This window comes from Chelon labrosus (genome assembly GCF_963514085.1).
Source record: "Chelon labrosus genome assembly, chromosome: 15".
NCBI lineage: Eukaryota > Metazoa > Chordata > Actinopteri > Mugiliformes > Mugilidae > Chelon > Chelon labrosus.
The window spans coordinates 26,531,655-26,675,833 of record NC_140348.1 but is presented as its reverse complement, the minus strand read 5'-3'; the positions used below and the strand labels follow the sequence as shown (position 1 = coordinate 26,675,833).

Here is a 144,179-nt window from a genome sequence, read left to right as displayed (position 1 = left end):
ATGACTGTAACTCTGACTGGAAACACAACATGTTGTTGTTTGATGCACCAGACTAGTATCTTGATCAGACGAAATATCTGGTGAAACAAACCCTCAAACTGGATATTGATGTAAAGTCTGACAAGATCAGTTTATAGCCTTTGGTTCATCACTTCTGGTAGTTGTGGTTTTCCTAAAGATCAGCATGTCCTCAAGGTGATATTTAGATTTCCTCCTGATAAAAACCAGGAAACTAAGCTTTTGCATATCGGTAAATATGACTCATAAATATTTTAACATGAATAACAACATAACGCACACATTCAGCTTCATGTAGGCAGGAAGTAGAAGTTTTAGTTTAGTTGTTGTAGTAGGAAGCAGTGGCCAGCAGCACCATTGCCAACTGCTGTCATTTCTGAGTTCAGGTTCTTCCAAGTTCAGGTTCTTCTTAAATGTCAAAGCAGTGGCGACTCCAGAGATTTTCTGTTGCAGGTGCTATGGGGTTGCTCAACACTTAAGAGAAGGTGCTTTGAATTTTGGTGCATTTCATTATGGAGGTCGCATTGGACCACCCTTGGTATATATACACGTACATGCCCGCATTAACTATGCTCATTCCGCAAATATTTCATTCATTCATTTTCTATACTCGGTTATTCCTGTTAGGGGTCGCGGGGGTCTGCTGGAGCCCATCCCAGCTGTCATCGGGCGAGAGGCAGGGGTACACCCTGGACAGGTCGCCAGTCCATCGCAGGGCTAACACAGAGACAGACAACCGGAGTACCCGGAGAGAACCCACGCAGACACAGGGAGAACATGCAAACTCCACACAGAAAGGCCAGCCGGCCCATGGATTCAAACCGGTGACCTTCTTGCTGTGAGGCATCAGTGCTAACCACCTTTCCACTGTGCCGCCCCATTCCACAAATATATGTAAAAGTATTCAACACAAGTAAGGTTGCCAACTCCCTGAAAAAGAAATAAAGGAAACCTCATTGTCAGGGCCGGCCGAACCGGTTGCCTTCACCCATGTTGGTGTGGTGAAAATTTTTAGCCCTTATTTGTGTGTGTGAAATTATATTTTAACAATTTGACTCGAACCTGAATTGAATTAGATGCATATTTCTGAGTGATATGAACACATGGAAAACAAATTTTTATTCAACAACAATTTATTTTTAAAATAAAATAAAATAAAATATCTTTCTTAAACAGAAACCTGTCCTGCAAACGGAAAGTGTGACGAAAAGTTGTTGCTTTGTTGTCGGTTGTCTTCCGGTATCTTCTTCTCAAGCAACAGTACCTCGAAAAATGAGATGAGCGGGATTCCTGCTGTCATCTCATTGGTCATAGAACAGCAGACGGCCTGGGAATAAGTTTACCGTAAATGTTCATATAAAGCACCCTGTTATTCATTCATTCCATTTACATTTTACACACTATTTTAGATTCTCGCGGTATTACGAGACAAAGTGCGTCCCGTTTCAGCTCAATACGAGACGCGTACATTTGTTTCTAAATACGGGTTGATTCCTTTTTTCAAGGGACTGTTGGCAACCATAAACACAAGGGCTATAGATACAACATACATAAGCCTGCCAATGTAAACCTCTGAAAATAATATTTCACACAATTCTGTCACAGTTGAGCCCTGAATACAATGGAGCAGCAAACAGAAGCAACAGAAGGCAACAGACACAGCCATGAACTCACACAGCCAGTTACCAACACTAGTCTAATGATGAATAATTGCTAATATCACCTGCAGCACAAACCGTAACTTTAGAATCCTCAATGGAAAGGTTCACAGCACACTGCGCCCATTGGCCAAAAATGATCACCTGTTTGGGCCTCTTGTTTTTTTAGAGTAAAATATTTTTATTATTATTATTTAATTCACATTTTTAAACTACATGAAAATGACATATTCAAATATGACATTAAAATATAAATATAAAAAAATCACAGACATTTCATGGGGGTGCTGGGCGGGTGCTATGGCTATTATAGGGGGAGCTACAGCACCACCTAGCTCCTCCCTGGCGCCGCCACTGTGTCAAAGTGATCTGATATTGTCTTAGTATCTTAGTATCACTTATTGCCATTGTAAAATTTATTTTTAATTTCCTATGGATATCTTTCCCAGTAGAAGAGAAGACTGATACCACATAAAGCATTTTTTTCTTTTCTTCAGTCTGCACATTGATGTTGTTCTTCAAATACATCCTTTTCGTATCCTCCTAAGAAATGATCAGGAATATCCCCTCCACTGCAATGCTTTAAAAACAACTTCTGTCGAATTCAGCAATTAAGTTAAGGATTATGTAGCTACATTCAAAGGTAAAAAAAAAAAGATCTAACTGTCATCTTCCAAACATTGACCACCATCTGAACATTGCAATGCAGTAGGGTACATGTTATTTTCTATGTGCATCAGTACTTTGTAGTAAATGAAATAACAGTCTCGCCAGCCAGGCGTATATATATGTATGCAAATACTTCTGTCATGAACTCATCAGTAAGGAGGAGTCCTACAGATGACGCTATGTATAATTTCTATAATTGACCATGTGCATGTAATCGTAATGGATGCTGTAGGAGTAAGGATTTTTTTTTAAATATACTGTATATAAACTTTGGTTGGCTTTTAACCTTTTATGCTCTACATAGAAGCCGACAACAAGTGACAATACAGTGTAAGCCAAGACTAATTTGTGCCCTAGCCCCGTAGCTATGGAGACATGCAAAGAAAATTAATAGTGCAAACACCAAAACAGGACGGATCAAAGTGATTTCATACAGAAAAAATAAAGACACAACATGTTGTTGTTTGATGCACCAGATAGGTAAATGAGCTCTCAGGATAAAGATGTGATGCATGAACACTGAACACAGTGCATCTCTGTAATTTATAAAAAATAACACAAACAAAGATATCTGGTGAAACAAATCCTCAAACTGGACATTTATATAATGTCTGACAACATCAGTTCATAGTCTTTGGTTTATCACTTGGTTGAGGTTTTGCTAAAGTTCAGCATGTCCTCAAGCTGATATTTAGATTTCCTCCTGATAGAAAACAGGAAATTTAGCTGCTGCATATCGGAAAATATGACTCATAAATATGTTAATAATAGCATGATATTTTTCTTACGTAAAGTACAACATTTAGTATTTTCTTTGCCTCAGTGTTATATTTGATGTTTATAATGACTTGAATAGAATATGTGAACTGGCGACCACTCATAGATCACACTGCCTCTCTGTAATGTATAAGTTAGACAATAAAATAATTGGTGCAACCTAAAAAAACGAAGGTGAAGCCAAAGCCTCCTGACTGGTGTTGTGACGTTTCATGATCACATCTGATTCCATCTCATTTCCTCATATGAGCAGATTTAAATGATCAGAAACCTGCTACGTGTCACATTCTGCTGTAGACTGTTTACATGCAGAGGACAGAACCAACACTAGTGGGAGGAACTCATTCAGGTGAGATCTGACAACTTTTAAAAAGGTAAATATCGGAACTTTTCTTTTATTAAATCTAGATGTTATTCATTCAACAACTAAGAATTTATAATTTATACTGTTCTATAGCTACACTACTTTACTGTTGACCTACAGCTCAGAGCTTAATGGATATTATTACATCTCTCTACTCTCTCAAACACCAGGATTCACACTGAAGAATGGAAGAGTTGCACATGAACAATACAGCACAGGATGACATTTCCTATGGCTGCTTTACACACAACAAGGACTTCATCTCATATGTTTTTACATGGATCATCATCTGCATCGGCCTTCCTTTGATCCTAGTGGCCATGTACTCACTCTCTTCTCTGGTGAGTCCATTATAACAGATGTATGTATTTATAATGATGTGTTGTATACAGTCTGTCAGTAAATGATTGTCTTTGACTCGTCTCAGGTGTAAAAGTCTTGGTACATCCTGGTTCTTAGATGGATAAATGTCTCTGACTGCAGTTTCTGGGCAGAGCCAGATGTCATATTTGGAGGAGGTGAAGTTCAGAATGTGGTGGAAAAATGTCACATTAGAACATTCAATGTTCAGGCATAACATTATGACCACCAGCCTAGTATTGTGTAGGTCTCCCTTGTGGTGACTCATCAGAGAATGGACATGGGCCTTCTGAGGGTGTCCTGTGGTGTCTGGCAACAGAATGTTGTTATGGGGGGGGGGCCTCTGTGGATCATCCCACAGATACTTGATCAGTTTGTTTAGGATCTAGGATCTAGAATTTGGAGGCCAGGTCAACACCTTTTGCTGTTCTTCATGTTTTTTTTTTAGTTGTTCCTAAAGTGTTTCTGTGTGTGTGTCTGTGTCAGGCTGCATCCTGCTGGGGATGGCTGCTGCCATCAAGGAGTGTCATTGCTATGGGGTGGGGGTGCCTGGTCAGGTCTAGCTGGGTGCTACATGTCTAAGTAACATCCATCCACCAATGAATGCCAGGTCCAGAAGTTTCCCAGAAGAACGTTGAATTGTCACAAGATGGTCAGTCTTATTCACGTATCTTGTCAGTGATCATAATGCTGTGACTGATCAGTGTACGCCATATTTCAGTAAGTCTCCACCAGGAAGATTTTAGATGATCCAGCAGTTTGGGTACCTTGAGGTGTTTTTCTCAGTTCAGTAATTTCAGTTTGATGTGGCGGCCTGACTTTCTCCTGTATCTGTATTTGATAAATATTCTCTCCCCATAGAAAACCTTTGTCAGTCAGTCTGTAGCAGCCGTATTGACTATCAATGTAAAGATACTGGTTCCGTTTAATTCTTGTGCACTTTTGCTCAATGAACTACTTCTATTTCTACTTAATAAATGATCTATATTATATGAAGACTAAAGACTAGACTCTTGTGATTCTCTCAACATAGTTTTAATGCTTTTTAGACACAACATGGAAGATGTTAACAACTGCTTTAGTTACTTTTACCAATGTTTTCCTGCAGGTCAGAAAGGATCACGGTGCTCCAGTCAACATCATCAACCTCCTAATTTCTGACATCATTCAGCTCCTCTGTATGATTGGTTGGGTGGCAAACAACAACTGCAACATCATCTTCATTCATCTTTATGATTATGGTCTGACGACCGGAACCAGGAAGCTATTTAAGGTGTGATAATCTTACTAGCAATAGAGAAACACGGTGGCCTGCAAAGACAAACAGCGACAATCGCTGAACCCCCTCGGGGCAAAAAATTATACAACATCGCCATCTACTGGCTTCATTGGGCATCTGCCTTACATCCACCCCTTCTTTAATTGATGGCGTCCCAGTCATCAGAACAAATGAAATAAAACCAGGACCACCTACTAAACACAAACAAAGAGAACAGTCAAAATAAACATGTGAAGAATGAATGACAGTGTGGCGTGTAGTGATGTGTGATGTACCCTCTATGAAGGTGTGAGCACTTGCTGTGTTAAGCTACATGCATCCTGCTGCTCTTCTTTCTTTGGCTCTCTGTCACAACTTCCATCCTCTCTGTATCTTCTGCCGATCCTCCTCTGTTCCCACGGCTTGTGAGTCATAGGACAGTTTCTTCAGGGGACGTTGATTTTTCTGCAAGTTCCTCCTTGGAACACTTGGCCTGGGAGGTGAGTTGATGCCCCTGGCTGTTACATGTTCCTCCCCTGTTTACCTCACTTGTCCTGTCTCTGCTTCCACTTCCTCTATTCCTGTGCGTTCAAACCATTCATCTGTTGTCTCAGGTAAACACGTGTCCACATTTTGTTATGGCTGTATTGCCACTTCACCAGCCTGCTCCCCCATGTCCTCTGTATCCTCCATCCCTATGTCCTCCTCTGTGTCTGACTCAACCTCCCGTCTTGTCATCACACCAGTCCGCTCTACTGGAAGAAACATACACTGTGTAAGGAGACCACCTTACACACCAACCTCTCTGTGTCTCCATTTTCTGATCACACCACATACACAGGTATGCTGGGCTGCTTCTTCACCACAATGTATGGCCTGGGCTCCCACTTGTCCCCCAGTTTCTGCTGCCCCTCCTTATGACACACTTTAACAAGAACTCTGTCACCTGGGTTAAAGGCTTGACTCTTTGCCCTCTGATCGTATTTTTTCAGTTGTCCCTTGGCCTGGTGAAAGGTCTGATTAGCCTGGGCATAGGCCTGTGACAGACAGTCATATAGAGTCTGGACATACTCACTATATTCACATGGCTCATTAGTGGTCTGGAGCCTGAAGATCAGGCCGACAGGGAGCCTGGGATGGCTGCCAAACATCAGCAAGTATGGTGGATATCCAGCAGAGTTGTGGCACATGCAGTTGTAGGCGTGGGTCATTGCATCCACATACTCATGCCACCAGGGCTTCAGTTGAGGCTCTAATGTCCCAAGTATGTTCATGAGGGTGCGGTTAAACCATTGTAGTGGGGATGATAGGATGTTGTGTGGGTTTTAGCAATGCCAGTACACAGCTCTTTCACAACAGCACTTTCAAAATTGCGCCCTTGGTCTGCATGCAATTTCACAAGGAAAGAAGAAGCAGAATTTCTCCACAGCACTTTAGTGGGGTATGTGGTCAGTGACGATGAGGACGTTTTCTATGCCACTCTTCAACTTCTCCAGAGTCAGAAAGTCCTCACATATGAGCTCCATGGGGACACTGCTGTGAATGCTGACCAGGGGAGCCCTGACACCTGCAGCTGGGGTCTTTCTGAGGCAGCACCTCTCACTCTGCTCACACCAAGCCTTTATCTCCTGGAACATCCGTGGCCAATGAAATCTTTCTCTTGTCATCTGCACCGTCCTCTCAAAACCCAAGTGCCCTGAGTCATCATGAAGACTCCACTATTCCCCTTTGGCAGTCTCAGATGCAGCGATACATGATACCATCTTTTATCACTAACCTCCTCCAACACCAGTGATCACTGATCCTCTCAATGCAGCTTGGTTTCTGGTTCAGACTCTTATATTGCAAGACAGGGCTGATGACAGGATCCTCCTTCTGCCCTGCATGGCTCTCCTGTTTCATCATGGAAGGAAGTGACTCCATCCCCATATTTCTCTGTAGGGCTCATTAGATCGGGGAGGTTCACATTTCTCTGAGGCAGACGTGTCCTGGCCTGTGGGGCTTTTTGGGTCACCTCGAGTCTGAAGTTGTTTCTTCCTTCCTCTCACCGTCCAAAGACATGCTGGTTAGGTTCATTGGTGATTCTGAATTGGCCGTAGGTGTGAGTGTGAATGGTTGTCTGTCTCTCTCTGTTAGCCCTGTGATAGACTGGAGACCTGTCCAGGGGATGGGACACCTGGGATAGGCTCCAGCCCCTCTACCACAACAAGTGGTTACAGAAAATGAATGATTACAATTATGACAGATACAGCACCAGATATGGCTGCTATAGAGGCAAAGATAGTTGGATTATAATTTGTATCTTCCTTCCTTTGACCCTCGTGTCCATCTACACAGTTTATTCAGGATGGATTTTGACAGGTTCACTTTACTTTAACAATGCATTAACTCTTATCTAGGTATTATAACATAGGTTCAGAAACAAGACCATGGCCCATGTCATTCTACTTCTACCCATTAATGTGTGTCTTAACCTCTCTATCTCTCTCGGTTCATCTCAGTTCTCATCACCCACACCTTCCTTCCTTCTCTTTTCTTTGCTTCCTCTTCCCTCTCTCAATACACCACAGACCACAGGCATCTTAAAATCAGACAGAAAGGCTATCACAGTCAAACCTCCACCATCAGTGTGGATTAAACTGGTTGAGGTTTGAGTTTAGATGAGTAACCCTGCATCAGTGTATAGTCTCTGGACTGTCAGTTCAGGGGGTTGAGGTTTTTCTAAAGACACAGCAGCAACGTCTCACACTGATATAAAGTTTTCCTCCTGATAAAAATCAAGACAACTGAACCGCTGTTTATCTGTGACTGAGCTCTAAACATGTGGAAATCATGACTCCCTAAGTGAGAGTAAATAACAGAATGATAGTTTTATTCTTTATACAAGGTAGAAAGGAAATTCTCCAACATCTATTTTAAATGTTTCAAAGAAAAGAGTAATCATAGATCACTCATAGATCACACTGCATCCCTGTAATGTATGACATATTTGGTGCAACATTAAAATAAAGAAGGTAAAACAAACCCTCAAACTGGATTGATAGAAAGTCTGTTGTATAAGTTTGAAGTTCTAAATGATTCTTGGAGGATGTTTTGTTGAAAGAATATCTGCTGATGTCTTGATGATGATTCTGCACATCTGTACGTTTCATGATCACATCTGACCTCATATGTCACTTCCTCATACGAGCAGATTTAAATGATCAGAAACCTGCTACGTGTCACATTCTGCTGTAGACTGTTTAGATGCAGAGGACAGAACCAACACTAGTGGGAGGAACTCATTCAGGTGAGATCTGACAACTTTTAAAAAGGTAAATATTGGAACATTTCTCTTATTAAATCTAGATATTATTCATTAAACGTAATTTATGTCTATCATTTATACTGTTCTATAGCTATACGACTTTACTGTTGACCTACACCTCAGAGCTTAATGGATATTATTACATCTCTCTACTCTCTCAAACACCAGGATTCACACTGAAGAATGGAAGAGTTGCACATTAATGCCACGCAGAATGAAAGTTTTAATTACACCAACATCAGCAACAACATTCATCACGACTTAGAGGATGGCATCTCCTATGGATGCTATGAAGGCAAAGAGGGATTCATCATGTATGTTTTTATATTACTCATCATCTGCATCAGCCTTCCTCTGATCCTAGTGGCCATCTACTCACTCTCTTCTCTGGTGAGTCCATTATAACAGATGTATGTATTTATAATGATGTGTTGTGTACAGTCTGTCAGTAAATGATTGTCTTTGACTCGTCTCAGGTGTAAAAGTCTTGGTACATCTGGTTCTTAGATGGATATATGTCTCTGACTGCAGTTTCTGGGCAGAGCCAGATGTCATATTTGGAGGAGGTGAAGTTCAGAACATGTTAACGACTGCTTTAGTTACTTTTACCAATGTTTTCCTGCAGGTCAGAAAGGATCACGGTGCTCCAGTCTACATCATCAACCTCCTCATTTCTGACATTATTCAGCTCCTCTGTATGATTGATCGGACAACATACTGCAACCGTGTCTTCATTTATTTTCACATTCATATTCTATTGTCCAGTGTTGGCTTCATGGTGTGTATCTCCCTAGAAAGGTAATTATCTGTCTGATCCAGTTTGTGTGTATCTACGTCTGTGTCTAACCATTTTATTAGTATATAATTCTGATGCTCCTCAAAGACTGTCGATGTGTGTCTGTCTTTCATTACAGGTATTTGCTCATCGCCTGGCCGCTGTGGTACAGATTCAGACGAACCATCAAGACCTCTGTTGTGGTCTCTGTCCTAGTCTGGATACTTCCTTTTGTTTTAATCATCATAATAGCCCTCATGGCATTTTTCGAAACTCGTCCTCAAGTCATGTCAACCCCCATTGCCGTCTTCTTCCTCCTCCCCCTCCTTCTGTTCATCTTCTTCCTGGGTGGGACTCTTAAAGCCCTGTCTACATCCCTCAGTGTCTCCTCTGATGAAAAACGAAGAATTGTGTCAGTTTTGGTCGTGGTGCTGCTTATTTACACACTGCTGTTCCTGCCCAGAGTTATTTCGTTAATGGCAGGAGAAGACAGAATGAGCTCTAGCTTCACCATTGTGTCCATCATTCTTCTTCTGTTGAGTCCTCTTGCAGACTTGATTTTGTACATTTTCATCAGGAAAGGAACCACAGACAAGCTTCTGGCCTCTCTGTGTTGTTGCAGAATGCAGCTTCAGGAATCATCAGATGAACAACATGAATAACGACAGCATGTACACAGTCAGCGTCATGTAGGCAGGAAGTAGAAGTTTTAGTTTAGTTGTTGTAGTAGGAGGCAGCGGCCAGCAGGTGGTGTTCTGCTGTCATTTCTGACAGCAGAACACAGAGATCCATGCAGAAGTCTGCTGCATGTTGCCTCCTTTTAAACCAGCTGATCACCAACTGTTGTACAGCTGACACTGAGACAGCAGAGATCCAACAAGGAAGAAGTTTCTCTCTAAAGCTGAGCGTTGTGCAGGGTGACAGTTTCTAAACTAGAAGAGTGGATCTGAATGTGTGATTATCATAGTTTTTGTTGCTTAGAAAGTGCTAAATAAAACTGCTGTTCATCATTTATTCAATTAAAGGTCTATATGATGTGATTCTTTTTCTCCTTCATTGATCCCTCAGTTGGGAACTCTTTCTCTCCATTTAATCCATCCATTCGTTCACAAATCAGTGTGGACTCTGATCAGAGAAGCAGAAAAACTGTTTTAACAAGTATTTTGTAGTCCACAACGGCAACTCCTGGCACCAATAAAGAGATACTTTAAATTACAATATCTCCAGTCTGTCTGCAAAAGATCTCTGTCATCCAGGTCAGGGTACATCCAAAAAAAACAAAGATGAAAAAAGGGCTACTGGAATTTTAGGATTTCTTGAATCCAGGTGCCTTGATCAGTTCTAAAAGACTGGTGGAGAGTTGGGGTTGAAATAGGAACATCTGTGGGTGTTAACCATGCAAGAATTACATGACTAGGGTCTGTTAACAAAAAGATAATTACCTGTGATTGGATGAATCTGAGACTGGAGTCTCTGGCCACTAATGGCAGTTACAGTACAATTCATTTGGGAAAGAAAACAGAATCAGATTCCTGTTATCACAGGTACTGTATGCATCTGGTCGTTAGGTGGGCAGCAGCCACAGACATTGAGTTAATCCTGATCACCTTTGTCTGTTAGAAGCAGACAAAGAGAAATGTGAAGCTTTGCTGTGGTGTGCTGATGAGGAGGCATTGGGACAAGCTGGGAGAGGAAGTTCAGCTCTGCAGGTGGAGATGGAACCACCTGTACTTTTGGACCTAGGTGTTCCCCTGATCTAAATCCCATTAAGAACGTTTGTGGATAGATGGCAAGGGAAGTTTACAAAAACAGATGTCAGTTCCAGACTCTGCATGCCCTTCATAAAACCATCTTCACCCACCAGCATTCTGGAAAAACTCTCATGAAGCATGCCTGAATGGATTTTTGAAGTGATCAACAAGAACATTCTCACTACTCAGTCCTTGTGGGGCACTTTTGGTTCTATTTTGGTTTTATTGGGGGGCTATGGTCTTACATATTTGATCAGCTGAACAGCATGATTCATTTTAAATACAGTTTTAAATAAATTGTTTACTATCTGTTTTTTGTCTCTTGCTCCAGTTTCTTTTTGTTGCATTTTGAAGCTCTACCTACAACTTGGGTACGATCCACCAGTGTGAAATGCAGTGCACTTCCACTTCTGTTATTAAATGATCTATATTATATGGAGATAAAAGACTATACTCTTGTGATTCTCTCAACATAGGTTTAATGCTTTTTAGCAATAACACGCAGCATGTTAACACCTGCTTTAGATCCTTGTTTTCCTGCAGGTCAGAAAGGATCACGGTGCTCCAGTCTACATCATCAACCTCCTCATGTCTGACATCATTCAGCTCCTCTGCATGATTGGTTGGGTGGCAAACAAGAACTGCATCCCTATCTTCTTTTGTCTTTATCATTATGCTGTGTTTTCGTGTGTGTATCTCTACGTCTGTGTCTAACCATTTTATTAGTATATAATTTAACCATTTAATAGTATATGTCTCCCCGGGCAGCCTATGTCTCCTTGCATGTCTCTTGCGATTGGGTCCTACCGCCTTTTCCTTCAAAGCGTGACAACATCTGTTTATAGTCTTTGGTTTATCACTTCTGGTGCTTGAGGTTTTGCTAAAGATCAGCATGTCCTCAAGCTGATATTTAGATTTCCTCCTGATAAACAACATGAAACCAAGCTGCTGCATATCGGAAAATATGACTCAAACATTTTAATAAGAGCATGACATTTTTCTTACATGAAGTAGAAATCAAATTCTTCATCTTTTTAATCAGGACAAGAATAATGAGCTAATGTGTATTAGTTTAGTATTTTCTTTGCCTCAGTATTATATTTGATGTTTATAATGACTTGAATAAAATAAGTGAACTGATGACCACTCATAGATCATACTGCCTCTCTGAGCAAATTCACATTTCACCAAGTTAACAGTCAAATTTCCATCTGCTAGTTGTTCAAACAAAAAGCACCAATACGACTCAGATGATGCTCCCAGGTATTACTGTATATCACCACATCTAAATATACAGCACAACTTTCAAGTCCATTAACAACCATGTTCATTAGTTGTTGAAATGTAGCTGTTGCATTACGCAAGCCAAACCCCATGACTGTATATGAAAACAGACCAGATAGTGTTATGAAAGCAGATATTTCTTGAGCTGTTTGGGTTAACGGTACCTGCCAGTACCCTTTTAACAGATCGAACTTGCTTACATACTTTGCAGCACCAACTTGGTCAATACAGTCTTCCACACGAGACAATGGATAGGAACCAGGCTCGGCCACAGCATTTACTTTTCGAAAATCTGTACAACACCGTGGTGACTCAGACTTTTCAACGAGCAAACATGGAGAAGCCCAGCTGGAAGAAGTGTGTACAGCAATGTGGTTATCCAGCATGTATTATGTACTCTATAAAACCTGGTTTTGCGTCGCCCACATCAATATCATGTTCAATCAAATTAGTTTTGGAAGGCATGTCCCCAAATAAGGATGAATAGCTCTTAATTTTGCCAACTCAGTACGCTGTTCAACTGTCAAATGTGCCAACACCACATCTAAATTCTGGAGCAATTCAGAGTTTTTCAAACAACCACGCAACAGTGCATCATCAGGCACTGACACATCTATCCTCTCAGTAAAGACTTGTGACATGTATACCTGACATGTATGGCAAGTCTTAATATATGTTGCTACATCACGCTTGAGACAAGGCCAAAAAAAGTAACGCAAGATGTGACGGTATGTTTTCCCAACTCCCAAATGCCCTGTCTGGTCATGAGAACATTTCAACACTTCATTTTGGTACTTGGTGGGTACCACAACTTGGACAACTGGTTCACCCACACAATCATAACCCTGGGGAACCCACTTGCGGACTAGTACTTGGTTCTTCAAGAAATAGCCCAAGCTTACACTTTTAGCTTCATTGCTAGGCCGCACCTGATCAAACAGCCCACTTAATGCAGCATCCGCTCGCTGTTCACTGGCCACGGGACAGATTGGCTATGTGTAGAGGAACACAGACAGTGGTCAAACCCATTGCCCGTACCAGCACACACGCCCCAGTATCTGTGTCTGGGGGAAAAGTCCAACACCACGTATACCACAAGTGAATTCTTTGCTCCTGTATTTCGCAAAATTTTCACCGGCACCTTATTATCACAACCAAGAAGAGATACACACTCATCCGAAACAAAAGCTTCAAAGCCATCGTAGTCTCTAGTTTCATGCTTAATTGACTCCACCACCTCCTCAGAAACCACTGGAGCTTTCCTGACTGGAGCACTGAGAGCAGCTGGTATTACATGTCTTCCCCCTGTGCGATTTCCCCTGTTTCTCAGTCCAGGACACTCTGCTTTCCAATGTCCCCTTTCATGACAGTAGTTACACAATTCACCAAAACCAACTCAACGTGAACCACGATTCATTTTTGCAGACTCAGACCAAGATAACTTAGCAGAAGCATAATCCAATCCACAGCTTTTTCCAAATTTACTTTTGTGTACCAGCACATATTCATCTGCCAGAGAAACCGCTTCAGAAGCAGTTCTTACTCACACTCAGCAATGTAAGTTGCAATCTCAGGTGGGATACAATCTTTAAATTGTTCCAGCACAATTAGGTCACCCAGATTTCTAAAAGTAGTAACCTCCATTGCAGAACACCACCTGTTGAAATGTTTAGTTAAGTCCCTTGCAAACTCAACATGTGACTGTTTTTCAGACTTCCTCCAGGCCCTAAAATGTTGCCGATAGGCCTCCGGTACCAACTCAAAAGTTTTTAACACTGTCTCTTTCACAGTAGCATATGTGAATAGCATGGTAGCACTGTAGCACAAGGCTGTCACTTGCAGTAAGGGCTGAATACACTTCTTGAGCTTTTTCTGTCAATACAGGCTGCAACATCACCACTCTGTCGGCCTCAGGCCACCCTCTCACATTAGTCACATGTTCAAAAAGTGAGAAAAAAAAGTGTCTGGGTCTTTGTCATCAAATTTCGGGACAAGGTGCAGGTTACTCGCCACATCAAAAGTTTTCCAACTTTGTGAACAAGACGCTACAAACTCCTCTGAGAATTCCACATCACCTGACAACTTACCTGCCCTGATGAGATCAAGACGGTCAGCACCAGTCTCTATTAAAGCATCCCTCAATGACTCTTTAATTTCCTTTTTTAACTGTTTTTGCCCAACATCCACCTTAAAATGCTCCACAAGCTTCAAAAGTTGTTCCTTTGTGTAACTAACAGTTCGTCAGATGGACACTGAAGAAAGCCAGTCACGGTAGCCATGAGAGGACAGTAGTGATCTGAGGTGCTCGGTAACCAAGAGCCCTCCCGCTAACTACCTACCCAGAAACTTACTAAGCTCCACCCTAGTCTTCATGCAGTTACTTACAGTAGGTATTTATGCACTGCAAACCACTGGAACGAGAAAGGCAACTGCACAAACAGTGACCCCCTCGAGTCCAGGGATGTGCCCCCGAGACCACTGCAACACCACATAGATTTACGAACGGATCCCAAAGAAGAAACGTTCCTTCATGCTATAAGGGAAAGCTATAAGAATACATATGCACCCCAGACAATCCACTCTGTCACAATGGCCTCTACTTTCCAAAACTGTCTGCAGCCCCACACAAGACAGCACTAACGCTCTCTCCCTAGCCTTTGCACCACTGACCAAAACAAAAATAACTCCAGCACAGAAACTCAACCAACCAAACTCAGTCACCACCACTAGCTAAACGGTACACTCTGAGGCCACTAGTACTTAACCGATTTCATATCCAGACTAATAACTCAAGACATACAATCCTGATCCTAAACTCACTCTTTACTTCTTCTAAAAGCAACCCCCAAACTTGTACTAGAGTAGATTAGTAAAAGAGATGACAAATAGTACTAGGACCAAACATACATAAACCACTGAAACAAGATTTACCAGCTACAAAACAAAAGAACTGGACGAGCCCCCATTTTGTCACAACCTGGCACAAACAGCAGTGACAAAAAAGGGAAGCCACACAAAGTCTATGAATAATATGAATTTAATAAAGCAAAACAGGTAGATAGTGGTGTGTCTGTCTGCATATCAGTGTACATGCTATGTTGGAGTGTGTGAGTGAATGCAGCAGTGTATGAGAATGCAACACCAAATACACACAAGAGAGCAGTCAGGTGGCCAGTCAGGTGAGAGAGAGCGCGAGAAGTGAGCCAAGACCTGCTTTATGACCTCCCACTGCAGCTTCCTCAGTGTGCTGCATCTGTGACGGGACTGTAGCTCCACCTCCGAGGCTCCTGCAACACAGACAGAGCCTCCCAACCCACAACCTAAGGCCAGCCTATAGAGGCCGTTAACACAGTTGTATAAATCTACCCTACAACATCTACAATGAAGCTCTGTGTTTCTACAGGTTCACAGACGACCGGAACCGGGAAGCTAGCACACATAGTACTTTCAGTGGTTTCGTTGCCCTGGATATGATAGGGGGTTGTGTGGGTTTTAGTAATGCCAGTACACTTACACAGCTCTTTCACAACAGCACTTTCAAAATTGCGCCCTTGGTCTGCATGCAATTTCACAAGGAAAGAAGAAGCAGACGTTTCTCTGCAGCACTTTGACCACAGTGCTGGCCTTTTGGTGTTTAGCAGGGTGTGCCTGTGCATAGCGAGAGAAGTGGTCAGTCACGATGAGGATATTTTCTATGCCATCCTTCAACTTCTCCAGAGTCAGAAAGTCCTCACATATGAGCTCCATGGAGACACTGCTGTGAATGCTGACCAGGGGAGCCCTGACACCTGCAGCTGGGGTCTTTCTGAGGCAGCACCTCTCACTCTGCTCACACCAAGCCTTTATCTCCTGGAACATCCGGGGCCAATGAAATCTCTCTCTTGTCATCTGCATCGTCCTCTCAAAACCCAAGTGCCCTGAGTCGTCATGAAGAGCCGTCTTGACTGATTCATGCACCTTCTCTGGCAGTACTAGCTGCTCCACTATTCCCCTTTAGCAGTCTCAGATGCAGCGATACATGATACCATCTTTTATCACTAACCTCCTCCAACACCAGTGATCACTGATCCTCTCAGTGTAGCTTGGTTTCTGGTTCAGACTCTTATAGTGCAAGACAGGGCTGATGACAGGATCCTCCTTCTGCCCTGCATGGCTCTCCTGTTTCATCATGGAAGGAAGTGACTCCATCCCCACGTCTCTGTAGGGCTCATCAGATCGGGGAGGGTCACGTTTCTCTGAGGCAGATGTGCCCTGGCCTATGGGGCCCTGGTCTGAAGTTGTTTCTGTTATAGAGGATTATAATCTTCCTTCCTTTGACCCTAGTGTCCATCTACACAGTTTATTCAGGATGGATTTTGACAGGTTCACGTTACTGGGAGGTAACAATGCATTAACCCTCATCTAGTTTTTATAACATAGGTCCAGAAACAAGACCATCCCTGATGTCATTCTATTTCTACCCATTAATGTGTGTCTTAACCCTCTCTATCTCTTGTTTCATCTCAGTTCTCATCACCCATGCCTCCCTTCTTCTCTTTTCTTTGCTCCCTCTTCCATCTTTCAATACACCACAGACCACAGGCAGCTTAAAATGAGACAGATAGACTACCACAGGTTTTTATCAGTGTGGGTTAAACTAGTTGAGGTTTGAGTTTCGTTGAGCAACCCTGCATCAGTGTATAGTCTCTGGACTGTCAGTTCAGTGGGTTGAGGTTTTTCTAAAGAAACAGCAGCAACTTCTCACGCTGATATAAAGTTTTCCTCCTGATAAAAATGAAGACAATTGAACCTTTGTTTATCAGTGACATGTGAAAATCATGACTCCATAAGTCAGTAAATGACAGAACGATATTCTTTATATAAGGTAGAAAGGAAATTCTTTTTTAAATGTTTCAAAGAAAAGAATCATAATCTAATGTATAAACATTCATACATACATTTATACATTGCCTCAATACTTAACTTGATTTTCATAAACTGGAATAAAATAATATAAACTCAAAGCTTTTAGTTTTGTTCCAGCTCCAGTTTGTCATCTAGTTGCTTTCCTGACAATGTGTTGTGACGGCCGCTCATAGATCACACTGCATCTCTGTAATGTATGAAATATTTGGTGCAACATAAAAATAAAGAAGGTGAAACAAACCCTCAAACTGGATTGATAGAAAGTCTGTTGTATGAGTTTGAAGTTCTAAACGATTCTTGGAGGATGTTTTGTTGAAAGAATATCTGCGGACGTCTTTCATGATAATTCTATACATTTCATGATCACATCTGACCTCATATCTCACTTCCTCATACGGGCAGATTTAAATGATCAGAAACCTGCTACGTGTCACATTCTGTTGTAGACTGTTTAGATGCAGAGGACAGAACCAACACTAGTGGGAGGAACTCATTCAGGTGAGATCTGACAACTTTCTTACAACTGCCACTTTTACACTGTTCATCAAGCAGATGGGTCCCTCCATATGAGCTGGGTCCTGCTCAAGGTTTCTTCCTGTTATATTTGGGTTTTTCTAGACACCGTCGCCTTCGTGCTTGCTCTGGGGCTTTAAGGCTAGGTTTTATAAAGTGTCTTGAGACAATTTTGTTTTCTTGTTGACGCTACATGCATAAAATATCATTGAATCATGCATCTGTGAAGGTTCTCATTCATCTAGGTCATGGAATATCGAACAAAGGTTCAAAAAAGGCAACTGGACTTGCAGAGTTCTTTTTGTTTTCTTTTTTTCAATCTCATTCACACCTTGACACTTGAGCCTCTAACGGACAAGGGTCGTTAGAGCACCATTCATAGGGAAGAAGAGGGGGACAAAAACAGTCCCCCCTCAACAACAGGTAAGCACCCAATCGTTAATGGAAATTAGCTGCACCAGTTTCTGGTTGTTAGCATAAAAAGCAAGTTTTCAGGAGGAGTTCCTATTTAAACCTCAAACTTCCCACCAATCCCCAAGAACTGAAGAAGTAACTCGGATGAGTGGTGAAACGGCTCAAAAAAAAAAAACTCTACAAGTCCAGTTGCCTTTTTTGAACCTTTGCTGGATATTGAATCATGCTGCTACTCTGATATTCTCCTACCTTAACATTACAATTGTTATCATGAACTTACTTTTTAATGTTTTACACTATACTGCTTCTACTGTTTTAAATATTCACTTATTTATTAGGGCTTATTTGTCCTAATCTGATGTTATTATATCTAGCTGTCTTGTTTGGGTCTTTCTATTGATGTTTATAGAGTAGCAAAACACAATTTAATGAAAAATGACAAAAACTGTTTCATTCAAAAATGTATTCATTCATCATTGATTGTTCACATACATACTGAACACCTTCATCCTGCAGTTGTTTCTTCCTTCCTCCTTGTTTCACTCCAACATTTATACTGTACTGAAGGTATACTGTGTTCAACGTACACCTCAAAGCTTCATAGACATGACTGAATGACATCAGATAGATAATCTCTCTAATCTCTCAAACAACAGGATTCACACTGAACAATGGGACATTTCAACATCAGCAACAATGATTACAACTATTTACTATACTGCACTAATTTTAGTCAACGATATGGCAAAGAGGCCTCCATCTTAAATGTTTTTACATCAGTCATCGTCTGCATCAGCCTTCCTTTGACCCTAGTGGCCATCTACTTACTCTCTTCTCTGGTGAGTCCATTATAACAGATGTATGTATTTATAATGATGTGTTGTGTACAGTCTGTCAGTAAATGATTGTCTTTGACTCGTCTCAGGTGTAAAAGTCTTGGTACATCTGGTTCTTAGATGGATAAATGTCTCTGACTGCAGTTTCTGGGCAGAGCCAGATGTCATATTTGGAGGAGGTGAAGTTCAGAACATGTTAACAACTGCTTTAGTTACTTTTACCAATGTTTTCCTGCAGGTCAGAAAGGATCACGGTGCTCCAGTCTACGTCACCAACCTCATCATTTCTGACATTATTCATCTCCTATGCATGATTGTTTGGGTGGCAAAGGAAAACTGCAGCATTATCTTCTTTTATCTTTATGATTATGGTCTGTTGACCAGCGCTGGCTTCATGGTGTGTGTCTCCCTAGAAAGGTAACTATCTGTCTGATCCAGTTTGTGTGTATCTACGTCTGTGTCTAACCATTTTATTAGTATATAATTCTGACGCTCCTCAAAGACTGTCTATGTGTGTCTGTCTTTCATTATAGGTATTTGGTCATCGCGTGGCCGCTGTGGTACAGATTCAGACGAACCATCAAGACCTCCATGGTGGTCTCTGTCCTAGTCTGGATCCTTCCTCTTGTTCTCATCCTCCCATTGTATTTGTTGGTTTCTTTGAAGGTCACATCCAAGGTGTATGCTGTCTACCTCCTCCTCCCCCTCCCTCTGTTCATCTTCTTCCTGGGTGGGACTCTTAAAGCCCTGTCTACATCCCTCAGTGTCTCCTCTGATGAAAAACGAAGAATTGTGGCAGTTTTGGTCGTGGTGCTGCTTATTTACACACTGATGTACCTGCCCACTGTCATTTGGTTAGTGGCAAGAGGAGAGAGAATAAGTTTGAGCTTCATCATTGTGTCTAATATTCTCCTTCAGTTAAGTCCTCTTGCAGACTTGATTTTGTACATTTTCATTAGGAAAGGAACCACAGACAAGCTTTTGGCCTCACTGTGTTGTTGTAGAATGCAGCTTCAGGAATCATCAGATGAACAGCATGAATAACGACAGCATGTACAGGGTGACAGTTTCTAAACTAGACGAGTGTAACTGAATGTGTGATTATTATAGTTTTTGTTGCTTAGAAAGTGCTAAATAAAACTGCTGTTGATCATTTATTCAATAAAAGGTCTATATGATGTGATTCTTTTTCTCCTTCATTGATCCCTCAAAAAAGTCGTCACCTTCACATTTATTGATTCTTTTCCTCTCTTGACCAGCAGACTGGAGCCTGTAACACCCCCACCAAGTCACTGAACAATGTTTACTAGATAAGGTCAAAGAAGTTAACATAAAACCTAATATCCTAGAACACAGTGTTTGGGAAGCCACTTTATACTAACATGATAATGCTTTAATTGTGACAATTGCTTGTTAAGTACATAAAAATGAATGAATAGTAAGCTATACTTGAAAATGATCCTACAAAATGTGTCAAAACTCCAACTTGCACAGTATTCACATGCTGATAGTTATATTTATTTGCTTAAATTCATTTACTATGCTAGTTATTTTTGCACTTCATTCATTTGGTATTAACAAGGGTAAAATGGCTCAGCTTTCATCAATTTCTGTGATTTCTAATAGGCCAATAAGAAGCAGTGTTGTTTGGCATTCAAATCTTCCACAAACTAACAGCAATGAAGAAGAAAATAAGCAGGAAACCCAACTGGACAGAGGAACAGTGTTCCTTTTATCTTTACCAGGATCTCTCTTAACTTTGAGGGGAATTTCTTAGAAAACATCATGATTCTAATATGTTGGAGCTACATTTAGTTTACTTTAGTGGTGGTAATTTGTTAATTCATTTGTTTATTATTATTATGATTTGCTCCCATTAGTAATATATTTTGCTAATATTATTTTGCTAGTTATTTGTTTAGTTAATTGTTTTGATTTATGTTTAGTTTAATGTGACCAGTCTAATAATTAATTTTGGTTTAGACACCTGGGGGCAGTGGTGAGCACAGGTAAAGGTGTGTGTGTGAGTATATAGGTAGGAAGTAGGAAGGAGGCCTGTATGCACCTGGGTGGTGGGCACATGGTTTTTTTACCAGCGCGAGAGATGCTGAGAAATGTTTGCTCTGCTGGAATCAATAAACCAGCCATCAAACTGAATTTAAGCTTGGACATTATTTCTTGCCTGCGTACATTACCTGCCCAGGGTGCCAGAAGTTGCCGTTTAAGTATTTAATTTAAGTTTAATTTCCTAAGTTTAGTTTTGTTAAGTTTGGTCACAAACGGCCACTACATCAAGTAAAAAACCTGCTCAAGGATTAAAGAAAGAAGAAGAACTTGGAATTCACTTCGGATATTATTGGGATATCCGACGGAAAAGCACAGATTGTTTTGTTCGCCATTCTTGGATTATCTGCTGCCGTGACGGTGAGACAGAGGCCTGCCCCGATCCAAGAAATCTCCAGTTGGTATGTGTACTGCCATAAACGCCGTATAGGAAAACGGTTTCATGAAAAGTTACATGGACTTAAATCTTGGATTGCCTTAACATTAATTGGATTATCGACGCACCAAGTGGCCTTCATTCACAAAAAGAGTGAGCCAGTGTGCGCTTGTGCGCTTGAAGAGGATTTGTTTGTTTGACAAAGTTGTTTCAATAACGTTGCCATCCATTGATAGCCTTGTTGCCCGATTGCGGATTATTATCAGCAATTAAGTTTGCAACAAAATGACAGACCCAGAGACTGTACCCGATTTGGAAAGGCCAGAATCAAAGCGGTCAATTAAATTGACTTCTAAAGGAATGTGTCTGTACATACAAACTTGCCAAGAAAAACGCACTGCAAAAACTAACCAGGCTAAAAAGCTTATGAATAAAGTCCGTGCGTTAATGGAATTAAATGAAAATGCCGACGCAGTGAACACTCAGCTCGCTTTGTTCATTAAGTGTTACGACGAAGCACTCTCTATACATGAAACATTTATGGAATTGCCTCTTCCAGAAGATGATCAAATTCTTACCACAAAAACTAAAAACTTTAAGGATAAGATGAAAACATGTCAAGCATTTATTGAAGAGGTGAAAGAGTGGCTGTCTAAAATTGGTCATCCATACTCGCAACCAAAAGAATCTATCGACGTTGATGATGGAATACAACCTGAAGACAGTATTTCTAACGTTTTAAGTGTAAGAGCAAGTGTTGTAAAATCACGCGCTACCGGTATATCAAAGACTTCTGCAACATCTGCGGCGCGCATTAATGCGGAGGCCGAGAGAGCGGCTCTTCTCAAACGCTCCGAAGCTCTAAAAAGGAAACATCACATAGAAGAGCAAGAGGACCGGCTTCGTAGAGAAAAGGAGCAATTGGCGCTTGAAACAGATTTGGCTGCAACAACTGCAAGGCTTCAGGTTTTAGAAATGAACACATCACAGCATGGTTCAAGACGATCTGATGGAATGAACTCTTATTTGGAGAGGAGCAAAGCTCAAAGATCCATCGGTTTAGATCCCCTTGCCACAGTCTTTGTCCCACATGAGAATGATGTTCTTGCTGTACCTGATCCTGCACTAGTTGTTAGGCCAAGACAAGGATTTGCTTTGCCAATGAATGGAATGCCGTCTGATTCAGAAGCTCCGTGTCAACAAGTACAGACTGCTTATGGACGTCAAATGGGGCATATATTAAATTCTCCAACTCAAAACAGTAATAACCAAAATGACATGGTGGGCATTATGCAAAAACAAAATGAAATTACTGCACTGTTGATTCAGCAAAATGTATCCTCTGTTCTTCCTCCAAGAAATCTGCCTATTTTTGATGGAGACCCTCTTCAATATAAATCCTTTATTAGAGCCTTTGAAAATGTAGTGGAGAAGAAAACGAATGATCCCAGCGACTGTTTGCACTTCCTTGAACAGTATACTAGGGGGCAGCCAAAGGATCTTGTGCATAGTTGTCAACATCTACCTCCAGATCAAGGCTATCACAGAGCCAAGAGTCTTCTTGCCCAGCACTTTGGAGATGAACACAAAATAGCTTCTGCTTATATGGAAAAAATATTTAACTGGACACCCCTTAAAGGTGAAGATGTAAAAGGATTACAATCATTCTCTCTGTTTCTCCGAGGATGTTCAAACCTAACAGAACAAGTGATGTATATGAGGGAACTGGACTTGCCATCTAACATGCGGAGCATCATTTTAAAACTTCCTTACAAACTAAGAGAAAAATGGAGGAATATTGCATGTGATCTGCAAGAAAGAAGAGGACAGAGAGCTACGTTTATTGATCTTGTTAATTTTATTGAGAGACAAGTAAGAATTGCTTTAGATCCAATTTTTGGAAACATTCAAGATCCTCAATATCCTAACGTCAAGCCCTCCAGCCAGCTACGGCAAAGAAAGAACGGGAGCAGCTACGCTACAAATGTCGCTCCTGTGAGAGAGGAAGGTATGGCACAGTCTGCAGGATATAACACCCCCTCCACTCATTGCTGTCTGTTCTGCCGGCAGAGAAACCATACATTAGGTCAGTGTTCACAGTTTAAAGCCAAAGCACACAGGGACAAGATCAACTTCATTAAGGACAAGGGTATTTGTTTTGGTTGCCTGAAGGTAGGCCATGTAAGCAAGGACTGTAGGAGTCGATTGGATTGCCATGTATGTCACCAGAAACACCCCGGGGTCCTTCATATAGAAAGACAGGATAAAGGCACATCTGTAGAACAAGCCAAACATCCTGTGAGCCTTCCAAGGGATCCAACCGTAACCTCTCAGACGTGTGGCCATATTGGGGCCGGTGTGGAAGATGACTCTATCTTCTCTATTGTTGCAGTAAGGGTGAGAAGCAAACTGACTAATAAGACCATGCAGACATATGCTTTTCTAGATCCTGGCAGCTCCGGCACATTCTGTACAGAGACCATGGCAAAAAGGCTGGATTTGCGAGGTAAGAGAACAAGCATTCGGTTGAGAACAATGGGCCAACAAAAGATTGTGAATGCTCACGTTTTGTCAGGTCTTGAAGTGTCTGGCATGGGTGTTGAAGATTTCATAGAGCTTCCTGATGTTTTGACTCAAAGAACTATACCTGTGTCTACACTTAATATTCCACGACAAGCAGATATTGATCCATGGCCGTATTTGAAGGATGTAATACTCCATGACATTCATGCAAATGTTGATCTGCTTATTGGAACTGATGCCCCTAAGATTTTAGAGCCATGGGAAGTGATAAATAGCCAAAATGAAGGCCCATACGCTGTCAGAACCAGGGTTGGCTGGGTCGTTAATGGTCCTCTTCGTAGTGGAAGCTGTAGAGGTAAGAGTGGCTATTCTGCTGTAACAACAAACCGCATCTCTGTTGAACACCTGCAGGAAATGCTTGTAAAACAGTATCACCATGACTTCAATGAGAAATCATCAGAAGAGCAGATTGAAATGTCCAGAGAAGACACTAAGTTCATGCATATTGTCAATAGCACAGCAAAACTAATTGGAGGTCATTATTGTATTGACCTGCCATTCAGGAAGGAAAATATAACCCTGCCAGATAATCGCTATATAGCAGAGCAGCGCTTATGTAGCCTGAAAAGAAAGTTTGACAGGAACAGTGTTTTTAAGGAGGAATACACCATATTCCTAAATGAAATAATAACACAGGGGCATGCCGAGCCAGTTCCTCTTGACCAGCTGACACAGAGCAGTGGGAAAACTTGGTATATCCCTCACCACGGGGTGTATCATCCTCAGAAGGGCAAGCTAAGAGTTGTTTTTGATTGTGCAGCCTCATATAAAGGAACATCACTCAATAGTCAGCTTTTGCAAGGGCCCGACCTCACCAACAGCCTCATTGGAGTTTTTGTCCGGTTTAGTCAGAAGCCTATTGCAATAGTGGCTGATATCCAATCTATGTTTCACCAGGTTCATGTCTCAAACAAGCACGTCAACTTTCTCCGCTTCCTCTGGTGGCCAGGTGGTGACACTGCACAAGCTCCGCAGGAATATCGCATGAAGGTACATCTGTTTGGAGCTGCATCATCGCCAAGCTGTGCCAATTATGCCTTGAGGAGAACTGCAGATGACAACGCAGAACACTTCCCTCCAGAGGTTGTGAGTACAGTGAAAAACAACTTTTATGTCGATGATTGCCTCCATTCAATGGCCTCAGAAGAGGAAGCTAGGAAAATGATCCAGGATTTAACTGCACTTTGTCAAAAAGGAGGATTCACTCTGTCAAAGTGGGTCAGCAATAGTCGTGCAGTGTTGCGCTCTGTCAGCGAAGGCCACAGAGCAAAGACTATGATGGAGCTGGACTTGGATGCAGACCAACTTCCTGTGGAACGTACATTAGGACTACAGTGGTATGTTGAGACTGACCAATTTGGATTTAAGGCCTCAGCAAAAGAGCAGCCACAGACGAGAAGAGGAATTCTTTCGGTGGTCAGCTCCCTCTACGACCCATTGGGCTTCCTTGCTCCATTCAGCATGATGGCTAAGATGTTACTGCAGGAACTCTGTAAAAGAAACCTTGGATGGGACGAAGATATTCCCCATGTTCTCGCTAAGCAATGGGCTGGCTGGTTGGAAGGTCTCCACAAGGTGGCAGAGTTCAAGATTGATCGTTGCATTAAGCCCAAGGACTTTGGCAACCCTGTCACTGTACAGCTTCACCACTTCTCTGACGCCAGTGAGGTCGGGTATGGAGCTGTCTCTTACTTAAGACTGGAAAGGGACAATAAGGTGCATGTTGCATTTATGATGGGGAAGGCCAGAGTTGCTCCGTTGAAGCAGACGACAATTCCTCGCTTGGAACTAACAGCTGCAGTCCTCGCTGTTAGAGTAGACCGCATGCTACAGAAGGAGTTGCAACTCAGGCTGGAAAGGTCAGTTTTCTGGACCGACAGCACTACAGTCCTTAAATACATTTCGAATGAAAGCCGGCGATTCCATACCTTTGTGGCCAACAGAATTGCAATCATCAGAGAGGCAACTGATGTTGATCAGTGGAGATATGTGGGGACAAAGGAAAACCCAGCAGATGAAGCGTCAAGAGGAATGAGTGCAGAAGACCTCCTGAGCAGAAGGAGATGGATGATGGGACCTGATTTCCTCTACAAGTCTAAGGATGAGTGGCCTAAGTTAGATGTAGACCTTCAGGTGATTCCTGGCGCAGATCCTGAGATTAAAAGGGACTTGACAGTGAATGCTGTTGTGAAAGACACAGACAATGCTATGAGCCACCTGATCCATTACTTTTCATCTTGGAGGAAATTGCAAGTAGCCGTAGCTTGGCTTCTTAAGATCAAGGACACTCTCGTGTTATTGGGACATAGGAGAAAGGAACTTCATGTCTCTGCTGACCTCAGTAGGGACACTCCAGACTGTAATCAACAGGTGGAAAGCCAAATGCAGAGCTTTAAGGCTACGCTCAAAGGACAGAGTTTGACGCCTCAAGATGTGACCAGGGCAGAGCTGTCAATCATCCGGTATGTGCAACATCAACGTTTTAAGGATGAAATCACCTTGCTGCAGAGTGGTGTGAAACCCATATCCAAGGATAGTCCACTGTACAGATTGGACCCAGTGATGGATAGTGAGATCCTCAGAGTGGGTGGTCGGTTAGGCAAGGCCGCAATGCCAGTGGAATCCAAGCGTCCTGCTATTCTGTCAAAGGACCTGCATGTATCAACACTAATTCTGCGCCATATTCATCAGCAGATAGGTCATGCTGGAAGAAATTATATGTTGTCCAGTTTAATGCGGAAGTATTGGATTATAAATGCAAACTCTGCTGCCAGAAAGATCATATCAGATTGTGTTGTTTGCAGACGCAACAGAGGAAGACTCCTCGAACAAAAGATGGCAGACTTGCCTGCCGAAAGAGTGTTGCCTGATGAACCCCCTTTCACTCATGTTGGCATTGATTATTTTGGGCCCATTGAAGTTAAAAGAGGCAGAGGTCTTCTCAAAAGATACGGAGTGCTCTTCACCTGCATGACCAGCCGTGCTGTACACTTGGAAGTAGCATACACGTTGGATACAGACTCCTGTATAAATTCAGTGAGAAGGTTCATCTGCCGACGAGGCCCAGTCTCAACTATCAGGTCTGACAATGGAACTAACTTTGTTGGAGCCAGCCGTGAGCTCAAAGAAAGTCTGACTTCTCTCAATCATGATAAAATTCAAAGAGCCTTTCTTCAGGATGGCATAGAATGGAGATTCAACACCCCATCGGCTTCCCATCAAGGTGGTGTTTGGGAGCGCCTGATTCGGTCAGTGAAGAGTGTTCTTACCTCAGTCCTTAAGCAGCAGACCCTGGATGATGAAGGTCTCCAAACAATCTTTTGCGAAGTTGAGGCAATCTTGAATGATAGGCCCATTACAAGGACCTCAGATGATTCAAATGACCTGGAAGCCTTGACGCCGAATCACATTCTGATGTTGAAAGGTAAACCAATTATGCCACCAGGACTGTTTGATAGAAATTGTCTGTACGTCAGAAAAAGATGGAAGCAGATACAGTATATGGCGGAACTTTTCTGGAAGAGGTGGATATCTGAGTATCTGCCATTGATGCAACAGAGACAAAAATGGACATCACTAAGAAGAAATCTCACACCTGGAGATGTTGTTCTTGTGGCAGATGCTACAGCTCCAAGAGGATCTTGGATGATGGGGAAAGTTCTAGATGTCAGATCAGATGTGAAGGGCTTTGTTCGCTCTGTCCGCCTCCAAACGAAGACCAGCATCCTGGAGAGGCCTGTGACGAAGCTGTGCCTGCTGCTGGAGACGGCAGTGTGATCATATTCACTGACTCTCTCTCTCGCTCTCTTTCTCTCTTTTTTCTCTCTATCTTTCTTTATCTTGCAGGTCCGGCAAGAAGACATCTGTGCCTGATATAGTTAGAATACTAACTTAATGTGCAGCTCCGTTTTGACAGTTCAGTAATTGTGATAATCCACAATTAGGGGCCGGAGTGTTGGAGCTACATTTAGTTTACTTTAGTGGTGGTAATTTGTTAATTCATTTGTTTATTATTATTATGATTTGCTCCCATTAGTAATATATTTTGCTAATATTATTTTGCTAGTTATTTGTTTAGTTAATTGTTTTGATTTATGTTTAGTTTAATGTGACCAGTCTAATAATTAATTTTGGTTTAGACACCTGGGGGCAGTGGTGAGCACAGGTAAAGGTGTGTGTGTGAGTATATAGGTAGGAAGTAGGAAGGAGGCCTGTATGCACCTGGGTGGTGGGCACATGGTTTTTTACCAGCGCGAGAGATGCTGAGAAATGTTTGCTCTGCTGGAATCAATAAACCAGCCATCAAATTGAATTTAAGCTTGGACATTATTTCTTGCCTGCGTACATTACCTGCCCAGGGTGCCAGAAGTTGCCGTTTAAGTATTTAATTTAAGTTTAATTTCCTAAGTTTAGTTTTGTTAAGTTTGGTCACAAACGGCCACTACATAATAATTGTCTTAGAATTCGGCCACTCGGAGCAACTCTTTGCACTAAGAATCTTTAGGAACATGGCCCCAGGTTGACAGGGAGCCTGGAATGCCTGCCAAACATCAGAAAATATGCTGTATTGTTGTGGCACATGCAGTTGTAGGCGTGGGTCATTGCATCCACATACTCATGCCCCAAGGGCTTCACTTGAGGCTCTAATGTCCCAAATATGTTCATGAGGGTGCAGTTAAACCTTTCAGTGGTCCCATTGTACTGAGATGAGAAGGGGTTGTGTGGGTTTTAGTAACGCCAGTACACTTACACAGCTCTTTCACAACAGCACTTTCAAAATTGCGCACTTGGTCTGCATGCAATTTCACAAGGAATGAAGAAGCAGAAGTTTCTCTGCAGCACTTTGACCACAGTGCTGGCCTTTTGGTCTTTAGTGGAGTGTGCCTATGCATAGCGTGAGAAGTGGTCAGTCACAATGAGGACATTTTCTATGCCACCCTTTGACTTCTCCAGAGTCAGAAAGTCCACACATACGAGCTCCATGGAGACACTGCTGTGAATGCTGACCAGGGGGATACTGGCAAGAGTAAAGAGACTGAGCTTTGGCATCACCAATGTGTCTGGCATTTTTCCTGGGTTGAGTCCTCTTGCAGACTTGATTTTGTAAATTTTCTTTAGGAAATGAACCACAGACAAGCTTTTGGCCTCACTGTGTTGTTGCAGAATGCAGCTTCAGGAATCATCAGATGAACAGCATGAATAACGACAGCATGTACACAGTCAGCGTCATGTAGGCAGGAAGTAGAAGTTTTAGTTTAGTTGTTGTAGTAGGAGGCAGTGGCCAGCAGGTGGTGCTGCTGTCATTTCTGACTGCAGAACACAGAGATCCAGGCAGAAGTCTGCTGCATGTTGCCTCCTTTTAAACCAGCTGATCACCATCATTAAAATGTCAGATGTGAGCACAACGAAGCAGAAAAGAGTAAACAAAGATCATATGAGCACATTCCTGAATAGTCCTACTGGCATCCAGTTTCATACTTTTCTTTGCCCAATTAATACAAGGAAAGAAATGTTCACTACAGCCATACTGTCTTGTTTATTTACTTTGCCTTAAATCTCCATAAAACATTTACGGTGTATGCACTTTATGTATCAGATTAGTCACAGTGCACTGTAAAATAAAATATAGGCCTTTGATAAAGTAATGTCACTGAAAATTCTGTAGACCAACACTGTTATCCTGCATACACCTGTAAGTGGCAAAAATATTACGTAAACAATACACCGTTTTGTATGTCAAAAAATCATGAAGGACATACAGTTGTTGTTACTAGCATATTATGTAACATCTACTGTAGGTTGTAAGTGTCAGAAAATGCCTATACTTGGGTTTAATATTCAATTAAACAACTTCTGTAACAATTTAAAGTCATTTTCTATTAAGTTAGGTTTTTATGAGAGTGGTCCATCGGTGTCACTGTACTGATATGTTAATGAAGAAAATTTACCTTTGTACGCTTCTGCACGACAAACAGGACAACTTCTGTATGCTGTACGAAACCTACGGTTGTGTCCTCCGTATCCAGGTGGTGTACAGTAAATAAAAAAAACACGCTGAAGTTTCCTCATAAACTATTTCTAAAAAGGAGAGGAGGTGTTTGTTGTGAAATATGAGATTGTTGTGATCTGACATGCATCCCTGCAATAGGGGATGGTGGTGACTTCATCATTCTCACGTCCTCTTCTGGTGTTTACGCCCAAAACCTCAGTTGAACAGTTTAAAATTATATATATGTATATATATAAAATCTAATACATCCCAGAAAATTTTTTTTAACAACTATTTTGTAGTTCAAAAAGGAAACTCCTGTCACCTATAAAGAGATAAGTTAAATTGGAATATTTCCAGTCTGTCTGTGAAGGATCTCAGTCATCCAGGTCAGGGTACATCCAAAAAACAAAGCTGAAACAAGATCAACTGGAATTGTAGGGTTTCTTGAAGACGCATCATCCAGGTGTCTTGTTCAGTTCTAAAAGACTGGTGGGGAGCTGGTGTTTAGCCCACCTGAAAATCGTAGCATCTGTATCTGTAATTGATTCTATTTAGATGTGGGTTTCCTTCCCCAGTCAACCTTGATCTAAGGACCCATTAATGTCCAGATACTCTAGTCTCATGGTGTGAACAGGGGTGAAGCTTTTGGTAGACAGATGAAAATGTTAATACTGTCCCCCAAGACTTTACATTGATAGGAAGTCCAGTTCACCTCGTTTCAGGTTTTATTTTTTGGACACCTTATAGGTATCTTGATCAGTTCTAAAAGACTGGTGGAGAGTTGGGCTTTTAATAGGAACATCTGTGGGTGTTACCCATGCAAGAATCACATGACTAGAGTCTGTTACCAAACAGATACTTACCCATGATTGGATGTATCTGGGACTGGAGTTTCTGCCCACTAATGTCAGTTAGAGTACCATTCATTTGGGAAAGAAAACAGAATCAGATTTCTTTAATCACAGGTACTGTATGCATGTGGTCGTTACGAGACCCTGGTCTTGTTATTTTTAGGTGGGCAGCACCCACAGACATTGAGTTAATCCTGATCACCTTTGTCTGTCAGAAGCAGACAAAGAGAAATGTGAAGCTTTGCTGTGGTGTGCTGATGAGGAGGCATTGGGACAAGCTGAGAGAGGAAGTCCACCTCTGCAGGTGGGGATGGAACCACCTGCACTTCTGGACCATCCTATGTGTTCCCCTGATCTAAATCCCATTGAGAACATTTGGGGATAGATGGCAAGGGCAGTTTACAAAAACAGATGTCAGTTCCAGACTCTGCATGCCCTTCACAAAGCCATCTTCAACCACCAGCATTCTGGAAACACTCTCATGAAGCATGCCTGAATGGATTTTTGAAGTGGTCAGCAAGAACATTCTCACTACTCAGTCCTTTTGTGGTACTTTTGGTTCTATGGGGGGGCTATGGTTTTACATATTTGATCAGTTGAACAGCATAATTCATTTTAAATGCAGTTTTGAATAAATTGCTTACTATCTGTTTGTTGTCTCTTGCTCCAGTTTCGTTTTGTTGCATTTTGAAGCTCTACCTACAACTTGGTTACGATCCACCAGTGTGAGATGCAGTGTACTTCTACTTCTGTTAATAAATGATCTATATTATATGGAGATAAAAGACTAGACTGTTGTGATTCTCTCAACATAGGTTTAATGCTTTTTAGCCACAACACGCAGCATGTTAACACCTGCTTTAGATCCTTGTTTTCCTGCAGGTCAGAAAGGATCATGGTGCTCCAGTCTACATCATCAACCTCCTCATGTCTGACATCATTCAGCTCCTCTGCATGATAGTTTGGGTGGCAAACAAGAACTGAATCCCTATATTCTTTTGTCTTTATCATTACAATGTGTTTGTGTGTGTATCTACATCTGTGTCTAACCATTATATTAGGATATAATTTAACTATTTAAATAATAGTATATGTCTCCCAGGGTAGCCTATGTCTCCTTGCATGTCTCTTGCGATTGGGTCCTACCGCCTTTTCCTTTAAAGCGTGACAACATCAGTTTATAGTCATTGGTTTATCAATTCTTGTGGTTGAGGTTTTGCTAAAGATCTCCTCAAGCTGATATTTAGATTTCCTCCTGATAAAAAACACGAAACCAAGCTGCTGCATATCGGAAAATGTGACTTATAAACATGTTAATAAGAGCATGATATTTTTCTTACATGAAGTAGAAATTAAATTCTTCATCTTTTTAATCAGGACAAGAATAATGAGCTTATGTGTATTATTTTAGTTTTTCTTTGCCTCAATATTATATTTGATGTTTATAATGATAAAAAAATATGTGAACTAATGGCCGCTCATAGATCACACTGCCTCTCTGTAATTTATATATGAGTTTAGATAATAAAATAATTTGTTCAACAGAAAAATAAAGAAGGTGAAGCCAAAGCCTTTAAACTGGACCGATAGAAAGTTTGTAGGAGTTTGAAGTTTTAGCTTCTTCTTTGGAGGATTTTTTATTTTTCGTCGAAGGAAAGTCTGCTGAAGTCCTTCGCGACTGGTGTTGTGACGTTTCATGATCACATCTGATTCCATCTCATTTCCTCATATGAGCAGATTTAAATGATCAGAAACCTGCTACGTGTCACATTCTGCTGTAGACTGTTTAGATGCAGAGAACAGAACCAAAACTAGTGGGAGGAACTCATTCAGGTGAGATCTGACAATTTTTAAAAAAGGTAAATATTGGAACTTTTCTTTTATTAAATCTAGATGTTATTCATTCAACGACTAAGAACATAATTTATGTCTATCATTTATACTGTTCTATAGCTATACTACTTTACTGTTGACCTACACCTCAGAGCTTAATGGATATTATTACATCTCTCTACTCTCTCAAACACCAGGATTCACACTGAAGAATGGAAGAGTTGCACATTAACACCTCGTGGGATGAAAGTTTTAATTACACCAACATCTGCACCAACATTCGTAGTGACTCACCGGATGACGACTTCTACGGATGCTTTCCAGGTTACGAGGGATTCCTCTTTTATATATTTACATGGATCATCATCTGCATTGGCCTTCCTTTGATCCTAGTGGCCATCTACTCACTCACTTCTCTGGTGAGTCCATTATAACAGATGTATGTATTTATAATGATGTGTTGTGTACAGTCTGTCAGTAAATGATTGTCTTTGACTCGTCTCAGGTGTAAAAGTCTTGGTACATCTGGTTCTTAGATGGATAAATGTCTCTGACTGCAGTTTCTGGGCAGAGCCAGATGTCATATTTGGAGGAGGTGAAGTTCAGAACATTTTAACAACTGCTTTAGTTACTTTTACCAATGTTTTCCTGCAGGTCAGAAAGGATCACGGTGCTCCAGTCTACATCATCAACCTCCTCATTTCTGACATCATTCAGCTCTGCTGCATGATTGGTTGGGTAGCTGATAAGAATGACTCCTTGACAGAAATTTTCTTTCATCTTTATAATTATGGTCTGTTGTCCAGTGTTGGCTTCATGGTGTGTATCTCCCTAGAAAGGTAACTATCTGTCTGATCCAGTTTGTGTGTATCTACGTCTGTGTCTAACCATTTTATTAGTTTATAATTCTGATGCTCCTCAAAGACTGTCTATGTGTGTCTGTCTTTCATTACAGGTATTTGCTCATCGCCCGGCCGCTGTGGTACAGATTCAGACGAACCATCAAGACCTCTGTGGTGGTCTCTGTCCTAGTCTGGATCCTTCCACTTGTGTATGTCCTCCCATATTATTTCGGGGTTCATTTTCAGATCACAGGAATCATCTTTGCCGTCTTCCTCCTCCTCCCCCTCCCTCTGTTCATCTTCTTCCTGGGTGGGACTCTTAAAGCCCTGTCTACATCCCTCAGTGTCTCCTCTGATGAAAAACGAAGAATTGTGGCAGTTTTGGTCGTGGTGCTGCTTATTTACACACTGATGTTCCTGCCCAGCATCATTCTGTTAGTGGTAGGAGAAGCCAGAATGAGCTGTAGATTCAGGATTGTGTGTTTCATTCTCCTTCTGTTGAGTCCTCTTACAGACTTGATTTTGTACATTTTCATTAGGAAAGGAACCACAGACAAGCTTCTGGCCTCACTGTGTTGTTGCAGAATGCAGTTCAGGAATCATCAGATGAACAGCATGAATAACGACAGCATGTACACAGTCAGTGTCATGTAGGCAGGAAGTTGTAGTTTAGTTGTTGTAGTAGGAGGCAGTGTCCAGCAGGTGGTGCTGCTGTCATTTCTGACTGCAGAACAAAGAGATCCATGCAGAAGTCTGCTGCATGTTGCCTCCTTTTAAACCAGCTGATCACCAACTGTTGTACAGCTGACACTGAGACAGCAGAGATCCAACAAGGAAGAAGTTTCTTTCTAAAACTGAGCGTTGTGCAGGGTGACAGTTTTCTAAACTAGATGAGTGGATCTGAATGTGTGATTATTATAGTTTTTGTTACTTAGAAAGTGCTAAATAAAACTGCTGTTGATCATTGATTCAATTAAAGGTCTATATGATGTGATTCTTTTTCTCCTTCATTGATCCCTCATTGATCTTATGAGCCTTAAACCTCCATAAAACATGTAGCGCCTTTAGCCTGATCGGAAGAACACACTAAGACACTAACATTCCCTCTAGGTTCGGAGAGCTGGTAATAGTTAGTCAAGTACAATACGATGAAGTTAACAGTTGACAGTTTATTGCCACAGATTAATATTTTTGCAGTGCATGAAAATGAAAAATACAAAAAATAAAAAATAGAGCTCTTTCAATAAAAGGTTGAAAAATAATAAAATTAAAATAAAAAAGTTCAAAAGAAAATGTTCCTCCTTCTTTCTAGAAGGGCAGAGTTCAGTTCTGTTCTGTGTTTTATGTGTGCAATGTTCTGATCATGTGGTTACTACCCGGGTAGATTTTTGTGTTATGTTCTTATCTGTATCACGAGTGAAGTGAGATGATGTCTGAAGTTCCTCGGAATGGATTCCACGGTTGGCCGGACCGTGCACCGTTCCCTCTGATTCGCTCGTCCTTTCTGGCTCGCCACCGAACCCCCTCGGTTCGGAATCTGAATCAAGTTCTAATCCGGCAAAAAAAAAAACAGTCTACACATAGAGTGCAGAACAAATAATCATTACTCTCATTACTACTTCAAATTATGACATCTTTCTACTTTCACTTTTCACTCTATATCTTCCTTATCTTTACCCAGATGCAGGATATACAGCATTCAAGGCGTTGTAAATTAGTCTGCACATTTTTACAGTAGGATAATATAAGTAGGATCAGTAGGATATTTTTACCATGACAATTTCCTATATTTTAACATAAATACACTTTTTATTTTAACAAAACACTATTTACATTTTTAAACAGCTCTATTAATCAAAACATCAACTCTTGTAACATCAGTATTTATCTTTTTAACCATAGATTATATCTCTTCTTAACTCTTTCAACCGTAAGTTAACAGTATTAAATTGTTCAGTGCAGTAAACACATTATGCACATTACATTAACCAAAATACACTTTTTATATCACACCGGCATCATATGCCATCTCTTTCTCTCTCATATGCTACAATTTAGCTTAACCAGCTACACCATTAGCATTCCCAGTACAGGTAATACCTGAATTAGCTTAACAGCGTTAGCCGCGATTAGCATTAGCTTCGCGCTAGCTCGTTAGCGATCTTTTTACAGTTGGTTTTCAAGGTTCACAATGATGGTACCACGGTGGGTTTAAAACATTAGGAAAACATAACGGGGGACTCCGACTGGTTTTATGAACATACTTCAATGAAAGGAATTTTCTCACATCATGCTAATATCAACAGCTAACCTCGGAGCTGTGCGATACCTTCACGAGGAGCGACCAGGATTTCAAACAAGTTTGATTTTCTTGCGAGCACACGATTTGTGATCGGGAGGTCGTCGTGAGGTGTTAATCTCTCCTCGGTACCCCACATATACTGCACGAAGCACGACACGCGACTGAGCCGAAATCGGCCCGATTCAAAAAATAGTCGCACGAGTGGCAAATCATCTCAAAATGAGCCGACAATCGCACAGTGTATGCCCGGCATTACCTTAGTTCTCACAGAGGCTCAACCAGCTCCTTTCTCTCTCACGCACTCTCACACGACTTCCCTTAATAACAGAAGACTTATCAAGATACTGCCCGAGGATTAATCATTGATTTACGTGGTTTTTGTCATGTTACATACCCCAGTTCGTCAGCTTTTATATGCGGGTGCTCTCGTCAGTAGCTCAGCTCTGAGTAAGATGCCGCTCGGCACAGACTGAGATCACACAAAGGTCAGAGTGAGATCACGTTCAAGGGTCATGGCACTACGCACAGGGCTGGTGCGCCACTTTGTGGTGGGGCTAAGATACTACACTCAAATAACATATTGGTTTAGTAACCATGTGGGTTACAAACATTTACAGTGTATGCACTTTATGTACCAGATTAGTCACAGTGCACTGTAAAACAAAATATCGTAAATTATATTGTTCTAAATTATTACAAGGCCTTTGATAAAGTAATGTCACTGAAAATTCTGTAGAACAACACTGTTATCTTACATACACCTGTAAGCCGCAAAAATAATACGTAAACAATACACCATTTGTTATGTGAAAAAATCATGAAGGACATACAGTTGTTGTTACTAGCATGCTATGTGACATCTAATGTAGGTTGTAAATGTAATTAATGATCCCATCCGTGTCGCTGTACTGATATGTTAATGAAGAATTAAAATTTACCTTTGAACGCCTCTGGGCGACAAACGGGACAACTTCTGTGCGTTGTACGAAGCCTACAGTTCTGTCCTCTGTATGCAGGTGGTGTACAGTAAATAATAACAAAAAAAAAACACGCTGAAGTTTCCTCATAAACTATTTCTAAAAAGAAGAGGAGGTGTATGTTGTGAAATATGAGATTATTGTGATCTGACATGCATTCCTGCAATAAGGGGATGGTGGTGACTTCATCATTCTCACGTCCTCTTCTGGTGTTTATGCCCAAAACCTCGTTTGATCAGTTTAAGATTTCTTTCTTTCTTTTTTTTCTTTTTTTTTTTTTTTTAATATATATAATCTAATACATCACGGAAACAATGTTTTAACAAGTATTTTGTAGTTCAAAAAGGAAACTCCTGGACTTTGGCACCAATAAAGAGATGAGTTAAATTAGGATATCTCCAGTCTGTCTGTGAAGGATCTCCGTCATGCAGGTCAGGGTACATCCAAATAACAAAGCTGAAACAAGGGCTACTGGAATTGTAGGGTTTCTTGAAGACACGTCATCCTGGATGCTTATATTGGAATTCTGGTATTAGCTGGAGTGTACAGGTCAAAGGGAGAAGCAACTGCAAGTATATGGAATGAAGAGAATGGAAGGATGGAAGGAAGAATTTTTCGAGCAACAGTGTCTCTGGAGACATTTCACATGATATCTTGTGTGATCCGATTTGACAACCGCGACACCAGAGCTGGTTGACGTGAAAGAGACAAACTAGCTGCAGTCAGAGATGGATAGGATAAATGGGTCGAAATTCTACCTTTGTTGTACAATCCTGGTCCCCATGTTACTGTAGATGAGCACCTTGTTCCATTCAAGGGGCACTGTCCTTTCTGACAGTACATACCCAACAAGCCTGCCAAGTATGGCATCAAAATATGGACAGCCTGTGATGCAAAATCTAGCTAAACAATCAGAAGATATAAGCCAGAACTTCCCAGTGAAATTCTGAAGATGCAGGGAAGACTTCTGCATTCCTCAATATTTGTTTTCACTGAGAAAGCAACAGTTGCCACTGCCCAAAGAGAAATAAGAATGTTCTTGTAATGAGCACAGTGCACACAGATGCATGTCTGAGCACAAGAGAAGACATGAAGCCACAAACGATCCTGGACTACAACTCCACCAAAGGAGGAGTTGACAATCTGGACAAAGTCACAGCAACATACAGCTGCCAGTGCAAGACTGCCTATTGGGTCTTGGTGATTTTCCACAACATTGAGTCTGCTTACAATGCCTATCTCCTGTGGACTGAAATCAACCAGCAATGGAATTCCGGCAAATTGTACCGACGTCAGCTTTTCCTGGAAGAACTCAGCAAAGCATTCGTCACTCCCAAGATCCAGAGGCGAACCAGGCCACCTCGATCCCCAGCAGCAGGAGCTGTCATTGAAAAGGTCAAGGTCACCTGACCTGGGCGGGGCGGGGGGGGGCCTTGGGCCCCGTGGTTCGGGGGTGGCTCCTCTTCCCTCCCTGGGCGGGGGGCTTGGCCGGCGCTTGGGGGGCGGGGCTGGCCCGGACGTGCGGCATCCGGGGTGGGCCGGCGCACGCCCGTGTGTCCGGTCGCTGCCCCGGGGCCCAGACCGCACCCAGAAGGGTGGGGATTAGAGAAGGGGGGGGTTGGGGGGGAGGAAGGCGGGTGGGGGGGGGGGGGGGTACATGGGGATTGGTGTGCGAGAGCTGTGTGTACGGGTGTGTGTATGTGTGTGTGTTTGGGGGGGGGCGGGGGGTGTATGAGGTGCATGCGGATTGGTGTGCGAGAGCTATGTGTGCGTGTGGGTGCGTGTGTGTTTGGGGGGGCTGTATGAGGTGTATGCGGATAGGTGGGCGAGAGCAAGGTGTGTGTGGGCGGGTGTGTGGGTGTGTTTGGGTGGGGGCTGTGTGAGGCGCAGGTGGGTTGGTGTGCATGGGGGGAGCGTGTGTTTAGGGAGGTATGGTGTGTGTGCTTCGGGGGGGGGGGGCGCTGCCCTGTCCCGCTGGTGCCGGTCGGGTGGGCGACGGGGGCTCCTCTGGTCCTAGCGGGGCCCCGTGCCCCGATCCTCCTCCGGGTTGGGTCTCTCGGCCGATGTGCTGCTGCTATGGGGCTGACGGGGGCAGAGGCCCACTGGGGCGGTTCAGGGCCCTCTAGCTGCAGTCGGTGTGGGCTCTGGCCGTGGGGGTGGCCGCTCCTGTCCCGTACCGGCCTCCGGGAACGGGGGAACCCTAATGCTGGTAGCGGCTCGTCTTCTGGGGGAGGTTCATCTGACCCCAGACACACATTCCCGGGACCCCTCCCATCCTCCAGCTTAACTCACTCACACATGTAGGGCTTTGGGGGCATGCACACCATGGGGGGCGCAGCGAGGGGGGGCATCTAAGTGCCCTCGTTTGCTGCGCCCTGGGATGACATGCTTCTCAGTTTTAATCACACTTAGTCATTAAACATATGGAACACTGACAGCACACAATCACTCATGGGGGGTGGGCTATGCAGTGTCTGGTGGGCGGGGCCGTTCAGGAGGATAGGACCGCTTGTGTGGCCTCGCCTCCAGCGCAGTGTGGTCACTACCTCCCAATTTTAATCGCAAACAACTCACATCTCACAAATACCCATAGGTGGGGGTGGGGGGGTGACTGGGTCGTCTTGTTCCCCTGTTCCCTGGGTGCGCCGGGGTGGCGGTGGGGGGGCTGGCAGCTCTCCCATGGGCCTGCGGTACCTGCCGGCTGTATCGCTGGGGATCTGCCTGATCCGGTGGGGACCTCGTTCTGGCAGGGTGGTGGTCCAGGTGTGGTGGCAGCGTGCCGTGGTTGGGGGGACTGCTTGGGGGGGGAGTACGGTGGGGTGGGGCCCTGTCGGGATGGGGGGGTCCCTGGGTGCTTGTCTGGCCGTTGCCGGCGGGGGGGTGTAGGGCCCTGGAGATCTGGGGGATGGGTGTGGCTGCCGACTGGCGGTCACGGTTTGTTTGTGGTTTGTGTTGTTTGTGTTCGACTGGGTGAGTCACAGGGGGAGAGCGTGTTAGAATGAGGGAGGGGGGAGGTGAGTAAGGTGAGTGCACGGAATGAGTGGGAGAACCTGGTGGAGGGTGTGAATGAGTGAGGAAATGAGAGGAGGGCTGAGTGGGATGGATGGAAGTGTATGAGTGAGTGGGTGTGCAAGTAGGTGGCAGGGGAGGGTTGGGTGGGTGGGAGGAAGGGAGGGGGGGCGGGGGTGGGTGCTGCCGGGGTCCCTGGGCGCGTGGCTTGGGCGTGGGGGCGGGTGCTGGCCCGTCCCGGGCGGCCGTCTGGTGCGGCCTGGTCCTTGTGGGCGTCGGCTTGGCCGCGTGTCTGGTGGGGGTGGGGGGTGCTGCCCTCGGGCTCGTGGGGCCGTGGACCCTGCTCCGTGCCTGTCCCGGGTGGCTGGTTGCCTGGCGAGGTTGGTGGCTGCCTATCTTGGGCCGCCGGGGCCTGCTCGCCGCAGCTGGGGGGGGGGTTCTGGCCGGGGGCCTCCTATGCCACCGGCTGGATGGAGGCATGTCCCTCTGTGGTGTGGTGGTGGGGACACGCACCCTGGGGTTGCTGCTGGTGGTTGGGGTCCTGGGACTTCCTGTCCATTGTCTGCTCTCCTTGGGGGAACGGTTGCACCATCACAGCCATCTTTAAACACTCTTCATCCTCATTCTGCATGGTGACACAGTCACTGCATCCTCTGGTGAACATTTAAACCGTGTATACAAACCGTGAACATTAAGGACTACTGTGGTTTAGTTATCTGCTGTGTTATACAAACATGTATGTGTAGACTTAAACACGAGTGTATGAAACTTTTGTGCCATGGTTGTTGTCGTACCCCAGCGTAATCTTTCTCTTTTGTGTGCCTTTTAGGATTGTCAGCTTGCTCTCCGGCCGAGACCGGGTGATGTTCTTTGTTGTGTTTCTCAACAGGTGTAGCAGTTGCTGCTTGGTGTATCCCTCTTTTTATCTCCATCCCCCCCCCCCCCCCCTTTTTTCTCTCAACTCCTGTCCACTCTATCTTTCCTTCTCTTTCTCTCTCCGTGTCAGGTTCAGCAATATTATGTAAAGGTCCATCCACCATAAAAAATAAAATAAAGTTTAACTGAGATTATCAAGAGGAGCCTTATCATTCATAAAGCTCCCCTTGGCAAATCAAAATCTGCTCAGCACAATATAAAGAACAGATCATTATTCTGCTTGCTTCGATGCTGGACAGGACAAAAAAAAAAAAAAAAAAAGAAAAGGTCAAGGTCAGGCCATCCAACCAATCTGCAATGGATCCAGTGGATACAGGTGTAAAGAAACAGAAAAGATGCCAGGTCTGTCCCTCCCGAGAGGACAGTAAAACCAGTACCTCTTGTGTGAAATGCGAAATTTACATTCTGTCCATCATGTGGACAACACTGAAAATGCTGAACACTGAAAATGGGGCAAGTTAAATAAAAAAATGTGTTTGTGAAGGGGGAAAAAAATTAACTAAATAGTTCTTATATATAGTGTTGGAATTAAAAATGTATTGATGTCTCTTTTCTAAATGTTTATATAATCTAAAATAAAGTTGTTGTTCAGCTGACACTGAGACAGCAGAGATCCAACATGAAGAAGTTTCTCTCTAAAGCTGAGCGTTGTGCAGGGTGACAGTTTCTAAACTGTTTATTGTAACCACTATTATAACACAAAAATAATATTTTTTCACCGTTTTAGTGAATTCTGAAATCCTCTAAAAAAAAGTCACATCTGTGGTGCCAAGAATATTGGTAGATGCATGCACCCATGGATTACAGAAAAAGTTTTTCTTTGCTATGTGGATCAAATTTGGCTCAGTTTACACTCTCCCTACCCCACCAACACCACGAAAGGTCGAAAGGTGTTTGGCAACAGTTGGATGGAGATCAACGAAACAGACCTGGATGCTTACATGGGACTGTTACTCCTTGCTGGAGTTTATACATCCTGTGATGAGGCTACAGCCAGCTTATGGAATGCTGTGTCAGGCCGGTTGTCAGTGCAACCATGTCACTTTCAACCTTCCATTTGTTGTCAAGAGTTATCCGCTTTGACAATCCGGAGATGAGAGCAGCTCGATGACAAACTTGCTCCCATTAGAGATGTTTGGGACAAATTGCTCTTGGGGTTTCAGACCAGGTTTTATAAAGTGTCTTGAGACGATTTGTATTGTTATTGACGCTATATAAATAAAATTGAATTGAATTGAATTGAAATGGGGCGGCTGTGTGGAGTTTGCATGTTCTCCCTGTGTCTGTGTGGGTTCTCTCCGGGTACTCCGGCTTCCTCCCACTGTCCAAAGACATGCTCATTTGGTTAATTGGTGGTTCTAAATTGGCCGTAGGTGTGAATGTGAGTGTGAATGGTTGTCTGTCTCTCTGTGTTAGCCCTGCGATAGACTGGCGACCTGTCCAGGGTGTACCCCGCCTCTCGCCCGATGACAGAGGGATAGGCTTCAGCAGACCCCGCGACCCTTCACAGTAATAAGCGGGTACAGAAGATGAGTGAGTGAGTGAGTGAGTGAGTGAGTGAATTGAAATGGGTGGAGCACTTGCCATACATGTACAATCCAGGACCAGAGGTGACCATTGATAAATGGCTTTTCCCTTCCCTTTCCGAGGCCGCTGTCCCTTCAGGCTGTATATCCCAAGCAAACCTGGAAAATATGGCATCAAAATCTGGGCAGCATTTGATGCAAGGGACAGCTATGCATTCAACATGCAAATATACACAGGGAAATCTACCAGTGGAGTGGCAGAAAAGAATCAAGGCAAGCGGGTGGTCCTTGATATAACAAAAGGTCTTCAGGGGCACAACATAACTTGTGATAACTTCTTCACATCTTATGACCTGGGCCAAGAACTGCTGCAGAAAAAGATGACCATGGTGAGAACAGTCAAGAAAAACAAACCTGAGCTTGTTTCTGCCACAAGCTTCCTCTTGCACTTCTTGGAATAAAGGACAGGGCTCCTCTTTCCACAAAGTTTGCATTTACAGAGACAACCACGCTTGTGTCATACTGTCCCAAAATGTCATTGTGATGTCCACTCTCCACAAGAATGCTGCTGTGAGCAATGGAGAAGACAAAAAGAACAATATACCACAAAGAGCCATTCATGGTTACCGTTCATATTCGTCTCAGCACACATACCGTTCACATAGAACAATTTTACAACTGTTAATAGCCCAAATATTAGAATATACCACAGAGAGCCATTTATGGTGTGGTTACCTTACAAGCAATAGAGAAATACAGTGGCCTGCAAGGACAAACAGAGACAAATGCTGAACCCCCTGGGGGCAAAACATAATACAACATCTACTGGCTTCAATGGGCAACTGCCTTCCATCCACTCCTTTAATTGATGGCGTCCCAGTCATCAGAACAAATGAAATAAAACCAGGACCACCTACTAAACACAAACAAAGAGAACAGTCAAAATAAACATGTGAAGAATGAATGACAGTGTGGCGTGTAGTGATGCGTGATGAAAATGTTTACATGTACCCCCGATGAAGGTGTGTGCACTTGCTGTGTGAAGCCACATGGATCCTGTTGCTCTTCTTGCTTTGGCTCTATGAAGGCTCTATGAAGACTGTGTAATTATAAATATTTTACATAACAATAAATGAATAGTAAGCTATACTTGAAAATGATCCTACAAAATGTGTCAAAACTCCCACTTGCACAGTATTCATATGCTGATAGTTATATTTTTTTTGCTTACATTCACTTACCATGCTGGTTATTTTTGCACTTCATTCATTTGGTATTAACGAGGGTAAAATGGCTCGGCTTTCATCAGTTTCTGTGATTGCTAACCAGCCGATAAGAAGCAGTTTTGTTTGGCATCCAAATCCTACACAAAGATGAAGAAGAAGTAGGAAACCCAACTGGACAGAGGAACAGTGTTTGCTTCTGGTTCAACTGGTCAATGAGAATAAAAGTGTTTTGAGAAGTAGATTTGGCCCCAAGTCATCACTGCTGCATTGTTGCATTTTTTAATTTTTCCTGTTGCTAAATACCTCAGTGTTGTGATGACTTTCATTTCCTGTGATATTGCGATTGTGGCGTTGGGTTGGAGAAGTAAGAGCATCTTTAATGAGATCAACCACAAACATGATTCCTACGCGATCCAATCTTTAGCGTTTAATTAATACACTGTCATTCAGTGTTTGGAGAATATCTCTCCTGCCTCTTCTTTCTGCCATTTTCTCCTTGCTTAAGAAACTCCTGAGCCTCTTAATAATCCTTCTCCCTGCTCTTAACAGATCTCACCTTAGGAACACTCTTAAGAGCTAAGGTTCTTGAGGAATACCTTTTATCTTTACCAGGATCTCTCTTAACTTTGAGGGGAAATTCTTAGAAAACATAATGATTCTAAGGATTTTCTTAGAATTCGGCCACTATGAGGAGCAACTCTTTGCACTAAGCATCTTTAGGAATATGGCCCCAGGTTGACAGGGAGCCTGGGATGCCTACCAAACATCAGGAAGTATGGTGTATATCCAGTAGAGTCGTGGCGCGTGCAGTTGTAGGCGTGGATCATTGCATTCACTTACTCATGCCACCGGGGCTTCAGGTGAGCAGTTGAGTTCCCCAAGCATGTTCATGAGGGTGCAGTTAAACCTTTCAGTGGTTCCTTCGCCCTGCGGATGATAGGAGGTTGTGTGGGTTTTAGTAATGCCAGTACACACAGCTCTTTCACAACAGCACTTTCAAAATTGCGCCATTGGTCTGCATGCAATTTCACAAGGAAAGAAGAAGCAGAAGTTTCTCCACAGCACTTTGACCACAGTGCTGGCCCTTTCATCTTTAGTGGAGTATGTGGTCAGTGACGATGAGGACATTTTCTATGCCACCTTCGACTTCTCCAGAGTCAGAAAGTCCACACATACGAGCTCCATGGGGACACTGCTGTGAATGCTGAAAAATTAGATAAGATAAGATAGGTTTTATTTGTCACATGCACAGTTACACATAGTACAATGCACAGTGAAATTTATTTTTGTACCTGCAGCCAGTAGTAAAAAAGCACTGCAGTAAAACAGTAATAACTGCACATAGTACACAAGGTAAACAATATAACTGTAAATGTAAAACTGAGAAAAATAAAATAAAATAACATATAGACTGTAAACTTGAAATGTAAACTTAGAGGGGGTAGCTCGTATACATACACATTTACAGTATTTGAAAACAGCTATGTGACTAAAGTGCAGTGGTATTTAGGTCCAGTTTAAGTTGAGCAGATGGATAGCATGTGGATAGAAACTTTCTTCAGACTCTCAGTCTTTGTCCTCAGGCAGCGGAAACGCTGGCCTGATGGCAGTAGAGAGAGGAGAGAGTGTCGGGGTGACTGGGCTGTTCCAGGATAGTCTTGGCCTTTAACCTGCAGCATTTTGTGTAAACGTCCTGCAGGGTGGGGAGGGGGAATCTGATGGTCTGCTCTGCTGAACGGACCACCCTTTTGAGGGCCACAAAGTCCTGCCTGGTACAATTTCCCATCCAGGTGGTGATGCTCCCACACAAGATGCTCTCGATGGTGCATGTGTTGAGAGTCAGGGGGGCTGAAGTGTGGTGACCCACTCGAACCACCTGTGATCTGCCGGTCAGGAAGCTATAGATCCACCTGCACAGGGAGGAGTCCAGACCCAGGTCATACAGCTGAATGAATGAATGAATGATTACAACTATGACAACTACAGCACCAGATATGGCTGCTATAGAGGCAAAGATAGTTGGATTATAATTTGTATCTTCCTTCCTTTGACCCTAGTGTCCATCTACACAGTTTATTCAGGATGGATTTTGACAGATTCTCTTTACTGGGAGTTAACAATGCATTAACCCTAATCTAGTTTTTATAACAGAGGTTCACAAACAAGACCATGGCCCATGTCATTCTATTTCTACCTATTACTGTGTGTCTTAACCCTCTCTGTCTCTCTCGGTTCATCTCAGTTTTCATCACCATGCTTCTCTTCCTTCTCTTTTCTTTGCTTCCTCTTCCATCTTTCATTACATCACAGATGACAGGCAGCTTAAAATGAGACACATAGGCTACCATAGGTTTTTATCAGTGCAGATTAAGCTGGTTCAGGTTTGAGTTTAGTTGAGTAACCCTGCATCAGTGTATATTCTCTGGACTGTCAGTTCAGGGGGTTGAGGTTTTTCTAAAGACACAGCACACAGCAGCACACAGCAGAAATCATGACTCCATAAGTCAGAAAATAACAGAATGATAGTTTTATTCTATTTATTTAGGTAGAAAGGAAATTCTCCAACATCTTATTTTAAATGTTTCAAAGAAAATAATCTAATGTATAAACATTTAGTGTTTCCCTCGCCTCAATATTTAACATGATTTTCATAATTACTGGAATAAAATAATATAAACTCACAGGTTTTAGTTTTGTTCCAGTTCCAGTTTGTCATCTAGTTGCTTTCCTTACAATGTGTTGTGACGGCCGCTCATAGATCACACTGCATCTCTGTAATGTATGAAATATTTGGTGCAACATAAAAATAAAGAAGGTGAAACAAACCCTCAAACTGGATTGATAGAAAGTCTGTTGTATGAGTTTGAAGTTCTAAACGATTCTTGGAGGATGTTTTGTTGAAAGAATATCTGCTGACGTCTTTCATGATGATTCTGCACATCTGTACGTTTCATGATCACATCTGACCTCATATCTCACTTCCTCATATGAGCAGATTTAAATGATCAGAAACCTGCTACGTGTCACATTCTGCTGTAGACTGTTTAGATGCAGAGGACAGAACCAACACTAGTGGGAGGAACTCATTCAGGTGAGATCTGACAACTTTCTTACAACTGCCACTTTTACACTGTTCATCAAGCAGATGGGTCCCTCCATATGAGCTGGGTCCTGCTCAAGGTTTCTTCCTGTTATATTTGGGTTTTTCTAGACACCGTCGCCTTCGTGCTTGCTCTGGGGCTTTAAGGCTAGGTTTTATAAAGTGTCTTGAGACAATTTTGTTTTCTTGTTGACGCTACATGAATAAGATATCATTGAATCATGCATCTGTGAAGGTTCTCAGTCATCTAGGTCATGGAATATCAAACAAAGGTTCAAAAAAGGCAACTGGACTTGCAGAGTTCTTTTTGTTTTCTTTTTTTCAATCTCATTCACACCTTGACACTTGAGCCTCAAACGGACAAGGGTCATTAGAGCACCATTCATAGGGAAGAGGAGGGGGACAAAAACAGTCCCCCCTCAACAACAGGTAAGTACCCAATCGTTAATGGAAATTAGCTGAACCAGTTTCTGGTTGTTAGCATAAAAAACAAGTTTTCAGGAGGAGTTCCTATTTAAACCTCAAACTTCCCACCAGTCCCCAAGAACTGAAGAAGCAACTCGGATGAGTGGTGAAACGTCTAAAAAGAAACCTCTACAAGTCCAGTTGCCTTTTTTGAACCTTTGTTGGATATTGAATCATGCTGCTACTCTGATATTCTCCTACTTTAACATTACAATCGTTATCATGAAGCTACTTTTTAATGTTTTACACTATACTGCTTTTACTGTTTTAAATATTCACTTATTTATTAGGGCTTATTTGTCCTAATCTGATGTTATTATATCTAGCTGTCTTGTTTGGGTCTTTCTATTGATGTTTATAGAGTAGTAAAACACAATTTAATGAAAAATGACAAAAACAGTTGCATTCAAAAATGTATTCATTCATCATTGATTGTTCACATACGTACTGAACACCTTTATCCCGCAGTTGTTTCTTCCTTCCTCCTTGTTTCACTCCAACATTTATACTGTACTAAAGGTATACTGTGTTCAACGTACACCTCAAAGCTTCATGGACATGACCATGGCCCATGTTATTCTATTTCTACCCATTACTGTGTGTCTTAACCCTCTCTGTCTCTCTCGATTCATCTCAGTTTTCATCACCATGCTTCTCTTCCTTTTCTTTTCTTTGCTTCCTCTTCCATCTTTCATTACATCACAGATGACAGGCAGCTTAAAATGAGACACATAGACTACCACAGGTTTTTATCAGTGCAGATTAAGCTGGTTGAGGTTTGAGTTTAGTTGAGTAACCCTGCATCAGTGTATAGTCTCTGGACTGTCAGTTCAGGGGGTTGAGATTTTTCTAAAGACACAGCAGCACACAGCATGACATCAGATAGATAATCTCTCTAATCTCTCAAACACCAGGATTCACACTGAACAATGGGAAATTTCAACATCAGCAACAATGATTACAACTATTTACTATACTGCACTAATTTTAGTCAACGGTATGGCAAAGAGGCCTCCATCTTAAATATTTTTACATCAGTCATCGTCTGCATCAGCCTTCCTTTGACCCTAGTGGCCATCTACTTGCTCTCTTCTCTGGTGAGTCCATTATAACAGATGTATGTATTTATAATGATGTGTTGTGTACAGTCTGTCAGTAAATGATTGTCTTTGACTCGTCTCAGGTGTAAAAGTCTTGGTACATCTGGTTCTTAGATGGATAAATGTCTCTGACTGCAGTTTCTGGGCAGAGCCAGATGTCATATTTGGAGGAGGTGAAGTTCAGAACATGTTAACAACTGCTTTAGTTACTTTTACCAATGTTTTCCTGCAGGTCAGAAAGGATCACGGTGCTCCAGTCTACGTCACCAACCTCCTCATTTCTGACATTATTCATCTCCTATGCATGATTGTTTGGGTGGCAAAGAAAAACTGCGGCATTATCTTCTTTTATCTTTATGATTATGGTCTGTTGACCAGTGCTGGCTTCATGGTGTGTATCTCCCTAGAAAGGTAACTATCTGTCTGATCCAGTTTGTGTGTATCTACGTCTGTGTGTAACCATTTTATTAGTATATAATTCTGATGCTCCTCAAAGACTGTCTATGTGTGTCTGTCTTTCATTACAGGTATTTGGTCATCGCGTGGCCGCTGTGGTACAGATTCAGACGAACCATCAAGACCTCTGTGGTGGTCTCTGTCCTAGTCTGGATCCTTCCTCTTGTTCTCATCCTCCCATTGTATTTGTTGGTTTCTTTGAAGGTCACATCCAAGGTGTATGCTGTCTACCTCCTCCTCCCCCTCCCTCTGTTCATATTCTTCCTGGGTGGGACTCTTAAAGCCCTGTCTACATCCCTCAGTGTCTCCTCTGATGAAAAACGAAGAATTGTGGCAGTTTTGGTCGTGGTGCTGCTTATTTACACACTGATGTACCTGCCCACTGTCATTTGGTTAGTGGCAAGAGGAGACAGAATAAGTTTGAGCTTCATCATTGTGTCTAATATTCTCCTTCAGTTAAGTCCTCTTGCAGACTTGATTTTGTACATTTTCATTAGGAAAGGAACCACAGACAAGCTTTTGGCCTCACTGTGTTGTTGCAGAATGCAGCTTCAGGAATCATCAGATGAACAGCATGAATAACGACAGCATGTACACAGTCAGCGTCATGTAGGCAGGAAGTAGAAGTTTTAGTTTAGTTGTTGTAGTAAGAGGCAGTGGCCAGCAGGTGGTGCTGCTGTCATTTATGACTGCAGAACACAGAGATCCAGGCAGAAGTCTGCTGCATGTTGCCTCCTTTTAAACCAGCTGATCACCATCATTAAAATGTCAGATGTGAGCACAACGAGGCAGAAAAGAGTAAACAAAGATCATATGAGCACATTTCTGAATAGTCCTACTGGCATCCAGTTTCATACTTTTCTTTGACCAATTAATACAAGGAAAGAAATGTTCACTGCAGCCATACTGTCTTATTTATTTACTTTGCCTTAAATCTCCATAAAACATTTACGGTGTATGCACTTTATGTATCACATTAGTCACAGTGCACTGTAAAATAAAATATAGGCCTTTGATAAAGTAATGTCACTGAAAATTCTGTAGACCAACACTGTTATCCTGCATACACCTGTAAGTGGCAATACACCATTTTGTATGTCAAAAAATCATGAAGGACATACAGTTGTTGTTACTAGCATATTATGTAACATCTACTGTAGGTTGTAAGTGTCAGAAAATGCCTATACTTGGGTTTAATATTCAATTAAACAACTTCTGTAACAATTTAAAGTCATTTTCTATAAAGTTAGGTTTTTATGAGAGTGGTCCATCTGTGTCACTGTACTGATATGTTAATGAAGAAAATTTACCTTTGTACGCTTCTGCACGACAAACAGGACAACTTCTGTATGCTGTACGAAACCTACGGTTGTGTCCTCCGTATCCAGGTGGTGTACAGTAAATAAAAAAAACACGCTGAAGTTTCCTCATAAACTATTTCTAAAAAGAAGAGGAGGTGTTTGTTGTGAAATATGAGATTGTTGTGATCTGACATGCATCCCTGCAATAGGGGATGGTGGTGACTTCATCATTCTCACGTCCTCTTCTGGTGTTTACGCCCAAAACCTCAGTTGAACAGTTTAAAATTATATATATGTATACATATAAAATCTAATACATCCCAGAAATTTTTTTTTAACAACTATTTTGTAGTTCAAAAAGGAAACTCCTGGCACCTATAAAGAGATAAGTTAAATTGGAATATTTCCAGTCTGTCTGTGAAGGATCTCAGTCATCCAGGTCAGGGTACATCCAAAAAACAAAGCTGAAACAAGATCAACTGGAATTGTAGGGTTTCTTGAAGACGCATCATCCAGGTGTCTTGTTCAGTTCTAAAAGACTGGTGGGGAGCTGGGGTTTAGCCCACCTGAAAATCGTAGCATCTGTATCTGTAATTGATTCTATTTAGATGTGGGTTTCCTTCCCCAGTCAACCTTGATCTAAGGACCCATTAATGTCCAGATACTCTAGTCTCATGGTGTGAACAGGGGTGAAGCTTTTGGTAGACAGATGAAAATGTTAATACTGTCCCCCAAGACTTTACATTGATAGGAAGTCCAGTTCACCTCGTTTCAGGTTTTATTTTTTGGACACCTTATAGGTATCTTGATCAGTTCTAAAAGACTGGTGGAGAGTTGGGCTTTTAATAGGAACATCTGTGGGTGTTACCCATGCAAGAATCACATGACTAGAGTCTGTTACCAAACAGATACTTACCCATGATTGGATGTATCTGGGACTGGAGTTTCTGCCCACTAATGTCAGTTAGAGTACCATTCATTTGGGAAAGAAAACAGAATCAGATTTCTTTAATCACAGGTACTGTATGCATGTGGTTGTTACGAGACCCTGGTCTTGTTATTTTTAGGTGGGCAGCACCCACAGACATTGAGTTAATCCTGATCACCTTTGTCTGTCAGAAGCAGACAAAGAGAAATGTGAAGCTTTGCTGTGGTGTGCTGATGAGGAGGCATTGGGACAAGCTGAGAGAGGAAGTCCACCTCTGCAGGTGGGGATGGAACCACCTGCACTTCTGGACCATCCTACGTGTTCCCCTGATCTAAATCCCATTGAGAACATTTGGGGATAGATGGCAAGGGCAGTTTACAAAAACAGATGTCAGTTCCAGACTGTGCATGCCCTTCATAAAACCATCTTCAACCACCAGCATTCTGGAAACACTCTCATGAAGCATGCCTGAATGGATTTTTGAAGTGGTCAACAAGAACATTCTCACTACTCAGTCCTTTTGTGGTACTTTTGGTTCTATGGGGGGGCTATGGTTTTACATATTTGATCAGTTGAACAGCATGATTCATTTTAAATGCAGTTTTGAATAAATTGCTTACTATCTGTTTGTTGTCTCTTGCTCCAGTTTCGTTTTGTTGCATTTTGATGCTCTACCTACAACTTGGTTACGATCCACCAGTGTGAGATGCAGTGTACTTCTACTTCTGTTAATAAATGATCTATATTATATGGAGATAAAAGACTAGACTGTTGTGATTCTTTCAACATAGGTTTAATGCTTTTTAGCAACAACACCTAGCATGTTAACACCTGCTTTAGATCCTTGTTTTCCTGCAGGTCAGAAAGGATCATGGTGCTCCAGTCTACATCATCAACCTCCTCATGTCTGACATCATTCAGCTCCTCTGCATGATAGTTTGGGTGGCAAACAAGAACTGCATCCCTATATTCTTTTGTCTTTATCATTACAATGTGTTTGTGTGTGTATCTACATCTGTGTCTAACCATTATATTAGGATATAATTTAACTATTTAAATAATAGTATATGTCTCCCAGGGTAGCCTATGTCTCCTTGCATGTCTCTTGCGATTGGGTCCTACCGCCTTTTCCTTTAAAGCGTGACAACATCAGTTTATAGTCATTGGTTTATCAATTCTTGTGGTTGAGGTTTTGCTAAAGATCAGCATGTCCTCAAGCTGATATTTAGATTTCCTCCTGATAAAAAAACACGAAACCAAGCTGCTGCATATCGGAAAATGTGACTTATAAACATGTTAATAAGAGCATGATATTTTTCTTACATGAAGTAGAAATTAAATTCTTCATCTTTTTAATCAGGACAAGAATAATGAGCTAATGTGTATTATTTTAGTTTTTCTTTGCCTCAATATTATATTTGATGTTTATAATGATAAAAAAATATGTGAACTAATGGCCGCTCATAGATCACACTGCCTCTCTGTAATTTATATATGAGTTTAGATAATAAAATAATTTGCTCAACAGAAAAATAAAGAAGGTGAAGCCAAAGCCTTTAAACTGGACCGATAGAAAGTTTGTAGGAGTTTGAAGTTTTAGCTTCTTCTTTGGAGGATTTTTTATTTTTCGTCGAAGGAAAGTCTGCTGAAGTCCTTCGCGACTGGTGTTGTGACGTTTCATGATCACATCTGATTCCATCTCATTTCCTCATATGAGCAGATTTAAATGATCAGAAACCTGCTACGTGTCACATTCTGCTTTAGACTGTTTAGATGCAGAGAAAAGAACCAACACCAGTGGGAGGAACTCATTCAGGTAAGATCTGACAACTTTTAAAAAGGTAAATATTGGAACTTTTCTTTTATTAAATCAAGATGTTATTCATTCAGTGACTAAGAACGTAATTTATGTCCATCATTGATACTGTTCTATAATTATACTACTTTACTGTTGACCTACACCTCAGAGCTTAATAGATATTATTACAACTCTCTACTCTCTCAAACACCAGGATTCACACTGAAGAATGGAAGAGTTGCACATTAACACCTCGTGGAATGAAAGTTTTAATTACACCAATGTCAGCATCAACATTCATCACGACTTAGAGGATGACCACTCCTATGATTTTTATGTAGGCATCTTTTATGTTTTTACATGGATCATCATCTGCATCAGCCTTCCTTTGATCCTAGTGGCCATCTACTTACTCTCTTCTCTGGTGAGTCCATTATAACAGATGTATGTATTTATAATGATGTGTTGTGTACAGTCTGTCAGTAAATGATTGTCTTTGACTCGTCTCAGGTGTAAAAGTCTTGGTACATCTGGTTCTTAGATGAATAAATGTCTCTGACTGCAGTTTCTGGGCAGAGCCAGATGTCATATTTGGAGGAGGTGAAGTTCAGAACATGTTAACAACTGCTTTAGTTACTTTTACCAATGTTTTCCTGCAGGTCAGAAAGGATCACGGTGCTCCAGTCTACATCATCAACCTCCTCATTTCTGACATCATTCAGCTCCTCTGCATGATTGGTCAGGTGGCTGATGAGAATGACTCAGTGACGTTCATTTTCAAATATCTTTATCATTATGGTGTGTTGTCCAGTGTTGGCTTCATGGTGTGTATCTCCCTAGAAAGGTAACTATCTGTCTGATCCAGTTTGTGTGTATCTACGTCTGTGTCTAACCATTTTCTTAGTATATAATTCTGATGCTCCTCAAAGACTGTCTATGTGTGTCTGTCTTTCATTACAGGTATTTGCTCATCGCCTGGCCGCTGTGGTACAGATTCAGACGAACCATCAAGACCTCTGTGGTGGTCTCTGTCCTAGTCTGGATCCTCCCTCTTGTTTATGTCCTCCCAAACTATTTCTTGGTTGATTTTCATATCACAACAATCATCGCTGCCGTCTTCTTCCTCCTCCCCCTTCCTCTGTTCATCTTCTTCCTGGGTGGGACTCTAAAAGCCCTGTCTACATCCCTCAGCGTCTCCTCTGATGAAAAACGAAGAATTGTGGCAGTTTTGGTCGTGGTGCTGCTTATTTACACACTGCTGTTCCTGCCCACTGTCATTTTGATACTGGAAGGAGAAGACAGAATGAACTTAAGCTTCATCATTGTGTCTAATATTCTTCTTCTGTTAAGTCCTCTTGCAGACTTGATTTTGTACATTTTCCTTAGGAAAGGAACCACAGACAAGCTTCTGGCCTCACTGTGTTGTTGCAGAATGCAGTTCAGGAATCATCAGATGAAAAGCATGAATAACGACAGCATGTACACAGTCAGCTTCATGTAGGCAGGAAGTCGAAGTTTTAGTTTAGTTGTTGTAGTAGGAGGCAGTGGCCAGCAGGTGGTGCTGCTGTCATTTCTGACTGCAGAACACAGAGATCCAGGCAGAAGTCTGCTGCATGTTGCCTCCTTTTAAACCAGCTGATCACCAACTGTTGTACAGCTGACACTGAGACAGCAGAGATCCAACAAGGAAGAAGTTTCTTTCTAAAGCTGAGCGTTGTGCAGGGTGACAGTTTCTAAACTACAAGAGTGGATCTGAGTGTGTGATTATTATAGTTTTTGTTGCTTAGAAAGTGCTAAATCAAACTGCTGTTGATCATTGATTCAATTAAAGGTCTATTTGATGTGATTCTTTTTCTCCTTCATTGATCCCTCAGTGGGGAATTCTTTCTCTCCATTTAACCCATCCATTGGTTCACACAGCAGTGTGGACTCTGATCACTTTAGTGTGTCCATGCAGGAAGAAGCAGCAAAAGAGAAATGTGATGCTGTTTTTGAGGTTGTCATTCAGCAGCTTTCCTTGTCTGAAAATAGTTTAATTTGCTCATCATCCATGTTTAAACATTCAGTCTGTTTCTATCTCTGTAAATAAAAATGACAACAGAAAACAAACTCAGCACTTTCTACATTCTTTATTCATGCATGTTTGTTAAGACATCAGACATGTTTATTGATCCCACATATGGGAAATTACCTTGTCACAGTAGCGCGGGAATTTGGCAAAAAATATATACAACACAGTGACGACTCTGACTTCAACATGGGAAAATTACCAGGGGAAAAAAAACACTAATTTGAAGTACTAATTTGAAAAATATATACAAAAAATAACACTTTGAAACATATATAGAGAAATATAAAGACATTCTGTATATACAGTGTGGTGGTGGAATAAAACTTTACAAATAAATAATTGCTCAAACTTTAAAAAAAACTATAAGATGGTGAGGTAGTGGTTTGTGCAAAAAGGCAGTGTTTTTGTACAGTGTCCTTGTGAGTCTTGAAAGGTGCTTATAAATAACACGTATTATTATTGTTATTATTATAAAAAAGGCAGATTTATTTGCAGTGGTGGACAGTAACGAAGTAAATTTACTTGAGTACTGTACTTAAGTACAGTTTTTGAGTATCTGTACTTTATTTGAGTATTATTTTTGGGGGATACTTTTACTTTCACTCCACTACACTTGAAGGACAAATATTGTACTTTTTACTCCACTACATTACTGTTGATGCTCTCGTTACTCACTACTTTTGAGCTTACGTCAGCTGATTATTTTTTCGTTTTATTTTTTTTTCAAAATTCTGAGAAAATAAACTGTTTCTACTGATTCGCTGATTCGCTACGTCATGCCATATAATCCATACAATGCAGGAAGAAACTGGAGAAACACCTGGATAAAGTCCGACCAGTGGCCTTATCTCAAACCCATGTTTGAGATTTTTGCCACAAAAACTGATTCGTTTCAGTTTAAATGTTTGTTACTGCGTACAAATTATATCACGGCCTACAAGAACTCGTCTTCCAACCTGAAAAAGCACGTTGCGGTATGTAAAGTAGCTACTGACGTTAGCTAGCTTAATGTTTGTTAAATTGCTGATGAACATTTTAAACGTAATTGTATGAGCTTGTAGTGAGAGAGAGAGAGAGAGAGAGAGAGAGAGAGAGAGAGAGAGAGGCTGTCTGCAAGAGAAAGAGTGAGGCTGTGGATTGTAGAGTGGATTGTATAATCACAATACTTTCCTTTCCTGTATATCCTGAGATACTTTTTAAATACTTTTATTTAAGTATTTTTTTAAGCAAATACTCATGTACTTTACTTAAGTAATATTTTGACTAAGCTACTTTTACTTGTATTGGAGTAATATTTGACAAGGAGTATCTGTACTTTTACTCAAGTAGTGAAGGTGTGTACTCTGTCCACCTCTGTTTATTTGTGCAAAAATTACAGATATTATTGACTCAGGCCAGTGTTGTACAACCTGATGGAAACTGGAATCAAGGACCTGCGGTAGCGTTCCTTCTTGCAGCATGGATGCAGCAGTCTGCTGCTGGAGGAGCTGCTGAGGTCTGAAACAGTCTGATGCAGTGGGTTCGAGGGGTTGTCCATGATTGATGTCAGCTTGTCTAACATCCTCCTCTCACCCACCTCCTTGATGGAGTCCAAAGAGGAGTCCAGGACAGAGCCGGCCCGTCTCACCAGCTTGTTCAGTCTCTTCCTGTCCCTCTCTGAGTTCCCACTGCTCCAGCAGACAACTGCATACAAGATGGCAGAAGCCACCACAGAGTCGTAGAAAGTCCTGAGCAGTGTCCTGCACACTCCAAAGGACCGTCTAAGCAGGTGGAGATGACTTTGGCCCTTCTTGTACAGGGCGTTTGTGTTGTGTGTCCAGTCCAGGTTGTTGTTTAAGTGAACACCCAGGTACTTGTATTCCTCCATGACTTCGATGTCCAAGCCCTGGATGTTCACCGGTGCAGTGTGTAATGGTTTCCTGCTGAAGTCAGTCACCACCTCCTTTGTCTTGCTGGCGCTGATATGCAGGTGGTTCAGAGCACACTCGTCCACAAAGTTGGTGATGACCTCCCAGTACTCCAGATCGTTTCCCTGAGATACACGCCCGACAATGGCTGTATCAACAGAAAACGTCTGGAGGTGGCAGCTGTCAGCATTGTGCTGCAGACTACCACATCACACACACAGTCGCGAAGCCTCACATACTGTACTGCGGCCTGTTGGAGAGGTAGTCGATGGTCCATGCAGCCAGGCTACTGTCAACTCCAGCCCCCTCCAGCTTCCCCCTGAGCAGTGATGGTTGGATGGTGTTGAAAGCACTGGAGAAGTGGAATAACATGACTCTCACTGTCAGTTGGATGTTTTAGTAGGAAATCTCACAGACTGATTGATATTGATTAAGCTTCAAGGTTCTAGGTTCAAGGTCCTTTATTTGGCCATTTGTGCATAAACCAACAGTCCAGACACGTTGGAAATCTTGCGCAGGGCTCTCAGAGTCAACAGTTTAGGTAGTTAAGAAAGAAAAAGAAGTATAAAATATAGAAATCACTATACAACATTAGGAAAGGCACTATAGTTAACAAAAATATAAATACAAAATATAGAAACATTATACAACGGTAGATATTGATGATGATAATGTGATATTGATAGTGACATTGTTCAGCTTGATCACTGAAACACTGTTGGGACCTGAACCTGGTGGGGAGCGATGGAAGGCTCACCGTGCATAACCAAGTCTTAACGACATGGCTTTCTTTGTCTTGGAGACAAAGGAAAGCACTGAAAACCTCAAGTCCCACAATCCTCCAGGTGTGAAAATTGATCCAGCAGTTATCATTGGCTGACAGTGGCATGTAACCTCTGAGGTCATCAGGTCATATAAAGGCCCTGTTTGGCCTTTGTTGTCTCTCTTCTCTTATTCTCCTCAACTCTTCTCATCTCCACGCTGGAGACCCCCAGCTGCTCAGCTGCAGCTGGCTGCCAGGTAGCCTGCCAAACAGAGCAGCTAGTCCAGGCCTCTCTCCTAACAGCAGCGACGCGAGAGCCTCCTGAGGGATCTGCACAAGTCTATTAGCCACCAAACGGCTGGTTTGCAGGCTAAACCCCCAACCAACAGGAGCCACACGGCTAGTTAGCACCGAGCTGTTAACAAGCTACTTCAAAGGACTTCAAAGCAGCAGCCATTTTCCCTCCAACGTCTGCCATCAGGACCACATGGCAAAGACTGCCTCTCATCACTGGAACTCCAGCTCATCCCTTTCACCAGAAACCGTCAGCTAAAAGACCAACACACCAGAGAGCGACTGTTTCCCCAAACTGGTAGTATGACCTGGGCCTAGTCAAGCTAAGCTAAGCTAAGCATAGAACTATGAACTTTGATTTGAGGTGATATTTGTTTTTATTGAGTTGTTGTGATCGTAAGGTTATAGTATAGTAATTTGATGTTAGTTTAGGTTATACAACACATAGACCCAGGGTCTATTGCATGCTAAGCTAACCACCCTTCCTCTAACCTGGCACCTGATAAAACATTCTTATCACATTCCACACATGCACTCAGCCAGCATATGGTCTGAGTGTCCCTGCTTGGTCAGCCATCTTGTTTTCTTTGTTCAAGGCCTCAGCAGCCATTTTGACCCCCCCCCCCCCCCCCCCCCCCCCCCCCACACACACCTGTATAAAGTACACTGTAGAGTTTATGTTTTTACTTTTATTCTTGTAATAAATATCTTTTAACATACCTGTTGTCTGTTTAATGTTGCACAAAAGTGAATTCTGCCAACCTCTACACTGTCAAGAACTCCAAATTTCTTCAACCTTAACTACATGTTAATGTGGTAATTTTGGTTATAGTTATTAAGTTAATTATTAATCAGAGTACCAAACTGACAGTTTAGTATATTTTATGAGAATGATTGAATTAACAGGCTATCTTTTCCCTTCTCAGAAGGGTGGTGCCCCGAGGTCATCAAGTAATTCAGATCCAATTGTTTAATGATAATTATTTTTGATAATTAATTATTTATGATAGCCATACCCCAATGTTTAGTGCCCTTAGTACACAGGCCCAACAACAGTCTTAATGTGATAATCACTGACAGCTGATCATGGACTGACATATTATATTTATTAACCACATATCTGATATGTTTCCAGACCTCAACACCTTCAGCAAGTTTCATGAATCATGACTGTAACTCTGACTGAAAACACAACATGTTGTTGTTTGATGCACCAGATAGGTAAATGAGCTGCTGTGTGTGTTTTAACAAGTTCTCAGGATAAACATGTGATGCATGAACAATGATCACACTGCATCTCTGTCATTTATAAATTCACACAAACAAAAATATCTGGTGCAACATAAAAATAAAGAAGGTGAAACAAACCCTCAAACTGGACATTGACATAATGTCTGACAACATCAGTTTATAGCCTTTGGTTCATCACTTCTGGTCGTCGTGGTTCAGATCAGCATGTCCTCAAGGTGATATTTAGACTTCATAGAAAACAGGAAATTAAGCAGCTGCATGTCGGTAAATATGACTCATTAACATGTTAATAATAGCATGATATTTTTCTTACATGAAGTAGACATTTCAGTATTTTCCTTGCCTCAGTATTATATTTGATGTTTATAATGACTTGAATAAAATATGTTAACTGACGACCACTCATAGATCACACTGCATCTCTGTAATTTATAAGTTAAACAATTTAATTGGTGCAACCTAAAAATAAAGAAGGTGAAGCCAAAGCCTCCTGACTGGTGTTGTGACGTTTCATGATCACATCTGACCTCATATCTCATTTCCTCATATGAGCAGATTTAAATGATCAGAAACCTGCTACGTGTCACATTCTGCTGTAGACTGTTTAGATGCAGAGGACAGAACCAACACTAGTGGGAGGAACTCATTCAGGTGAGATCTGACAACTTTCTTACAACTGCCACTTTTACACTGTTCATTAAGCAGATGGGTCCCTCCATATGAGCTGGGTCCTGCTCAAGGTTTCTTCCTGTTATATTTGGGTTTTTCTGGACACCGTTGCCTTCGTGCTTGCTCTGGGGCTTTAAGGCTAGGTTTTATAAAGTGTCTTGAGACAATTTCGTTTTCTTGTTGATGCTACATGAATAAAATATCATTGAATCATGCTGCTACTCGGATATTCTCCTACTTTAATCTTACAATTGTTATCATGAAGCTACTTTTTAATGTTACATGTTTTACACTATGTTGCTGCTACTATTTTAAATGATCACTTATTTATTAGGGCTTATTTGTCCTAATCTGATGTTATTTTATCTAGCTGACTTGTCTGGGTCTTTTATTGATATTTATAGAGATATTTATATACACAAACACAATTTCATTAATAATGACAAAAAAAGTTCATTTATTCATTCGTTCATCATTGATTGTTCACATACGTACTGAACACCTTTATCCTGCAGTTGTTTCAAACACCAGGATTCACACTGAACAATGGGACATTTCAACTTCAGCAACTCATGGAATGGAAGTCATGATGAAAACAAAACCAGCTTCAACAACGATGATGGCAACTATTTACGATACTGCACTATTAATGGCTGCTATGAAGGCAAAGAGGCCTTCATCTTATATGTTTTTACATTGATCATCATCTGCATCAGCCTTCCTTTGATCCTAGTGGCCATCTACTTACTCTCTTCTCTGGTGAGTCAATTATATGATTATAGTATATATATAGTTATATATATATATATAATTATATATAACAGATGTATGTATTTATAATCATGTGTTGTGTACAGTCTGTCAGTAAATGATTGTCTTTGACTCGTCTCAGGTGTAAAAGTCTTGGTACATCTGGTTCTTAGATGGATAAATGTCTCTGACTGCAGTTTCTGGGCAGAGCCAGATGTCATATTTGGAGGAGGTGAAGTTCAGAACATGTTAACAACTGCTTTAGTTACTTTTACCAATGTTTTCCTGCAGGTCAGAAAGGATCACGGTGCTCCAGTCTACATCATCAACCTCCTCATTTCTGACATCATTCAGCTCCTCTGCATGATTGTTAAAGTCACTGACAGGAAGTTCTCGATTACTAAATTTGGTATTTATCATTATTGTCTGTTGTCCAGCGTTGGCTTCATGGTGTGTATCTCCCTAGAAAGGTAACTATCTGTCTGATCCAGTTTGTGTGTATCTACGTCTGTGTCTAACCATTTTATTAGTATATAATTCTGATGCTCCTCAAAGACTGTCTATGTGTCTGTCTTTCATTACAGGTATTTGGTCATCGCCTGGCCGCTGTGGTACAGATTCAGACGAACCATCAAGACCTCTGTGGTGGTCACTGTCCTAGCCTGGATCCTTCCTCTTGTTCTCATCCTCCCATTGTATTCTTTGGTTACTTTGAAGGTTGCACTCAATATGTATGCGGTCTACATCCTCCTCCCCCTCCCTCTGTTCATCTTCTTCCTGGGTGGGACACTTAAAGCCCTGTCTACATCCCTCAGTGTCTCCTCTGATGAAAAACGAAGAATTGTGGCAGTTTTGGTCGTGGTGCTGCTTATTTACACACTGATGTTCCTGCCCAGAGTCATTCTGTTACTGGCAAGAGAAGACAGAATGAGCTTTAGCTTCATCATTGTGTCTCGCATTCTACTTCATCTGAGTCCTCTTGCAGACTTGATTTTGTACATTTTCATTAGGAAAGGAACCACAGACAAGCTTCTGGCCTCACTGTGTTGTTGTAGAATGCAGCTTCAGGAATCAGCAGATGAACAGCATGAATAACGACAGCATGTACACAGTCAGCTTCATGTAGGCAGGAAGTAGAAGTTTTAGTTTAGTTGTTGTCGTAGGAGGCAGTGGCCAGCAGGTGGTGCTGCTGTCATTTGTCTGCTGCATGTTGCCTCCTTTTAAACCAGCTGATCACCAACTGTTGTACAGCTGACACTGAGACAGCAGAGATCCAACAAGGAAGAAGTTTCTTTCTAAAGCTGAGCGTTGTGCACGGTGACAGTTTCTAAACTAGAAGAGTGGATCTGAATGTGATTATTATAGTTTTTGTTGCTTAGAAAGTGCTAAATAAAACTGCTGTTGATCATTTATTCAGTTAAAGGTCTATATGATGTGATTCTTTTTCTCCTCCTGATCGCTCAGTGGGGAATTCTTTCTCTCCATTTAACCCATCCATTGGTTCACACAGCAGTGTGGACTCTGATTTCACTGACAGCTGATCACAGACTCTTAGATGTTTGTTGCAGGTGGCAGGAAGAGCCTTATTGATAGATTTATTCTTAGAAATGTACGTCTCTGGTAAGAACCAGTGGGCTTGGAGCTGAGAACCACAGACAGCTAAAAATAAAACAGATAGACTACCAAAGGTTTTATCAGTGCTGGTTAAGCATTTGCTTTCTTTGGTATAATTATGTTGACATTTGAAGATGGCCACACTTTATTTTTCAGTTTATTCCCCCCACTAACCCATGCCGGTGCTATGCTATATAATACTGAGTTGTTAAATCTTTATATTCTGATGATTTGATCCATACAGACTGTTAAACTAAACATCTTCCATCAGCTCGCTAGCGCCCTCTTCCATGAGGCAGAAGTACTGGCTGTTTTCAGTGCAGTTTAACGTCAGATCAGCAAGACTAGATATGTTCCACTCATCCATGAAATACATTAAATAAGCTATGAAAATGATGACATATGATAAAAGTGTGTACAACCATTATATTACAGGCACGAGCTCAATCTAGTTTGTGAGAGATGAGGTGAGACTCAGCTTCCTGCTGCCTCAACTCACGTCTCTACCTGTATTTACCTGACTGGATGGTATTTACACAGGAAACTCGAAACGTTCTTGACTATAAACATGATCGAAATTACTGGAATCATACAGAAATTACATTTATATCACAGACCAATGGACAAATACTATAATTTATTTTAACAATAGTATTCTATTCCTCTCAGTGAATAGCTGATTTTACTACCTGGCTGATGCACCACCACTGATGATAATAAAGGCTGCATCAATCTGAATCTGAATGAATTTTCATGACCTTGAAGCGTTTTTGTGATTTGCCTTTTGGATTATTAATCCATTAAAATCCAGTATGGGCAAAGTAAGTAGAAATACTTTATTATCACAATAAAAGTTTAGTAACAACACAAAATTATCACTTGAGAATAAACGAAAACAAATTATTTTCAGGAAGAGTGTTCAGAAAGTACAATACAAAACAAAAAAAAACTAAATCTGTCCCTTCATTTCACTTCTTTCTGTATTTCTTTTCTTAAATAAACAATGTGTACAAATTATTACTCCACAACAAATATTATAAAAAATGTAAAACACATTATTTTTTTCAAGTAGCATGTATGTTTAGGAAGTACAATACAAAGTGCACTTCTTCTTTTCGGGGGTCAGTCGGGGCCAGGGGGCGGGGGATTTGTCTCCTCCTCTCTTCGTTTCTGTAGCTCTGCGTTTTCTTGTACATGATTTTTCATATGTGCGTACAAATTAGTTGTGTTACCACTGTATCTTACAGCCTTTTGTGCGAATGGTACAACTCGCTGTCGTTTTATTTTCGGCCTGCAAATATAACCAGACTCTCTGCCACTCTCCTGCTCCGTCTCTGTGCCGTGTGTAACGCGCTGCTGCTGGCCGGGCCTGGCTGGCAGCGGTGGTGTTTGGTTACCTGGAGCTGCTGAGTCACGTGACGTGTAACAACCACACGAGAGAGGGAGGAGGAGCAGTACCGATCTCACTATATTGGTATCGATCAATATTTTCGATATTAGGATCGATCCGGCCGCCACTAGTTAGAGTTTACTTTCACTTTCACCAGGGTAGTGTCTCAGATCATTTTCTCCATCTGAAGGTAATGAAGCAGTTTGTCGTGTTTTCTTCATCAGCAGCTCAGTTCCAGCAGAAATCTGCCGCTCCATACTTCACGTTAAACTCAGTAACAGCTGAAAGGTAAGCCATGTTGTTTCTGAGTGATCACGTTCCGTTTGTGACACTCGGTGCATAAATATGATTGAAGGTGGTTTTCTTTCCTTCATCTTTTCATCGAGGACACAGTTGAAACTGTCTCCAGAAGTTTGATCTGCTTTTGCAGTGTAAAGTAGGCTACTTTTACTCCAGTACTAATATTGAAGATAATCTGACTGATGTGAATATTAACATGTTGTGCTGCTTTCTACTGCTCCACATTTCACAGGGAGATATTTGACTTTAGAATGTAACGTATTGTGTAACTCCAGTAGCCTATGTCAGATAAAATGTGCCTTTATCCAACAAGCGATGATAAGATTACGAAGTCACACTGTAGAATGGGAATTCAAATATCCAGAGTGTTTCCATCCATGTGTTGGAGGAGAACAGCTAATGTGCAGAATATGAAGTCCACTTTACTGACCACATGTTTTTACACCACTTTTACATTGTGATATTTGATTCTTTCTTTAAACAAAAGACAAAGATAAATGAGTTGTACCACTGGTGATCCTGTGCTGCATCATCAGATGACATGTTTAAAATGTTGTTAACCAGCATTGACTTGACTGAATATTAATGAGCTGGAGCTTCCAGTCAGACTCAGTGTCAGTGAACGCATCGTGTATGTCCTCCATGGCTTCATCTAGTGGACTGATAGTAGAAGTACAGCAGCTGATGAATAAGAGCCAGTCAGTGGAGGAGCAGCTGGTCGTTTTACAGCAGAAATGATTTCAGTTGATGTTCACATGAATGATTAGTGTTTCCTCTGCAGGTGAAAGTAGAAAGTGTGAATTCAGCAGCATGGACCAGATTGAGGACAGACTGGAGGGACCTGGACCTGGACCTGTACCTGGACCCAGCTGTGTGTCCTTGAAGAGCGACCGGTCGAAGGCAATTGAGATTACTTTTAGAGGAGGATGTGGTTCTGCTCCGAAGAGGTAAAGTGTCATTAAATGTTACTGTCTTTTCGCTTACTTGTCTTCTTGCAGACTGATGATTGGCTGATCAGTAGACTTCTGTCTTGTTTTAGCAAGGCCAGCTGGACACAAAAAGTCGAGCACACCAGTATTGTTGGTTCTTCGGTTTTTCAGGTCTGCGTGACTCAGAGATGAATCACCAGCAGCAGACGGTCAAACCCAGTAGTTCCTCAGTGATGCTGCAGCTGCTGCTCGTTAGATTCCAAAACACAGGATTGGATGTTTTTGTGCAAACACGTACAAAAGTTCTTGGTGAATTGGTTGAAGAAGCTTGGGAGTTTGGTTGAATTTTGGGATGACTTGCTCTTCCCTCAGAAAGTGGAGATGCTGCTTAGCCTTTTTGTTGATGGAGCTGGTGTTGAGTGACCTGGTGAGGTTTTCCGCCAGGTGAACACCAAGAACTTGGTGCTTTTGACAATCTCTACGTATGATCCATTGATGATCAGTGGAGGGTGGTCGCTCTATGCTCTCCTGAAGTCAGCAACCATGTCTTGGTTTTGTCAACGTTCAGAAACAAGTTGTTGGCCCTTCACCAAGATGTTGCCTCCTCCCTGTATGCTGACTCACATGTGATAAAACAACTGTCCAAGTTTCGTTTCTGTTATGTTTTGTAGGAGCGCATATGGTTGTTAGCAATAATTATTACTAATTAATATGATTATTGAATATTAGGCTATTATGAATTGATGATTATTAATGTTTGCTAATAACCAAATTTGTATTTGCAAATTAGAGAAGCTACTCTTTCCATTGATACAAATCATGACATTGATGGAGCTAACCAGCTAGCCACAGCTAACAGGTATAACAGGCAGGCAGGCTTGAATTTCACAGTCAGCAGGTCAGAATTTCGTATTTCTCAGTATTTCATCAAATCCAAAAATGGCTCATTACAAATGTAATTGATTTAGTTTTTATTACATTTTGTGGTAATTTTGAGCTTATCTACATGATTCTCCATAATCTATGCACCACATGGTGACTTGCCTTTGTTGCAATGTCATACATCATCCTTTGTCACCACATAGGGTCATGTGGTGGTACTACAGATACTAGTACTGATAATCCATTCTCTGAAGTCTTACCTATACATACAGACCAGGCTCATTCATATGGACCTGATAGTTTTGGAGATATTCCTGATTTGTCTTGTCTTTTTAGGCGAGCTTCACCTCCCAGCACCCCTTGGCTTAAGAGGTAAATTGTACATCAACATTAAGATTTCATTCAGAGATAATTGTACTGAATAATTTAACACGTTTAATTTGTGTTGTTTTTCTGTAAGGATTCATTATACAGCAGAGTCTGTTGAACATACACCCAGCTGTGTGTCCTTGAAGAGCAACTGGTCAAAGGAGATTTGTACTGATTTCAAAGAAGGACGTGGTTCTGCTATAAACAGGTAAGGTATCAGTAAAGCTTCCCTTACATGAGGAGCTGATGGTCCTACTTCATCTCTCTTCCTCTTTGAGTTAAATACGGTTTGTCAGTCTTGATGTCACTGAGGTTATACAACATGTTTGGTTCATCCTTTTACGTCTGACGTCTCATATTAGCTTTTGATCTTGTAGATTTCTTCTCAGAGAAGTTTTAACACTGATGGATTTTCCTCAAGAGCAACAAGACTTTTAAGAATATTGTTGATAGAAAGACGTACACATAAAAAAGACAGAAATGCTGAATAAAGATTTAAAAAATGCAAGGTCTTGTGAGAAGTGCATTATTGTAACACTGTGCATACGCCTTTTTACATCGGTTGTTACGGTATGTCAGTAGAAAGGAAAGAGCAAGCCTGGCAAGGATTAGACTGACTGAAGGCCAACTGCTTGGTAGTGTTGAAGGTTCAAGGTTCTTGCACAGCTATTGCACATGTCATTAAAGTGAGGTAGTGTTTGGTTATCTTTTAAGTTCAGTGGTTTTGTTTTGCCATCAGTCTGATTGTGGCAGGGAAGAAGCTGTTGAAAAAGCAAGTTCTATGTGAGATGATACTGTCCGCTCTGCAGTATCTCAGGTTGTACGTGCAGTGTTTGTGTCTGATAAGAGAGTGAGCTGGGTGGAGTGAGTCTCTGATGATTCCCTCTGCTCGTTTCCTGCAGCGCTGCATGTACATACAGTCCATGGAAGGAAGTTTTGTCCCTATAATCCTCTCCGCTGTCTTTATGACTCTTCGCAGAGCCTTCCTCTCTGCCTGTGTGGTGTTGCCGTACCAGACAGTGATACCTGCGGTGAGGATGCTCTCTATCAGCCCTCTGTAGGCCTGGGTGAGGGGGCGATGGTTCAGACCAGCTTTCCTGAGCAGCCTGATGAAATAGAGCCTTGCTGGGCTTTTTTCACTGTGGCTGTGGTGTTGAGAGTCCAGCTCAGGTCAGATGTGACCTGCAGTCCCAGGAATCTGTAGCTGTCTGCCCTCTCCACCTCAGTCCCTCTGATGAAAAGAGGCTGGAGAGGGGGAGGATTCTTCCTGAAGTCCAGCATAATTTCCTTGGTCTTGTCTGTGTTGAGGATGAGAAAATGTGAGGTGTGAGGTGCTATGTTACCCTGTGGCTCCGGGTGACTGAGGCAGTTTAAAACTACGTTGAAGGTGTGGGGACGCAAACTGGCAGTCCAAGGAAAAGCTCTGCAAGCAGGATAAAGAACTGAAGTGTGAATAAAAAACATAAGTCACTGTTTTAACATGCTGCAACGGCTGACAATATTGTACAAACTGACTTAAAAGATGGGTGCAAATTGTGATGCAGAGGAAGCGGACATTGTTTTAATGTTTTGGAGCTATGAACTAAATTAACTTGTCTGTTGAAGAGTAATCAGCGTTGTGTCTTTTGAAGCTGTTGAACCTTAGAAAAACATGAGTATTTCTTTCTTGTGTACATACCAGTAGTTGGGAAAACAGCCCCTTAGAAGAGGTGATCAATAAGTGGATATTTGAAGCAGAGTAGTGTTTTCAATCTTCTAATGGATGAGAGCTAATTGTTGATGATTGGTCCACAGAGTCCACCAGCAGAGCTCAGAGGTTCTCAGTGGTCAGTCTGCCCAGCAGCATCAAACACACCTGGACTCCATCTTTCTGGTCTGTACATGTACAACAACTACTTTCCATCATCTCCATGCTGCACTTTGTAGACCAGTGGATTGTCAGTGTGTCCAACAAGGATCTGATGTTTGTCTCCATGATTTCAGTCTGCTTGTGTCATTCATATCATATTCTGTTTCAGCTGCTGGAGGACAACATCATCACTTTTGTGAAGAACCAGCTGAAGAAGATCCACAAGGTTCTGAGTCCAGATTACCCAGAATGCTCAGAGAATCAGAGGGAGGGTGATGAAGTGTTGGAGGGTGAGGATGAAGAGCAGAGGAGGAGCAGCAGAGATTTTTTTCTGAAGATCACAGTGAACTTCCTGAGGAGAATGAAGCAGGAGGAGCTGGCTGACTGTCTGCAGAGCAGTAAGAGGATTTCTCTAAACATTGAAGCTGCTGGAGAAATGGGACATTTAGTAATGTCTCCAGAGATGAACCAAGATATATTCACACACTCATTCTTTAGAGCAATGACATGTTGGAATATTTACTGGAGAATTTATTCATTCATCTTATTTGTTGTTTGTTCATTCAGGACTTGAAGCTGCAGTTTGTGGACGTAAAGTTAAATCTACTCTGAAGGAGAAGTTCCAGTGTGTGTTTGAGGGGATTTCTAAAGCAGGAAACTCAACCCTTCTGAATGAGATCTACACAGAGCTCTACATCACAGAGGGAGGGACTGCAGAGGTCAATGATGAACATGAGGTCAGACAGATTGAAACAGCATCCAGGAAACCACACAGACCAGAAACAATCATCAGACAAGAAGACCTCTTTAAAGCCTCACCTGGAAGACATGGACCAATCAGGAGAGTGATGACAAAGGGAGTGGCTGGCATTGGGAAAACAGTCTTAACACAGAAGTTCACTCTGGACTGGGCTGAAGACAAAGCCAACCAGGACATCCTCTTCATATTTCCATTCACTTTCAGAGAACTGAATGTGTTGAAAGAGAGAAAGTTCAGCTTGGTGGAACTTGTTCATCACTTCTTTATTGAAACCAAAAAAGCAGGAATCTGCAGCTTTGAAGAGTTCCAGGTTGTGTTCATCTTTGACGGTCTGGATGAGTGTCGACTTCCTCTGGACTTCCACAACACTGAGATCCTGACTGATGTTACAGAGTCCACCTCAGTGGATGTGCTGCTGACAAACCTCATCAGGGGGAACCTGCTTCCCTCTGCTCGCCTCTGGATAACCACACGAACTGCAGCAGCCAATCAGATCCCTCCTGAGTGTGTTGACATGGTGACAGAGATCAGAGGGTTCACTGACCCCCAGAAGGAGGAGTACTTCAGGAAGAGATTCAGAGATGAGGAGCAGGCCAGCAGGATTACCTCCCACATCAAGACATCACGAAGCCTCCACATCATGTGTCACATCCCAGTCTTCTGCTGGATCACTGCTACAGTTCTGGAGGATGTGTTGGAAACCAGAGAGGGAGGAGAGCTGCCCAAGACCCTGACTGAGATGTACATCCACTTCCTGGTGGTTCAGGCCAAAGTGAAGAAGGTCAAGTATGATGGAGGAGCTGAGATGGATCCACACTGGAGTCGAGAGACCAGGGAGATGATTGAGTCTCTGGGAAAACTGGCTTTTGATCAGCTGCTGAAAGGAAACCTGATCTTCTATGAATCAGACCTGACAGAGTGTGGCATCGATATCAGATCAGCCTCAGTGTACTCAGGAGTGTTCACACAGATCTTTAAAGAGGAGAGAGGACTGTACCAGGACAAGGTGTTCTGCTTCGTCCATCTGAGCGTTCAGGAGTTTCTGGCTGCAGTCTACATGATCCACTGTTACACCAACAGGAAGACAGAGGTGCTGGAGGACTTCCTGGGAAGAAACTACAATAACTTACCTCTGGATGAATTTCTGAACATAGTGATGAAGAAATCCCTGGAGAGTAAAAATGGTCATCTGGACCTGTTTGTTCGCTTCCTTCATGGCCTCTCTTTGGAGTCCAACCAGAGACTCTTAGGAGGTCTGCTGAGTCAGAGAGAGAACAGTCCAGAAATCATCCAGAGAGCCATCAACAAGCTGAAGAAGACGAACACTGGTAAAATCTCTCCTGACAGAAGCATCAACATCTTCCACTGTCTGATGGAGATGAACGACCTCTCAGTTCATCAGGAGATCCAAGAGTTCCTGAAGTCAAAGAACAGATCACAGAAGAAACTTTCTGAGATCCACTGCTCAGCTCTGGCCTATATGCTGCAGATGTCAGAGGAGGTTCTGGATGAGTTGAACCTGAAGAAGTACAGAACATCAGGGGAGGGACGACAGAGACTGATCCCAGCTGTGAGGAACTGCAGAAAGGCGCGGTGAGTCCTGATGTGATCATTAACAGAATCAATCAGTGGAGATTAGTAGTTTAGTTCTTCAGACATTTTCATTTTTACAGTGTTCCACTTGTTCACTGCAAACATTACAGTCAGTTGTATTTATTCCCAGATGTTCTCAAGCTGTTTGAAGTTGTTCAGTGAATGAACACGGTTCTTCTATTTATTTCTAATCATTCTTACATTTGACTATTTTATTTCTATTTCTATATATTCACTATGAATATTGACATGTTCACTGAGCTGAACTAAAAAGATCCAGAGTCCATTAAACAGTGAAGACAGTCCAGATGTATGTCTTATCCAGATCAGATCTACTTACAGACTGTGGACAGTCTGTAAGCCTCAATGTAACTCAGTGTTGTCTCCATTCATCTGCACATTCAACTAAACAAAAGTCTGAGAGAGATGATGAGAATTATTGTTTCCTGTCAAACACAGTCAGAGAAGATGAGCTGAACCACTGATGTGGAGAGAAAATGTCTGTAGAAATATATTATTCCATTATAACATATTTTATATATTTGTCTCATGACAGACTTATTAACTGTGGAATCTCAGAGAGTCACTGTGAAGTTGTGGCCTCAGCTCTGAAGTCCAACCCCTCCCATCTGAAAGAACTGGACCTAGGTTATAACATCTACCTGCAGGATTCAGGAGTGAAGCAGCTGTCTGCTGGACTGGAGAGTCCAAATTGTAAACTGGAGACTCTGAGGTCAGTTCACTGACTGTTATAGTTTTCATTTATTTTCTTATCAGGCTTCTGAAGAATGGGTCACAAATAGTCACATAGTAGTCAGGGATGCCTAGTTGTACCAAGACCAGTTGAGATATATAATCCCTTCAGTGAATTCTAGGTTGAGAGAGATTCCCCTTTCTGGAATTGCCCAGAGTGGATATAGGGGTAGTCTCCAGCTGAGTGCCTCCAAATTGGAGGTCTCCCTTAGGAACTCCACTTTGACAAGATGGATGACACAATCCACAGTGTTGCTCTGTGGATGAATGACAACTCATCTTGTTCTTCAGCCCATCCAGTCAGTATCTTTGTGTTTCCACAGTGTTTCCTGCTGAGCTGCAGTGGAGGGACAGGAACTCAAAGAGGAACTTTGATTAGTGTCAGTCAGACTGCTGAAGCTTTATATTAGTGACAGCTGAACACTGGAGTTGTGTTAGGAAGAGACCACTTCACAGTCAGTGTGGACAGCAGGAATCTGAAGAACTCTGTAATATCCATATGACATGTGACACACTTGAACATGTCAACTTCTCCTTTAACATTTGAATGACACAAACCTCCAGAGACACCAAATCCAGGAAGAAGAAGGTCCTGGAATCAAATAACTAATCAACAGTTTGTAGTCCAACATGTGTGAGGAGATATTGATCCTGTAATGAGTAGGGCTGAACGATTTGGGAAAATAATCTAATTGCGATTTTTTCCCCCCGATATTCCGATTGCGATTTAATATGCGATTTTTTATTTATTTTTTATTTTATCCTCTATTTTTCCCAACAAAACATAATGAATGATTTAAATATGAACAACCCAATATTAGATACATTAAGTGTAAAATGTTCTTTCCCATCGGCTGGGCCTATTTGTTGGAATTAAATTAAAAGATGTAGGACTTGAAATAAATGACATTTTTATTTAACTGCTCATTACAGAAGCATCTGTGGCTTTACCACTGTGCATTTAAAGGGAAACTACTGTTTTTTTACAACCTGGACCTTATTTCTAGCATAAAATATCACCGTTTACTCACCAATATCACTTTTGTTTCATTTGCACTTGTTCAGGAGATAATTAGATAAGCGTATATCCATATAGCGGGAGTGGTCAAGGCATCGAAACGCAGCCTCTAAATAACTTATTATCTACAGCGAAACTTGTTCATTCCGCCAATACTTTGATATGATACGCTAGTGCTATTCCCCGTTGAGTCCGGAATTACGTGTTAACATCATCCCGAGTAATGTCTTCTGACCTCTGAGCGGCGCGCGCACCCGCTACTGTCGGCTTGTTTACCAGTAATTTGCTACTGCTATGGTTCGTCCACAACCTCAAAGTCGGACAAATATTCAGCCATGTTGCAAAAAACTAGCAGTAGCAAATTACAGGTAAACAAGCCGACTGTCGCGAGACATCGTCCAGGTCAGAACTCAGAAGCTTATCATCCGCGTCGCTCGCGTCACGTGACCACCTTGTAATCGCGCAAGTTGCGGTTAGAAAATCGCGTTTTATCATATCGCGATATTATCGCAAATGCAATTAATCGTTCAGCCCTAGTAATGAGGTCAGCAGCATCTTGATGATTTGTGTTGAAAGGAACAGTTGTCTGAATGTTGTGCTGACGTTTGGATGATGTCTGTAGATGGCTGACATGATGAAGATCCACAATAACACAAGGACAGAGTCACTCTACTCATTTTAGAGAACAGCTCATTGATCAGGACATATTTCAAACCTTAATCCGTCTGATTGATCACCAGTCATTTCATCTTTTATTCTTTATTCAGGTTAATTCGCTGCAGGCTGTCAGAGATCAGCTGTTATTCTCTGGGACCAGCTCTGAAGTCCAACCCCTCCCATCTGAAACATCTGGACCTGAGTAACAACAACCTGCAGGATTCAGGAGTGAAGCAGCTGTGTGGTTTTCTGGAGAGTCCAGACTGTAGCCTGGGGAGACTGGAGTAAGTTCACTGTTACTATCGCAGATCTGATATGTTTAATCACCAACTCAAGATGTTCAAGAACTCCATCCATAAAACCGTAAATGTCCCTTTGTTCATATGTTAAGTTTTATTGTCCTCAATTTAGACTTTTCTCTTAAAGATGAGTGGTTGTTGCAGAAGGTGTAGAAAATGTCCTGTTAGTTGTTAAAGTCAATGAATGTTTCTAATTAGTGTTAAAGAGTCGCATCTGGATCTAGAAGATCCTCTGAACTCAGATTTGTTTAAACGGACAACGTTTACTTGATGAAATCCAAAGATTTATTTGCTTTCTGTTTATTTCAAAGTGACTTCACTGATAATGTCTGATAACTGATATTGATCCTGTAATGAGAGACTGTACTGAGGTGAGGAGCATGTCATTGATCTGTGTTAACATGAATCGTTGTCTGAATGTTGTGCTGACATTTGGATGATGTCTGTAGAAGGCTGACATGATGAAGATCCACAATAACACAAGGACAAAGTCACTCAACTCATTTTAGAGAACAGCTGATTGATCAGGACACATTTCAGGCCTCAACACATTTGAATGATCATCAGTGATTTCCTCTTTTATTCTTTATTCAGATTGTGGAGCTGCTGTTTGTCAGAGATCAGCTGTGATTCTCTGGTTTCAGCTCTGAAATTCAACCCCTCCCATCTGAAATACCTGGACCTGAGTAACAACGACCTGCAGGATTCAGGAGTGAAGCAGCTGTGTGGTTTTCTGGACAGTCAAGACTGTAGACTGGAGACTCTGAGGTCAGACTCCATGTTTTGTTGGTATGCTGAGATGAATATGATGGTAAAGTTGTAGTAACTCTAAACTGAAGACATCAGGCTTATATTTTACAGATCCACACTGACGATCCTCATGATAAAGTCTGTTTTGTTTTTCTGTGGTTTAGTCCATTGACTGTGGCAGAGCCATGTTGAGCTCTAGATTTCAAACCTTCATAAAAGAAGAAAACTCCTCCACTGGATGACTGATTCTGAAACTCTGACACAATGTCAACAACAGTGAAAATGAACTTTGTTTTCTGAACTCACATCTTTTATTCTTTATTCAGATTGATTGACTGCAGTTTGTCAAAGATTGGCTGTGATTCTCTGGTCTCAGCTCTGAAGTCCAACCCCTCCCACCTGAAACATCTTGAGCTGAGTCTCAATAATCTGAAGGATTCAGATGTGAAGCAGCTTCTTGATCTTGTGGAGAGTCCAGACTATAAACTAGAGACTATGATGTGAGTAGAGGGTTCCAGTCAGTCCATGCTGCTTTCATCAGTATTGTACTAAACACAGTTAGTATCAAAGATCCAGTGTTTCCTTGAAACCTGTAGCTTCTCAGTGAAGCTGGTTTCAGGATTGGACAGAAAGACAGAGAGAGAGACAACAGTCATCCAATCAGATGAGCCAGAAGCTTGTTGTGATCATGAGTTTGAGTTGATGTGAAGACTATTGTTGGTGTTGTGTTGATGTGTCTAGTGTCTAGCTGACAGCCATTTATCTCCTCTCTTCTTTATTCTCCTCTCTACAGATGGATGGCATAGTGGTAGACAGTGTGTTGTGAGAGGATGAGCTGTGTCCTGATGATCCAGAGGTTGAAGCAGACTCTGACTGGACAATGTTACTGGGAGGTGGAGAGGAGAGCTTCATCCGCATGGTCGCCATTTAAGACCATCAACAGAGCTGCACTTCAACTCTTCACAGAGCTCCAACAAATCAAGTCCAGTCCCTCATGAATGATTCAGACACATGTCAACCTGCCAGCATCCTGCTGTTGTGTAGATGTTTGTTCCAACTAGATTCTAATGTCTGTCTTGTCCCTGTAGAAACAGTAGACTCCAGATGTACCTCTGTTTCATTTATTATATTTCTTTCATTGGAGCAGGAGCTGGAGCGAGCAGCAGTCTGCTTTATTTGTCATTGATTATTGATTGGATTAGTCAGATTGTCAGTGACAGCGTTGATGGATGCTTTGCTTTGGTCTGATTTATTCTTCACTGGTTGGTTACAGAAACTTTACATCCTGTAAATCAGAAGTAATAGCTCATTACCCAAATATCAGAAACCTTTTTGTGTGTTGAAACTGTAAAATGTTTGAGCTTTGAGGTCTTTGAGGAGTGCAACTCAACATATGAACCACTTAAACCACTACATGTAGTTTATTCTTCTAACTAAATAAAAGCAGACCTCTGAGCATGCGTCCTCTCCTCTGTCATAGTCAGAGGAGGTGGCCACCAGGTCATATTTTTGTAGATGATAGAGAGTTATCCTTTCAGATAATCAGAACTGATGCTATTCATGATATGCTATGACTGTGGCATTTTGTAACATAATTTACTACAACATTTTTATGACATACTATAGTATAATATTTAAAACATAGCCTACTAGTTGAACAGACTAGCCGACTAGTCAGTTTGTCGATTTCACTGCTGTTCCATGTTAAGCATCATGTCGACTAGTCTCTGATCATGTGATAGTAACACGGACGCCTCCTAGAAGACAGGTGAGGAGCCCAGTTAGTCATTGCAGCAAACTAGCAGCGGTTCATCAAGTGTAAATGGAAATACTTCACTAAAGATGAAGCCCATATTACCGTGACATGTCAGTCCTGAAATACAGCTAAACTACTACTGCAATGCATCTGAAAAGGCTAACGCTAACGCTAGCAGAGGAACGGTCCAAATCCTCTGGACAGCAGTCAGTTAACAACTTCACTAAACATCCTGTGGTAACAGAGAGAAGGAGGCTGCACATCAACTATTTGATAAAGTTTTTAGCTGCTACACTATCCCATCTAACAACACGCTGTGGAGTACTATTAAATGTTACTGATGATGCTGAGGTGCTGCTTGTTTTTACAGGTGACTGAATCAGCAGCTTTTAGCAGAGGAGCTTTCAACACTAGTTATTGAGGACACCCACAGAAACATTTAATCTGTGACAGAAATATGAATGATAATAGATAAATAGATTCTAGAAATCTGTTTATGATCAATGAGTAAGAGTTTATGTCTGGTGGTGCTATTTGAGATTTGAGCTTTTTGTGAAACTGATGGAGGAAAATATCCACCAAAAATACAGTATATGAAAAGTTTGAAAAAAAAAAGTTAACAACAGTATCTACAAGTAGTGCAGGAAAATGAAATTAATCTTTTTAATAATTTCACTAACTTTGGTTTATTTGGAACAGTTTTGACGTCTTCGCTGTTGGTTAGACAAAACAAGTATTTGGAAGGTGTCCCTTTGGGCTCAGGCTAATTCTTGATTTAGATTTGTCTCTATTTTCAGACATTTACAAACTAAAACATCTATGGGTGAAAAAAAATAAACAGCACAGTAATTCCTGTTCTATTAAGTTCTATTAAAAAGATATTTAATTCAATTTTTCAATTCAATTTTATTTATAGCGTCAATAACGATACAAATCGTCTCAAGATGCTTTACAAAAACCCGGCCTGAAACCCCCAGAGCAAGCCTGAAGACAACGGTGGCAAGGAAAAACTCCCTTTTAACAGGAGGAAACCTTGAGCAGAACCCAGCTCATATGGAGGGACCCATCTGCCTAAGGCCAGCCGGGTACAGACAGAAGAAAGAGAGAAAAGCAAGATAAACATACATCCGTCATAGATACACATATCTGATGAAAGCGTACATGTGGAATCTTATGATACAAACTGATGATGTTACATGACAGTTTCAAAATGTAAGAGGAATCATAGGCAGGTTGGAGAATTGTTCATTCAGGCAGGAGTGGATAACTGCAGAATTCCATGAAGACTGGGCAGGCTGATGAGACCACGACAACAGATGTAGTATGGAGCTCCACAGGAAACGCACAACTCCAGGCCAGAGATACTCATAAGAAGAAGGAGGAGGACGGGGGGAGGGGAGGGGAGAGCAGTAAACATTCTATATAGTAATAGCACAGAATTGCATGACTAGTAGTAGATAGGAAATTAAAGGGCAAGAGCTCTGTGCCAGAGAAAAGAAAGTGGAGAATGTGAGAGAGGAGAGAGAAGAAAGAAGGAGGACATGTGTTTGGTGCATCGTCCCCCAGCAGCCTAGGCCTATAGCAGCATAACTAAGGGATGGTTTAGTCCAGCCCTAACTATAAGCTTGATCAAAAAGGAAAGTCTGAAGCCTGACCTTAAAAATAGAGAGAGTGTCTGCCTCCTGAACCCAAACTGGGAGCTGGTTCCACAGGAGAGGAGCCTGATAGCTGAAAGCTCTACCTCCCATTCTACTTTTTGAAATTCTAGGAACCACAAGTAGGCCTGCACTTTCAGACCGAACTGATCTGTTGGGATGATATGGTACAATGAGGTCTTTAAGATACGATGGAGCTAGGCCTTTAAGGGCCTTGTATGTAAGGAGGATTTTAAATTCTATTCTAGACTTTAAAGGGAGCCAATGAAGAGAAGCTAAAACTGGAGTAATATGATCTCTCTTGCTAATTCCTGTCAATGCTCTTGCTGCGGCATTTTGAATCAATTGGAGGCTTTTTAAAGAGCTATTTGGAGCCAGACAGTAATGAATGACAGTAATCCAGTCTGGACGACACAAATGCATGAACTAGTTTTTCAGCATCACTTTGAGACAGGATGTTCCTAATTTTGATGATATTACACAGGTGAAAGAAGGCAGTCCTGGTCACTTGCTTTATGTGACATTTAAAGGACATATCCTCGTCAAATATAACACCAAGGTTTTTCACAGAAGTACTGGAGGCCAATAGCCTAGAATCTAGATGTGCCCCTAGCGGCAGCAAATTACATTTGCTTCCAGGGGCAGTCTAGTTACTCTCCGTTGACTTGAGATTTCGAAAAATCCAAGATGGACCGGGCCAATCACGAGTCGGTGGGCGGGCTTAACATGATGACGACTGACCTGCGACCATAAGTTCCGTGAATTACGCGTGAATTCCCCATTCTGCTAGAACTACCAGAGCGATGGCTGCTGCTAGCGAACAACTTTCTTTCGAATCGGCTTTGGCCGCCACTCTGAAAGACTTGAAGTTAAGCTTTTCCAGAGAATGTCTAATAGGAAGCCTAATAGGAATAACAATAATAATAGGAATCCGTAGACGGGCTCTGGCTTTTCTCTGAGAAAGGAACTCTCTTTTCCATCACTCTGACTACGTCACCTTCTTCGTTGCTCTGATTGGTTGTAGCGCTGTCCTATTGCGTGGAGAGGGAGTTTGAAAGACAACCGTTTCTCCCACCCCTCCGGTTGAGCCCTGTCTATGGAGAGTGCCCAGACCCTACATTTAATGTGGGTCTGGCTCGTCAGGCTAGGAGGCCAAGGTAATGCCATCCAAAGAAACCACGTGATTAGATAATGAATCTCTGAGATGCTTAGGACCGAATACAATAACTTCTGTTTTGTCTGAGTTTAAGAGTAGGAAATTACAGGTCATCCAAGCCTTTATGTCTTTAAGGCATGCTTGGAGTTTAATCAGCTGATTAGTTTCATCTGGTTTCATGGATAAATATAGCTGGGTGTCGTCTGCATAGCAATGAAAGTTTATGCCATGTTTTCTAATAATCTTGCCTAATGGCAACATGTATAACGTGAAGAGTATTGGTCCTAGCACAGAACCCTGAGGAACTCCGTAACTTACTTTTTTCTAAGCTATTACTCTGTCACCAACATTGCCCTCTCACCTTCATACTTGTTTATTGTAATATTACAGTTGCATAGTGCTTCTATATTTTGTATATATTTTTTGTTGTATAGTGATTTCTATATTTATACTTCTCTTTTTAACTAAACTGTTGACTCTGAGAGCCCTGCGCAAGAATTCCCATGTGCCTGGACTGTTGGTTAATGCACAAATGGCCATATAAAGAACCTTGACCCGTGAGAATAGAAATGTTAAAACATTTATCTTTTAAAGTTGTCAGATCTCACTTGAATGAGTTCCTCCCACGAGTGTTGGTTCTGTCCTATGCATCTAAACAGTCTACAGCAGAATGTGACATGTAGCAGGTTTCTGATCATTTAAATCTGCTCGTATGAGGAAGTGAGATATGAGGTCAGATATAATGAAAATGTACATTAGAATAATCAGGAGGCATATCAGTAGACATTATTTCAACAAAACATCCTCCAAGAATCATTTAAAACGTACACAACAGACATTACAACAATCCAATTTGAGTGTTTGTTTCATCTTTGTTAATTATATGTCGCACCAACTATTTTTTCTTAATCTTTAAATTAATAAATGACTGAGATGCAGTGCGATTTATGTTTAGCCCTGGAGCTGTTGCAGATTATCAGACAACCTTCCATTGTTCATGCGTCACACCTTTTTCCCGAGAACTTCATTTATATACACACACAGTAGCTCATTTACCTATCTGGTGCATCAAACAACAACATGTTGTGTTTTCAGTCAGAGTTACAGTCATGATTCATGAAACCTCCTGAAGGTGTTGAGGTCTGGAAACATATCAGATATGTGGTTAATAAATATAATATGTCAGTCCATGATCAGCTGTCAGTGATTATCACATTAAGACTGTGTTTCAGTGATCAAGCTGAACAATGTCACTATCAATATCACATTATCATCATCAATATCAATCAGTCTGGGAGATTTTCTACTAAAACATCCAAATAACAAACATGAATGAATAAAGAATGTAGAAAGTGCTGAGTTTGTTTTCTGTTGTCATCTTTATTCACAGAGATAGAAACAGACTGAATGTTTAAACATGGATGATGAGCAAATTAAACTATTTTCCGACAAGGAAAGCTGCTGAATGACAACCTCAAAAACAGCATCACATTTCTCTTTTCCTGCTTCTTCCTGCATGGACACACTAAAGCAGGGGTGTCAAACTGATCCGTGAAAGGGCCGCTGTGGCTGCAGGTTTTCATTCCAACCATGCAGCACCCATGCAGTGGGTGTGGCTGGCAAGTTTTTGTTCCAATCAAGCAAGAGGACACCTGAAATGACTGCGTGAAGGCAGTTCAGTTGATTGATTGAGCCAAGTCAGGTGTGCTGCTGCATGGTTAGAATGAAAACCTGCAGCCACAGCGGCCCTTTCACGGATCAGTTTGACACCTGTGCACTAAGTGATCAGAGTCCACACTGCTGTGTGAACCAATGGATGGGTTAAATGGAGAGAAAGAATTCCCCACTGAGGGATCAATGAAGGAGAAAAAGAATCACATCATATAGACCTTTAATTGAATCAATGATCAACAGCAGTTTTATTTAGCACTTTCTAAGCAACATAAACTATAATAACCACACATTCAGATCCACTCTTCTAGTTTAGAAACTGTCACCCTGCACAACGCTCAGCTTTAGAAAGAAACTTCTTCCTTGTTGGATCTCTGCTGTCTCAGTGTCAGCTGTACAACAGTTGGTGATCAGCTGGTTTAAAAGGAGGCAACATGCAGCAGACTTCAATAATTGACACTGGAACAAAATAAACATTTGAATACATTTCATGTAAAATTATTCAACACATAGCTGCATTCTGCAATAATACAGAGAATCTTTGAGCTTTTCTGTGGAATCTTTTGTAATAAAAACAAAAATAAAAAAGTCTGCAATAGGGCTCAACTTCGGAAGAATGAAACACAGGGTGGTGAAGCTCGAGCTTCTTATTTGTTTTGCCAGTAACCAAATGATGCTGGGCAGGAACAGCAGTGTGTAAATAAGCAGCACCACAACCAGAATAACCACAATTCGTCGTTTTTCATCAGAGGGGACACTGAGGGATGCAGACAGGGCTTTAAGAGTCCCACCCAGGAAGAAGATGAACAGAGGAAGGGGGAGGAGGATGTAGACGGCAAAGACGGTTTCTGTGATCTGAAAATCAACCCAGAAATAGAATGGGAAAAATAAAACAAGAGGAAGGATCCAGACGAGGACAGAGACCATCACAGAGGTTTTGATGGTTCGTCTGAATCTGTACCACAGCGGCCAGGCAATGAGCAAATACCTGTAATGAAAGACAGACACACATAGACAGTCTTTGAGGAGCATCAGAATTATATACTAATAAAATGGTTAGACACAGACGTAGATGCACACAAACTGGATCAGACAGATAGTTACCTTTCTAGGGAGATACACACCATGAAGCCAACACTGGTAAACACAAAAAAATGATAAATATAAAATGTGATTTCACTGATCAAGCACATCTTGTCAGCCACCCAAACAATCATGCAGACGAGCTTAAGGATGTCAGAAATGAGGAGGTTGACGACGTAGACAGCAGCACCGTGATCCTTTCTGACCTGCAGGAAAACATAGGTAAAAGTAACTAAAGCAGTTGTTAACATGTTCTAAACTTCACCTCCTCCAAATATGACATCTGGCTCTGCCCAGAAACTGCAGTCAGAGACATTTATCTATCTAAGAACCAGATGTACCAAGACTTTTACACCTGAGACGAGTCAAAGACAATCATTTACTGACAGACTGTACACAACACATCATTATAAATACATACATCTGTTATAATGGACTCACCAGAGAATAGAGTAAGTAGATGGCCACTAGGATCAAAGGAAGACTGATGCAGATGATGATCCATGTAAAAACATATCTAATCAATTCAACCTGGCCTCCATAGCAGCCATAGGCAGTTTTGTAATCCTCATCACAATCAGGGTCACAGTTGGAATTCTCATTGTTGAGGCTGTTGTTATTGTCATTATAACCTTTGTCCCAAGTTGTGTTGTTTAAGTACAACTCTTCCATTCTTCTTTGTCAATCCTGGTGTTTGAGAGATTAGAGTAAAAATATAGTGTGTACATGAAAAGCACAGTATACCTCTAAATGTTGAAGTGCAATACAAAGGAGGGAAGAAAAAAAACTTAACATAATTTTTGTCAACCATTGATAGGTTGTTGTGTTGCAGTTCAGTTATGGTATTACATTTTCATTCAAATGATGTTTCTGTTGATGCACTGAGCTTTTAGAAATTAGAAATTAAATTCAAACATCTAGTACAGTACATGACATTTGAATGTCCGTTGGTTAACAGAGTTTGTGGGCTCTGTTTGTTCAGGAAATGCCACCACAGTTGTCTTTGTGCTGCCTACTGGCAGACATGACATGCTGCCAGACATGACAACCATCCGTTATCTATACCGGGAGAGAGGTAGGATATGCCCCGAACCCTGAACAAGGGGAGAGTTTATCACAGAGCTAACACAAAGAGACAAACTGTCCCAAATGGACAGTCTGGAAATGGCGGTTCTGCTCATCATACTCATTTGAAATAAGATCACATTTACCATCTAGCGTACTGAATGCCCACTAGTCAATATCTTTTAAGCTATTTTATTTCAATTAGAAATACATATATTTATGAAAAATAACATTTAATTGTGTCAGCTTGAAACCATACAACCATGAAGTGGAGTCGAAAATGAATGTGCATGGCAAATCAAATCCCATACCAACATGAACCAATAAATGACACATCTTGATTGCAATATATTTTTTGTCCACTAGATGTCCTCATCGAGCATTGTGTTATTAAAGCCTGAGTAATGAGCCGTTTTTCTGAATAAAGAGTCGAAGCTTCAAAAAGCCATCACTCGAGACAGGTGAGACCAATGAGGGGAGGAGCACCCAGACAAAGGACACACGGCAAGGAATCACATAAGTAAAAGAAAACATTGAAAAGTCAAAAGCATGACATTAACAACAGATCTATGGCCCCCTTAGAATCACTAAATAACCCTGACAAGGGAGCTAACTACTGCACCATTGTGCTGTCCTATTTTTTTTTTCTTTTTAAATAAGCTGTTTATAGAAATCAGCATTACACTTAACTCTATATAAAGTAACCCTGAATTAATCAGACTGAGGGAGAACAGTGCGCATATAAATTACATTTAATGGATGATAATCAATTTCTTGTTCGCAATAAAGAATACACAAAAATAGTATGCAACAGTACAACAATAACAGGATATATTGCCCTGCATATTTCTTGATTAATCTTAAATTTTTAATTAAACAATATATTCAATGCGGAATTTTATTTTTACAATCATCTTTCAGTTCTTTTACAAAAGTAAAAGGATTCCTGCAGCACTGGTTCTGCAGTCACATTGGCTACACATACTACACTTTGGAAAATGCCCAAATGAAATAAAACAGAACCATTTTAACTGCAGTATTCTTCACACCTATACATTCCAACATTTGCCTTTAAAAGTTGTCAGATCTCACCTGAATGAGTCTCTCACTCTAGTGTTGGTTCCTCTGCATCTAAACAGTCTACAGCAGAATGTGACACGTAGCAGGTTTCACATATTTAAATCTGCTCATATGAGGAAGTGAGATATAAGGTCAGTTATAATTATAAAATAACAGGAATATCAGGAAAGAATCATTTAAAACAGACATGTAATGAACTCTATTCCTTACTCATGGAGCGTCAATGTCCAGGTTGAACGTTTGTTTCACCTTCTTTATTTTTATGTTGCAACAGATATTTTTGTTTGTGTGAATTTATAGATTAGAGAGATGCAGTGTGATTATTGTTTGTGCGTCACATCTTTTTCCTGCGAATTTTATTGACGTATACACAGCAGCTCATTTACCTATCATCAAACAACTATGCACTGTTCTCAGTCAGAGTTACAGTAATGGTGAAACCTGCTGAAGGTGTTTTGAAGTTGGGGTGTGATTCTGTATTGAATAAATTATATTCTAAATTTATTTGAAATCTGGATGATGCTGAGTTTCAGAAGACGTTAGTATAAAGCTCCAACTGGAGGCCATTATGTAGCAACAGGTTCTACCAGGTAAACGCATCAAAAGAGTTGGACAGTCATCGACTTCTGTTGACCTGTGTTACGTCCCTATGTGTGTCCAGGGGAAAATCAGGGACAAACACAATACAACCAAATGCTCAAGTCTGGTGTAAAAAGAATTTAACAATATTTATTGAACTACAAAAGATGACTAAACAAAAATCTCCTCAAAAACAAAAACAGTGGGGAAGATTTGGACCACGTGGTTGTGCCAAATAAATGAAAGCAATAAAACAAAACTAGGCCTGGCTAACACTCTGCCATAGAGAAAACAACAAACAAAAAGGGCCTAACTATCTTTTCTACTAAAAAAAACGTTGTCAGAACTACATGGGTGGCACCAACCAATAATCCTAGTGTGTATAACAAAGGAATCCTACGTGGTGGGGTGTAAAGGGTACCCCAATGTTACCTCTGGTCCGCACCTTCCACCACAACTGAAATAAATCAAACAAAAAGGGTCCTCACGTCTCAATACCACGGTAGGTGACAAAAAACAAAATAACAATCGAGCCGAGCAACAAGCTAAGGGCAGAGATTGAACCATGTGGTTCTCAAAACAAGCTACAAGCAATCAGCGCAACTAGCATGCAGCAGCAAATCATGTGCAGGGGAAGTAGAGCACGAGGAGCCTGTAGCTGGATCCTTTTGAAGTAGCTCATGTGGTGGCAATTGGATAAACCAACCAATCAGCAGGCTCTGACAGACTTCCCAGGTGGAATCACTTGCGGCATCACCTGAACACACAGGGGAGGGGGAGAGAGAGAGGGAGAGAAAAAACAAGAAAAATACACTGCCCCTGTCTGGCACGTAACAACCTGCATTAGTTAAACGATGATGGTTGTTGACTGACTGTTATGTTAACCATTGAAACTTTCTGGACAATCAGGCAGAGTTGGTGGAAACCACAACAATCAGTGTTTAAGATGGACAAATCTGTTCAAGAAACCCCACATCCACTGCAGCATGGACACAATAGTGAAGATGCCTCAGACACCATCTGGACCAAGAAAGATTTCATCAGTAAGGAACAGAGTTCATTACATGTCTGTGTAGTTGGCCCAACTGGAGCATTATCTTGTCTTTGAAGTCAGGAAGTTGGACAACAGATGCTTTGGACTGAAGCTACATCTTATGAATCACAAGCAGATCACCTCAAATGAAGATACTTGTGATTCTTTTGTTCATAAGGGATTCACTTTGGTCTTTCTTTATTGTGAGTTTTTCATGAATTTCTTATTCTGAAATTACTTATTTCTGGAAGTAATCACAGTTAAAAACATAAAAACAATGTTGGAGCAGTCGTGTTTTCCTCAATAGTCCCGGTTTCACTTAAAAATAAGGAAATGTACTGCTCCCTGCAGGAATGAACAGATACTCACGTACAGGTACGAGATTTACGTATCTGTACGTGAAATCTTGCTTTGTTTCAGGCTTTGTCTGAAACAATGGCAAGCTTTACCTTAACAGTGCTCTACCATCATCAAAAAGACCAGTAGCCTCATGTACAAAGACTTGTGTAGATTTCTTACTGAAACATGGCGTACGTTCAAATCCAGAAAACGTTGTACGCACAAAAACATCCAGATGTATGAATCTGTGCATGCGCATGAATCCAAGCACATTTCCTTTGTACATCCCAATCAACATGGAATTAAGTGCACACGTTGGACTATCCGACCCCTCCCTGTCCACGCACTATTTAAATATGCAAATTATATTTAAATGAGATGAAAAATTAGATACAGGAGAAGAGGAGCTCACCCCGTGTGAATAGAGAGTCGCCGCAATCGTGGGTGACACTGCTCTCTCAGGGGTGGTGGGAGCACATGTGGGTAACTTTGATTACCCCCTTAGGTAAATACCTATGTATTTATGTAACTCACAACAAATGTGTTCATACTGGTCATACAGTAGTAACTGCAGCAACCCCAGATCATAGCACTCCCCCCCCCCCCCCCCAGGTGCATCACTTCATCTGCCTCTCTTCTTACCCTGATGTCCCCATCACTCTGGAACAGGGTAAATCTGGACTCATCAGACCACATGACCTTCTTCCATTGCTCGTAATGAGTCCAATCTTTATGCTCCCTAGCAAACTGAAGCCTTTTTTTCCGGTTAGCCTCCCTGATTAGTGGTTTTCTGAAGGCTACACAGCTGTTCATTCCCAATCCCTTGAGTTCCCTTCACATTGAATGTGTGGAAATGCTTTTACTTACACCATTAAACGTAGCCCTGAGTTCTACTGTTGTTTTTCTTTGATTTGATTTCACCAAACGTTAAGTAATCGCTGATCACGATCAATCAGGATTTTTTTCTGACCACATTTCTTCCTGGAAGACGATGGTTCCCTACGATCCTTACAGTTTTTTAATAATGCGTTGGACAGTTCTTAATGCAATTTTAGTAGTGTCTTCAATCTCTTTAGATGTTTCCAACATTTCTGCTTGATGCATGCCAACAAAACCCACAGAACCATTTATTCTGTGACAGAAATATGACTGATAATAGATAAGTACGTAGATTCTAGTAATCTGTTTATGATCAATGAGCCAGAGTTTGTTTCTTATAAATGTGGTGCTATCTGAGATTTGAACTTTTTATGAAACCTTTTAAGTTTCAGAGGAAAATATCCACAAAAAATACAGTACATGAAAAGTTTATTTTTCATTTATCAAAATTACCAGCAGTATCTACAAGTAGTGCAGGAAAATGAATGAATAAATGTTTAATGAAGATATTTTATTTTTCATCATTTCACTAACTTTGGTTTATTTGTAACAGTTTTGACGTCTTCACTGTTGGTTAGACAAAACAAGTATTTGGATGGTGTCCCTTTGGGCTCAGACTAATTCTTGATTCAGATTTGTCTTTATTTTCAGACATTTACAAACTAAAACATCTATGATCTGACTGCAGCCTTTGACACCATCCCTCACTCTATCCTCCTCAACAGATTATCCTCCATTGAAATCTCCCACACCCCCCTAGACTGGTTTCACTCCTATCTCTCAGGCCGTACCCAGTTCATCCAACTCAAGTCCTTCAGATCCCAGCCCTCTCCCGTTACTTCAGGTGTGCCCCAGGGCTCTGTCTGGGTGTCATCCTCGACATCTCACTATCATTTCAATCTCACATCAATAACGTTACCCGGTCTGCATATTTCCACCTACGCAATATAAATCGTCTCTGCCCCTCTCTCAGCCCCCATACCACTTCCATCCTTGTTCACAGCCTTGTCACCTCCCACCTTGACGACCGCAACTCTCTCCTTTTCGGCCTCCCCCACAAATCCCTCCATAAGCTTCAAATGGTCCAGAATTCAGCCGCTCACATCATCACCAAAACCCCTTCATTTTACCACATTATCCCCGTGCTACAGCATCTCCACTGGCTCCCAGTCAAATTCTGCATCGACTTCAAGATTCTTCTCCACACCTTCAAGGCCATCCATAACCTCGCCCCCCCCCCCCCCCCTTATCTCTCGGATCTCCTCCATATTGTCACCTCCTCCCGCTCCCTCAGATCCTCCTCCTCTATCTACCTCTCTGTGCCCTCGGCCCGCCTCAGTACCAACTGAAGGCTCTGCTCCCCAACTCTGGAACTCACTCCCACCGGACATCCGAAACATTGACTTTTTCCCTCTCTTTAAATCCAGACTCAAAACCCACCTGTTCAAGAAAGCATGTCCACCGTGATTGCACTGTTCCATTTGTTTATTCTGTCTTGTGTTGTGTCTTTATGTTTTTGTACAGTGTCCTTGTGAGTCTTGAAAGGCGCTTATAAATGAAATGTATTATTATTATTATTATAAGTGAAAAATTAAACAGGACAGTAATTCCTAAAGGCAATACAGTTCTATTATATATATATATATATATATATATACAAATGACTTCTAACTATAATGGCAAAAATTTGATATTGATGCATAAATAATAACCTAATATAATTTAATACATTAAGATAATTTCCTGATCAAACACACATTTTATATAATATAATAAATAAATAAAACAAAATCTGTCAATTAATTTTCTGTAATGACTGATTATTCTGGCGCTGCTTGTACTGTAGGAAAATACTATTTATGAAAATGAAATTAGAAATATTCCATATTTCATAATGAGAAATCTCCACTAGAAAATTAAGAATTAAGAATATTTCCTTCTGAAATGTATTTTACATTTTGAAAAAAGTTCAAACTGCACCACATTTAAAAGATACAGACATAAATTCAGATTCACTGCTAGATTATAGATTTACTTTCTTTGCAGTTTTTCATTCTTTCTTAATCTCTACATGTGTTAAAATATTTATCTTTAAAAGTTGTCAGATCTCACCTGAATGAGTTCCTCCCACTAGTGTTGGTTCGGTCCTCTGCATCTAAACAGTCTACAGCAGAATGTGACACGTAGCAGGTTTCTGATCATTTAAATCTGCTCGTATGAGGAAGTGAGATATGAGGTCAGATGTGATCATGAAATGTACAGATGTACAGAATCATCATGAAAGACGTCAGCAGATATTCATTCAATAAAACATCCTCCAAGAATCATTTCGAACTTCAAACTTATATAACAGACTTTCTATCAATCCAGTTTGAGGGTTTGTTTCACCTTCTTTATTTTCATGTTGCACCAAATATTTCATACATCACAGAGATGCAGTGTGATCTATGAGAGGCCATCACAACACATTGTCAGGAAAGCAACTCGATGACAAACTGGAACTGGAACAAAACTAAAAGCTGTGAGTTTATATTATTTTATTCCAGTAATTATGAAAATCAAGTTAAATATTGAGGCAAGAGAAACACTAAATGTTTATACATTAGATTATTATTCTTTTCTTTGAAACATTTAAAATAAGATGTTGGAGAATTGAGCATGAGCAGTTGCTGCTGTGTCTTTAGAAAAACCTCAACCCACTGAACTGACAGTCCAGAGACTATACACTGATGCAGGGTTACCCAACTAAACTCAAAACTCAACCAGTTTAATCCACACTGATAAAAAACAGTTGAAGTCTGTCTGTCTCATTTTAATGATGGTGATCAGCTGGTTTAAAAGGAGGCAACATGCAGCAGACTTCTGCCTGGATCTCTGTGTTCTGCAGTCAGAAATGACAGCAGCACCACCTGCTGGCCACTGCCTCCTACTACAACAACTAAACTAAAACTTCTACTTCCTGCCTACATGACGCTGACTGTGTACATGCTGTCGTTATTCATGCTGTTCATCTGGTGATTCCTGAACTGCATTCTGCAACAACACAGTGAGGCCAGAAGCTTGTCTGTGGTTCCTTTCCTAATGAAAATGTACAAAATCAAGTCTGCAAGAGGACTCAACAGAAGAAGAATGTCACATGCAAACCAGAAGTGATAGCTGATTATTTCGTCTACCAGTATCCAAATGACAGTGGGCAGGAACATCAGTGTGTAAATAAGCAGCACCACGACCAAAACTGACACAATTCTTCGTTTTTCATCAGAGGGGACACTGAGGGATGTAGACAGGGCTTTAAGAGTCCCACCCAGGAAGAAGATGAACAGAGGGAGGGGGAGGAGGAGGAGGACAGCAAAGATGGTTTCTGTGATCTGAATATCAACCCAGAAATACGATGGGAGGACATAAACAAGAGGAAGGATCCAGACTAGGACAGAGACCACCACAGAGGTCTTGATGGTTCGTCTGAATCTGTACCACATCGGCCAGGCGATGAACAAATAACTGTAATGAAAGACAGACACACATAGACAGTCTTTGAGGAGCATCAGAATTACATACTAATAAAATGGTTAGACACAGACGTAGATACACACAAACTGGATCAGACTGATAGTTACCTTTCTAGGGAGATACACACCAGGAAGCCAACGCTGGACAACAGACCATAAAGATAAAGATAATCGAAAATGTACGTCACTGAGTAATTCTCATTAGCCGCCACCCAGACAATCATGCAGAGGAGCTGAATGATGTCAGAAATGAGGAGGTTGATGACGTAGACTGGAGCACCGTGATCCTTTCTGACCTGCAGGAAAACATTGGTAAAAGTAACTAAAGCAGTTGTTAACATGTTCTGAACTTCACCTCCTCCAAATATGACATCTGGCTCTGCCCAGAAGCTGCAGTCAGAGACATTTATCCATCTAAGAACCAGATGTACCAAGACTTTTATACCTGAGACGAGTCAGAGACAATCATTTACTGACAGACTGTACACAACACATCATTATAAATACATACACTATATTACCAAAAGTATTCGCTCACCTGCCTTTACTCATTCTATGAACTGAAGTGCCATCCCATTCCTAACTCATAGAATTCAATATGATGTCGGTCCACCTTTTGCAGCTATTACAGCTTCAACTCTTCTGGGAAGACTGTCCACAAGGTTGAGGAGAGTGTTTATAGGAATTTTTGACCATTCTTCCAAAAGCGCATTGGTGAGGTCACACACTGATGTTGGTCGAGAAGGCCTGGCTCTCAGTCTCCGCTCTAATTCATCCCAAAGGTGTTCTATCGGGTTCAGGTCAGGACTCTGTGCAGGCCAGTCAAGTTCATCCACACCAGACTCTGTCATCCACGTCTTTATGGACCTTGCTTTGTGCACTGGTGCACAGTCATGTTGGAAGAGGAAGGGGCCCGCTCCAAACTGTTCCCACAAGGTTGGGAGCATGGAATTGTCCAAAATGTTTTGGTATCCTGAAGCATTCAATGTTCCTTTCACTGGAACTAAGGGGCCAAGCCCAGCTCCTGAAAAACAACCCCATACCATAATTCCTCCTCCACCAAATTTCACAGTTGGCACAATGCAATCTGAAATGTACCGTTCTCCTGGCAACCTCCAAACCCAGACTCGTCCATCAGATTGCCAGATGGTAAAGCGTGATTCATCACTCCAGAGAACGCGTCTCCACTGCTCTAGAGGCCAGTGGCGGCGTGCTTTACACCATTGCATCCGACGCCTTGCATTGCACTTGGTGATGTGTGGCTTGGCTGCAGCTGCTCGGCCATGGAAACCCATTCCATGAAGCTCTCTGCGTACTGTACTTGGGCTAATCTGAAGGTCACATGAAGTTTGTAGCTCTGTAGCAATTGACTGTGCAGAAAGTCGGCGACCTCTTTGCACTATGCGCTTCAGCATCCGCTGACCCCTCTCCGTCACTTTACGTGGCCTACCACTTCGTGGCTGAGTTGCTGTTTTTCCCAAACGCTTCCATTTTGTTATAATAGAGCTGACAGTTGACTGTGGAATATTTAGGAGCGAGGAAATTTCACGACTGGATTTGTTGCACAAGTGGCATCCTATGACAGTTCCACGCTGGAATTCACTGAGCTCCTGAGAGCGGCCCATTCTTTCACAAATGTCTTGTTTCACAGTCTGCATGCCTGAGTGCTTGAATTTATACACCTGGGGCCAGGCCAAGTGATTAGAACACCTGATTCTGATCATTTGAATGGGTGAGCGAATACTTTTGGTAATATAGTGTACATCTGTTATAATGGACTCACCAGAGAAGAGAGTAAGTAGATGACCACTAGGATCAAAGGAAGGCTGATGCAGATGATTACTAATGCAAAAACATACATGATGGAGGCCTCTTTGTCAAAATAGCAGCCATTAGCAGAACAGAAAAGTTTGAAATTATCAAACCAGAAGTTGATGTTGTTTTCATCATAACTTCCATTCCATGAGTTGCTGATGTTGAAATGTCCCATTGTTCAGTGTGAATCCTGGTGTTTGAGAGATTAGAGAGATTATCTATCTGATGTCATTCAGTGATGTCCATGAAGCTTTGATGTGTATGTTGAACACAGTCAGAGGTTGCGCTAGACTTTTTCGTTGTCGGTCATTTTGACTGACAAGGTCATAAAAATTCCGTCATAATCTATTTTTACCCGTCACTTTAATTTTTATTTTTTTAAAAAATGATAATAAATACATATTCAATAGCATTTCCTTTTCATTAAAGTTTCATTAACTTTAAGTACTTTTTTCAGAACAGTATTTACTTTAAATGGTAACCAAAAAAAAAAAAGTTTCGGCTGCCGACGCGTCTTGTTCGTACGGGACTGCTAGCGTAAACAGCTCTTGGACGGTACCGTAGGGCTGAAGTGCTTCACTGTAAGAAAGGATTCTGTGGTCATGTAGATTTGAATTAATGTATTAGGTAAAATATATTCAATATAATTGTGTTTTTAGTTTTGAGGCAAATATTTAACTAAATTTCAAATAAAAATGTTTGGAATAAAATCCACCCATTGTAGTTAAATAAAACATAAGCATTATGTTAATCTAATTCCAAATAGAGAGAATATTGAGTGAATTCAAATTAATGTAATCAGGCAAATTTTAATTGAAAAGCACTTTCTGTCAAAGTGCGCTTTTTTTTTTAATGCAGCTGGCTATCATCTACCCAGTGGAGCTCGTTATGTCTTCCCGGGCAGGTAACTTAACTTCTCTCTGTTGTTTCGCTGTTTTGTTGCAACTTGCAAATGTGAAGGTAACTTACCTAATCACACGTGAAGTCAGCCTATTAACAGTGTTACGTTTTAGAGCCGCAATTTTATTTCTTTTCATGCATAACTCTTGTTAATTTTAGCGTGGTAATGTCCGGTACACAGCGGTTAGCACTTAACGTTAGCAGGAGGGGAGGAGGCTTAACAAGGCACAAACTTTCTCATTTTACAGCTGCACAGTACACTAAAAAAGTTTCTGAAAACATTTTAGGAACAGAATACTGTTTCATATCTGATTCGCTGTGTTTAGTTTGATAGTTGGAGTTTCGTGAGCCGGCCGCCGAACTCCATTGGAAAAAACGGCCATTTTCCATAAAGATGACTGGTGATGAATGGCTTGTTAACTCGTCATTTAAGTTATATTTTTACTGAAATAAGTCCACAGTTATCCACAAAATAGTTGCCGAATCAAACAGTGGCTCCTACTGTTACTTTATTTTTTCAAGTAGACTGACACAGATCTGTGACCTTTGTGTTTTTGTAGTATCTTTTTTTTTAACAGCTTCAGTGCTCCTTGTCATAGATTCTCCAAATCTCTGAACTCACCTAGAGGGATGAACACTATTCTAGTAATGACTAGTGTCTAGTAATGCAATATGCTTGCAATATATTTCTCACAGTTTTATACTAAGACACTTACAATTTCATGTTGCAGGACACTGAGAACTTGGAGGAAATTGAACAGCTCATAATGGCAATTATTGTGACCCCAAAGACCGGAGCTTCTACAAGCAACAGCCCAAAGAACATTGGAATTGTCATAGAGGGCGTGGAAGTCATCACAGGACGAGGAGCTATTGCAAGGGCTTGCTCTGGCCTCCTTGGTTTGACCTATGCGCTGAATCTCGATTATCCCAGACAGCTGATGTACACCTTCGAGGTATTCCAAAAACTTTTCTTGGAACTGGATGATGCAAAGTCCAGTCCCTCAAGAGCAAGCTTCTGGCTTGAAATGAGACTGTAGTTGCAGTGCAAAATTTTGTACTACACAATGTTCAGCTTCTACAGAGCTTGAGAATTGCACATTTGAAAGTGCTATGTTTGTAAGTTAGCGCTGATTTGGACTCTTATCCCATGAATGTCAGTGACATTTCTATTGTGGTTAGTTCAAAGTACAAATGGTTTTTACTCCGTACACATTACACTTTTCTGCTTTTGTTTCGGTACATGCACTTCTGGGGGATTTTTCTTTGGCTTGAAATGAGACTGTTGTGCAGTTAATTGTTAATAAAAGTATTATTTGAGTATTTGTGGAGTTCTGTACTTTCTGGGCCATAGACTAGTTATTCCTAAGAAAGAAGAATATTTAGATTTAATTCATTGCATTGATTAAATTCAAATTAATGAACAGATTAATGTAGATGATTATTACTCAATTATATGTCCTTGATATATAGAATTAAATTAATTTTTATTAGTACTATTTACACACTAGGGAGTTTCTCTTTTTCAAATCACCTCAATATTTTTGTTTAGGTTTTAATTAATTCTGTACTGTTTTCTATTCAAATCTACTCATATAAAATGGATAACTATTAAGGGTCTCATTTAATTAATATTTACTCAATACCAAACATTGTGAAATATAATTAATAATATTGCTTGTAATCTGTTGCCTCATTTTTATTGAGTAGATATGGTGTATCTTTTCTTACAGTGTTCGGTGGTATGTAAATTCCATTTTGGTAGCTGTTAGCTGCACAGACATAGACATAGACATATATACCACGTATATGGTCTATGGCAGCAGTTCCCAAACTTTTTTGGCCGCGCACCCCCTCCAACCGCGCTGACGCACCCCCAATCCCCCACACTTAAAAAATAAATAAATAAATAAATAAATAAAAGGCAACAAGCTTTTTTATATCCATATTAGAGGCAGCATGTTTGATCATGCTCAAGTTACCAGAACACACATATAACAAAATAATCACGATCACAACAACGCGCTCTCGCATTTGAATTAAACTGAAACACTGTAACATTTTCAATATAATGAAACAAAGTTACGCACAAGCTTCACTTTTAAGAGCAAAGGGGATGGATGACAGGCTCAGGCTCAGAGGCAGAAGGAAGGAAATATGAGGAAATATGGATAACATTTTCAGCCGCATTAAACAAAAATTGCAACAATGATCGTGGAGCTAACACAACCACGTCATCATAACACAGCGGTTATGGAAATAAAATTAGAACACCAGTCATTTGAATTAAATTGTAATAAAGTTACACACGACCCACAACATAAATAACAAAGAGGATAGGCTCAGGAACAGATAAAAAAAAAATATATATATATGTATATACACTATATTACCAAAAGTATTCGCTCACCTGCCTTTACTCATTCTATGAACTGAAGTGCCATCCCATTCCTAACTCATAGAATTCAATATGATGTCGGTCCACCTTTTGCAGCTATTACAGCTTCAACTCTTCTGGGAAGACTGTCCACAAGGTTGAGGAGAGTGTTTATAGGAATTTTTGACCATTCTTCCAAAAGCGCATTGGTGAGGTCACACACTGATGTTGGTCGAGAAGGCCTGGCTCTCAGTCTCCGCTCTAATTCATCCCAAAGGTGTTCTATCGGGTTCAGGTCAGGACTCTGTGCAGGCCAGTCAAGTTCATCCACACCAGACTCTGTCATCCACGTCTTTATGGACCTTGCTTTGTGCACTGGTGCACAGTCATGTTGGAAGAGGAAGGGGCCCGCTCCAAACTGTTCCCACAAGGTTGGGAGCATGGAATTGTCCAAAATGTTTTGGTATCCTGAAGCATTCAATGCTCCTTTCACTGGAACTAAGGGGCCAAGCCCAGCTCCTGAAAAACAACCCCATACCATAATTCCTCCTCCACCAAATTTCACAGTTGGCACAATGCAATCTGAAATGTACCGTTCTCCTGGCAACCTCCAAACCCAGACTCGTCCATCAGATTGCCAGATGGTAAAGCGTGATTCATCACTCCAGAGAACGCGTCTCCACTGCTCTAGAGGCCAGTGGCGGCGTGCTTTACACCATTGCATCCGACGCCTTGCATTGCACTTGGTGATGTGTGGCTTGGCTGCAGCTGCTCGGCCATGGAAACCCATTCCATGAAGCTCTCTGCGTACTGTACTTGGGCTAATCTGAAGGTCACATGAAGTTTGTAGCTCTGTAGCAATTGACTGTGCAGAAAGTCGGCGACCTCTTTGCGCTATGCGCTTCAGCATCCGCTGACCCCTCTCCGTCACTTTACGTGGCCTACCACTTCGTGGCTGAGTTGCTGTTTTTCCCAAACGCTTCCATTTTGTTATAATAGAGCTGACAGTTGACTGTGGAATATTTAGGAGCGAGGAAATTTCACGACTGGATTTGTTGCACAAGTGGCATCCTATGACAGTTCCACGCTGGAATTCACTGAGCTCCTGAGAGCGGCCCATTCTTTCACAAATGTCTTGTTTCACAGTCTGCATGCCTGAGTGCTTGAATTTATACACCTGGGGCCAGGCCAAGTGATTAGAACACCTGATTCTGATCATTTGAATGGGTGAGCGAATACTTTTGGTAATATAGTGTATATATATATATATATTTGAAGTGCAGCGCAGCGCAGCTGGCTCAGTTAGTTGCGCCTATACGGTAAGGAGAAGAAGATAACTTCTTCTCCGCCATTGCATTTTGCATCTCGCCCACCCCCTAGAGGCACTTCACGCACCTCCAGGGGTGTGCGCACCACACTTTGGGAATCCCTGGTCTATGGTTAGCCGATCTGACGTGTGTATCAGTGTAATCAGTGTACCAGGAAATCGTGCACCAACAAAAGTTCCGCGATGTTTAGAACGCAAACTTCGATGAGAGACAAGAGCCAATAAGGTCACTCGCCACCATGTGGTCAGGGGTGTGAATTGCAATCTGTCAAAACGACGGACGGCCTTCAGATTTTTCCGTCATATTAACAAAATATTTGGTTATACCTTTAGTACAGCATAAATGTTGGAGTGAAACAAGGAGGAAGGAAGAAACAACTGCAGGATAAAGGTGTTCAGTACGTATGTGAACTAAATCTCTTTGTCTGTGACTGGAAATCATCATTTTCTAATGATAGTGTCAGCTCAAGATAAAATAAACCTGTGATAAAATAAAAATAGATATATTAATAAATTAGTAACATGAATCTACTGATATAACTGTTACAGTCCAGACTGTTCCTCTTTGAAGAGTCTGTTTCCAGTATAGTATATAAACATAAGTGAAATATCTGAATACACTGGTTTCACAGTCACATGGAATACATGGAATTTATCAAACATTAGCAGAAAGTCTCAGTATTTACCTTTTGAAAGTTGTCAGATCTCACCTGAATGAGTCTCTCACACTGGTGTTGGTTCTGTCCTCTGCATCTAAACAGTCTACAGCAGAATGTGACACGTAGCAGGTTTCACATATTTAAATCTGCTCGCATGAGGAAATGAGATATGAGGTCAGTTGTAATTATAAAATCACAGGAATATCAGGAAAGAATCATTTAAAACAGACATGTAATGGACTCATGGAGCATCAATGTCCAGTTTGAACATTTGTTTCACCTTCTTTATTTTTATGTTGCAGATTTTTGTTTGTGTGAATTCATAGATTAGAGAGATGCAGTGTAATCATTTTTCGTACGTCACATCTTTTTCCTGAGAATTTTAATGACGTATACACAGCAGCTCATTTACTTATCATCAAACAACCATGTGTTCTGTTGTCAGTCAGAGTTACAGTAATGATTAATGAAACCTGCTGAAGGTGTTTTGAAGTTGGGGTGTGATTCTGTACTGAATAAGTTATATTCTAAATTTCTTTGAATTTTGGATGATGCCGATTATCAGAAGACATCAGTATGGAGCTCCAACTGGAGGCCATTGTGTAGCAACAGGTTCTACCAGGTAAATGCATCAAAAGCCAGTGGGACAGTCATCGACTTCTATTGACCTGCATAAACAATGATGGTTGTTGACTGACTGTTTTGTTAACCATTGCAACTTTATGGACAATCAGGCAGAGTTGGTGGAAACCACAATGATCAGTATTTAAGATGGACAAATCTGTTCAAGAAACCCCACATCCACTGCAACACGGACACAATAGTGAAGATGCCTCAGACACCATCTGGACCAAGAAAGACTTCAGGAGTAAGGAACAGAGTTCATTACATGTCTGTGTTATTATGTCCACAACATAATTCCACTCTCCTACTGCGTCTATTACAGTTACATGCACATGGTCCATGATGCAAATTAGATGATAGCGTCATTTAGCGACTGCTAGGACAGGCAAAGCTGCTTTCCTTACTGAGGAGTTGATAACACTGTGTGCTAAAGGAGTTCATTGCCGTTCACTGAAATTCAGACATATACAGTGCTGTTTAAAGGTATTTGCACACACAGACGTCATACGAATGTGCAAGTACACGATTTCCCACAAACTATTGATACACATAGTAAATAACATGTAGCCCATTACATTGCCATGTTCAGGTGTGAACTATAAATCAAATACATGGTGGTCAGTGTTTGGTAGATGACATTTTAATTTTGTTGCCCTTAACCTTTGAATTTATATTTAAAAGTCCTACACTTTATTGCTGAATTCAAGCAATGTATGCAAATGATGCAACAGTGCTAACGTTGTGACGTTAGACATTAAATCACTCAGACAACTTGTGTTCTGCAATGACAAGACTAATACCACGACAAAGTGTAAAATAATGACTATTTCACATTCATATTAAACAGAATGTCACTGAAATTATCTGGTTGGTTTATACTGCACCACTTGGTTTTGGAAATACGGCTTCATTTTGAGTAGTTTTTATTTGAAATCTAGCTCAGTAGTTCAACTCTTGTTCTCTGAAGGATCATCAAAATTGTCTCAGAGCACCAGATTCACATGCAAAATGAATACTGGTGAAGTTATTGAATATTTCTCAAGCTGATTTTTAATGTTGCATTTCATAGACAGCCCCTGCACTCTGTCTCTCTGCCAGGTGGTCATATAATTGCGGCAGGAGCAGGAAACAAAAGGAACTACAGAAAGAACTGATGGAAGAAAGTTAATTTGTAGTATATACAAACAATATTTAGGGTGCTTCTGTTTTTATCTTTCTCACAACCTAATTCCACTCTCCTACAGCATCCATTACAATTATGCACATGGTCCATGATGCAAATTAGACTATAGCGTCATTTAGTGACTGTTAGGACAGGCAAAGCTGCTTTCCTTACTGAGGAGTTGATAACACTGTGTGCTTAAGTATTTGCACACACAGACGTATGACTTGCAAGATTTCCCACAAACTATTGAGACACATAGTAAACAACATGTAGCCCATTACATTGCCATGTTCAGGTGTGAACTATAAATCAAATACATGGTGGTCAGTGTTTGGTAGATGACATTTTAATTTTGTTGCCCTTAACCTTTGAATATATATTTAAAAGTCCTAAACTTTATTGCTGAATTCAAGCAATGTATGCAAATGATGCAACAGTGCTAATGCTGTGACTTTAGACATCACTCAGACAACTTGTGTTATGCAATGACAAGACCATCTCATACCACGACACAGTGTAAAATAATATATAGCTTTTACCTAATTTGCATGGTTTATGGTTTGGTTTATACTGCACCGCTTGGTTTTGAAAATACAGCTTCATTTTGAGTAGTTTTTGTTTGAACTCTGGCTCAGTAGTTCAACTCTTGTTCTCTGAAGGATCGTCAAAATTGTCTCAGAGCACCAGATTCACATGCAAAATGAATACTGGTGAAGTTATTGAATATTTCTCAAGCTGATTTTTAATGTTGCATTTCATAGACAGCCCCTGCACTCTGTCTCTCTGCCGGGTGCTCATATACACTAACAAGTCCACCTCCAGGTTTTTATGTTCTAATAATATAAGTTATCATGTTATGGTGGCGAGGTAGGACCCAGAGGCAGGACACAAATTGTGGCAGGAGCAGGAAACAAAAGAAACTACAGAAAATCAGGAAGAAAAGGCACTACAGGGTAAACAGGAAAAATCCTAAGAAAGAGAAGAAATAGAGAAAAACTCAAAAAATGAGAAATCACTACAAATGGAACAGAAAAACAAGGAAACATGAGGATTCAACAAGCAGGTAAGAAAGACACAGGTAACAGCACAAAAAAACTTGGAAAAGGGAAAGGCAGGGTTATATACACACACACAGGCTGACGGAATAATGAGAAACAGGTGAGACCAATGAGGGGAGGGGCATGCAGACTAAAGACACAAGACAAGACAGGTGTGTGGAATCACAGAGGCGGGAAAAGAACAAAGACAGTGAGTAAAAACTTAAATGCAACGAGAAAACCTGTCACAAAATAAAGCTTGAAACCAAACCAACTTTTTAGACTTGGACAGACTTTACTTAGCCACAATGGAAATTGTTTGGTCACAGTAGCTCAGTTGCACTTAAAAAAAAGAAAAAACAACAACAAAAAAAACCCTCGAGAACCTCAAGTAAAAAGAAAAACAGCTGAAGATAAAGTTAAAAAGTAAATACAAATAAAAATATAAGACAACCCAGGTGAATTACAATACATCTTGAGCAACATGGTGGCCAGAGTCTTTCATGGAGTAGATAAGAGGCATGAGATGCTCCCATCGTCTGCCTCCCCTGCCATCCCATGTCACCGAGCAAGGCAGTGAGAGGTATTTATCAAGGCCATGCGCTCTCAAGTAGAAATACAGCCTGACAATGAAAGACCTTCCAATGATCCAAGCATTTAGTTGCGTCTGGTGCAGTGGATCCATCTTTTCGTATCTCTCCAGAAAAAAAACAAACAGCTTGATTGATGTACAGGCACACATTGACACTGTTGGTCTCCCACATTAAACACAGAGCTTTGTAGTGGTCATAAGGCAACTGTTGGAGAGCAATAAAAACATCAGAAAATCTTCCAAAAATGTCAAAAAAACAATATAAAACAAAGAATTTAAAACCCTTGAAATCTAACGTGTACATAAAGGAGTGCCGCAACACATTTTCCATCAAAGAGTTTTGGAAGAACTGCTGTCATCGTCAGGTGAACGGACATCATCTCCTTCATCTTCACTGGTATTGTGAGTATCATAAAATATATATAAAAAGTAAGCTCTCAGTGCTGATGAAAATACAACCAGAACAACTACAGCTATGCTGTCTGCTTTATGACGTTAAATCTCTATTTTCCTGTTCTGCTCAAACCTTTCTCTCCACTCCACTCTTCCTCACTGTCCAGTGCTGCCAGATGGGAAATAAAGAAATGTCGAACTGTTGCTTTAAAATTGTCGTATTTTGACCCAAACTATCGTCTGAACTAAAACAGCTTGAACAAGAATCACACTCTAGTGTACAGTGTATTTAAAATCATATCTATTCTACGTGCAGATGACTGCAGTAACCTAAGGAATAAACACGGGCGCTCAGCCATTTAAATGAAACAACTGCTTTATTCATTGTCAGTCACATCGTTTATTTGCCCTTTTATATTGCATAGGCCCTGAAACGATCATATAAATACAATGATTATCGTGTAACACTGTCACTCTCATTGCTGGCAGATGGGATTTCCCCAACATTAGAACCATCTCACGTCCATTTTTCAGACAAAATGTCTTAAAGGAAGTCAAATTCAATGGGAATATAAATACAATTGCATTTACAGCTAGTTCTGTGCAAAAATACATGAAATAATGTATGATTATATACAGGGTTGGGTCAGATTACTTTGAAATGTAATCGATTACTGATTACAGATTACATGGCAAATTTTGTAATCAGTAACGTAATCTATTGGATTACCCAAAACATGTAACGTAATCTGATTACTTTAGGATTACTTTTTACACAACTTGTACAAGACATACACAATCTTATTTTCCTCTGTCTTTAATTCAAAGTTGTGGCGATGTTGCCAAGTACTGAACGTATTTTTGCCGACTGGAACAGGTCTTTTCCCAGATAGCAAGAGGCTGGCGGACCACCGTCAGCCCACTGGGGATAGACCTGGCAGTCCGCTGGAGTTTTGCTCATCGGTTCACTGGCGGTCCGCAAGCGAGTTGTCGTCAAATGCCCCAATATTTTGTCACTATTGGTCTAAAACCTTTTTCATTTATTCAGTTATACTTCATCCATCACTTTAATAACATTTCATGTATTTTCTTAATATTCATGATAAGTTAAATTTCAAGAGATGGTGGACCACAAGTGGCATGCCACCAGCGTTCTGCTATCTGCCAATCTGTTTTTTTGCTATCTGGGTTGGTTGACGTTGACGGTTCCTCCATCTTGGGTTTTGATTTGAACCTTTTTCTTGTCAAGAAACTACACAGACAAATGGATGATAATGACATCTAGTGAACAAACAAATGGGCTGCTTGTCAAATGAAAACACTGGCTAGGCTATCATAAAAAAGTTGCATTGTTTGCATGATAAAATGTAATCAGGTAATCCCCAACAATGTAACTGTAATCTAATTACGCATTTTTGTATTGTAGTCTGGGCTGATTACAGTTACTTGATTTTTGTAATCTGATTACGTAATCTAGATTACATGTAATCAGTTACTACCCAACCCTGATTATATATAAAACACACTGTTAGCAAAGGCTCCCTCAAGAAGTAGCCCTTATCGCACAATGTTGCCCTGAGGCAATGAAATGAAAAACAGAATTTCGAAACATTCATTCATCTTCTGTAACCGCTTGTTCCTGTTAAGGACAGGCATCTGTCATCGGGCGAGAGGCGGGGTACATCCTGGACAGGTCTCCAGTCTATCACAGGGCTAACACAGAGAGACAGACAACCATTCACACTCACACCTACGGCCAATTTAGAATCACCAATGAACCTAACCAGCATGTCTTTGGACGGTGGGAGGAAGCTGGAGTACCTGGAGAGAACCCACGCAGACACAGGGAGAATTCTCGGCTTGATGCATGCCAATGATTTGACCCTTCTCAAACAGACTAACATCTTTTCCATGACCACAGGATGTGTCTTTAGACATGGTTGTTTAAGAAATGGGAAGCTACTCATTGCATCAGTTGAGACGAGTCAGTGTCGACTTGAATTTCATCACATAACAGTCGAATTTAAAAAATAGGAAGTCATGAAACTCCTACACACTACACAGACTCTTTATAACTTAGATGTTTAAAACATACTATACTGAGATAAAGGTGTTCAGTACGTATGTCAACTAAATTTAGCAGAGGAGCTTTCAACACTCGTTATTGAGGACAGTAAAAATACAACAAAACCCACAGAAACATTTAATCTCTGACCGGAATATGATTGATAATAGATAAGTAGATTCTAGAAATCTGTTCATGATCAACGAGTCATAGTTTATGTCTGTTTCTTGTAAACGTGGTGCCATCTGAGACTTGAACTTTTTATGAAACCGATTAAGTTTCAGAGGAAAATATCCCCAAAAAAATATTTGAAAAGTTAATTACCAACAGTATCTACAAGTAGTGCTGGAAAATGAATAGACAAATGTTTCATGAAGATTTTCTGCTTTTCTTTTGAATCATTTCACTAACTTTGGTTTATTTTGAACAGTTTTGACGTCTTCACTGTTGGTTAGACAAAACAAGTATTTGGAAGGTGTCCCTTTGGGCTCAGGCTAATTCCTGATTCAGATTTGTCTCTATTTTCAGAAATTTACAAACTAAAACATCTATGAGTGAAAAATTAAACAGCACAGTAATTCCTGAAGGAAATACAGTTCTATTAAAAAACAATTCAGATTCACTGCTTCTTTAGTTTATAGATTTACTTTAAAGACTCTTTGCAGTTCTTTGTTCTTTCTTAATAATCTCTGCATATGTTAAAATATTTACCTTTGTAAAAGTTGTCAGATCTCCCCTGAATGAGTTCCTCCCACAGACGTCAGCAGATATTCTCTGGTTGTCGACGTGCCCTTCTCTCAAGTATTCTCTAGCTTCCAACTGCCCTCTGCTGCTGACATTTCGGACCTCATTCGGAAATCTAAAACATCTACATGTCAGCTTGACCCCCTGCCTACTCCCCTAGTCACTGCCTGTCTACCGTCCTTGTTACCCATGATAACTGCCATCATTCACTCCTCCCTCACCACTGGTTCTGTACCATCCACTCTTAAATCTGCTGCTGTTACACCTATAGTCAAGAAACCTGGTTCAGACCCCAGTGACTTCAATAACCTACGCCCGATCTCTAACCTACCATTTCTCTCTAAGATTCTGGAAAAAGCAGTGGCTTCACAGATACACACACATCTTCATAACAATAACCTTTATGAACAGTTCCAGTCTGGTTTCCGTCCACGACACAGCACAGAAACAGCCCTCCTCAAAATCACTAATGACCTCCTGATGGCAGCTGACTCCGGACTATTATCCATCCTCATCCTTCTCGATCTGAGTGCAGCCTTCGACACCATCTCCCACACCACCCTCATTGACAGATTAGTATCTATTGGCATCTCTGACACACCCCTGGACTGGTTTAAATCTCTCTCTGGCCGCACTCAGTTCATCCAGTTGAAAACATTCACATCCCAACCATCTCCCCTCTCCTCTGGTGTTCCCCAAGGCTCTGTACTAGGCCCTATTCTGTTTATCATCTATCTCCTCCCCCTTGGTCAGATCCTCCGTAAATTCAACATCCACTTCCACTGTTATGCGGACGACACCCAGCTCTACCTCTCTTCAAAACCCACCTCCACATTCCCGCCCTCCTCCCTCTGTGACTGTTTACAAGAAATTAAAACCTGGTTCTCTTCCAATTTCCTGAAACTCAACAGTGATAAAACAGAGGTTCTCCTCATTGGTTCCAAGTCCACTCTCACTAAAACTCCAAGTTTCACCATCCCCATTGATAACTCCTCTGTTTGCCCCTCCCCGCAGGTTAAGAGTTTGGGTGTCGTCCTTGATGGTACTCTTTCATTCCAAAGCCACATCAATAACATTACTCGGTCAGCGTATTACCATCTACGCAACATCAACCGTCTCCGCCCATCCCTCACTCCCAACTCCACTGCCATCCTAGTCCACACCCTGGTCACATCTCGGCTGGACTATTGCAACTCCCTTCTCTTTGGTCTTCCCCACAAGTACATCCATAAACTCCAATTGGTTCAGAATTCTGCTGCCCGCATCATCACCAGGATCCCATCCATCAATCACATCACACCTGTTCTGCAACAGCTTCACTGGCTTCCGGTCAAATTTCGTGTGGACTTCAAGATTCTGCTCCACACCTTCAAGGCCATTCATAACCTCGCTCCCCCATACATATCTGACCTTCTCCACATCAACACTCCTTCCCGGACACTCAGATCTGCCTCATCTATCAGCCTCATTGTGCCTCCTGCCCGTCTGACCACCATGGGGGCCAGAGCCTTCAGCCGCTCTGCCCCCGGTCTCTGGAATTCTCTCCCACCAAGCATCAGGAACATTGACACACTCTCCACCTTCAAATCACATCTGAAAACCCACCTTTTTAAACAGGCGTACTCCCTTTAACATTCTTTTAGTGATTTAGTATTTTATTATTTTATCTGTTGTTGTTATTGTTTGTTGCTGTAAGGTGTCCTTGAGTGCCATGAAAGGCGCCCCAAATAAAATGTATTATTATTATTATTATTATTATTCTTTCAACAAAACATCCTCCAAGAATCATTTAGAACTTCAAACTTATACAACAGACTTTCTATCAAACCAGTTTGAGAGTTTGTTTCACCTTCTTTATTTTTATGTTGCACCAAATATTTCATACATTACAGAGATGCAGTGTGATCTATGAGCGGCCATCACAACACATTATCAGGAAAGCAACTAGATGACAAACTGGAACTGGAACAAAACTAAAAGCTGTGAGTTTATATTATTTTATTCCAGTAATTATGAAAATCAAGTTAAATATTGAGGCAAGAGAAACACTAAATGTTTATACATTAGGTTATTATTCTTTTCTTTGAAACATTTAAAATAAGATGTTGGAGAATTGAGCATGAGCAGTTGCTGCTGTGTCTTTAGAAAAACCTCAACCCACTGAACTGACAGTCCAGAGACTATACACTGATGCAGGGTTACCCAACTAAACTCAAAACTCAACCAGTTTAATCCACACTGATAAAAAACAGTTGAAGTCTGTCTGTCTCATTTTAATGATGGTGATCAGCTGGTTTAAAAGGAGGCAACATGCAGCAGACTTCTGCCTGGATCTCTGTGTTCTGCAGTCAGAAATGACAGCAGCACCACCTGCTGGCCACTGCCTCCTACTAAAACCTCAACCCACTGAACTGACAGTCCAGAGACTATACACTGATGCAGGGTTGCTCAACTAAACTCAAACCTCAAACAATTTAATCCACACTGATAAAAAACTGTGGAAGTCTGTCTCATTTTAATGATGGTGATCAGCTGGTTTAAAAGGAGGCAACATGCAGCAGACTTCAGCCTGGATCTCTGTGTTCTGCAGTCAGAAATGACAGCAGCACCACCTGCTGGCCACCGCCTCCTACTACAACAACTAAACTAAAACTTCTACTTCCTGCCTACATGACGCTGACTGTGTACATGCTGTCGTTATTCATGCTGTTCATCTGATGATTCCTGAAGCTGCATTCTACAACAACACAGTGAGGCCAGAAGCTTGTCTGTGGTTCCTTTCCTAATGAGAATGTACAAAAAAAAAGGGAGATACACACCATGAAGCCAACACTGGTAAACACACCATGAAGATAAAGATAAAAGAAATTCTCATCAGTCACTTTAACAATCATGCAGAGGAGCTGAATGATGTCAGAAATGAGGAGGTTGATGATGTAGACTGGAGCACCGTGATCCTTTCTGACCTGCAGGAAAACATTGGTAAAAGTAACTAAAGCAGTTGTTAACATGTTCTGAACTTCACCTCCTCCAAATATGACATCTGGCTGTGCCCAGAAACTGCAGTCAGAGACATTTATCCATCTAAGAACCAGATATACTAAGACTTTTACACCTGAGATGAGTCAAAGACAATCATTTACTGACAGACTGTACACAACACTTCATTATAAGTACATACATCTGTTATAATGGACTCACCAGAAAAGAGAGTACGTAGATGGCCACTAGGATCAAAGGAAGACTGATGCAGATGATGACTGATTTAAAACCATATAAGATGAAGGCCTCTTTGCCATAATAGCAGCCATTAATAGTGCAGTATCGTAAATAGTTGCCATCATCGTTGTTGAAGCTGGTTTTGTTTTCATCATAACTTCCGTTCCATGAGTTGCTGATGTTGACATGTTCCATTGTTCAGTGTGAATCCTGGTGTTTGAGAGATTAGAGAGATTATCTATCTGATGTCATTCAGTGATGTCCATGAAGCTTTGAGGTGTACGTTGAACACAGTATACCTTTAGTACAGTATAAATGTTGGAGTGAAACAAGGAGGAAGGAAGAAACAACTGCAGGACAAAGGTGTTCAGTACGTATGTGAACTAAGTCTCTATGTCAGTGACTGGAAAACATAATTTTGTAATAATAGTGTCACCTCAAGACAAAATAATCCTGTGATAAAACAGTTACAAAATAGATATATTAATAAATTAGTAATATGAATCTACTGATATAACTGTTACATTCCAGATTGTTCCTCCTTGAAGAATGTTTCCTGTTGTTTGAATCTGATTAGTTTATCCTGTCACCACGGCCCTCTAGTCAAGTTTTGTTGGCTTGAACTACCTGCCCGACCCACTCTGTGCTCCAACCACTGGCCACTTATCACATTAAGACTGTTTCAGTGATCAAGCTGAACAATGTCTCGTCTCATCATCTTCCGCTTATCCGGGTCCGGGTCGCGGGGGCAGCAGCTTCAGTAGGGAAGTCCAGACAGCCCTCTCCCCAGCTACTTCAGCCAGCTCTTCCGGAGGGACCCCCAGGCGTTCACAGGCCAGACGAGAGATATAATCCCTCCATTGTGTCCTGGGTTGGCCCGAGGTCTCCTTCCGGTGGGACATGCCCGAAACACCTCTCCTGGGAGGTGTCCGGGAGGCATCCGGCTCTACTCTGAGCTTCCAACTTCCATAACCGAGGATCAGACCGCCAAGGCCCCTGCCTTGGTCTGCTGCCCGATCCACAATGCACCGGACCCTTCATGCTCCTCCTGCGGGTGGTGGGCCTACAGGGAGGCGAACCCATGTCTCCCGTTCGGGCTGGGCCCGGCTGGACCCCATGGGCAAAGGCCCGGCCACCAGGTGCTCGCCCACGAGCCCCAGCCCCAGGCCTGGCTCCAGAGTGGGGCCTCGGTAACACTCCGGGCCGGGTACACGGTCTCTTAGTGTTCTTCTTCATGAGGGGTCTTCTGAACTGTCCTTGGTCTGACCCTTCACCCTTTGCCTCCAACTAACAAACATGCATGAATGAAGAATGTAGAAAGTGCTGAGTTTGTTTTCAGTTGTAATCTTTATTCACAGAGATAGAAACAGACTGAATGTTTAAACATGGATGATGAGCAAATGAAACTATTTTCAGACAAGGAAAGTTGCTGAATGACGACCAGGATTACTGCAACTCACTTCTCACTCAAAATACTGCTGCCCGGATTATCACCAGGGTCCCTTCTTCTCATCACATCACCCCTGTTCTCCAGCAGCTTCACTGGCTCCCCATCACACACCGCATCACCTATAAAATCCTCCTCTTAACATTCAAAGCCCTCCACAACCTCGCCCCTCCTTATCTGACTGAACTTCTCCACATCAACACACCCAGCCGGACTCTTAGGTCATCATCATCCCTGAGCCTCATCATCCCTCCTGCCTGCATGACCACCATGGGGTCCAGAGCCTTCAGCCATTCCACCCAACATCCGTGACATTGACACGTTAGCTTTTTTCAAATCCCATCTCAAGACCCACCTTTTCCTGCAAACCTACCCACCCTGTCACTCTCTCCAGATTATTTTTTTAAACCAAATCTTTTATCTTTTTATCTTATCTTTTAGTGTCTTATACTTGTAGTTTGATAAATGCTTTGGATGTCTGTTATGTATTTTAAACCCTGTTTTGCTTGTACTGTGACCTTGGGTGTTTTGAAAGGCGCCTATAAATAAAATGTGTTATTATTATTATTGTTATCAGTTATAAAATTATATTATATTGTTATATCAATTATAAAATCACAGGAATATCAGGAAAGAATCACTTAAAACAGACATGTAATGAACTCTGTTCCTTAATCATGGAGAGTCAATGTCCGATTTGAACGTTTGTTTCACCTTCTTTATTTTTATGTTGCAACAGATATTTTTCTTTGTGTGAATTTATAGATTAGAGAGATGCAGTGTGATCATTGTTCATGTGTCACATCTTTTTCCTGAGAATTTTAATGATGTTTACACAGCAGCTAATTTACCTATCATCAAACAAGTGTGTGTACTGTTCTCAGTCAGAGTTACTGTAATGATTAATGAAACCTGCTGAAGGTGTTTTGAAGTTGGGGTGTGATTCTGTACTGAATAAGTCATATTCTAAATATCTTTTAATTCTGGATGATGCCTGTGTTATTGGCCCAACTGGAGCATTACCTTGTCTTTGAAGTCAGAAAGTTGGGCGATTGTAAACGGCAGATGCTTTGGACTGAAGCCACATGTTATGAATCACATATAGATCACCTCACATGGAGACATTTGTGATTCTTTTGTTGAGGTATAATTCCCTTTGTTGTGAGTTTTTCATAAATTTCTTATGGAGATATAATTTCTGGAAGTAGTCAAAATTAAAAACATAAAAAAAATGTGCTCAGAGTGCAGTAAGTGCCCGTTGTTGGAGCAGTCTTGTTTTCCTCAATAGTCCAGGATTCACTTAAAATTAAGGAAAGGGAATATTCATTCTTGATCCAGTTTTCATCAAGGTGAAATTTTCTATGTAATTTCTTACCACCCTGACTTGAGCATTGACATTACTGCCTAATTCAATTAGTGCTACATTTTGAGGGCATTTTATTTGACAAAAGCAACTGACCGTATTGGAATATTGTGCTTAGCTAGGTATTTGATGTGGTTGGTATGTCCTGATCATCGTATTGTTGTTTTAATTATATGTGTACTCATTATGCTGTTCTGTAGATCAATCCAGCTGTTATTCTGGAAATATTTCATACATTACAGAGATGCAGTGTGATCTATGAGCGGCGTTCACAACACATTGTCAGGAAAGCAACTAGATGACAAACTGGAACTGGAACAAAACTAAAAGCTGTGAGTTTATATTATTTTATTCCAGTAATTATGAAAATCAAGTTAAATATTAAGGCAAGAGAAACAATAAATGTTTATACTTTTGATTATTATTCTTTTCTTTGAAACATTTAAAATAACATGTTGGAGAATTTCCTTTCTACCTTATATGAAGAATAAAACTATCATTCTGTTATTTACTGGCTTATAGAGTCATGATTTCCATATGTTCAGAGCTCAGTCACAGATAAACAGCGGTTCAGTTGTCTTGATTTTTATCAGGAGGAAAACTTTATATCAGCGTGAGCAGTTGCTGCTGTGTCTTTAACAAAAACCTCAAACCCCTGAACTGACCGTCCAGAGAAAAATGAATAAATTGATACTGTATTGATTCCTCAAGGGGAAATTATCTGTCTGCATTTTGACCCATCCAGTTGTTCACACAGTAGTGTGTTTACAGTTGGAACAGTGGTCTGCAGCCTCTAAGGGCCGTGCCCAGGCAGCAATTTGTGGGTTAGATGCTTGCTCAGGGCACCTCAGGCAGGCGAACCTGGGACCCCTTGGTCCCAAGCTGCACCTCTAACCACTACTCTACAGCTCCCCCATATACACTGATGCAAGGTTACTCACCTAAACTCAAACCTCAACCAGTTTAATCCCCACTGATAAAAACCTGTGGTAGTCTGTGTTATTTTAATGATGGTGATCAGCTGGTTTAAAAGGAGGCAACATGCAGCATACTTCTGCCTGGATCTCTGTGTTCTGCAGTCAGAAATAACAGCAGCACCACCTGCTGGCCACTGCCTCCTACTACAACAACTAAACTAAAACTTCTACTTCCTGCCTACATGAAGCTGACTGTGTACATGCTGTCGTTATTCATGCTGTTCATCTGGTGATTCCTGAAGCTGCATTCTACAACAACACAGTGAGGCCAGAAGCTTGTCCGTGGTTCTTTTCCTCATGAAAATGTACAAAATCAAGTCTGTAAGAGGACTCAACTGAAGGAGAATGTCAGACACAATGACGAGGCTAGAGTCCATTCTTTGTTCTTCTGACAGTAAAAAAATGACAGTGGGCAGGAACATCAGTGTATAAATAAGCAGCACCATGACCAAAACTGACACAATTCTTCGTTTTTCATCAGAGGAGACACTGAGGGATGTAGACAGGGCTTTAAGAGTCCCACCCAGGAAGAAGATGAACAGAGGAAGGGGGAGGAGGATGAAGACGGCAAAGATGGTTTCAGTGATCTGAAAATCAACCCAAAAATACAATAAGAGGACATAAACAAGAGGAAGGATCCAGACTAGGACAGAGACCACCACAGAGGTCTTGATGGTTCGTCTGAATCTGTACCACAGCGGCCAGGCGATGACCAAATACCTGTAATGAAAGACAGACACACATAGACAGTCTTTGAGGAGCATCAGAATTATATACTAATAAAATGGTTAGACACAGACGTAGATACACACAAACTGGATCAGACAGATAGTTACCTTTCTAGGGAGATACACACCATGAAGCCAATGCTGGACAACAGACCATATTGATAAAGATAATTTAAAATGTACGTCACTGAGTAATTCTTATCAGCCACCCAAACAATCGTGCACAGGAGCTGAATGATGTCAGAAATGAGGAGGTTGATGATGTAGACTGGAGCACCATGATCCTTTCTGACCTGCAGGAAAACATTGGTAAAAGTAACTAAAGCAGTTGTTAACATGTTCTGAACTTCACCTCCTCCAAATATGACATCTGGCTCTGCCCAGAAACTGCAGTCAGAGACATTTATCCATCTAAGAACCAGAGGTACCAAAACTTTTAAACCTGAGACAAGTCAAAGACAATCATTTACTGACAGACTGTACACAACACATCATTATAAATACATACATCTGTTATAATGGACTCACCAGAGAAGAGAGTGAGTAGATGGCCACTAGGATCAAAGGAATGCTGATGCAGATGATGACTAATGTAAAAACATATGAGATGAAGGCCTCTTTGTCAAAATAGCAGCGACTAGCAACACAGAAAGCGTTGGAATAATCAGGCCTGAAGCTGATGTTGTTTTCATCATAACTTCCGTTCCATGAGTTTCTGTTGTTGAAATGTTCCATTGTTCAGTGTGAATCCTGGTGTTTGAGAGATTAGAGAGATTATCTATCTGATGTCATTCAGTCATGTCCATGAAGCTTTGCGGTCTACATTGAACACAGTATACCTTTAGTACAGTATAAATGTTGGAGTGAAACAAGGATGAAGGAAGAAACAACTGCAGGATAAAGGTGTTCAGTACGTATGTGAACTAAATCTCTTTGTCTGTGAATGGAAAACATAATTTTCTAATGATAATAGTGTCAGCTCAAGACAAAATAATCCTGTGATAACATAATAAAAATAGATGTATTAGTAAATTAGTGACATAAATCTCCTGATATAACTGTTACAGTCCAGACTGTTCCTCCTTGAAGAATTCTCTTAGTGACTCTTCATGTTTCCTGTTGTTTGAATCTGTTTATTTTATCTTGTCACCACAGTTCTCGAGTCAAGTTTTGTTGGCTTGAACTATCTGCCCAATCCTCTCTGTGCTCCAACCACTGATCTCCAACTTTCAAAAATAATGTTCAATAAAACCAATTACCAATCTGTAACAACAAGTTACAGTTTTAAAGTTTTAATTCAACTATATTTTTCATGCTGGAATATTATTTTTATCGTCTGTTTCCAGTATAGTATATAAACATAAGTGAAATATCTGAATACACTGGTTTCACAGTCACATGGGATACATGTAATTTATCAAACATTACTAGATAGTCTCAGTATTTACCTTTTGAAAGTTGTCAGATCTCACCTGAATGAGTCTCTCACACTGGTGTTGGTTCTGTCCTCTGCATCTAAACAGTCTACAGCAGAATGTGACACGTAGCAGGTTTCATATATTTAAATTTGCTCATATGAGGAAGTGAGATATGAGGTCAGTTATAATTATAAAATCACAGGAATATCAGGAAAGAATCATTTAAAACAGACATGTAATGGACTCATGGAGCATCAATGTCCAGTTTGCACGTTTGTTTCACCTTTATTTTTACGTTGCAGATTTTTGTTTGTGTGAATTTATAGATTAGAGAGATGCAGTGTGATCATTGCTCATGTGTCACATCTTTTTCCTGAGAATTGTATTGATGTATACACAGCAGCTCATTTACCTATCATCAAACAACCATGTGTTCTGTTCTCAGTCAGAGTTACAATAATGATTAATGAAACCTGCTGAAGGTGTTTTGAAGTTGCGGAGTGATTCTGTACTGAATAAGTGATATTCTAAATTTCTTTGAATTCTGGATGACGCCGATTATCAGAAGACATCAGTATGGAGCTCCAACTGGAGGCCATTGTGTAGCAACAGGTTCTACCAGGTAAACGCATCAAAAGCCAGTTGGACAGTCATCGACGTCTATTGACTGTTTTGTTAACCATTGAAACTTTGTGGACAATCAGGCAGAGTTGGTGGAAACTACAGCGATCAGTATTTAAGATGGACCAATCTGTTCAAGAAACCCCACATCCACTGCAACACGGACAGAATAGTGAAGATGCCTCAGACACCATCTGGACCAAGAAAGACTTCACGAGTAAGGAACAGACTTCATTACATGTCTGTGTTAGCATTATCTTGCTCCAGTTGGGCATGACATGTCCACGACATAATTCCACTCTCCTACAGCGTCCATTACAATTACATGCACATGGTCCATGATGCAAATTAGATGATAGCGTCTTTTAGCAACTGCTCGGACAGGCAAAGCTGCTTTCCTTACTGAGGAGTTGACAACACTGTGTGCTTAAGGAGTTCATGACAAAAACTGAAATTCAGACATATACAGTGCTGTTTAAAGGTATCTGCACACACAGACGTATGACTTGCAAGATTTCTCACAAACTATTGATACACATAGTAAATAACATTTAGCCCATTGCATTGCCATGTTCAGGTGTGAACTATAAATCAAATACATGGTGGTCAGTGTTTGGTAGATGACATTTTAATTTTGTTGCCCTTAACCTTTGAATATATATATATATATATATATATATATATATATAAGTCCTAAACTTTATTGCTGAATTCAAGCAATGTATGCAAATGATGCAACAGTGCATCACGTTGTGACGTTAGACATTTAGTCACTCAGACAACTTGCAGAGTTTTTTTATTCTAACAATATAAGTTATCATGTTATGGTGGTGAGGTAGGACCCAGAGACAGGACACAAATTGTGGCAGGAGCAGGAAACAAAAGGAACTACAGAAAATCAGGAAGAAAGGGCACTACAGGGTAAACAGGTAAAATCCTAGAAAGACTAGAAAGAGAGAAAAACTCAGGAAATGAGAAATCACTACAAATGGAACAGAAAAACAAGGAAACATGAGGATTCAACAAGCAGGTAAGAAAGACACAGGTAAAGCACAAAAAAGCTTGGAAAAGGGAAAAGGCAGGGTTATATACACACACAGGCTGACGGAATAATGAGAGACAGGTGAGACCAATGAGGGGCGGGGCATGCAGAGTAAAGACAAGATAAGACAGGTGTGTGGAATCACAGAGGCGAGAAAAGAACAAAGACAGTGAGTAAAAACTTAAATGCAACGAGAAAACCTGTAACAAAATAAAGCTAGAAACCAAACTGGATAGCCAAAAAGTTTTTAGCCTTGGACAGACTTTATTTATCCACAAGGGAAATTGTTTGGTCACAGTAGCTCAGTTGCACATAAAAAAAAAAAAAAAAAAAAACTTGAGAACCTCAAGTAAAAAGAAAAAGATAGATAGATAGATAGTTTCTTTATTAATCCCAAACTGGGAAATTTCTCTGTTGCAGCAGCAATGTACAGGCATTCAACCATACATAAATATAACAAAAGCTAAAATCAACAATAAAAATAAAATAAGTATACACAATATTAACAAGATTATAAGATAAGTGAATAAGTGTATATTAAAGGTGAATATTAAAAAGAAATGTTAAATTAGATTGCAATGAGGTGCACTGAATATAGGTAAGATTAAAAATTTACAACCATTTACCCAAAACAAACATGTGCAAATGTGCAAGAAAAAAAAAAAAAAAAGTCCAGAGTGTCATCTGTCACACACAGTTGAAGAGTTGTACAGACTGATGGCTTGGGGCAGGAAAGATTTCCTGTAGCGTTCTTTGAGACAACAAAGTTGTCTGAGCCTTCTGGAGAAGTTGCTCCGTTGTCTGTCTATTGGGTGGTGGAGAGGGTGGTCAGGGTTATCCATGATTGATAACAGTTTGTTCAGAGTCCTCCTCTCCACCACCAATTTAAAAGTGTCCTGTCTGCAGCTAATAATATTGTCAGCCTTCCTGATCAGTTTGTTCAGTCTGTTGGCGTCACTGGCTGTAATGCTGTTCCCCCAGCAGACCACAGCGGAGAAAAGTGTGCTGGCCACAACAGACTGGTAGAAAATCTCCAGCATCTTGCTGCACACATTGAAGGACTTCAGTTTCCTCAGGAAATAGAGTCTGCTGCAGCCCTTCTTGTACACAGCTGTACTGTTGGTCCTCCAGTTCAGTCTGTTGTCGATGGTCACTCCCAGGTATTTGTAATCCTCCACCTTCTCCACATCCCTACCCAGGATGCTGAGGGGCAGAGGAGCTGTTCCCTTCCTCCTGAAGTCGATCACCATCTCTTTGGTCTTGTCCACATTAAGCAGCAGGTGATTTCTTCCAGCCCACCCCACAAATCCGTCCACCAACCTTCTATACTCCTCCTCATCCCGTTCACCGCTTATACACCCTACAACTGCAGAGTCATCAGAAAATTTCTGTATATGACATGACTCTGAGTTGTGCTGGAAGTCAGTGGTGTATAAGGTGAACAGGAACGGAGAAAGCACAGAGCCCTGTGGGGCTCCCACACCACTCACCACCGCATCAGACAGGACAGGACCCAGACGCACGAACTGTGGCCTGTCTGTCAGGTAGTCAGTGATCCAGGAGACAGTGGACGCACCAACACCCATCAACTGCAGCTTCTCACCCAGCAACAAAGGCTGGATGGTGTTGAAGGCACTGGAGATATCAAAGAATGTGATTCTCACTGAGCCTCCACCACCATCCAGGTGTGAGTGAGCTCGCTGCAGAAGATAGATGACAGCGTCATCCACCCCCAGACATGGCTGGTAGGCAAACTGTAGGGGGTCTAAAGAAGATCTCACCTGTGGCTTTAGGTGGGCCAACACCAACCTCTCCAGCACCTTCATCACATGGGATGTAAGGGCAACTGGACGGTAATCACTGAGGCCAGACTGCCACTGCCTCTCCAGGCTGAGGCTCAGGTTGAAGAGATGCTGGAGAACAGCAGACATCTGGCTGGCACAGGTCCTCAATATCCTGGGGCTGATACCATCAGGGCCTGCCGCCTTGCGTTGGTTCAGTTTCTCCAGCTGTCTCCTCACCTGGCCGGTCGTCACAGTCAAGCAGGGGGTGGGGGGAGTGTCTGTGGGGGGGTGAGTAGTGAGCTTAGTTCCCATTGTCTGATCCTGGAGGCTCACCGCAGGGGGAGGAGTAGGGGGCATGAGATGTGGGAGCGTTGGAGGCAGTGGGGAGGTGAACAGGTGAACATAAAGTTAAAATATAAGTAAAAATACAGTAAAATAAAATAAAATTGCAAAAAAAATCAACAATTTGCATATGAACACATGTAAAAGAAATATAGACAGAAATATATATTATATACAAATTTCTAAATTTCAAATCCTGATTGACGAGTCTTCCTTTCATGACATCATATTGTTTGGATATGTAGCTGTTAAACAATGTGGAAGCTTGACCCCAGTTTCTTAACCTTTGTCTAATAGACAATGTGCAGAAAAAAAATGTCAGACGCTCTGAAGCAAACACCAGCGGCAAAGGCAGCATTTGCAGCCGCAATTCCACGTTTCATTCTTTCCACACAAATGAGAGTACCCAGTATGCAGGAAAAAAATGGAATGAGACTACACAAAAACAAATATCTGAAATGAACACTCTGCTGCACACATTTTAATGGTTCATGCTGAAAATGATTCAACATCATTTTCTGATTCCCCACCTTAAAGGTATTTTTGCGCAACAATGCTACAAAACAGCAGAGAAAACTGTTAGATTAGATTAGTTACTTTATTATTTTTATGTCTTATTCATCATGCGGTGTAGCAGTTCCACCCTTGTGCACCACCCCCAAGCCAACCCAGGTGAATTACAATACATCTGGAGCAACATGGTGGCCAGAGTCTCTCATGGAGTGGATAAGAGGCATGAGATGCTCCCATCGTCTGCCTCCCTGCCATCCCATGTCACCGAGCAAGGCAGTGGAGGTTTTTGTCAAGGCCATGGGCTCTCAAGTAGAAATACAGCCTGACAATGAAAGAGCTTCCAGTGATCCGAACATTTAGTTGCGTCTGGTGGAGTGGATCCATCTTTTCATATCTGTCCAGAAAAAACAAACAGCTTGATTGATGTACAGGCACACATTGACACTGTTGGTCTCCCACATTAAACACAGAGCTTTGTAGTGGTCATAAGACAACTGTTGGAGAGCAATAAAAACATCAGAAAATCTTCCAAAAATGTCAAGAAATATATAAAACAAAGAATTTAAAACCCTTGAAACCTAACCTGTACATGAAGCAGTGCCCCAACACATTTTCCATCTAAGACTTTTGGAAGAACTGCTGTCATCGTCAGGTGTACGGTCATCGTCATCATCTTCTTCATCTTCACTGTCACAGGTATCTTGAGTATCATAAAAAATATGTATAAAAAATAAGCTCTCAGTGCTGATGAAAATACAACCAGAACAACTACAGCTATGCTGTCTGCTTTTTGATGTTAAATCTCTATTTTCCTGTTCTGCTCAAACCTTTCTCTCCACTCCACTCTTCCTTACTGTCCAGTGCTGCCAGATAGGAAATAAAGAAATGTCGTACTGCTGCTTTAAAACTGTTGTATTTTGACCCAAACTATCGTACGAACTAAAACAGCTTGAACAAGAATCACGCTCTGGGACAGTGTATTTAAAATCATATCTATTCTACGTGCAGATGACTGCAGTAACCTAAGGAATAAACACGGAGGCTCAGCCATTTAAATGAAACAACTGCTCTATTCATTGTCAGTCAGATCGTTTATTTGCCCTTTTATATTGCACAGGCCCTGAAACAATCCTATAAATACAATGATTATCGTGTAACACTGTCACTCTCATTGCTGTCAGATGGGATTTCCCCAACATTAGAAGAATCTCACGTCCATTTTTCAGACAAAATGTTTTAAAAGAAGTCACATTCAATGGGAATACGAATACAATTGCACATGAAATAATGTATGATTCATTCATTCATTCATTCATTCATTTTCTATACCTGGTTATTCCTGTTAAGGGTCGCGGGGGTCTGCTGGAGCCTATCCCAGCTGTCATCGGGCGAGAGGTGGGGTCCACCCTGGACAGGTGTCGAGTCTATCATAGGGCTAACACAGAGAGACACTCACACCTACGGCCAATTTAGAATCACCAATGAACCTAACCAGCATGTCTTTGGACGGTGGGAGGAAGCTGGAGTACCTGGAGAGAACCCATGCAGACACAGGGAGAATTCTCGGCTTCATGCATGCCAATGATTTGACCCTTCTCAAACAGACTAACATCTTTTCCACGACCACAGGATGTGTCTTTAGACATGGTTGTTTAAGAAATGAGAAGCTACTCATTGCATCAGTTGGGGTTAAATAACTTGTTGGCAGCTGAATGATAATCACCCATGCAGTAATTATCCAATAGGAGGCTCCTACCTATTTGATTAGTTAAGTCCAGATGGAGACTTTCATTTTTTTTGATCAGGCAGTGTATCTGCAGCTCACAGTATGTAGCACATGAGCTGTCTGTTCTCAGCATATGTATTCAGGTCAAGAATATAGATTTCATTACTTTCTACTGGGTTTTTATTAGTGACATCATCAGAGACTAGTCAGTGTCGACTTGACTTTCATCACATAACAGTCGACTTTAAAAAATAGGAAGTCATGAAACTCCTACACACTACACAGACTCACTCTTTATAACTTAGACGTTTAAAACATACTATACTGAGATAAAGGTGTTCAGTACGTATGTCAACTAAGTTTAGCAGAGGAGCTTTCAACACTCGTTATTGAGGACAGTAAAAATAGAACAAAGCCCACAGAAACATTTAATCTGTGACAGAAATATGATTGATAACAGATAAGTAGATTCTGGAAATCTGTTCATGATGAATGAGTCATAGTTTATGTCTGTTTCTTGTAAATGTGGTGCTATCTGAGATTTGAACTTATTATGAAACCGAAGTTTCACGGGAAAATATCCACAAAAAAATACAGTATATGAAAAGTTTATCATTAATGAAAATTACCAACAGTATCTACAAGTAGTGCTTGTATGAAATGAATAGACAAATGTTTCATGAAGATTTTCTGCTTTTCTTTTGAATCATTTCACTAACTTTGGTTTAATTTGAACAGTTGTGACGTCTTCACTGTTGGTTAGACAAAACAAGTATTTGGAAGGTGTCCCTTTGGGCTCAGGCCAATTCCTGATTCAGATTTGTCTCTATTTTCAGAAATTTACAAACTAAAACATATATGAGTAAAAAACAGCACAGTAATTCCTGAAGGAAATACAGTTCTATTAAAAACAATTCAGATTCACTGATGCTTTAGTTTATAGATTTACTTTAAAGACTCTTTGCAGTTCCTTGTTCTGTCTAATAATCTCTGCATGTTAAAATATTTACCTTTTTAAAAGTTGTCAGATCTCACCTGAATGAGTTCCTCCCACTAGTGTTGGTTCTGTCCTCTGCATCTAAACAGTCTACAGCAGAATGAGACACGTAGTAGGTTTCTGATCATTTAAATCTGCTTGTATGAGGAAGTGACATATGAGGTCAGATGTGATCATGAAATGTACAGATGTACAGAATCATCATTAAAGATGTCAGCAGATATTCTTTCAACAAAACATCCTCCAAGAATCATTTAGAACTTCAAGCTTATACAACAGACTTTCTATCAATCCAGTTTGAGGGTTTGTTTCATCTTCTTTATTTTTATGTTGCACCAAATATTTCATACATTACAGAGATGCAGTGTGATCTATGAGCGGCCGTCACAACACATTATCAGGAAAGCAACAAGATGACAAACTGGAACAAAACTAAAAGCTGTGAGTTTATATTATTTTATTCCAGTAATTATGATAATCAAGTTAAATATTGAGGCGAGGGAAACACTGAATGTTTATACATTAGATTATTATTCTTTTCTTTGAAACATTTAAAATAAGATGTCGGAGAATTTCCTTTCTACATTATATAAAGAATAAAACTATCATTCTGTTATTTACTGACTTATGGAGTCATGATTTCCACATGTTCAGAGCTCAGTGACAGATAAACAGCGGTTCAGTTGTCTTGATTTTTATCTGGAGGAAAACTTTATGTCAGTGTGAGCAGTTGCTGCTGCATCTTTAGAAAAACCTCAACCCCCTGAACTGACAGTCCAGAGACTATACACTGATGCAGGGTTACTCAGATAAACTCAAACCACAACCAGTTTAATGCACACTGATAAAAACCTGTGGTAGTTTGTCTGTCTTATTTTAATGATGGTGATCAGCTGGTTTAAAAGGAGGCAACATGCAGCAGACTTCTGCCTGGATCTCTATGTTCTGCAGTCAGAAATGACAGCAGCACCACCTGCTGGCCACTGCCTCCTACTACAACAACTAAACTAAAACTTCTACTTCCTGCCTACATGAAGCTGACTGTGTACATGCTGTCGTTATTCATGCTGTTCATCTGGTGATTCCTGAAGCTGCATTCTACAACAACACAGTGAGGCCAGAAGCTTGTCTGTGGTTCCTTTCCTAATGAAAATGTACAAAATCAAGTCTGCAAGAGGACTGAACAGAAGAAGACTGCCAGACACAGTGTCGAAGCTAAAACTCATTCTGTATTCTCCTACCAGTAACCAAATGACTCTGGGCAGGAACATCAGTGTGTAAATAAGCAGCACCACGACCAAAACTGCCACAATTCTTCGTTTTTCATCAGAGGAGACACTGAGGGATGTAGACAGGGCTTTAAGAGTCCCACCCAGGAAGAAGATGAACAGAGGGAGGGGGAGGAGGAAGAAGACGGCAGCAATGATTCTTGTGATCTCAAAATCAACCCAGAAATAGTATGGAAGGACATAAACAAGAGGAAGAATCCAGATTAGGACAGAGACCACCACAGAGGTCTTGATGGTTCGTCTGAATCTGTACCACAGCGGCCAGGCGATGAGCAAATACCTGTAATGAAAGACAGACACACATAGACAGTCTTTGAGGAGCATCAGAATTATAAACTAATAAAATGGTTAGACACAGACGTAGATACACACAAACTGGATCAGACAGATAATTACCTTTCTAGGGAGATACACACCATGAAGCCAACGCTGGACAACACACCATAATAGTAAAGATAAATGAAAATGTCTGTCACTGAGTAATTCTCATCAGCCACCCAAACAATCATGCAGAGGAGTTGAATGATGTCAGAAATGAGGAGGTTGATGATGTAGACTGGAGCACCGTGATCCTTTCTGACCTGCAGAAAAGATATTGCACATAAGTGAAATATCTGAATGATTCCTCAACCGCTGGTTTCACAGTCATATGGGATACACATACTACATGTACTTTATCAAACTTAGAAAGTCTCAGTATTTACCTTTTAAAAGTTGTCAGATCTCACCTGAATGAGTTTCTCACTAGTGTTGGTTCTGTCTCTGCATCTAAACAGTCTACAGCAGAATGTGACACGTAGCAGGTTTCTGATCATTTAAATCTGCTCATATGAGGAAATGAGATGTGAGGTCAGATATAATGTAAACGTACATCAGAATAATCAGGAGGCATATCAGCAGACATTATTTCATCAAATCATCCTCCAAGAATCATTTAAAACGTACACAACAGACATTACAACAATCCAATTTGAGGGTTTGTTTCATCTTTGTTAATTATATGTCGCACCAACTATTTTGTCTTAATCTTTAAATTAATAAATGACTGAGATGCAGTGTGATCTATGTTTAGCCCTGGAGCTGTTGCAGATCATCACACAACCTTCCATTGTTCATGCGTCACATCTTTTTCCTGATAACTTTATTTGTATACACTCACAGCAGCTCATTTACCTATCTGGTGCATCATGTTGTGTTTTCAGTCAGAGTTACAGTCATGATCCATGAAACCTGCTGAAGGTGTTGAGGTCTGGAAACATATCAGATATGTGGTTAATAAATATAATATGTCAGTCCATGATCAGCTGTCAGTGATTATCACATTAAGACTGTGTTTCAGTGATCAAGCTGAACAATGTCACTATCAATATCACATTATCATCATCATCAATATCAATCAGTCTGGGAGATTTTCTACTAAAACATCCAACTAACAAACATTCATGAATAAAGAATGTAGAAAGTGCTGAGTTTGTTTTCTGTTGTCATCTTTATTCACAGAGATAGAAACAGACTGAATGTTTAAACATGGATGATGAGCAAATGAAACTATTTTCAGACAAGGAAAGCTGCTGAATGACAACCTCAAAAACAGCATCACATTTCTCTTTTCCTGCTTCTTCCTGCATGGACACACTAAAGTGATCAGAGTCCACACTGCTGTGTGAACCAATGGATGGGTTAAATGGAGAGAAGGAATTCCCCACTGAGGGATCAATGAAGGAGAAAAAGAATCACATCATATAGACCTTTAATTGAATCAATGATCAACAGCAGTTTTATTTAGCACTTTCTAAGCAACAAAAACTATAATAATCACACATTCAGATCCACTCTTCTAGTTGAGAAACTGTCACCCTGCACAACGCTCAGCTTTAGAAAGAAACTTCTTCCTTGTTGGATCTCTGCTGTCTCAGTGTCAGCTGTACAACAGTTGGTGATCAGCTGGTTTCAAAGTGATCGAGAATTGGTGTTGCACCTAACTCAGTAAAATAAAAATGAATATAATGACATGGTAGAAAGGTTGACTTATATATATATATTTTTCTGCATGAAATCACTTTGATTCAACCTGTTTTGGTGTTTGCACTGTTTGTGTACTTCACTCTGTACAGAACAGAGGGTAACATTGTAAGATACTTAATTTACTTTACATGTCTCCATAGCTACAGGGCTAGCTCATAAATTAAACAACTGAGGCTATACAGCAGGGGTCGGCAAGTAAGTTTGGCCTGGGGCCAATTTTTTTCCGAGCAACTGAATGGCGGGCCAAAACATCACATCAATCAGAAACATTGTGAAATGGATGACCCTTGAGCGGCTGGATGATGCCGAGAAAAGTAGCAGACTCCGGTTTCTCAGTTTCCGTTACATTTATTTAAACCCAAACGCAACATAGCAGCAACAAACAAGCATGGCATATATCCAGTGAGATCAGACCTACAATCCAGACAGATTGTAAATGGCGCCTTATGTACTGTGTCTCCGGCTCTAATCATTGGACTCATCCATTCAGAGGTAAGTTAAAATATTATCAATTTGCTGTCTTACCAATGACAAAATATTCCCCCTGTCAATAATCCATAATATTTACAATAAGTAATATTTGCTGCCATTCTGACCCAAATACACATATATAAATATAAATACAAAATATAGAAATAAACACCAAAATTAGAAATCCCCCACTTCCTGTCCTGCCGCTTGGTCTCTCCCGGAACGTATATGACCGTGCCTGTGCGGCCGGTGGAATCTTTTGGCCGCGCACTCTGGAGAGGACACGGACTGGACAGGTAAGTGTTAACACAAACAACTCGCTTATTTCGCTATTGCACCTGATTGCATCTGATTGCACCTTTACCACTTAACAATATGCACCACAAGTCTTTAAAATTACATTTGCACGCTTATCGTTTACTATTTCCAATAAATATATATATATATATATATATATATATATATATATATATATATATATGCATAATTTTGTCAGAGCTTAACTTCCCTCTCTTGCAGGCGGAGCCGAGTGTGCACCCCCGCACCCGCCCGACGGCACGTTACCACCCGTGGCCACGAGGTTACTTAAAAATTCTTTATACATTCAATAAAGTAATTTACGTATCTGTACCAAAATGTGCAAAACGTACTGTGCAAATCTAGCAAATAAAGTGCTATCGTGACTAAAGTGCAATGTGCAGTTATTTCAAAAACTCAAGTTATTGTTGTGCAAATTACCCATGTGCATATTTACGGGTAACGAACTGTGCTTCGTTACAAACATGCTGTTTTTTTCTCCTTAACGAAACGTCCCCCCCCCCCCCCCCCCCCCCCATCTATAGGCTACTATTATATCTTGAATAAAAAAGTAATTTAAGAAAGTCATTCGTTTAAAATAAAGTAACTTCAATTTGCTACAGACTGTTATTGGTGTTACTGCTTTAGCTCCACTCTATGGCTGCGTTATGAAAAAGCTTATATTTATTCATTAATTTTTGTGTGCATTTCGCATTTTGGCCTGTCCCGGCATATTTGTAAGTAAAAAATATACGCGCAAGAAAAATCCGAACGCAGCTGGCTTGACTCGCTTTCTGTGAACGACCGCACTTGACCGCAGTTCGTGAGGCCGTATTTCAGCTGGAGCTTATTGATTTCAATCAGTGGATGACTTTTGGATGACATGCTCAGATGAGTACAGATGGGTCAAGAAACTCGCCTTTTATGTGCTGACGATGTTTCCCTCCACCTACAAGTCACCTTTTCTACGATGAATGCCATTAAGACGCACGAGAGGGATCACCTGACGCACAAAAATCTGGAATAACTGCTTGCGGGTGAAAGTCACATCCATATCTCCTGACATCCAAAAGATCGTGACTGAAGGGAGATGCCAGTTGTCCCATTAAGTGAGTAATCTTTTAAGCTTGTCATTACCGTTTTTATTAGTCATATTCATTGTTGCTTTATTTAATTTAAACAGTAATTTCTTTTTTCGCTTTTTCCTTTTTTGCTCTGTAATTTCAAGAGCGCATATGTCCCACGTTCCCACCACAAGCCAGTGTGCGTCCTGAATCAAGAAAATTACGCTTTTATTTTATTTTTATCTTTTCTAAATAAAAGGTCTGAATTCTCTATGGAATTGTCGTTTTTGTGATAGTAAATAATTTTAAAACTTTTTTCTTTCAAATCAGATTTTCAATGTCATCTGGCGGGCCAGATATTACTGGAAGCGGGCCAATTTTGGCCCGCGAGGCCGCCAGTTGCCGACCACTGCTATACAGGCTTCATCGTTGAATAACACAAATGCAGGACCAACAACTGGACAGACATCTGGGCCAACCCCTGACCCAGCATATATATACATACACATATACATATACATATACATATACATATACACACACACATATATGCTTACTCAAAAGCAATAAGTCCAGGTATATGCCCTGGAGGCTCCAGACTGTGCAATCCTGGCTTACAGACTGTATATTTTATTGTCACTTGTTGTCGGCTCCTATAGAGCATAAAAGGTTAAAGACCAAACCAAAGTTTATATATGTATATATAAATCCTCTCCCCTACAGCATCCGCTACAACTGCACGCACATGGTCAATTATGGAAATTAGACATAGCGTCATCTGTAGGACTCCTCCTTACTGAGGAGTTCATGACAAGTATTTGCATACACATACATACATGAAATCACGATGGCGAGACTGTTATTTCATTTACTACAACGTATTGATGCACATAGTAAATAACATGTACCCCACTGCAGTGCAATGTTCAGATGATGGTCAATGTTTGTAAGATGACAGTTGCATAATTTGCATACACTGCTTGAATTCAGCAATAAGGTTAAGGACTTCATAGGTCCTTCTAAAGGTTAAAAAGAAATGTAACATGCCATCAAGTGATGTCACAGATAACTGTAAGACATTTAAACAGGTTGTGTTCTGCAATGACACTAAAGACTATTCATTTATTCATTCATTCATTCACTTTCTATACCCGGTTATTCCTGTTAAGGGTCGCGGGGGTCTGCTGGAGCCTATCCCAGCTGTCATCGGGCGAGAGGCAGGGGTACACCCTGGACAGGTCGCCAGTCCATCGCAGGGCTACACAGAGACAGACAACCACTCACACACACACCTACGGCCAATTTAGAATCACCAATTAACCTAATGAGCATGTCTTTGGATGGTGGGAGGAAGCCGGAGTACCCGGAGAGAACCCACGCAGACACAGGGAGAACATGCAAACTCCACACAGAAAACGAACCGGTGACCTTCTTGCTGTGAGGCATCAGTGCTAAGCACCTCGCCACTGTGCCGCCCCACTAAAGACAATTTTTATCTTAATAATAATAATACATTTTATTTATAGGCGCCTTTCACGACGCTCAAGGTCACCGTACAAAGTTGTTTAAAATAAAACACAATTAAAGTACACACAAGCATAATATAGAACATATACAGTTAGGCCCAAAAATATTTGGACAGTGACACAAGTTTTGTTATTTTTGCTGTTTACGAAAACATATTCAGTATACAATTATATAATCAATATGGGCTTAAAGTGCAGACTCTCAGCTGTAATGTGAGAGTATTCACATCCAAATTGGAGCAAGGGTTTAGGAATTACAGCTCTTTAATACATAGCCTCCTCTTTTTCAAGGGACCAAAAGTAATTGGACAATTGACTCAGAAGGCTGCAAAATAAAAATAACAAGGCTGCATGGGCTTTTCCCTCATTAACCTGTCATCAGTTAAGCAGTTAAAAGGTCTGGAGTTGATTCCAGGTGTGGCGTTTGCATTTGGAAGCTGTTGCTGTGAACACACAACATGCGGTCAAAGGAGCTCTCAATGGAGGTGAAATAGACCATCCTGAGGCTGAAAAAAATCCATCAGAGAGATAGCAGAAATGTTAGGAGCAGCCAAATCAACAGTTTGGTACATTCTGAGAAAAAAAGAGTGCTCTGGTGAGCTTGGGAACTCCAAAAGGCCTGGACGTCCACGGAAGACAACAGTGGTGGATGATCGCAGAATCCTTTCTGTGGTGAAGAAAAACCCCTTCACAACATCCACTCAAGTGAAGAACACTCTCCAGGAAGTAGGTGTATCAGTATCTAAGTCTACCATAAAGAGAAGACTTCATGAGAATAAATACAAAGGATTCACCACAAGGTGCAAACCATTGATCAGCCTCAAAAATAGAAAGGCCAGAATTGACTTAACAAAAAACACCTGAAGAAGCCAGCCCAGTTCTGGAACAGCATTCTGTGGACAGATGAGACAAAGATCAACCTGTACCAGAATGATGGGAAGAAGAAAGTTTGGAGAAGAATTGGAACAGCTCATGATCCAAAGCGCAACACATCTTCCGTAAAACATGGTGGAGGCAGTGTGATGGCATGGGCATGCATGGCTTCCAATGGCACTGGGTCACTTGTGTTTATTGATGATGTGACAAAAGACAGAAGCAGTCGGATGAATTCTGAAGTGTATAGGGATATACTCTCTGCTCAGATTCAGCCAAATGCAGTAAAGTTGATTGGACGGCACTTCACAGTACAGATGGACAATGATCCAAAACATACCGCAAAAGCAACCCAGGAGTTTTTTAAAGCAAAGAAGTGGAGTATTCTGCAATGGCCGAGTCAATCACCAGATCTCAACCCAATCGAGCATGCATTTCACTTGCTCAAGACAAAACTTAAGGCAGAAAGACCCACAAACAAGCAACAACTGAAGACAGCTGCAGTAAAGGCCTGGCAAAGCATCACAAAGGAGGAAACCCAATGTTTGGTGATGTCCATGGGTTCCAGACTTCAGGCAGTCATTGCCTGCAAAGGATTCTCAACAAAATATTGAAAAATAACATTTTACTTAGGGTTATGTTTATTTGTCCAATTACTTTTGAGCCCCTGAAATGAGGAGCGTTTGTATAAAAATAGCTACAATTTCTACATGTTTAAGCATGTATTTTTGTTCAACCCCTTGAATTAAACCTTAAAGTCTGCACTTCAATTCCGTTGTAGTTGTTTCATTTCAAACCCAATGTGGTGGCATGCAGAACCCAAATCATGAAGATTGTGTCACTGTCCAAATATTTCTGGGCCTAACTGTAGTTACATACAAATGACAGATAGAATGGGAGATAGAAGTGAGACTATGGAATGGAGTAGGCCTGTCTGAATAAATAAGTTTTGAGCTGAGATTTGAAGGTGGCGACTGAGTCTGAAGTGTTCCGGGAGGGTGTTCCAGAGGCAGGGGGCTGAATGGCAGAAGGCTCTGGACCCCATGGTGGTCAAGCGAGCAGGTGGGAGGGTTGTTGTGATCAGGATGACCTAAGAGTGCGGGCAGGAATCTTATACTACAACACATTGTAGTAGTAATTGCCATGTATTCTTGTTTATGTTATAGTGGTGAGGTAGGACCCAAATACAGGACACAATGGGAAGCAGGAGCAGGAAACAAAAGAAATTTAAAACAAAAAGTAGAAAATCAGGAAGAAAAGGCGCTGCAGGGTAGGCAGGTAAACGATTTTGAGTTTAATGGTAAATGTTTTTGGATTATTTGTCAATGCACATTATTGTTATATAAAAAGTTACAGACAATTTTTCATAAGGAGGAGATGAATTTCTTGGAGACAGCCACATTTCAAGGACCAGATTTCCAACAGACTGGACAGCTGGATCAGAGCATGTTTTCATCCACCTCATACATTCAGGGGGATTATTCAGTCTCAGCTATTACATTATACGACAAGAGGATAGAGAAGAGGCGACAGAAGTTGTTTTTAAAGCATTGCAGTGGAGGGGATATTCCAGATCATTTCTTAGGAGGATATGAAAGGCATCAACGTGCAGACTGAAGCAAAGAAAAAAATACTTCCTCAGTCTTCTCTTCTACTGGGATAAATGTTAATAGGAAATTAAAAATAAATTTTACAATGATACTAAGTGATACCAAGACAATATCAGGTCACAGATGGAGTCAGAGATTTAAAAAGAACCCGAACTTGGAAGAAACTGAACTCAGAAGAGACAGCAGCACCACCTGCTGGCCAATGCCTCCTACTACAACAAGTAAACTTCTCCTTCCTGCCTATATGAAGCTGACTGTGTACATTCTGTCGTTATTCATGCTGTTCATCTGCTGATTCCTGAAGCTGTATTCTACAACAACACAGTGAGGCCAGAAGCTTGTCTGTGGTTCCTTTCCTAATGAAAATGAATAAAATCAAGTCTGCAAGAGGACTCGAAGTTCAGAGACAAACCGTTCTGCAATAATGCAGAGAGGCTTTGGGCTTTCCTGTGGAACCTTTTGTTATAAAAACAAAAATAAAAAAAAGTCTGCAATAGGGCTCAGCTTAGGAAGAATGAAACACAGGGTGGTGAAGCTAGAGCTTCTTATTTGTTTTGCCAGTAACCAAATGACTGTGGGCAGGAACATTAGTGTGTAACTAAGCAGCACAAAGTGGAGAACACAAAGTAATGATAAATATAAAATGTGAATTCACTGATCGAGCACATTGTGTCAGCCACTGAAACAATCATGCAAAGGAGCTTAAGGATGTCAGAAATGAGGAGGTTGATGACGTAGACTGCAGCACCATGATTATTTCGGACCTGCAGGAAAACATTGGTAAAAGTAACTAAAGCAGTTGTTAACATGTTCTGAACTTCACCTCCTCCAAATATGACATCTGGCTCTGCCCAGAAACTGCAGTCAGAGACATTTATCCATCTAAGAACCAGATGTACCAAGACTTTTACACCTGAGACGAGTCAAACACAATCATTTACTGACAGACTGTACACAACACATCATTATAAATACATACATCTGTTATAATGGACTCACCAGAGAAGAGAGTAAGTAGATGGCCAATAGGATCAAAGGAAGGCTGATAAAAATGATGATCAGTGTAAAAATGTATCTGATCAATTTATCCTGGCTTCCATAGCAGCTATAGGTGGTTTTGTAATCCTCATCACAATCAGTGTCACAGCTGGAATTCTCATTGTTGAGGCTGTTGTTATTGTGATCATAACTTTTGTCCCAAGTTTTGCTGTTTAAGTACAAATCTTCCATTCTTCTGTGTCAATCCTGGTGTTTGAGAGATTAGAGTAAAAATATAGTGTATATTTGAAAAGTACAAAAAAATTGTGCAAAACTACAAGTATGCACAGGTAACTGGTGTACATTCACATTGATACAGTATACCTCCAAATGTTGAAGTGCAATACGGAGGGGGGGGATGGCTGCTTTGCTCATCATACTCATTTGAAAGCATATTGAACGCCCACTTTTAAGCATTCAACATCTTTTAAGCTATTGGCTATTAAATAGATTTATTTCAATTAGAAATAAATATATTTATGAAAAAAAAAGGTAACACTTTATAAGTACACACTACTAAGCATTAGTTAAGCATTAATAAATATTGAATTCATCATTTATAACGCATGAATACTCATTAGTATGTAGTTTATAAACACAGTTATAAATGTTGTATTCATCATTTATAAGCACAGTAGTTATGGATTAGTAAACACTGAATTCATCATTTATAAAGCATGTTTCTAATGCAAATACTCATTAGTATGTGGTTTATAATCACAGTTATAAATGTTTTACTCATCATTAATAAGCTCATCTATATAAATGATGGATTCAGCATTTCTAAATTAAGTATTACATCACTTACCCACCAGTTATTTAGGATTTGTCAGTGGTTTGTAAGATCATTTAGGAAGCCTATGTAAATAATGAACATTTCTATTTAGATGTACATGTCTGCATGCTCTTACACGTCCACTATTCAGACATGTACTAATGGTTAGTGAGTGTGTTAGTAGATGTTTTATAAAATCTCACAAATTCCATTTCCAACGGATGTCTTATAAACACTTATTAATGCAGGAATTCATGAATTCAGGCAGTTACAAAGCACTTACTACTCGTTAATTAAGCATTTTGTGTGAGCTCATCTAAAGTGGGCACTATCTATGCCTTATAAAGCATTTACAAACGAGATTTAAAGGCTGGCAAAGCCTCAAAACTCACAAAAGTTCCAGTTATCTTAACAGACCAGGGAGAGACACAACACAGGGACATAGAACATATTGCATTGACATTTATTGCAACTTCCCAACATATCCTAACTGTACAACTCACAAAAAGTATAAGCATGGCTGGATAAAAACTTGCCAACACCAACAGTGGAAGTTTACATACAGTAAATAAAATGTTTCTCTGAAAAAAATAAAATAAAATCTTTCTGTATCAAAAAATAAAGTCAGAAAATATTTCAGTGTTACAATTCAACAATGAACTTTTTTGTCTTCTATCTTTCAAACATTTGACAGTATCAGTGTTAATCTAGCATTATAGCTGACTTTGTTTTCAGGGGAAGCAGCTTTCCAGAAATCTTAAAGGCTTTAACTGTGTCCACTATTCCTGGATCCTCCTTAATTGAAGTGGCACACTGTGTGGCAAACCCACTGAGTTTCACCTGACTGTTGTAGCTTTTAAGGAGTTCCTTATATTTGCTGGGGGCAGCAATGAACAGCTCTGCGATTGGAGAAGTGACAACAACCGTGTTCCGGTCCACCCCAACACGCTTGAAAGCAGCAGACATTGTCATCCCTCGACTAAACAGCCGAAGAATCTTTTTGTACCGGGACACGGCCTGATCTGGATTTTGGACTGCAATTTAGACGACAAAGAATTAGTGTTATCAACAGTGAGGAAAAAAAGAAAGGGAAAAAAAAGGGTTCCACACACGCTTTAAAACACACACACACACACACACACACACACACAAAGTGATTTGTTACGAATGACTTAGTTAGTGCCAACAATAATCACACACAGAATGTCACATCATATGAGAAGAACCAGCCAGGAGAGGAACAATTGTACAGCAGAGCTAAACAGGACCAAACCAAAAACCCAGTGAGTAGAGAGGGATGAAAGTATTAAATGTAGCATATTTTACCTCTTTTACGTGTCTTTGGTTTCATTTTCTTTGACTTCTTGGACTATCTCTCTTTCCCCTTCTTCTTCCTCCTCTTCTTTTTCTTGTCTTCCTCTGATGAGGATGTAGTAGAGGAGGAGTCAGACATAGCATCAGAGGACTCCCCCTCTGGGCTATCACAAGAGGAAGATGAAGACAAGCAGACTGCCTGGGTGGAACATGTATCCTCTTTTTTAAGAGCTGTTAAAACAGATTCAAACACAAACATTAGGCTAATACAGCACAAAAAGACACATGCATAATCTAGAGTGCAGAGACACAGCCTAACATAAGAACCAATTGCACAAGAATTTCTCTAGATATTGCATGTAGGGAGACTTACCTACTGCCAGCTGTTCTTTTAGGTAGTCTCTCTCTTTCATAAGCTCATCAATCTTCTCCTTTTGCAGCTCTACCTTAAGCTTTCACATCTCCAACTCATGGGATTTCCTTTTGTCCACCAGCTGTGCAGTAGGGGCCAGGGACACACCTAAAAGAAAGAACGTTTTATTTATCATTATAAACGTCTAAGTATTCATTTATATTCAATATATCTGTATATAGTCCGCCCTCCATTACATATGGAAAGTCAACCACATGCTTGAGCTTTACACTGCTGACTTGTACCATTAGAACAGACGTCCTGTGATTATTATCCTTTACAGCAGCCTGATAAACAATATGAGGATGTGCCCCCTCTATTAAATATGAAAGGAGGCTGCTCTGATGATACAAGTCAATGGTCCTGAAATGTGTGTTTCTCTTCTATAATAAACATTCTACATCTCGGAGGAGATGTCTCTCCACACATCACCCTTTCCAAGGGTTGGGAACCGGTGGGGGAGACAGCCCGAGAAAGCGGGAGAATCGGGTCCATGAAAAAAACAAAACAAAAAAAAACTACAGTAATGGGTACAAGTCAGCGCTCCTGAAATGTGTGATTTTCTCCTATCATACACATTCTACATCTCGTGGTAGTAACTTCAGTCGGGAAGCGAGAGCTAATGCCTTCAGCTGCTAAGCTAACCTTAGCTATCATCCTTGTGCGCCAGTAAACAAACACATACTCACCACCACTAGTGCCGCTGACGGCCGTCGACTCCGATATATCCGTCTACACATGGGCTTTCTTTTGGGCCCGCGTCCGCCGGACTCGCCGATTCAGTTCAGAGCGCTCCGTCTCCATCTCCATCTCTCCATTTAATCTAACCGCGCCGATCAGAAACGTCTGCTCGTAACGTTTGGACGTAAAGTGTCGCCGCCTGCCACCGTCATCACGTTGATGACGTGCTGAGAGCGGGATTGCAAGTTCAACGTACACGTATTGATAGTTTCAACAGTCAAAATGTTTTATAAGAATATTGACAGTGGTGTTTTGTTATACCCATATGCTACACAGAGATTCCCTGTTATGAGATCTGTTCGCCAAGGTTGTCCCATTTCTCCTTTTTTATTTTTAATCGTTGTGGAATTACTGTCATTACACATTCTCCATGATCCTGCTCTTAAAGGTCTATCTATTTTTGGAAAAGAGATAAAAATAACTCAATTAGCGGATGACACGGCTTTATTTTTAAAAGATAAACAACAGATTGAACATGCCATTTCTCTTGTAGACTTATTCTCAGCTGCATCGGGCCTAAAACTAAACAAATCTAAATGTGAAATTTTGTGCCTATTTCAAACTAAGGACAAAATTCTGCATAACATTCCTGTTAAAAACTGTGTAAAATATCTTGGAATTCATGTCTGTAAGGACCCGAAGGAAAGACAGTTTCTCAACTTTTTTTCAAAATTACAGAAAACTAAATCTATCTTAAATATGTGGCTACAAAGAGACCTTTCCATCATAGGAAGGATTTTATTAACCAAAGCTGAAGGAGTTTCTCGTTTTGTCTATCCTGCTCTCTCTCTCAATGTCCTGGACTCAACCTGCAAAGACATAAACAACATTTTCATCAACTTTGTATGGAAGAATAAACATCATCGCCTGAGGAAGGAAATTTTGTCTGGATCCAAAGAAGAGGGTGGCTTGGAACTTTTGGACTTTAAAGATTTAAATTATACATTCAAACTGAAATGGGTGAAAGAATGTTTGAAAGCTCCTGACTCAATATGGTATTTTATTCCTCATAACATATTTAAAGAAGTAGGAGGTCTACATTTTCTGTTAACATGTGATTATAGTGTATCCAAACTTCCCCTTAACCTATCAAAATTTTATCAGCAGGCTTTATTAGCATGGAAACTATGTTACTCACATAATTTCTCTCCACACAAAACAATAATTTGGAATAATCAATATATTACTAAAGGAAACAAGTCACTCTATTGTCAAAACTGGATTGAAAAAAATTTGATACTTTTGAAAAATCTTTTTACAAATGAAGGTCACATAATGTCATACGAAATGTTTCTCCAACAAAAAAGAGTTCCCATCAAACCTAAGGAATATAGATTTGTAGTTGGCTCTATCTCCAATGGTTTAAAAGAACTAATGAAAGGATGTAATAATTCACATGAGGTTGTTAACTTTCAACAAACACTTTACTTAGAAGGTATCCAATTCATTAGTTACAAATGCACCAATAAACATATTAGAAAATGCTTTTATAGCAAAAGGAAAATAACTCCACATGGAAAAACTTATTGGAACTCCATCTTCACTGATATTAACTGGAATAGAGCATGGCTCGTCCCATTCAAATTTTTAATTTCTAATAAAGTTAGAGAATTGCATCTTAAAATCTTACATAATATCTATCCTAATAACGTATACGTATCCAGGTTTTCTGACATTGATGACTGTTGTACCTTTTGTGGAGGAGACAAAGAGAGTATTATCCATCTGTTTTACAAGTGCCCTTTCTGTATCACTTTCTGGAAAGATATAGAAAATTTTCTTTTGGCTAAAACTACAGTTACTTATTACCTTAATGAAAAAAACATTATTTTTGGTTACTCTTCTCACAATAATAAATTTTACATTATTAATCTCTTTATATTATTGGGTAAATTTCATATTCATAAAGCTAAAATGACAAAAACCACCCCATCATTTCCCTATTTTTTAGTCGAATTAAAAAAATACTTTGAGTCCTTGTTATATGTTGAATACAACAAAAAATGTATATCAGCCATGGAATTTTATTTAAAATACATAAAGTAACTTGTCTGCCTTAATTTTACTTTAAGATTCTTTTTATAATTTATTTCTTCTGTCATGAGTTTTTTTTTTTTTTTTTTTTTTTTAATTTATTTATCTTATGTATTGTATTTTACTGGTCTAAAGGGCTTGACAATATTTGACTTCTCATTTCTACTATGCACTTACCATGTCTTGGAATGTCTGTCGCTTTGTTTCATTGTTGTTGTTGTTTGTTTCTTATTCAAGTGTTGTTGTAATGATTTGAAAATAAATACTTAAAAAAAAAAAAAAAAAACGTACACGTATTGGTACAGATTGGTGGAAGAAGGGAGTTTGTTGTGATCGATGAGAGCCTTTTTAGGCACAAAAGAAAGGTATGTAATAGTGACTTTCATTAATTGTCAAATACAGTCAGACAAGTTATTGTGAATAGAATGTATCTGTTTACGTCTGTGTTGTTTTGTTTCTGCATCAGTATGGGAGAGGAAGAATGGCTGGTGGTTGGAAAAGAAAGAAGTGGGTCTTTGGAATGTTAGCTGTGAGGCATCATCAAGGAAGAAGAAAGCCTATTCTACGTCTTGTGGAGAGAAGATCTCGAAGTGATGAGTGGCGTGCCTATCGCATACTCTCTGCACTAGGGTACAACCATCACACTGTCAACCACAGCCGGTGGTATGTAGATCCCCAAACTAGAGCCCATACCCAGCATATTGAGAGGGCCTGGAGATCCTACAAGGAGCAGATCTGGAGGCTTAGGGGAAATCGCACTGACAGTTTGCTTTCTGACCACCTTTCAGTGATTGAGTGGAATGAATGACTCGCAAAGAAACACTGTGAGGGTGCATTTGGCAGACTGATACATGACATTTCCAAAAAATACAAGTAGTCATATGCAGCCACTGTAACCATTGTTAGAAAAAAAATCCTTTTGCTGCATTATTTTATCATGTCTTGAGTATATTTATTTTATCTTTATCTTAATAGATTTTTCTTGAAGAGAACTGCATTAAATTGTAACACTGAAATATTTTCTGACTTTATTTTTTGATACAGAAAAAAATATATATTTTTTTTCTAACAAAGATTTTATTTTTTGATACAGAAAGATTTTATTTTATTTTTTTCAGAGAAACATTTTATTTACTGTATGTAAACTTCAACTGTTGGTGTTGGCAAGTTTTTATCCAGCCATGCTTATACTTTTTGTGAGTTGTACAGTTAGGATATGTTGGGAAGTTGCAATAAATGTCAATGCAATATGTTCTATGTCCCTGTGTTGTGTCTCTCCCTGGTCTGTTAAGATAACTGGAACTTTTGTGAGTTTTGAGGCTTTGCCAGCCTTTAAATCTCGTTTGTAAATGCTTTATAAGGCATAGATAGTGCCCACTTTAGATGGGCTCACACAAAATGCTTAATTAACGAGTAGTAAGTGCTTTGTAACTGCCTGAATTCATGAATTCCTGCATTAATAAGTGTTTATAAGACATCCGTTGGAAATGGAATTTGTGAGATTTTATAAAACATCTACTAACACACTCACTAACCATTAGTACATGTCTGAATAGTGGACGTGTAAGAGCATGCAGACATGTACATCTAAATAGAAATGTTCATTATTTACATAGGCTTCCTAAATGATCTTACAAACCACTGACAAATCCTAAATAACTGGTGGGTAAGTGATGTAATACTTAATTTAGAAATGCTGAATCCATCATTTATATAGATGAGCTTATTAATGATGAGTAAAACATTTATAACTGTGATTATAAACCACATACTAATGAGTATTTGCATTAGAAACATGCTTTATAAATGATGAATTCAGTGTTTACTAATCCATGACTACTGTGCTTATAAATGATGAATACAACATTTATAACTGTGTTTATAAACTACATACTAATGAGTATTCATGCGTTATAAATGATGAATTCAATATTTATTAATGCTTAACTAATGCTTAATAGTGTGTACTTATTATAAAGTGTTACCAAAAAAAATAACATTTAATTGTGTCAGCTTGAAACCATACAACCATGAAGTGAAGTCAAACATGAAAGCCATCACTAGGTGAGACCAATGAGGGGAGGAGCACGCAGACAACGGACACAAGGCAAGACAGGTGAGTGGATTCACAGAAGTTAAAGAGAACATTAAAAACTCAAAACCATGACATTAACAACAGATCTATGGCCCCCTTAGAATCACTAAATAACCCTAATAAGGGAGCTCACTACTGCACCACTGTGCTGCCCTCTTTTTTTTTTTTGTTTGTTTTTTAAATAAGCTGTTAATAGAAATCAGTTTTACACTTAACCCTATAGAAAGTAACCCTGAATTAGTCAGACTGAGGGAGTACAGTGTGCATATAAAGTACATTTACCATTTAATGGATGATCATCAGTTTCTCGTTTGCAATAAAGAACACACAAAATATAGTATGCAACAGCACAACAGTTACAGGATATATTGCCCTGCAATGAGTTCTTTAAAAGTTTAAGATTAATCGTGAAATAACCTAAACTTTGAAATACTAATATATTCAATGTGGAATTGTATTTTTACAATCCTCTTTTAGTTCTTTTACGAAAGGAAAAAGTCCAGTGAAATAAAACAGAACCATTTTAACTGCAGTATTCTTCACACCTATACATTCCAGTATTTACCTTTAAAAGTTCTCAGATCTCACCTGAATGAGTCTCTCACACTAGTGTTGGTTCTGTCCTCTGCATCTAAACATCTACAGCAGAATGCGACACGTAGCAGGTTTCACATATTTAAATCTGCTCATATGAGGAAGTGAGATATGAGGTCAGATATAATCATAAAATAACATGAATATCAGGAAAGAATCATTTAAAACAGACATATAATGAACTCTGTTCCTTAATCATGGAGAGTCAATGTCGAGTTTGAGCATTTGTTTCACCTTCTTTATAGATTAGAGAGATGCAGTGTGATCATTTTTCGTGCGTCACATCTTTTTACTGAGAATTTTATTGATGTACACACAGCAGCTCATTTACCTATCATCAAACAACCATGTGTTCTGTTCTCAGTCAGAGTTACACTAATGATTAATGAAACCTGCGGAAGGTGTTTTGAAGTTGGGGTGTGATTCTGTACTGAATAAATGATATTCTAAATTTCTTTAAATTTTGGATGATGCCGATTATCAGAAGACATCTCATGGAGTGGATAAGAGGCATAAGATGCTCCCATCGTCTGCGCCCCCTGCCATCTCATGTCACCGAGCAAGGCAGTGAGAGGTTTTGGTCAAGGTCATGGGCTCTCAAGTAGAAATACAGTGTGGCAATGAAAGAGCTTCCAATGATCCAGATATTTGGTTGTGTCTGGTGCAGTGGATCCATGTTTTCTGTATCTGTCCAGAAAAAAAAAAACAAAAAAACAGCTTGGTTGATGTACAGGCACACATTGACACTGTCGGTCTAACACATTAAACACAGAGCTGTGTAGTGGTCATAAGACAACTGTTGGAGAGCAATAAAAACATCAGAAAATGTCAAAAAAAATATATAAAACAAAGAATTTAAAACCCTTGAAATCTAACCTGTACATGAAGCAGTGCTGCAACATGTTTTCCATCAAAGAGTTTTGGAAGAACTGCTGTCATCATCAGGTGAATATCATATAAAATGTATAAAAAGGAAGCTCTCAGTGCTGATGAAAATACAACCAGAACAACTACAGCTATGCTGTCTGCTTTATGACGTTAAATCTCTATTGTCCTGTTCTGCTCAAACCTTTCTCTCCACTCCACTCTTCCTCACTGTCCAGTGCTGCCAGATGGGGAAATAAAGAAATGTCATACTGTTGCTTTAAAATTGTCGTATTTTGACCCAAACTATCGTACGAACTAAAACAGCTTGAACAAGAATCACACTCTAGGACACTGCATTTAAAATCATATCTATTCTACGTGCAGGTGACTGCAGTAACCTAAGGAATAAACACGGAGGCTCAGCCATTTAAATGAAACAACTGCTTTATTCATTGTCAGTCAGATTGTTTATTTGCCCTTTTATATTGCATAGGCCCTGAAATGATCATATAAATACAATGATTATCGTGTAACACTGTCACTCTCATTGCTGTCAGATGGGATTTCCCCAACATTAGAATCATCTCACGTCCATTTTTCAGACAAAATGTCTTAAAATAAGTCAAATTCAATGGGAATACGAATACAATTGCATTTACAGCTAGTTCTGTGCAAAAATACATGAAATAATGTATGATTATATACAAATATATAAAACACGCTGTTAGCAAAGGCTCCCTCAAGAAGTAGCCCTTATCGCACAATGTTGCCCTGAGGCAATGAAATGAAAAACTGAATTTCTAAACATTCATTCATCTTCTGTAACTGCTTGCTCCTGTTAAGGGTCACGTGGTCTGCTGGAGCCTATCCCATCTGTCACTGGGCGAGAGGCGGGGTACACCCTGGACAGGTCTCCAGTCTATCTCAGGGCTAACACAGAGAGACAGACAACCATTCACACTCCCACCTACGGCCAATTTAGAATCACCAATGAACCTAACCAGCATGTCTTTGGACGGTGGGAGGAAGCTGGAGAACCTGGAGAGAACCCACGCAGACACAGGGAGAACATGCAAACTCAAACCCAGAACCTCCTTGCCGTGAGGCATCAGTGCTAACCACCTCACCTGCTAACCAGTGTATCTGCAGCTCACAGTATGTAGCACATGAGCTGTCTGTTCTCAGCATATGTATTCAGGTCAAGAATATAGATTTCATTACTTTCTACTGGGTTTTTATTAGTGACATCATCAGAGACTAGTCAGTGTCGACTTGACTTTCATAACATAACAGTCGACTTTAAAAAATAGGAAGTCATGAAAGTCCTACATACTGCACAGACTGACTGTAACATACTTAGACGTTTAAAACATACTATACTGAGATAAAGGTGTTCAGTACGTATGTCAACTAAGTTTAGCAGAGGAGCTTTCAACACTCGTTATTGAGGACAGTAAAAATACAACAAAGCCCACAGAAACATTTAATCTGTGACAAAAATATGATTGATAATAGATAAGTAGATTCTAGAAATATGTTCATGATGAAAGAGTCAAAGTTTATGTCTGTTTCTTGTAAATGTTTTTATGAAACCAATTAAGTTTCACGGGAAAATATTCACAAAAAATACAGTATATGAAAAGTTTATTCATCATTAATGAAAATTACCAACAGTATCTACAAGTAGTGCTGAAAAATGAATGGATAAATGTTTAATGAATATTTTCTGCTTTTCTTTTGAATAATTTCACTAACTTTGGTTTAATTTGAACAGTTTTGACATCTTCACTGTTGGTTAGACAAAACAAGTATTTGGAAGGTGTCCCTTTGGGCTCAGGCTAGTTCCTGATTCAGATTTGTCTCTATTTTCAGAAATTTACAAACTAAAGCATCTATGAGTGAATTAAACAGCACAGTAATTCCTGAAGGAAATACAGCTCTATTAAAAAACCATTCAGATTCACTGCTGCTTTAGTTTATAGATTTACTTTAAAGACTCTTTGCAGTTCTTTTTTCTGTCTAATAATCTCTGCATATGTTAAAATATTTACCTTTTTAAAAGTCGTCAGATCTCACCTGAATGAGTTCCTCTCACTAGTGTTGGTTCTGTCCTCTGCATCTAAACAGTCTACAGCAGAATGTGACACGTAGCAGGTTTCTGATCATTTAAATCTGCTCGGATGAGGAAGTGACATATGAGGTCAGATGTGATCATGAAATGTACAGATGTACAGAATCATCATGAAAGACGTCAGCAGATATTCTTTCAACAAAACATCCTCCAAGAATCATTTAGAACTTCAAACTTATACAACAGACTTTCTATCAATCCAGTTTGAGGGTTTGTTTCACCTTCTTTATTTTAATGTTACACCAAATATTTCATACATTACAGAGATGCAGTGTGATCTATGAGCGGCCGTCACAACACATTGTCAGGAAAGCAACTAGATGACAAACTGGAACTGGAACAAAACTAAAAGCTGTGAGTTTATATTATTCTATTCAAGTAATTATGAAAATTAAGTTATCATTCTGTTATTTACTGACTTATGGAGTCATGATTTCCACATGTTCAGAGCTCAGTGACACATAAACAGCGGTTCAGTTGTCTTCATTTTTATCAGGAGGAAAACTTTATGTCAGCGTGAGAAGTTGCTGCTGTGTCTTTAGAAAAACCTCAAAACCCTAAACTGACAGTCCAGAGACTATACACTGATGCAGGGTTACTCAACTAAACTCAAACCTCAACCAGTTTAACCCACACTGATAAAAACCTGTGGTCATCTGTCTCTCATTTTAATGATGGTGATCAGCTGGTTTAAAAGGAAGCAACATGTGGAGGTGGAGGTGGATGTGGAGGTGGTCAGGACTTACAAATATCTGGGGCTGCAGCTGGACGACAGGCTGGACTGGACTACAAGCATGGACACACTCCACAGGAAAGGACAGAGCCGTCTGTGCTTCCTGAGAAGGCTGGTGTCCTTCAACATCTGCAAAAAACTGCTGCGGATGGTTTACCAGTCTGTAGTGGCCAGCGTCCTCTTCTATGCTGTGGTTTGCTGGGGAGGAAGCAGCAAGAAGAGGGACGCTGCTCGACTGGACAGACTGGTGAGGAGGGCTGGCTCAGTGGTGGCCACAGAGCTGGACTCTCTGGTAACAGTGGCAGAGAGAAGGACCCTGGACAAACTGCTGTCCATACTGAACAACGCCCACCACCCTCTGCACAACACCTTCATCAGGCGGAGGAGTGTGTTCAGTGGCAGGCTGCTGTCTCAATCCTGCTCCACCAACAGACTGAAGAACTCTTTCGTCCCCCTGGCCATCAGGCTGTACAACAGCTCTCAGTGATGGCAGGAGGCACAATAGACAATGGACATATCTTGTTGCACTACTTACTGGACACTCTGTCATTGCCATGTCTGTCTACATCTGCTACATGTGGTGACTGTGACTTTCATTCAATTATTCATTTCATCCATCTGTTTACAGCCTAATTTAATTGCACACAGTCCTCCCCATTTGTAATTCTCATATTTATATATATATATATATATATACATATATATATATATATAAAAACTTCTACCTCTATTGGTCACTTTATATTTTTAACATAGTTTATAGTTGTATAAAACATTTTATTTCTAGGTACTTTCTATTTTTTATATAGTTTTTGTATTGTATGTTCAATGTATGTTACTGCTACTGGATACTTGAATTTCCCTCGGGATCAATAAAGTATCTATCTATCTATCTATCTATCTATCTATCTATCTATCTATCTATCTATCTATCTATCGAACATGCAGCAGACTTCTGCCTGGATCTCTGTGTTCTGCAGTCAGAAATGACAGCAGCACCACCTGCTGGCCACTACCTCCTACTACTCAACTCAACTCAACTTTATAAAGCACAAAAACAACCACAGCTGAAACGAAGTGCTGTACATTGGTGAGACAAACTAATAAAAACAATAAAACAATAATGATAATAAAAAACAATAAAACACTAAAAGCACTGACAACAATACAAGCACTAAACAAAAGCAGAAAAAAACGGTCTCATGCTGGGTTAAAGGCCAAGGAATAAAAATGGGTTTTAAGACAAGTTTTGAAAGTGGACAGTGAGGGGGCTTGTCTGATGTGGAGTGGTAGGTCATTCCACAATTTGGGAGCAGCAACAGAGAAAGCTCTGTCCCCTCGGAGCTTCCGTTTAGACCTTGGCACCTCGAGGAGCAGCTGATCAGCTGACCTGAGACACTGAGCAGAAGTGTAAGGGTGGAAAAGGTCAGAGAGGTAAGGAGGAGCGAGACCATTTAAAGATTTAAAAGCAAATAACAGAATCTTAAAATGAACTCTAAAGTGCACAGGCAGCCAGTGGAGGGAGGCCAGAATGGGAGTTATGTGCTCCCTCTTTCGTCCTCCAGTTAAGAGGCGAGCAGCAGCATTCTGGACCAACTGGAGACGTGCGAGGGACGACTGGCTGACCCCGAATTAATGTGTGTTACAGTAATCCAGCCGGGACGTGATGAAGGCATGGATTACTGTCTCAAAGTGCTGATGTGCAAGGAAGGGCTTAACTTTTGCCAACCGCCTAAGGTGAAAAAAGCTGGACTTAACCACTGCACCAATTTGCCAATCCAATTTAAAATCACTGTCCATCTTGAAGCCCAAATGTGAGACTACTGGCTTCACATAGGGTGACAAGGGGCCCAGATCAACAGGGTAAGGTTCACAGATCCCACTAGGACCAAACACCATCACTTCTGTTTTATTTTCATTGAAATTTAAAAAGTTTAAGGTCATCCAGGTTTTAATGTCTTCAAGACACAACAGGAGTGGTTTGAGCAAGAAAGCATCCTTCTTCTTTAGTGGCATATATATCTGACTATCATCAGCATAACAATGAAAGGAAATGCCATGCTTTCTTAGGATGGGCCCCAGAGGCAGTAGATACAATGAAAAAAGCAGGGGCCCTAAAATTGAGCCCTGTGGAACCCCATATGACAGCGGAGCCGAGCAGGACTCAGAACCACCAAGGCTGACACGCATCCTGTCTGCCAGATAAGAACTGAGCCAGTCTAGAGCACTATCACAAATGCCTACTAGGTGTTGTAACCGAGCCACTAGGATGTTGTGGTCCACGGTGTCAAAGGCCACTGTCAGGTCCAGCAGGACAAGAGTAGCACACAACAACTAAATTAAAACTTCTACTTCCTGCCGACATGAAGCTGACTAGTGTACATGCTGTCGTTATTCATGCTGTTCATCTGATGATTCCTGAAGCTGCATTCTGCAACAACACAGTGAGGCCAGAAGCTTGTCTGTGGTTCCTTTCCTAATGAAAATGTACAAAATCAAGTCTGCAAGAGGACTCAACAGAAGGAGAATGTCAGACACAATGGTGATGCTAGAGCTCATTCTGTCTTCTCCTGCCAGTGACCAAATGACTGTGGGCAGGAACATCAGTGTGTAAATAAGCAGCACCACGACCAAAACTGACACAATTCTTTGTTTTTCATCAGAGGGGACACTGAGGGATGTAGAAAGGGCTTTAAGAGTCCCACCCAGGAAGAAGATGAACAGAGGGAGGGGGAGGACGAGGTAGATGGCAGCGATGGTATCTGTGATCTGAAAATCAACCCAGAAATACAATAGGAGGATATAAACAAGAGGAATGATCCAGACTAGGACAGAGACCACCACAGAGGTCTTGATGGTTCGTCTGAATCTGTACCACAGCGGCCAGGCGATGAGCAAATACCTGTAATGAAAGACAGACACACATAGACAGTCTTTGAGGAGCATCAGAATTATATACTAATAAAATGGTTAGACACAGACGTAGATACACACAAACTGGATCAGACAGATAGTTACCTTTCTAGGGAGATACACACCATGAAGCCAACACTGGACGCCAGACCATAAACATGAACATAAGAGAAGATATCTAGGCATTTGTTGTTTGCCACCCGACCAATCAGGCTGCAGAGCTGAATGATGTCAGAAATGAGGAGGTTGATGATGTAGACTGGAGCACCGTGATC

At 40.8% G+C, this 144,179-nt stretch overlaps 8 protein-coding genes and 2 pseudogenes across 13 annotated transcripts; 6 read left to right on the top strand and 4 right to left on the bottom strand.

Moving 5' to 3' along the window:
* Positions 1 to 8,594: 8,594 nt before the first annotated feature.
* LOC311500049 (mas-related G-protein coupled receptor MRG-like) lies at positions 8,595 to 9,904 on the top strand (the record flags this gene model as incomplete). Its single annotated transcript, XM_084561224.1, is given in 4 exon segments — positions 8,595 to 8,801; positions 9,037 to 9,209; positions 9,326 to 9,843; positions 9,846 to 9,904. Coding segments are annotated over 4 exon segments (957 nt in total).
* A 7,300-nt stretch (positions 9,905 to 17,204) lies between these two features.
* Positions 17,205 to 19,947, top strand: LOC311500862 (uncharacterized protein). Of its 2 annotated transcripts, XM_084562490.1 has the most exons (4): positions 17,205 to 17,624; positions 18,710 to 18,892; positions 19,128 to 19,306; positions 19,423 to 19,947. In XM_084562490.1, the coding sequence occupies exons 2-4, from the start codon at positions 18,725 to 18,727 to the stop codon at positions 19,931 to 19,933; spliced, it is 858 nt and encodes a 285-aa protein (XP_084418616.1). In that variant the 5' UTR covers positions 17,205 to 17,624; positions 18,710 to 18,724; the 3' UTR covers positions 19,934 to 19,947. The 2 variants fall into 2 exon arrangements, with proteins under 2 accessions (XP_084418616.1, XP_084418615.1); XM_084562489.1 differs by having other exon boundaries at positions 17,205 to 18,892.
* Positions 19,948 to 32,800: 12,853 nt separating this feature from the next.
* On the top strand, positions 32,801 to 49,109 carry LOC311500048 (proteinase-activated receptor 2-like; the record flags this gene model as incomplete). The annotated part of the gene is made up of 3 exons (XM_084561223.1): positions 32,801 to 33,007; positions 33,243 to 33,427; positions 48,599 to 49,109. The coding sequence occupies 3 exons, from the start codon at positions 32,801 to 32,803 to the stop codon at positions 49,107 to 49,109; spliced, it is 903 nt and encodes a 300-aa protein (XP_084417349.1).
* Positions 49,110 to 52,744: 3,635 nt separating this feature from the next.
* LOC311500786 lies at positions 52,745 to 54,024 on the top strand (annotated as a pseudogene). Its single transcript has 3 exons — positions 52,745 to 52,978; positions 53,214 to 53,398; positions 53,515 to 54,024. The product of its transcript is annotated as an uncharacterized misc_RNA (transcript).
* A 6,031-nt stretch (positions 54,025 to 60,055) lies between these two features.
* LOC311500047 (G-protein coupled receptor 4-like) lies at positions 60,056 to 61,504 on the top strand (annotated as a pseudogene). The gene is made up of 3 exons: positions 60,056 to 60,268; positions 60,551 to 60,729; positions 60,844 to 61,504. The product of its transcript is annotated as a G-protein coupled receptor 4-like (transcript).
* Positions 61,505 to 63,173: 1,669 nt separating this feature from the next.
* On the top strand, positions 63,174 to 76,182 carry LOC311500722 (protein NLRC3-like). Of its 3 annotated transcripts, XM_084562294.1 has the most exons (12): positions 63,174 to 63,551; positions 64,345 to 64,510; positions 65,711 to 65,746; positions 65,835 to 65,951; positions 67,538 to 67,616; positions 67,762 to 67,990; positions 68,160 to 69,945; positions 70,502 to 70,678; positions 72,484 to 72,657; positions 73,267 to 73,440; positions 73,749 to 73,922; positions 74,216 to 76,182. In XM_084562294.1, the coding sequence occupies exons 2-12, from the start codon at positions 64,374 to 64,376 to the stop codon at positions 74,226 to 74,228; spliced, it is 3,096 nt and encodes a 1,031-aa protein (XP_084418420.1). In that variant the 5' UTR covers positions 63,174 to 63,551; positions 64,345 to 64,373; the 3' UTR covers positions 74,229 to 76,182. The 3 variants fall into 3 exon arrangements, with proteins under 3 accessions (XP_084418420.1, XP_084418419.1, XP_084418421.1); XM_084562293.1 differs by having other exon boundaries at positions 63,174 to 64,510; XM_084562295.1 differs by lacking the exons at positions 72,484 to 72,657; positions 73,267 to 73,440; positions 73,749 to 73,922; positions 74,216 to 76,182 and adding an exon at positions 71,022 to 71,125 and having other exon boundaries at positions 63,174 to 64,510.
* A 2,191-nt stretch (positions 76,183 to 78,373) lies between these two features.
* LOC311500046 (G-protein coupled receptor 4-like) lies at positions 78,374 to 81,415 on the bottom strand (the record flags this gene model as incomplete). The annotated part of the gene is made up of 3 exons (XM_084561222.1): positions 78,374 to 80,648; positions 80,765 to 80,949; positions 81,185 to 81,415. 3 exons carry the CDS (start codon positions 81,413 to 81,415, stop codon positions 80,159 to 80,161), a joined length of 906 nt encoding a protein of 301 aa, XP_084417348.1. The 3' UTR covers positions 78,374 to 80,158.
* Positions 81,416 to 88,442: 7,027 nt separating this feature from the next.
* On the bottom strand, positions 88,443 to 91,270 carry LOC311500725 (ovarian cancer G-protein coupled receptor 1-like). The gene is made up of 3 exons (XM_084562297.1): positions 91,011 to 91,270; positions 89,336 to 89,523; positions 88,443 to 89,219 (listed from the first exon to the last, which is right to left on the bottom strand). Exons 1-3 carry the CDS (start codon positions 91,215 to 91,217, stop codon positions 88,682 to 88,684), a joined length of 933 nt encoding a protein of 310 aa, XP_084418423.1. The 5' UTR covers positions 91,218 to 91,270; the 3' UTR covers positions 88,443 to 88,681.
* Positions 91,271 to 110,117: 18,847 nt separating this feature from the next.
* Positions 110,118 to 111,503, bottom strand: LOC311500726 (uncharacterized protein). Its single transcript, XM_084562298.1, has 3 exons — positions 111,188 to 111,503; positions 110,768 to 110,952; positions 110,118 to 110,651 (listed from the first exon to the last, which is right to left on the bottom strand). Exons 1-3 carry the CDS (start codon positions 111,392 to 111,394, stop codon positions 110,141 to 110,143), a joined length of 903 nt encoding a protein of 300 aa, XP_084418424.1. The 5' UTR covers positions 111,395 to 111,503; the 3' UTR covers positions 110,118 to 110,140.
* An 8,473-nt stretch (positions 111,504 to 119,976) lies between these two features.
* On the bottom strand, positions 119,977 to 121,295 carry LOC311500045 (ovarian cancer G-protein coupled receptor 1-like; the record flags this gene model as incomplete). Its single annotated transcript, XM_084561221.1, has 3 exons — positions 119,977 to 120,671; positions 120,788 to 120,972; positions 121,263 to 121,295. The coding sequence occupies 3 exons, from the start codon at positions 121,293 to 121,295 to the stop codon at positions 120,161 to 120,163; spliced, it is 729 nt and encodes a 242-aa protein (XP_084417347.1). The 3' UTR covers positions 119,977 to 120,160.
* Positions 121,296 to 144,179: the final 22,884 nt, after the last annotated feature.

Excerpts from the sequence above, each read along its gene's own strand:
- LOC311500725 (XM_084562297.1), bottom strand. The coding sequence starts at position 91,217 with ATGGGACATTTCAACATCAGCAACTCATGGAATGGAAGTTATGATGAA. Across the intron at positions 89,524-91,010 it reads TCTACTTACTCTCTTCTCTG|GTCAGAAAGGATCACGGTGC; the intron begins GTGAGTCCATTA and ends GTTTTCCTGCAG. Across the intron at positions 89,220-89,335 it reads GTGTGTATCTCCCTAGAAAG|TTATTTGTTCATCGCCTGGC; the intron begins GTAACTATCAGT and ends CTTTCATTACAG.
- LOC311500862 (XM_084562490.1), top strand. The coding sequence starts at position 18,725 with ATGGGACATTTCAACATCAGCAACAATGATTACAACTATTTACTATAC. Across the intron at positions 18,893-19,127 it reads TCTACTTACTCTCTTCTCTG|GTCAGAAAGGATCACGGTGC; the intron begins GTGAGTCCATTA and ends GTTTTCCTGCAG. Across the intron at positions 19,307-19,422 it reads GTGTGTGTCTCCCTAGAAAG|GTATTTGGTCATCGCGTGGC; the intron begins GTAACTATCTGT and ends CTTTCATTATAG.
- LOC311500726 (XM_084562298.1), bottom strand. The coding sequence starts at position 111,394 with ATGGAACATTTCAACAACAGAAACTCATGGAACGGAAGTTATGATGAA. Across the intron at positions 110,953-111,187 it reads TCTACTCACTCTCTTCTCTG|GTCAGAAAGGATCATGGTGC; the intron begins GTGAGTCCATTA and ends GTTTTCCTGCAG. Across the intron at positions 110,652-110,767 it reads GTGTGTATCTCCCTAGAAAG|GTATTTGGTCATCGCCTGGC; the intron begins GTAACTATCTGT and ends CTTTCATTACAG.
- LOC311500722 (XM_084562293.1), top strand. The coding sequence starts at position 64,323 with ATGATTAGTGTTTCCTCTGCAGGTGAAAGTAGAAAGTGTGAATTCAGC. Across the intron at positions 65,747-65,834 it reads AGCACCCCTTGGCTTAAGAG|GATTCATTATACAGCAGAGT; the intron begins GTAAATTGTACA and ends TTTTTCTGTAAG. Across the intron at positions 67,617-67,761 it reads ACCTGGACTCCATCTTTCTG|CTGCTGGAGGACAACATCAT; the intron begins GTCTGTACATGT and ends ATTCTGTTTCAG.